This window comes from Phyllostomus hastatus, unplaced genomic scaffold (genome assembly GCF_019186645.2).
Source record: "Phyllostomus hastatus isolate PE091 unplaced genomic scaffold, TTU_PhHast_1.1 phas_contig_34, whole genome shotgun sequence".
In the NCBI taxonomy this organism is placed as follows: domain Eukaryota; kingdom Metazoa; phylum Chordata; class Mammalia; order Chiroptera; family Phyllostomidae; genus Phyllostomus; species Phyllostomus hastatus.
Window position 1 is genome coordinate 32,865,471 of NW_025333857.1, and position 144,179 is coordinate 33,009,649.

At 36.4% G+C, this 144,179-nt stretch overlaps 2 protein-coding genes across 2 annotated transcripts in view; one reads left to right on the top strand and one right to left on the bottom strand.

Moving 5' to 3' along the window:
* Positions 1–9,317: 9,317 nt before the first annotated feature.
* On the bottom strand, positions 9,318–63,486 carry ALDH1A1 (aldehyde dehydrogenase 1 family member A1). The gene is made up of 13 exons (XM_045840867.1): positions 63,361–63,486; positions 48,275–48,379; positions 40,610–40,750; positions 37,924–38,053; positions 36,028–36,089; positions 34,525–34,653; positions 32,386–32,499; positions 27,941–28,043; positions 27,184–27,368; positions 21,066–21,230; positions 17,987–18,144; positions 14,643–14,717; positions 9,318–9,906 (listed from the first exon to the last, which is right to left on the bottom strand). Exons 1-13 carry the CDS (start codon positions 63,424–63,426, stop codon positions 9,834–9,836), a joined length of 1,506 nt encoding a protein of 501 aa, XP_045696823.1. The 5' UTR covers positions 63,427–63,486; the 3' UTR covers positions 9,318–9,833.
* Positions 63,487–141,589: 78,103 nt separating this feature from the next.
* The window catches only part of LOC123819580 (cytochrome P450 1A1-like), an 18,088-nt gene continuing 15,498 nt past the window's right edge, over positions 141,590–144,179 (top strand). Inside the window, exon 1 of the mRNA XM_045839990.1 lies at positions 141,590–141,755. The gene's annotated coding sequence lies outside the window, so the exon portion shown is untranslated. The remainder of the gene's footprint in view (positions 141,756–144,179) is intronic.

Sequence of the window (144,179 nt, forward strand, 5' to 3'; positions counted from 1 at the left end):
AAAACACCTTCCCAGCTCAGCTTATGAGGTGTTACAAGAATAAAATACAATAATGGGTGTGAAACTACCACATAAAATGCAGCAAAAATGTTAACTGTCATGAATGATTGAGCAGCTCATGAAATCATGGCTAACTTTTATAAATCATAGACTATGTACAGGCTAAAGACCGTGCTAAATTAGTTACTCATGTGGATTGATTCTCACAACCCTCTGAAGGTTGTACCTCATTTATCCATTTAACTGATGAGATGAAGAAAAGTGAAATCTAGAATGGTTATTCTACTGAAAGTGGTATAATTATTCACATTAGAGTTTGGAGCTGGCTCTTTGGTGCAAGTCAGTGTGAAGCTAAAGTTAGCTCAGACAAAATCTCTTCAGTATTTCTTATAAGGATCAAATGCCTGCCTGTGCTAAGAAGGATGTAATGCTGATTTGCTTAGCTTATTCTTCTCCACCTGTAGCCTGTACCAAGACAAGCAGCTCTGGTTCTCTCTTAACCTCTGTTGCCTGATCACAGGCTCTGCAACTTTCCCATCATTCCCAGAGCTAGAGAACTGGGAAGAACAAAAGGCAAAACCCAGAGTCATGGCCAATGCAATATACATGTTTTACACATAAAACATTTTTTTGTAAGTGTAACCAGAGCTTTCAGAAGGACAGGGTGTCAGAGTGCAAATTCATTCTATAAGTTTTATTTGAACTCCTAATAAGCACTGAGGATTGTGTTGGATCTAGGAATGTAAAATAAAAGTGTAACATCAAAACCCAGCTTGTCATTTCCCAATCTAATGTGTGAAACAAGCAAGTGAAGAGAGGGTTAGAGTTGAGAACAATAACATGTAAGAGATTTACTGAGTGTGCTATGGGACATAGAGGAAAGTCAACTAGCTAGATGTCGGGTGTGAGGGGGAGGCTCCTGGGTGAAAGTGACCACTGACTTAAGTCATAAAGAAGCATCGCCAGCTTAACAATTGTGTGATAAAATCCAATTATTCCTCCCCCTTCAGCATCCATACCTACAACCACCCTGTGCTTTCATTCCTCATTTCTCTGAATGTTACCCTGATTTTTCTCTTAGCCATAATGTAACTATTAAAAAAATCTTAAATCTAAGTACTTCCTTCTCTACCCTTTCCCATAAGACTTGATTTACCTAAAAACTGGCATTCCCCTTATTGTTGGAGATGAGCACTAATCAAATTGTATGAAAATCAGCTGAGAGTAGCTTGAAAGTCTTGACATATTATGAAGTGCCACGATCAGTTCACTCAGCCCAATAAAATCATGCCCCTTTGTGAAGATGGGTCCTAAAGAGACAAGGAGAAAGAACTCCAGCAACTGTGTCTTGGGCAGCGGGGGGGAGGGGACCTGCCACCAAGACCACCGGCTTGTGGATCATTTTGCCAAAAGAAGTCAATAAGAACACAACAGACCTGAGTGGTCTGCACTTAAATATTAAAAAGAGAGAAAAATATATTTGAAATCTGAAAAATTTCATGATTTTTCATGCAATGTTAACAAAAAAGAAAAATATCGTTTTGCTAAGATTATTCTGTAGCTTGTGATTGCTTGAGTGAGCCTGATGCACAGTCATTAGGGTTTATTCGTTAAGAATGGGAGGTGGTGGTATGTAGTTAGACTTCTTGGCTTTGAACCTTCACACTTTCTACTTACTAGATGTGTAACTTTGTCAAGTTTAAAGTTCCCGAGCCTCAGTTCCTCACCTACAAGATGAGGGAAGTAGTAATGCTCTCGCTCATACTGGTGTTGAGAGGAGGAAATGAGATTACTCCTTAACTGCACCTGGAGTCGTGGCTGGAGTGCCTGGGGAATGAAGTGTGCAGAAAGGGCTGGGCTGGGGCTGTTTCCTGGTGATCAGTCTGTGGCAGCTGATCCTCTCACTCTGCAGGGAGGGTCTGCAGTGCTGCTGTGTGCAATGGTCATGGTTCAGCAGATAAGGGAGTGGAGAAAGAACCAGGTTCATGTGGGTCAACCTAATTTCTGAATGATGGAGAAACTGGAGGGAACTGGTGTGTTGGGGGAGGTGAGGACCAGCATATCAAAAGGAGATGGAATGCAGATGCATGAAGAAAACACACGGGGTTGAAAATCCGACCTGTTTGTGCTTGTCCAGGAGGCATACTCTCTCCAAAGGTGGCCTGCATCATACTCTTCAAGGCTCTGCTTCATTTCCAACGTGGATGCTCAAAGATCTGCCCCTTTTAGTCTCTCAAATGTAATTCATAACTTCAAAGAGACTCAGTTACACCTCCATATTTCTATGTTTCTGCCAATGGGTCCTCCTCCTACTCACTCACCTTTTCACTGCGATTTTATCCTCATCCTTGCCTGGGATGCAGTAAGACATTTCAACGCTATTCAGATGTTTCTGAAGAAAAAAAAATCTCTTCCTAAAGATAGCTGGTTTAGGGCCTGTCAAGATAATTCCCATGAAAAGTAATGAAGTTCAATCATGTATTTTACATGTACTACAATTTGGTACATACAACTTTGATGAGTTCTGCTGAGTGAAAAAAAAGTAAATCACAAAAGGTTACATAGTGTATGATTTTTGAAAAGGCAAATTTATAGCAAAGGAGTAGAGACTGTCAGAGGTTAAGGATGAAGTGAACATGGGAGAGACATGGTGTGACAACAACAAGCAACATGAGGGACTCAGGTGATGGTGCAATGTTCTGTGTCTTGCTGTAATGGCATTCATGTTCTGGCTGTGATGTTGAACTGGAGTTTTATAAGCTGTTAGCACCGGGGGAAACTGGGTAAAAGGTAAATGGGATTTCTTTCTATCATTTCTTAGAACTAAATGTGGACCTTTATTTAAAAATTAAGAGTCTAACTAAAAAAAATCAACCTCAATGAATTTACCATTTATTTAAAAATTTCTTCTTGTCTTTTTACTTGCCTGTAGCTTAGCTTGGAATTCAAAATGTCTATGATCCTGACCCAAACTGCCTGTCTGGCTTTCTTTCTCAAGAAAGCTGGGTCTTCACTGTTGGCCATGTAAACCTGGGGCTTTCACATTTTCACTGCCCACTTCCAGGCCAACACATCTTTCCTGCTTCATCTGCACCATGTTCAGATGCTACTGTGTTACACTGGCCCAGGGTTGCCTGTTCTGGGAGAGCCACTCCGGGGAGAAGCCGTTGCCCTCCCTCTAAACAGCTGCAGACTTTGTGGCTGTCTATCTTATCTTCCTCTGTGCAGTCTATCTTTTAATTCCATGATTCTGTGTACATTTCCCAACACCTTTATTAGACTTCAGCAGTGCAAAAGAAAGACCTTTCATTTTAGATGAATAACCTCTGTGAGGCACCTGGAAATGTATTTGCACAGAACAAGGACTTAATACTCATTATTTCTTTTGTAGACCATGGTATCTTGTGTACAGTTGACTTTCAATAATTGTTAAGTAAATAAATATAATGAATTTTAAACATTGTGGTTAAATTACAGCACCATGTTTTGCAAGTGATATTAACTAATTTATATTGTTTGAAGGCTTATAAAAAACTATCACTTGGAGTTTTTTCCTTTTTCCTTAAATCCCAATAAATGAAATACACACAACCAAATGTAATAGTGGGTGTTACATAATTACTGTTTTTTTAGACAAAAGTACAACAGTGGATGGTACATATTTATTTTTTAGAATAAAGTACAACAATGGATGTTACATATTTCATGAAATATAAAACAAACACTGATAGCACCACCTGGAACACAAACCGTGATGCTGAACTGGCAGCTGGAATACAGAAGGTATTAGCCAGCCTCTGCCAGTGATAATTTAGTGACCTTTCAACTGTCTCTTGGTTTCTTCATGCCACTTTGGAATGAAGCAATGTCACTAGAAGAACATTAGGTTCTTTTCTAGCTCTGACATTTTGTGCTTATGTGAACGTGGAATGACTGAACATTGAACACAAAATGCTAAGCCATGTGCTTTCAAGTTCACTAATCCTTCCCGTTGAATTCATGTGGGCTGAGTCTCTGATTCAATCACTGCGTGACCGATGTCATTGTGGGTTCCTGTGCTGCATTTGAAACCAGGCTTTTCTGTTTGTTGTTCACTCAGTTCTACTGTCCCTGACTATCAGCTTAAAGATTAATCACGATGACTGGTGACTCAGGAGTGAATGGCAGTTGAGTTCATTTAATTAGAGCTAACTCCACTTCAGTATTAAATGTGTTTACATTTCTAACCTCAACTCTAAGCCAAGTTTTTGCTCACATTCTTCTCCACCCCATTCTTTCTTTGATGGTAAATTTTAATCTTTATCTAAACGGAATTATTATTATTTTTTAATGATAGAAAGGATAGGCAAATTCATTATGAGGCCCTCACTGATTGACCTCACAGCTAGGACACTGCAAGACTGAAAAACAGAACACAAAAGACACAAAGTCAATGTTAAGAGAAAAGATAGTTCTTTGACATCTATAGAAGAATTATTTTTTGTTGATACTGTTATTATTAATAGCAAGACATCCATCTATAGATTAGTAACATGTATTACTATGTTATATCTTGTTATATATCTATGTTATAACATGTTATATACTACTAAGCATCTTACAAACATTATTTTACTTAATTGAATAACCCAATTAGATAGCTACTCTTGTTAGTTTCTTTTCATGTACTCAGAAACTGAAACTTAGAAAAGTTGTGTATCTTGTCCCAAATCCCAAGGCCAGTGAGTGCAGAGCAGGAATTTGAGACAAGATTGCTGGGTTCTGAGGGCACATGTGATTATGTAGAACATTCCACTGCAATAGCGCTCCACTGCATTGCTAGAAGAGCTCCTCCCAAATCTTGAAATTATTTTAAAATAAAAATATTTTAAAACTCGGTTGCTGGATGAAATCAACTTTGTGTTTTCTTATTTAGTATATTTTTCTAGGCCTGAAGAATCTTTAAACAAGGATTCAACAAAAGTAAAAAAACTGAAATCCTAAAATTCTCTTAAAATCACTTCAAGATACAACAATATCGACCTTCTATGAACATTTCTAAAACACTTAGACATGTTCATTTCTTTCAAAAACTAAATGCTTGTGAAACTGATCAGCACATGGTCACTAAAATAAATGTGTGGAAAACTGTTATACTTTTGGCATAGATATTTCACTAGGCAATGGCTTTCCAGGGATTTTGGAATATCCTAAATGTTTATGGATGTGACTGTTCTTCCCTGGGATAAACCAACTACCCAGAATTTACAGGCTAGTTTAGAGATATGATCTAGAGCAATCTTAAGCATCAACCAAGAATTTTGTAGTCTTGTCTTCAGAGAGAGAGAGAGATACCATCTCTAACCCTCTATAGTATGTCAAAGTGATGATGGAGCTAATCACTCCCATTTGTGCCTTCATTCAGGATGATATCTTCAAGAATAGCACAATCCAAACATGTTACAAGAGTAAGCTTTCATGCCTTCCTGGCAGTCACTAAATTTTGGTATCCAGAGAATATAGTCATTATTTCCTTTTCTCCTTAAAATTCTTTCTTTTTTTAAAAATTTTCATTTTGCATGTTTTATTTTTATTAAATTTGTTGGGGTGATATTGGTTAATAAAATTATATAGATTTCAGGTGTACAATTCTACAATGCATCATCTGTATGTTGTATTGTGTGTCCACCACCCCAAGTCAAGTCTCCTTCCATCACCTGTGATTCGCCCTTTGTCCTCTTCCACCTCCTCTCATATCCCTTTCCCTCTGGTAACCAGTATACTGTTGTACTCGTACACCTTCATGGTGGAGCAAGGTCTCAGGGAGTCATCAGGGTGAGGTCAGAAGAGTTTATCAAGTCCTGACAGACTAAGATTTGGCCTTACAAAGGTAGGACTCTGCACTGGTCCATCATTTGAAGGAAAAATGTCCCCTGTCCAGAGCCACACAACTCAGTCTGTCCCAGATTCTTCCTAGACCTTGGCAGGGCAGAGCCACCAGGAGTCAGGAGGATGGGGTTAGCAGATTTCCCATAGGAGGAAGCTCCAGTCAGATTCATAAGAAAGTGGGGGATTTAGCCCCCACTCCAAAGCCACACAATTTAGTCACTGACGTTTCCTGAGTCTTCCCAGAAATCTCTTCCCTGGCCCAGGCAGCTGATTCCTTAGCAGGGTGCAACCTATGCAGGGTGGGGAGACAGGGAGTACAGAAGTAGGGAATATTGTACTCCCCAAGGCCCATGCTGCAAGAAGAGAAGTGCTCCACCCAATAAAGCTTACACCTGTGGTGTGGGAAAGTGACTCAGCACAGGGATCCTGGCAGCTATCTTGTTGGTTCTCTCCCCAGAGCCACAAGACCCAGTCTCTTATACGACTCTAGTCCGCTCTGCCCTCCCTCCACCAGAGCCCAGGGAGAGTAGCTATGAACAAGATTTTGTGTATTGGTCATTTGAGAGCGTTCCTGTGTCTCTAGCAGACTCTTGTGTCTCTCTGGCAGACAAAATCCCTGCTGATTTTTACAGCTAGATGTTATGTGGGCACCTTTTCTGGCTCTGGTGCTTTGGGCTCTGCCTGGTGTGAGATTGAAACCCATGCTCCTCAGGTGGAATCTTTGCATCTGAGATGTCCCTACAGAATCCCAGCCACTGCCTGGGGGCGTGGGGCTTGCCCTTTTTGCATCTGCACCCTTCCTACCAGTCTCGCTGTGGCTTCTTCTGTAAATTCTTGGTCATAAGACTTCTCTTCAGCTGGTCTTTAGTTGGTTATTCAAATTGTTTCATCTATATTTTAGTTGTTCTGGGAGGAGGTGAGTGTAACATCCACCTACTCTGCTGCCATCATGGACTCACAAAATTCTTTCACCATCAAAATAGGGGGGTTCAAATGCCACCTCCATAGAACATGAAAAATAATCCTGAAGTAAATCAGCAAATGAAATCCCAAGTGGGAACTTGTGCTTCATGTAAAAATGTAACCTGGTTATTTGATATACTTTGAAAAAGACATCAAAATACAAGAGTATGGTTGATGATACATGTGCACTTCTAAAGGTCCAAGTGAAATTAGATGCTCAGGAAATTACATGCATTGCTCAGGAAAAGGGATTTTTTGGATACCTTATTCCCTTCTGAATTTTGTGAAGAAATAGCGAAAATTTTCTACTTTGAGTTAGTGCTATTTTCAATTGGCCATGAGAACTTAAGAATGATTTCTTTTATTTCTCCTTGGCCCTTTCTACATGAGTCTAAAAGCATGTATCCTGAAAATGGGGGGAGGGAAAGGACACTGGACAACTGAGGATCCATAGCTGAGTCCTGACATTGCATTTTAATGAACAATTACTTCTAATCCTAAAACTTAATCTGGTATTCCTGAAAATGAAAATGCTTTCTGCCATGTGGATATTGAGAACAATGAGATCATATTTGTTTTCGTATTTTCTGTAGCACATGGCCTAGTGAGATACCTTTTAACTTTTCACTGTTTTATAATTGCCAGTGTGGCTTTATAGGTTGGAGGAAAAAGGATACAAATAATGTCTGTAGGCTCAGAATGAGCCAACATAAAACAGATATTTTCTGTTTAATTCTGTAATGTCTTATTTATACAGTGAAGGTTTAATTTTCAAATATTTAAACTTGCTTCTGGCTTTTGTCTTCTTCTGTGTTCAGGCCTCTATGCTATACATTTAAAAAAATGGTCTGGTTTGATGCCATTACAGTATTAACTTGTCTTCCTATTAATTTATTTATGCATGGTTTTAAACATATCTTTCAAAAATGTAGACACTGTCTGGTTTTCAGAAAACACAACCCTCCTCTGTATTTGGATATTTCCCTCTCAATGTCCAAAGATCTTTCAGGTCTCTGTTAGACTATGATTCTTCCAGTTTTCAAAATGGTAATTATGCCCTGAAGTTTACAAGATAGTTCAGATTGCAAATCTTATAGGTCCACACAATTTTGACAAACCCTTGTAATTGGAGTTGAAATTATTTCAGGTCTAAGGAGCTAATGAAGTTCATTCATTCATACATTGTTGCACTCTACTGTGGAAGTGATTACAATGTCCTAATAATGTCACTAAAGTTTCTACTAATGTTAAAATGGTGAACTTCATAATTTATATAATATCTGAAACTGAAAAAAATGTTATCCTAGAGATGACTAGGTTTAAGTTTTAAGCTGTTGAGCTAAAAATATTTTAGAAAGTGCACAGCAACACACAAAAAAATATTTGCTTATTTTGTTTCCTACATGGGAGCACAGGCAGAAGCTCTTTGTATGAGGGCATAAATATGTAAGTAGGGTTCAGTTATTTTTTTCGCAGATGACATTGTTTTGGCTGCTCTCTCTTGATCCCCAGATATTTCCTCAGAACACTCAATGTTATCTTGTTGCATAGAACAGCATCTTTCAGCATGTGTTTCTTAATGTTAATTGGTGTTAAGTGGGGGTAGGGAGAAGGCAAGTTCACTGATTAAATAAATTTGGAAAAAGAAACTCTTAGTTTTGTAGGGCTTCTCAGAAGCTAGAATGTGCTAATGTTCAATTTGAAACCCTGAGAGGGAAAAGATATTCCATACGTATACAAAATTTTCAAAAAATTTCCAAACAGAACATATCCTGAGAGGCTATGTTGTAGAATAACACCCTCCTTTTAAACTACAAATTAATCATCAATTAAGGTTCATATCCAGTCAAATTTCCTTCATGAGCCCTGTCTCAATCCCTCAGTTAAAGGTCATCACTGCCTCTTTGGCACATTACTGCACTCTTATGGCTCTTAAAATTCTCATTTCCAGTATAATCCCCGTTCTTTTTTTTTTCCCTCTCCTTTTTTCCCTCTCCTTCCTCTTTTTTTCCCTCTCCTTCCTCTTTTTACTTTCCTCTCCTTTGTTCCTTTCTTCCCCTCCCCTCCCCTCCCCTCCCCCCCCCTCCCCACCTCTCCCCCCCCTTCCCTTCCCTTCCTTTCCCTTCTCTTCCCACGGTATCTTTGTTCTCCACTAAATTAAAGCACCTGGGGATGTGGATTATCCACTATTCACCTGTTTTCTCTAACATGTAATATAGTATTCTATGAGTTTTAACCCCATAACTTTGTAGGAACTCAATAAATGCATGCTGAAGGACTGAAACCATCTTTGTCTCAAATGCTTGCTATTGATTTCAAGAATCCCTCTAGAAAATAAAATATGTTTCTTCATCCATTTGAGAATATATAGATTAGACTTTTATTTCTAAATGTATCTTTATGCTCAAGGTGTTTGAGCGACAAGGAGAATAATTCACCACAACCAAGACTTCTACTGTACTCAAAAAATTCAAACTTAACAAGACTCATGCAAGGTCGTTTTTATTAAGCTTTATGATTAGATTACAGTTAAGTATTTCAGGGATTACTTCATTTGAAAAGAAGACAAGACATTTTAGGAAACATTTCAACAAACTCTAAAGACTTCACAGCTACTGGGAACAGAGCACATCTACTCTGCAGTTAACAGGTATGTTAATGGAAAGAAGCTGAGTGACAACTGGTCCTCTCCTATACAATGATTATCTTGGACAAGTAGCTACAGAGAAAAGTGCACGACTATTATGGAGCTAGAGCTATCTTGTATCTAAATCCATCCTTTTTATTACAGATAGGACTTGGAGGTCACATATCAGAAGGTAAATGATTCAGTATAAGCTACACGTCAAGTATTCTATGTGTAGTATTAGTGCTAATGTGATTAGCTTATGTTTTTAAAAATCAAGAAAACAACAATTTTGTGTTTAAAACCCACCATAATATATTAGTGACTGCACGAGATGCTTAACCATTGAGTATTCTTCTTTCTCCTTGTGGTTTCTTTATGAGTTCTTCTGAGAAATTTTCATTGTGACTGTCTTAACCTCTGTATACTCATGGAAACCGTATTCTCCCCTGGAGAGAGTGGGGAAACAAAAAAAACCACAGAATTTAGCACAGCGGTACAAAATGCACTATAATCCATGATCTGGTGCATGTTTGTTCTTGCTTATCTGGCTAGGAACAAAGGAAGATATTTTCTGTGTACAGAAGCTTTCCAAATAGCAGCTAGCCAACCATAAGATATCTGGTCTTACATAAATCTCTTTGTGGGGAAAGTTTCAAACAATTTTTTTTTGCATTTTAAATGAGCATGTATACTCAGTTGATTTTCACAGAAATTGTCCACTTTTGACATTGTTCTGTCTGACTATAAAAGAGCTTACCACACACACACAAAAATTCTAGTTTAAGTTAAAATAAATAAGACAGACATAGTACAAGAGGAGAAGTATTAATATACAGGGTAGGGCAAAAGTAGATGTACAGGTGTTTGTATGAAAATAATACCATAATTAATAAATAATAAGAATAATCAAAAGGGATGTGTTTCAACAGAGTTCTGTGTTTTATGTACTCACACCTGTAAACCTCCTTTTGTCTCACCCTGTATAATCATTTGAGTGGCATAGAGAAACTAGTAAATTCAAATATAACTTAGCTTAGTTATTTACCCCATGTGATTGACCCAGAAGGGATGAAGGGACTAAGTAGGACCATGCTTCCACTTTTATTCTAACAGGCCCTAACGGAGAGGTCTTGAAACAAATTATTTTCTAGCTGCAGTTTTAACAATATCTTTTGACTCTTGATTTTTGGAAAAATAAAAAAAATCTGACCCATTGTTAGACATTTTTCTTCCTTTTTTTTTAATTTATTTTGTTTTGAAGAAGGAGAGAGGTTTCATTGGCCTAAATTCAGGCCTTTTGGACTTCTTGTGGTTGCGGGTTTTCCTATTCATAGCCCTGCTGTTTCTTTGCTTATATAACTCTTGAATCAAACCCAAATGATCAGAAATTAACCTGAGACAATCAGTTGGAACTCTGGCATTGTATCTTGCTCTCAGGTTTGTGAAGACCTCCTACCAGTTTTGAAAACTGACTATGATTTATCCTTTGATAAAGAGATAACTAAAAAGATTAGGCTAAATTATTCTCTATATTGTCTTGATAAGAGGATTAAATTACCTGTACCTAAGAGTACTCTTAAAATCATAACACTAATGCATATATAAGCTTACAGAGGAAAAAGATCTTGATCCTTTCTGCCCCTCCCTTCTGGTGATGTGGGCAGGTATGTAGAAGACAACTTTTTCTTTTGGGTAACCTAATCCTTTTACACTGACTCTTTTCTTGGGCCATTAAGCTCCTGAAAATGCCTTCTAGAAGCTTCAATGAGCATGTTCTTCAAAGTAATTAAAGGGTTTAGCCTCAGTTGTCTGAAACCCATTAAAGGATAACATTTTAGTATTATCTTGCAAAGTTAGAGAAATTAATCCATGATTATTGCCAATAAGTGTCCCACTGTATTTTGGGTTACAGCACACTGGAAATGCTCATGACAGCCCTAAGTATATCATCATACTCAGTTTGAAGTAAGTCCCGCTCCTTACTATACCTATGCATATATTATGTGTATGATATAACACAACATCTCTTTACACTTCTTTTGCCTTACTTGTCTGTGGGTGACTAGTTCTGTGCTTCTAAAATCTTCAATATACCAATAACCTGGGAACTGACTGAAATGCTGATTCTGCTTCAGGAGGTCCAGAGAGAGGCTGGAGACTGTGTATCCATGCTTCTCACCCAAGCCCTATACTGTGGTAACAAGTTGTATCTGTTTTTTACTCCCGACCCAGAAATTAGCCTGATATTAATCAAGGAGGCACAGAGGAAATGTTGGCTACACTGACAACATTTTCCTGCTCCCCTTTTCCAAAAAACACAGGATGAAAGAAATATGTCGTGGAGTGCTAAGAGCCAATAAACTTTGAAATGGCACACTAGTGAAGTGTCAGTTCTGTTAACCTAAGTAAAAATTAGTGCAATTACACAAAGGGAGGAATTTCAGCCATTTAACCGATTCCAGTGCCAGCATCATGACCCGGGATGCAAATGCAGGATCAGATAGTCAGCATCACCACCACAATGTGTCTACATATACTATTTTGGGGTCTCTGAGGACTCTATCCCCAACTGATGGATTCTACCTTTCTGCTATTGAGGATAAATTATAATTGAACTCTTGGGAGTTGCTTGAGGTTATCACTTTAATAGTTCTCTTTGAACATCTTATAGAAAAGGACTTGTTTATTAAGTTTGTCAACTTTGATTTCAGGTGGACATAAATAGTAGCACCTTCAGCTAGCATTTTTGAAATAAAAAATTACCATATAAATTTTTCCTTTGTATTTTAAAGAAGAAAATTATCTATGCACACATTACAGATTTTTAAGAAATTACTCAGGGTTGATATCTGTTTTTCATCTCTCTCTTTTTTGATTTCCTTAATGCCTCAACCTTAAAGTTTGACCAAATGGTATTAAACAAAATTGGCATATTTGGTTTATTTTAGTTGTTTCATCATTTTTAATTATTTTATTTTCAACATTCCTAGGGAAACGTGTTAGAGAGCTGGGCCAGCATGAACTTACTGTTCTTCAGAATAATCTAACCTTTGTTTTAACTTTGTGTACAAATAATTAGTTTTGTCAAGGGACTCTCTAATAATGTATATGATAAAGGAAAAGGACAAGGAAAGGAAGAAACCATTATTCAGCCCCCACTTTGTTACAGTTACAATACTACAGAATAAACATGCAGTAGGTCATTTTATTCTCATATTCATCTTAAGAGGAGTGTTAACATCTCCACTTTAAACAGCAGGAAGTAAAGGCTCGAAAGTTGTACAAACTTGAACCAGGCTGCACGGTTAGCAAATGATGTAGCCAGGATTCAAATACAAGTTGGTTAATCTTTAATTATGTTAAAGATTATGCACTTCACAATGCCATGCACTTTTTATGGGTTGATCTTTTGCCATTCTTACCTCCTCAACAACATTTTAAAGATACCCATAGCTTTTCACTGCTCCACTAATAACATGTAACCCAATTTTCTTGAATTCAAAACTTCCTAATCTGTGTCCTATTTAACTCTAGACTTACACTTCCCACCCACATAAATCCCCACTAGCCAACCAAATTCACTAGCCCTTCACCTTGCCACAGGTAACATTCTGTCCAGAACTGCCCCTTTTCCACTTACTCAATTCCTGCACTTGTTTCATGCCCTCAATTGACTCCTATCTTTTTTGTAAGGTCTTTTCTTATTCTATCCACTGCCATTAAGTTTTTACTCACTGAATTTATACCAGAGTTACAACCATGGAATCATAAACATGACAAGTAACTCATAGACCTTCTACTTTCTTCTTCCACTCTTATCCCCACCACAAATGCTGTCCTTAATGGACAGATTAAAATTGTGAATTAGATGCCATAAATGCTATATATACTCTAGGGGGGCCCCAATTTTTTGTACTTTAACACTGTGCTTGCACTTTATCTGCTTCTCTACCTCTGTGAGGTATAGGCTCTCAGTCTAATAAAATTTATTTCATAGTGTATGTAGGCGATTTTGCACTATCTTTTTACACATTCCTCTTGCCACCACAGTTATATAAAAGATGGCACATGGTATCATGTTTTGGGGCTCCTTGGCTTATATAAATATAAGTACTTAATGGATATATGTTGAGAAAGAGGGTGTATCATTTTATTATTTCCTTTTTTCACTGACTCTCCAAAGATAATTATTTCATTGTAATTTTGCTGATTTATTTAAATGATAAAGTACATGCATTCCTGACCTTTAGCAACTGAGACTCACTTCTACTTGCTGTTTATAAAATGGCAGCTTTACTATGTTTGATTCCATAGGGTTTGTATATAATGTGCTTTTCTTCCTTACGGCTTTTAAAATTTATTGCTAAATTGACGTGGACAACAAGGCAGCAGTTGGTAGGGAGAAAGGGATATAAGGGAACTAAATGGTAATGAGGTAAAATATAATAAAGATTATATAGTTTTAAAAAATCATTGCTAAATAAAAGAAACTTTTAAGAAATCAAGTGGTTAAAATTGCTTGAACAAAATTCAGCAAATATAATGCCACTACTTCCATGCATAGATATATATGTGCACATTTAAAAAGTCTCTATGCCCTGGTTTAAAAGCAACTAGAGGCTCATAAATGCTTTTTATACATATTCTTAATTTAATCATGACTATAAAACATTTTTTCTTTAGTCTCATTTCCTTTTCAGTTTAGATTTTAGTACCAAGAATAACTCATTCAGGTAATTTAAAATTTGGGGGTCTACATCAATAATAGTTCAACAAATGAGACCCATTCTTCTTACACTGAAAACATTTTTTAGATAAAGACACCTAATCTACTTAAGAGGCATCATATTCAAACCATCACAGTGTCCTTATATTTGCACACTTCTTACAACCACAAATTTGTAGTTTCTAGCTTCTTTCTGGGAATGTTTTCAATGACCAATGTAAAGTGCTTAGTATGGTCCCTTATGAATAGTAGGATTTTATTGAGTTACATCTCCCTTCTGCCATTAAAGTTTTGTACTGAGGGGGTAAACCCAGCATTTAAAGAAGTTATTTGGCATTTTGAGTCTCTGGGAAAGAACAGAGGCAAGAGTTAATTCAAGTAGTAACTATGGAATAATTCCTTGGGAATGACAACCATTTTTATCGAGGTAAGTATCTTAACAGAAAATTTTCTTACAGTTCTCGTCCATTTCCAGACATCTTGAATCCACCAAAGGGACATTGGGCAGATACCACACTATAGCAATTCACCCTGGAAAGAAAAAAATATTATAGATTATATTTAACTTATGAAATAACTCCTAAATCTGGAATTTTAGAAAATTCAGAGAACTCTTTAAGAACTCCATTAATTTCAATAAAACATAGTCATTGTGATAAAAAGTAGCACTATATATTAGATTTCAGAAGTACATGTACATATATACTGCCTATAAACAAATACAAAGGTACCACTCTGTGTGCGTAGCCATTTTGATATGACATTATGTCCCTTAGAAGTTGTAGTTTGAATTATAAAAGATAGACTAGCCATAGGAAAAGGGATATGGCTTGCTAGAGAATTACAATAAGTTTTGTAATTCTCACAACTCTTGAGAGTTGTGTACTTAACAGGCTAGAATTAATTTTTTTCACAATGATAAGATGGATCATATTATTCAGTTCGCTTTTAAAAATTAATTGATTTAATAACTGCTTCAAATGAGGCCTCAGCAGGAGTTGGATTTCATTATTAATTTGTTTACTCCTTGCCATATTTCTGAACAAATATAATTACAAAAACATGAGCAATTAGAACTAAAGAAAGAACTATGGTAAAAGATCAAGACAAGGGAGAAAGGTAGAAGGCAGTGATGCAGGACACGAACAATTTGTTTAGCCTTAAGTTCCCTGGCAGCCAAAGTGAACAGCAAAATTTAATTATCTCCATGATTCTCATTATACATAAGAGGAAAACAATATGACTTAAAGAAGGAACATTATTCTTTTAAAATACTTTCCCTCCCTTTATGCCATTATAATAGGTGAATGATAGTGTTACTTCTAGATAAATTGTATTATGCTTGGAAAAGTTTGGTTATTAATTTAATCCTGAGATAATATACAGACATTTTCTCAATTAGAAGCATTTATTATCTAATTCCCAGAGTTCCATATTTTCATTGGACCACAGAGTTCTTCCCATCCAATCTCTCTTCCTGGAGGATGGTTCCTTAAATAAACTTACACTCTCAAAAGACGACCTGTCTCCACTTTACTTCATTGCTCTTTCAACTGCAAAATCAAGTCGTTATTTTGAAATTATGGGTAAAATACCCAAAACTCTGGAATTCAATAGTTGTCTGGAAAACATCAAGCAGTGACTATGTTTGGCACAATTCCAGAATATTCTTATGTTTTAAAATATACAGTAAACATTCTTACATTTTAAGATACACAGTAATGAAAATATGGTCACCTCTGTTTTAATAGTAGAGAAATTTCTGCCTGGGGATTCCCCTGCCTGGGGATCCAGGGGGAACAATGTCACAATAAGCCTCCTAACCAAACAAACAAATACCATTCTGCTATTACAAAGTCAAGAAAACTAAAATGTGTCTTTTTTAAAAAGCACAGAAAATGAGCTTGCCCTTTTGACTCTATACTGGAAAGGAAACTGTGTTAGTATACATAAACAGGGAACTGAGAAATATTCAGTTAGAGAAAACTAAAATGATCAGCCTTGCCAACTGATTCTCTGTTTAAGATCCTTTCTTGTTATAAAGAGAGGTGCTATGCCCACAAACCCTGGCTCTTCCCCTTAGAACCTGGATGATCTTGGGAAAGTTATCCAGCTTCTCTAAGCATATGTTTCCTTCTCTGTAAAATGGGCATGATGATATTTAATAGGGTCGATACGAGGTGTAAGGTGATGTATAGATCATGCTTTATACAGTGCTTGATACAGTAAGTCTTCATACAGTGCTTCATACAGTAAGTCTTTAGTAAATAGAAATAATATACACACATACAATAGCAATGAGTTTTATTAATAATTGGATCATAGGATAATTCTACATTAATCACTAGCCATACTGATTATTCAAGAATAATTCCATTTTATTAAGAGTCATTGAAAGAAAACACCCATTACAGGAAAAATCAGGCTTTTGAGCAGTGGTCCTCAGTCCTAGTTACATATGCGAATCATGTGAAAGCTTTGAAAAATACTCTTTAAATAGAGGAGCTGTGCCCAGACTCAATCAGGGAGATCGATGCAATTGGTAGGTTTAATGTACACACTCCCCTACCTCAAATCAGTCTATATACATTTAAAGCTATGCAGACTACTCTAATGTGTAGCCAGGGTTGAGAATCACTGCCTTAGAGTGGGAAGTTGGTCTGAATTTCAGCTGTCATTCATTGTGTGATCTTTCTTAAAAAATTATTTTATTGTTGTTCAATTATAGTTGTCTGTATTTTCTCCCCACCCCTTGCCCCTCATCCCGTCCAAACCCACCTCCCTCCCTTGCTTCCACACTCCCCCTTGGTTTTGTCCATGTGTCCTTTATAGTAGTTCCTGAAAACCCTTCTCCCCTCTATCTCCTCCCCCCTCCCCTCATTGTGTGATCTTGATCAATTACTCAATATCACTAAGCTTTTATTTTTGCATTGGTAAATATGACATATTTAAGAAGCTCTAAGGCAAAAAAAGAGAATGAACATAAAAAACTCAGTGCTGTGCCTAGTGTAGGGTACATGTTAACTAAACGATGACTCTCCCTTTGTCAAGGGACAAGATCCTGGAGCTATCAAGAGGGGTAGGGATTGCTTGTCTGTTTCTTCAATATCTAACAAAAATTTTAATTGGAATAGATGTGATATTGTCAGGAAGGAAAATAATTTTGGGCTGTTGCCAGAACTGAGGGCATGAAGATTTGACAAGAAAAAAATACCAACAAAGCAGTTCAGGGGGACTAGGCAGGGGATAAAATAGCTCGAGAGGCACAGCCTCAGCATTTATATCCTCTATATTCAAGTATAAAAATCAGAGATGTAAATCAGGTAAAAAACGAGAGGGATGTGATCCTCAAAACTCAGTATGTTCTTCCAAATTAAGATCTTCAAATATCTCTAAAAATCCCAGAGTAAGAAGCCAATGTAAGAATTAAATGTTTGCATACATAAGGGCACCAAATAAGTATTGTCTTATTATCTAATTAACTTGGTTAAAATACAACTTTTATTTCCCCTGTGTATAGCATAGTACCAAGTGCCTACACATTACATGGTAAAATTTATATTGTATTACCCAAGCATCAATAAAATATTTTGGGCAAGCAATTTCAGGAGGCTGGGAGGCATTAAAGAAAATACCCTTTTAAAATTCTTCCAGTATAGCAGGGTTTTGTTTGTTTGTTAACAATTGTTTTTCCAGCTGGCCATGTGATTCTCAATGAAAAAAACAAAGTCTGAAAAGGTTCAAAGTAACCTGTTAATGCAGTTAACATTGAAAAGGCAGTATGTTTAACTTTGACTCACCAGACTGTTCCCGCCTGCAGAGCAGAGGAGATTGTAATGGCTTTATCTAGGTCTTTGGTGAAGATTCCTGCCGATAAGCCATAGAAGGTATTGTTTGCTCTCTTGATCACGTCATCCACAGATTTAAACTTCATGATTTGCTGCACTGGCCCAAATATCTATAGCACAAGAAATGAATGAAATAAAGTAATAGGTTAAAACTAAATATTTTAAATTATATTATAGTGTTTTGCCTTACAAACTATCCTAAAATAAGACTTTGCTTCTCATCTGAAACCTATGTGTAAGAATTGAAGTAGCAGCTGCTGGAATACTAGGATAAGACAGGTGTTCTCTTTGGAAGATGAGGTACAAAAAAAAAGGACATGTTTATTTTCTAGAATTGGTTTTAGTCTTCCAAGAACTTAATGATTATTCATGAAAGCATTAACTACAGAGTTGCTTTTCCATTTAGGAATATTTAAAATCTTCTTCCCAGTTATCCTCATTTCCCAAGTAACTACATAAACAGCAAACCCAAGTAGGTCATGTTTATTCTGCTGCATAAATGAGTTGGCAATGATTGATAGTAATGTTTTCAAAATCAGTTTACCATCAGTTGAAATATCAACTATTATATTGGTTTTAGATCTCTTCATAATCAACCCAATTGGTTGAATCCACGTGAATTTTTGTTCAGATTTTACTCTTCAGCCAAACCTTATTCAACTCACATATACCAAACAAAATGATTCTTTACTGCAAGAGCTTAAATCTTTACGCACTCTGTGCCAGGCAGAGCACAAGTTCATGGACAATGCCTGTAAGTAATCATGGGACAGGGGGCAAAAATCACTATTTGCTAATTTCAGTCTGAACCCTCTCACTTTTGCTGAACTCTCTGGCTAGTGCAGCCCAAACTCAATGTCTTCTGTCATTGACAGAAGCTACTGTCAAATTAGGAACAGGCAGTTACTACTGTCAAATTAGGGAGACATGCAGAACCAGGTCTGCAAATGGGAAATAAACAGGAAAAGCAAAAAAGCAAATGTGTGTGGATAATCAAACAAGTTTTTTTCTCCACATCGATTTAGCCCTCCCCTGAATTACAACTTCTGCACTTACTGACAAATATCTGTTTTATTAGAACTGTCATTCTGGTTTATCTTGGTTAACACCAGATAGAAAGAACTAGGAAAAAACTTCAATTAAAGAATCATTTATTCCCAGCCAGGGTACATTCCTGGGTTGCAGGCCAGAACCCCCAGCAACCGCACATTAGTGTTTCTTTCTCTCTCTCTCTCTCTCTCTCTCTCTCTCTCTCCCCCTCTCTCTCCCCCTCTCTCTCTCTCTCCCTCCCTTCCCTCTCTGAAGATAAAGAAATAAAATAAAATCTTAAAAAAAAAGAATCATTTATTGTTTTCCTATAATATTCATAAAATGGCTAGCTTGTGTGCTACTTCAAAGTAGGAGCCTAGGGCCATGTGCTCTATTTAATTAAAATTATGAAAGATATTAGCACATTTATTACAGTAACTGCTATGTATCTAGGTTTCAGGTTACAATATCATGATTAGACTTATAAAACACAGGAGAAGGTCTTTGGACTCAGGGGTAAACAAAGAGTTTATAGAGTTGACACCAAAAACACTATACATAAAAGGAAAAATGAATAAACTGGACTGCCTCAAAATTAAAAACTTTTGTTCTGAGAAAGATCCTGCTAAGCATATGAAACAATAAGCTAGGGAATGGGAAACATTATTTGCAAACCACATATCCAACAAAAGTACAAGGATATATAAAGGACTTTCAAAACTCAACATAAAAATTAAACAATCCAATTAGTACATGGACAAAAGATATGAAGAAACATTTCATTAAGGAAGATAACAGATGGGAAATAAGCAAGCATAAGAAAAGACATTCAACATCATTAGCAAATGCAAATTTAAATAACAATGAGCTATCACTACATAACTATCTTCATGGTTGAAGTAAAAATTAGTCACAATACCAAATATTGATAAGATAGAGAGAAATTAGATCACTCATACATTGCTAATGGGAATAGGAAATCTTTTAGCCACTTTGGAAAACAGTTCGGCAGTTTCTTAAAAAACTGCATTTACTATATGACTCAGCAATTGCACTCCTGGGTATTTATCCCGGAGAAATGAAGACTTATGTTCACTCAAAGACCTGTACACAAGTGTTTATAGCAGCATTTTTTATGGAATTTCCAAACTAGAGCCAACCCAAAAGCTCTCCGACAAGTGAATGGTTAAACAAAGTGTGGTACATCCACGCTGTGGAATACTACTCAGCCATAAAAACGAAAGACTATCCTTACGTGCTACAACCTAGATGAATCTATATAGAGAGATCTATGTTGAGTGACAAAAAGCCAACTCTGAAAGGTTACATGAAGTATAATTTCGTTTATTTAACATCTTGATATGACAAAACTGTAGAAACAGAGAATAGATTTATGGTTAAGGAAAAACCAAGGTGGGGTAGAAGAGACATGGATTTGGCTGTTAAGGAAAAACATGAGGGAGTGAGTCATGTGGTAACGAAAGACGGATCTGTGTCTTGACTTTTTCAATGTCGACACACTTGCTGTGAAACTATAGTTTTGCAAGATGTTAGCATTGAAGGAAACTGGGTAAAGAGTACATGGGATTTTTGTGTATTACGTCTTCAGTAATAGCTAAATCCACATCTCAAAATAAAAAGTTTATTTAAAAAACTGCATATAATTTTATCCTTTCCAATGACTTTCAAATATTTTATTTCCAAAAGAGAAAAAGCAACACTGAAGATACTATTTTCATTTCTTTAAGTCGGTGAAAGAAGCACCCAGACATCGTTAAGCATCCTGATCAGTGATTGGCTGGATATTCTTGGCCTACCCAATGAATTCCATACTATTTTTATTATGGATCACAACTTTAAACCTTCACCAATAATAGGAATAAAGAATAATGTTCACTGAGAAAGATGTCCAAAGAGCTGAGAGTTTTAAAGGGACACTGTGCACATACATATGAGAACAAAATATGGCAATAGAGGGAACAGAAGAGAGCAAACCCTTTACCTCCTCCTTGGCGATGCGCATCTCATCTGTCACATTCGAGAACACGGTGGGCTGGATAAAGTAGCCTTTATTTCCCCAAGGTCCTCCACCACATTCCAGCTTGGCCCCTTCTTTCTTCCCACTCTCAATGAGTTCAAGTATTTTTTGATGTTGTTCCTTATCAATCTATTTGGAAAATGTCACACGAAAAGGGGAAAAAATAGCAACTTGTAAAAGGAATACATTACATGGCCTTTTACTGAGGGCCTCACAATGCTAGGATAGAGTTGTTAAGTCAAATAATGAAAACAGCTGACAAAGGCTCAAATTCATTCTTTTGGGTTTATTTTATTTTTGTGATTTTTGAAGACATTTTTAATGATGTTTTCATGAACCTTGAAGGTAGAGATTTATGTTTAGTGCTTGTTTAGTGTTATGTTTAGTGTTATGTTTAGTATTATGTTTAGTGTTTTACTGTTATATAAGACAAGAATATTGGTACTGCAAACACATATAAACCCTTTCACATGACTATCATTTATTTACACTATAAGAAATGCCTATTAATAATCAAACACGATTGCCTGTAAACTGTAGTCCAACTGAAATAAAAAGAGTGATAAGAGGAAAAAAGAACTTTGATACTGGGTTGAATTAGTGACAGTTGGACAGCAGAGGCTGTGGGACTTGAGAAGGACTCCTAGGCTTCTGTTTGGTTCTCCTCCCTCCTTATCATCTCCTCTGTCTGGGTCCAAGCTGACCACAGCCTGGCCATCCTCCCCAGTCCCGATCCCCCTGGGGCAGTCGCTGGGTCTGGTTTCAATTTCTGGCCTGATAGTTACCATCTTACTTCATTAAACGGGCCACATCTAAACATGTGACAAGAACGATAGAACTTAAATGGTTTGTTAAATAACAGTTTTATAAGGAGGAAAATGAGAGCAGAGTATTGTCTGGGAACACCAGGAGCACCTCCCTCTCCTCCGTGCACTGGAATCGGCATTACCTATTGTCTCAATTCCTGTGTTTGAACATTGAAAGACTGGTTAACTCTTGGACTCTAAACCACTGGTGAAGACTCTTTTGTCTCAGGTAAGACTGAAGTTAAGTTTTAAAGGAAAATCTTTAGAGATCAAGGAGTTAAGGTGAGGGCCTCTTGCCAGTCTAACTTGCCTTTTTTCACTACTTGAAAAATGTTCTTTTCTTCCTTGACTCTGCAATCTCTCTCATCTTCCAAGGCCCAATAAAAGCTTTTCTAAAGTTCTAACTGCATACAACCCAGCAACCATAGCCAATTACATTAAATGCTGTTTGAAACTAGAAACTGTTTTCTAAAACTGGCACAATATTCAGTACAATGTTGCTCAATACTCCACAGTGCATGGAGAAAATCTTCCGTCACTTCCATCAGATTAAGGAAGTTGCAGTGTTGGTTTAATAAGAGGTGATATTTAAATTAGTGAATAATATTTACTACAACCATACTAAGAGGTGAGGTTAGGTAGCTCTGCCTGGTGAAGGTATTCTAGATTGTCAACAAATAGACAAGGATTTGTGTACTTCCTTGCAAAGTTTCTTTGGCCTATTCCAATATATTTCTCTGCTTATGCTTCCAAAAATCGAGATTTCTTGATGTATCAATATTTCCCAAGTCAGAACTTTTCCCTGTCTGTGACCATAGTGGATATTTGGAGACAATGTGGTTCCTGATTATGCACTGGCATAGAGAGGCTGAAAGGATTTGTTTGTTAGAAAACTTATATGGTCACTAACTTCTCAAAATACAGGAATTTATACTTTAATGTGTGGTTACTGACAATATGGTCATACAACCAGCAGCTCCAGCATTGTATTATAGCAAAATGTGCTTGCTGGGCCTATGAACCCTGAGAAAAAAGACACATACTGAGAAAAGCTCCTGGTGCTTAACTGGGATCAAGGACCCATGGACAAAGCCAAAGGGGGGTAGGGTTGAGGGTGGGAGGTGGGGGTGAGTGGGGCAGGGGGAAAATGGAGACACTTGTACTTAACAATAATAAATAAACAAACAAACAAACTATAGCCTAGCATCCATTTCTACACAGGGGCCTCTCAGGCAAACTGAGTTTCAGGGAGAAGCCTGTACTGAACTGCCTGCCTCCTGAACTCTGTTTCTGCTGGTGGAGCCAGCTGTGATAATGGAGTTCCTGGAATTGTATTTCAACCAATAGGACTGAGATTTCTCCTGTCCAACGGAAGCTGCACAGCGATAACCCTATTAGCATCTTCACCAAACCATCAGAAATGCTCCATTCTGACCAATCAGGACAGTGACATTTGGACCAATCAAACTACGAAGATCTGGAATCCTCTTTTCCATGAGGATGAACCAATCAGGGACCAGAGGTGAGGGCTTTTCTTTATATAAGCCAGCCCTGCTCTGGCTTAGGAGCACAATTTTTCTTTCCACAGAAGAGAAAGACTGATTCCCTGGCTCAAGCTGAAACACCAAAGAAGGATTGCTTGAGTAAAGCAAGGGGAGGGTAACAGAGCACAGCAGAGCTGTCTAGTCAGATAGGGGCCTTGCCTGAGGGCCACCTCACAGCTAAGCTGTTCCATAACTGAGCTGTGACTGTGTTGAACTGTTCCACAGCCATGCTGTTCTCACAGCCATGCCATATCACAGTTGAGTTTTCACACTGGGTAAATCGTCCTTCTTCACTGAACCCCAAATTAAGGATTCCTGTTGGTATTGAATTGGCACCAATGACCATGAGTTGATAAGCTCCATGCCAGACCTACTACATCACATTTCATTTTCATAAGATACTCAGCTGATTCAAATACATAGGAAAAATTGAGAATGTTGCAGTAAAGTTTAAGACTACTGACAGAAATTTTCTGTTATACTTAGGAACATACTCAGTTTGGTCTGGCTACTTTTTTTTCTTTCATATTTCTTTTTTTTAAGATTTTAAAAAATATTTTATTTATTTATTTTTAGAGAGGGAAAAGAGGGAGAAAGAGAGAGAGAAACATCAATGTGTGGTTGCTGGGGGCTGCGGCCTGCAACCCAAGCACGTGCCCTGACTGGGATTCGAACCTGTGATGCTTTGGTTCAGCACTCAATCCACTGAGCTACGCCAGCCAGGGCCTGGTCTGGCTACTTTTGATTTACCATAAATATAGAACTTCAGAAGGTTTTGGATTGACCATATCTGAATTTGGCCTTCCTTTCAGACTTTAGGAACTTCTCAGTAATGCTAGGAAGTAGCAAGGGCTCTTTACTGTGTGATGGGCCATTATTAGCTCATGGGCTAGTCTATGAAAAGTAATGGGGCATGACCAGTAATCTCAAAGTATATATTTTCATGTGTTTTTGTGAATTCTTTGATTCCTTGGGATTGATGGGTTGATAAAGAAAACAGATTGAGAAACAACATTGACATCCCTCAAATTGTTTGGAAACCATAGACCATCAAGAGCAATGAAAGTAGATTTATAAAATTACTGACCTGTCATGATAACTGTCACCATAGGTATAAATGGAAGCATGTTATTTTAATTTATTTAACAGGAATTTGAATATGTACTGTGGACCCAACACACAGATAGATACTTTATATAGATTGTCTCATCTCAGTGCACAATGGCCCCTAAAAATTAATATCACTATCTCCCACTTCTCATCTCCCAGATGAGAAAACAGAGCCTCAGAGAGGTTAGATTTTAAATCTAGCCTCTAACTCAAAGTCCATCTCTTTACACTAGGCCAAGATGTGACACTGCTATGATATTAGCACATTATGTGGATATCATCAATTCTTTTCCAAATGAAAATACTGATTTCTACAATTTTTAAGTAAATTCACATTTAGTCTATGAAACCAAATTGGAAAAGCACTTTATCAATAAAGAATTTAGCCCTGGCTGGTGTGGCTGAGTGGATTGAGCACCTGCCTGTGAACCAAAGGCCATCCCTAGGATTCCTAGTCAGGGCACATGCCTGGGTTGTGGGCCAGGTTCCTCAGTAGGGGGCGCTTGAGAGGCAATGACATATTGATGTTTCTCTTCATTCTTCTCTCTCTAAAAATAAATAAAATCTTTAAAAATAATAATTTATATGATATATCATATATATGCTAAAGCTTAGTGAACAAATGTCTCTTTCCATAAGCTCTTTCTTATGACAACAGATGAGTATTTTTAAGAGTAAAGAAGCCCCAAAGGGCTTTTTAGCCTTTTACTTCTCAAAATCCCAAGATATCTACTTATTCTTTTTCAGTGCAACCTGTGATAAAAATCTGTTCATTTATAGAAATTAAAGTCTTGTATTAAGCAGTAAGATCACTCGATTATTTACTTAAGAATTCTATGAGTAAACATTTTCTTGAATTCTATTTTAATTTCCTTCTCTTAGAATTATAACATGTACTAACAGATCCCTAATGGGGGAAAGTATTGCCAAACAATGTTTAATGTTAAATATCTTAGGTATTCTCTTCCCACCCATTTTCTTGCCTTCCCTTTCCACTCCCCCTATTCTTAGCCTTTCTTTCCCCCCTTTCCCATAACTTCATCTATCTAACTTTTATCTATCTACCATCTTAAACCAATATATTAAATAGGAAGTAGGAGAAATGCTTTTGTTTTCATAGATAAATGTATAGATAGATATTTAAAGAGAGCAGTAACTACAACTGAAAGTTTAGAATCCCATTTTTTTTTAATAGGAGATAAGTCAAAATTGAAGTTAAGGTATGTCTTGGCATCCAACTGAAAAGTCACCAAATATGATCAAAAGCAGCAACTATTTCTATGTACTCATTGACTCCAAGATAAATACAAAGTATAAAAGGATAATATTAAAGAACTTATTACTTTATTTTTCAAGTATTTTTGAGCTTTTATGTCTGAATATTTCACATTGCTTAACCCTAAGATTTTCCTACTAGGATATCTTGCATGAGCAGAGAACTACAAGACAGCCTTTTAACTTATCTCAACTATAAACCCCATGAGGTCAGGTAGCATAACCTCCTGTTTCTTGTGGCATTGTCAGGCACTTATCCCAAGGTTTAGCTGATAGTTATGTTCAATGAATTTTGGTTAATCAAATTTAGTTTTGGTTCAGTGAATAACTCAAGAATATTTTTTCCCCAAAATCAATGGTGTTGAACAGTGTATATTCTTTAACCAAAGAATAAAGCCTCTGAGCTTAACGTGTAGACCCTAGACCCTATTGACATTTTGGACCAGATGAATCTTTGTTGTGGGGCTCTCCTGTGTGTTGTAAGATGTTCAGTACCCTCTCTGGCCTCTACCCACTAGATGCCACTAGAACCCTCCTCACCCCCAGTTGTAACAACTAAAATGTCTCAAACAATGCCAATTATCCCTTTGGTGGGGGGCAAAATTGTCCCTCACTGCTCTAGATCAAGATCTCAAAGGGCAAGAATAAATTTAGAACCAATGGTCCAGGAGCTTCCATAATGGACAATAAACAGAGAATGGGGCAAGGAAGAGGAAAAGTGACCTTTGAATAAGAGGGAGAAAGAGTTAAAAAGAGAGACATTATTACTGATAGTGGTTCTAACTAGACAGAAGAAAAGGGGAACCCTGGGGGAATAATTGGTCTTTAACAACTAAAAGGAGAAGTTTGACACAAACCCAGGAACTCAAGACCTTTTAGGACATTTGGGTCACCATTAGAGTAACTGAAGACAATGGAGGGAATTTAGAGAGGTGTTAGATGCCTCTATTTGTGGGATGGAGGCTGAGACAAAGGATTGATTTTAGGCAGAAATATGTAATAGAAGTGTAAGAACTTTGAAGTGAACAGAGAACTGTGTATAGAAATCAGGAGGCGTGCAGACTGGAAAAAAGAAGAAATTTGTATCATCTGTTTGTTTTTTTTTTTTAATCTTTTATCCTCAACATGACTCTTAAACTTTTAGACATAAAATTCAGGCAACACAAAAACAGAACATTTTCTTCACTGTTGGAAGATAGATTAATTATTTTTCTAATCAAACCAACACAGTGTTGTCACCTAGGAAGACCCATATCTGGGAAGTAATATTATTCAATAAATAGTAGTCCTAAAAAGGAAACTTTACTCTTGTCCCTGGAGAATGCTATCCCTTTATTGTATACTCACCTGAGGGCCTTGATTGACTCCTGGGGTGAGAGGATTCCCAAGAACATACTTTTTAGCCCGCTCAACACTCCTTCGGACAAACTCATCATAAATTGATTCTTCCACAAAAAGCCGGGATGCAGCTATACAGCATTGGCCCTGGTGGTAGAATAACCCGAGGTGTGCAAATTCAACTGCATTGTCCACTGCAAGGAAGACATTCGTGTTAAAGAAATCTTTTTATATATTTTATACATATTTCTTAGAGGTGATATGGTGATACAGAAAAACCATGAGTCATGTGGTCAGATATTAACTCAATATATTCTACCCCTTGTCAACCAGGTGACAAATTAACTTTCTGACTCTGAAATGATAATAACAAATGTTAGAATCTGAATAATTGTGGTTGTTGGCCTCAGTTCAATATGTCTGAGAGTATCTCACTATTCTTAATGTGATGCTAATATTTAAAGGTATAGAATTTAAAAATGGATATTATGGCTCCTAAATGTAAAACAGTTAATTCATCTAGAGTTCTCCTGGGTAAATAGTGACCTATTTGAAACCAGAAAGAAATAGTGTCTCTGTTAGACTTATCTAGAGTTATAATTTCAGGACAATTTAGAGATTTTCAAGAGTAATTTTGGACTCTGAGTAATGCCTTGCACCTTGGCATTAGAAGCAAACCCTTTTGTAAATTTCCAGTTCACTCTGTGACATTACCAGACACCAAAAAGGATGAGGGATAAAACATGAACAAGTGGCTTCTACTCACGGTCTGCATCAGCAAACACAATGCAAGGGCTCTTCCCGCCGAGCTCCAGGGTCACCCTCTTCATATTGCTTTTCCCAGCAGCTTCCTTGATCAATTTGCCAACCTGAAATGGAGCAATACAAAAGGGGAGGCTTAATCTGCTCTCATGAATGCAGGCTTAGTTAGCATTTTAAATTCATATGAAGTGTGTGCCATCATTAAAAGGCATTTTTCAAGATTTGGCATCTTCATACGTCAAAGGCTCCTTCATTCGAGCATAACTACATGGCGAGTCAAAAAATTACTCATAAGTAGAGAGAAAAAAAATACAAAAGCTAATCTTAATGTACATGGCTAGATGGGAGGTTCTTTTTTCATTTTAAGCAGAATATGTTTCTACTGATAGATTTGATATTAACTTCCTCTAACTGTAACTTATATATTTGACTTTCTGTCTTCTACTGAAATATAGAAAACTCTATCCAGACTAATTGGCATATTCACCACCCCTGAATCTCATCTCTCTCTGTTCCTCATTAGATGCCCAACGACCTGGGCTGCTTCCAATCCTACCCTTCCTTTGGGTCCACTTCCTGTATGAGCTTATTTTTTAATTCTTTTCTGATGACTCTAGGTGGACATGACACATTCTTCCTCTGACCTCCCATGGGACCTTCCTGAGGACTCTTTCAAGGTCTCCCTCACACTGTATTATTTGTATAGATATCAATTCCCAAACAGATGTCACCTCCTTTAGAACAGTGACAATATTCTACCTCTGCATACCTCTTCTCAGCACGATCTATCACAGTGGGCTCACTTAACTGTTGATTGACTGACAGACCTTTTTCTCTCTCCTTCTACACCTTTGAGTAGTGGAGTTAGAAGAAAGAAATTGGATCTGCACTCTGTGCTCTTACTTTAGTTAGTTGGAATCCTACTGTTCTGGGTTCTTCTTTAGTGCTAGTTGCCTCTCTTCAGAGAAAGACATTGTTTTAATTTATTCTTTTCATGGATCTCTTCCCAACAAGATTATTTTCTGTACTTGTTTTTATTTCTCATCTCTGAAACCTGGCCTGTGTTATAGCTATTATACTTTTTTATTAAAGTCTTAATGCTCTAAAATGATCTTCGCATTTTTTAAAAAAGAGGATTCATTTTAGTTTGCTTCTTTTATTCTTTGTCTCATTTCCTTCTCGACACATCAGATTTTAATAAAAAGTATCTATCCCAACTGAACAAAGATAAGTAGATGCTTGCTGAATGAGTGTTTAAATTTTATGTGGTTACTGAACTGACTATATTACAGAGCGAACATTAATTAAATTGCTAATGTTGTCATCTTCTTTAAAGATTTATGGGACTAAATCAAACCCTAAGATTAATAAAAGTAAATTAAAACTAGATTTGCAGTGGAAAAACCCCACCTGAAATTTCTGTTGTATCCTATTTTGAATCGTACTTCTTTTGACAACCCTAAACAACTGAATTTTCTTTTAAGGCAATTAAGAATTTCCTATTTCTCAGATAATACACCTTGCCTTTTGCATTTTGAATTCTGCATCCTTTTTTTGTGTGTGTGTGTTCTTTTTTTTTCCTTAGAAAGGTTTACTAAAGAAACTTTATTGAAGTAGACAATTTTTGTCTTGGGCAAAAAAGTAAGATCAGAGGCATTTTTCTAACAGCTACAGATATCAAAAGAACTAATCTGAAGAAGGGTCAGAGGTGGAAGTGAAAAGAAAGATTACATCTTTACTTAGTGCCAGGTCAGATGGCAAATATGAGGGATTGGTGGAGTTTCCCCAAAGTACAGCTAAAGTCAAAACAAGAAAACATCAATTTTTGTCCTATGATTTTCTTCCCTTAACTGGGAAAAATGTAAAGGTTCATCATTTTTCCCAAAGTAGTCTGCAATGAAGAAAAGATAAGAACTATTAAGATTATGGTAAACAGTGTGTGCCATGGAACTGTGGTATGGCCATGTGGGGCAGAAGTATCAAATGCTCCTGAAAGCATTTTAACTTATTGTATCCTCTACTAGGTGGGATGGATTCTGTTTTAAATGAATCCAGTGGGACATTAAAATTCAGGCCTTGCCAGAAGCATTTTTAAAATGAGATTCATTGCTACAATCACCACAAGAAATGTAATCCATAGTTTGCCTCTTCTATGCCATTTGGTAAGTTCCCCACCTGCCAGGTAACAAACCTGAAGCTAAAAGAATTCAGAAAGATTGATTTTTTGTAGCTTTACAAATCACCTTAGGCAACTTAATTTTTTTGATACTTATTTAGAAGTAGTTACTGTGCTGGTTTCTGGGGATAACAATGAATAAGACACTCTTTGAGGATAGTCAACAAAGAAGAGAGGATATGAGAAAACAATGCGCATACACTATAATAATTACATGTTATGGACAATAGGAACACAGATGGGGAGTTTTAAGATTCAGGATGCTTCTGGGACTGCAGAGAAAGCCAGAAAGGGGACATGTGGTGGGAGCCATGTTATAGTAGATTGTGGTCTTTTAGAAGCAAAAGCCTGGAGGAATGAAGAGGCACGTGGCATCATTAGGAAGTGATTACCTCTTCCCTCACAACTCCAAAGCCAGTGTGAGACATGAAGGGATGAGGGAAGGAATAAGGACATGGAAATGCATACAGAACACACTTAAAAACTGTGCCATAAAATAAGTACTTGTTACGGTACTAAATGTTTTACTACTCATTAGCTCATTCAGTTTTATTCTGTACTGCTCAAAAAGGCAGACATAATTATTTCCATTTTACAAATGAAGAAAGTCAAATTTAGCAAGAATACTTAACTTTTGGAAGACATACTACTAAGAGGGGTAGAGTCAGAATTTGACCCTGGGTGTTTCCTAACCTTCTGCTCTCAAGGTTTTTTTGTTGGTAGGCAAAGTGTCCCCAGAATGCTCTAGGGGCTCAGGGATGAGCCAAGACTGACAGTGATGCTGGAGGTGAGATCAGGGGAGTATAGCCCCTGGCCCAGATGAGCTGGAGAAATGAGTAGGCGTGAGATCCAGAGCTGGAAATGTGCACAGAGTTCCTACTGAGGGGGGTCTGGAATGCTAGGCTGAGGGATTTGTGCCTTCTGGCCTTTACCTGCTCTGCTATGATCTCAACTTATGACCTCACCATTTTTTAATTTCTTGCCATGTCTTGACCATTTCCCAGTTGTTTTACCCACAGAATCCTGAATGTGGTTTTGGCTTTCCCTTACCTCAGTTATGGGTTTGCATAATGCAAACCTTTTCTACTCTATACCTATTTAAAAAATAAACAAGAAGAAATATATATTCACCTAATTTTTAAAAGATTGAGAAAAATAAAATTTGATTTTATACCATTTGAGTTCTCTATGAAAATGTATCTTTACATTGGAGTGTGTAATCAGAGTATAAAGTAGTACAATTAGTTTTTCCTCAGTATCTAGAATGTTCTTGTCTCTTGATCTTCAGGAAATTAAAAAAAAGTAACCACTGTTCAAACTCAGCGCAAGTCCTAGTCCACATTTAAACACCATTATTCCTTCCTGTGCACTCCCTTACAGCACTTCACACACATCTTTCTATCTCATCACATCCTGCCTCATTTCTCATTCATGCCAGCAGCTTTCTAAGAAGAGGTTATTCTAGCTCATCCTCTGTACTGTATACCTGTAAGAGGCATGCATTATGTTTTGTACTAAACATCTGTCAGTCATATAATCTTATAAAAATGACTCAAAATGTTTTTTTTCTTCATACAGGATGGTTTCACCACTTTCTTTTGACTGTGATAGAAAATCATCTCAACCGATGGGAATCCTTTTCCCCAAACTCCACCTTCCAGCTGATGTCCTCTTCTCTCCCTCCCACCTCTCTTTGCAGTACCCATGGCCGAGGCCCTGCTCTTAACCAGGTGGAGCCAGAGAGGCAGAAAAGTTAGCCTGGGCCGGCAGTAACATCCAGGATAGATGAGCTACTAGTCTTTCAGAATGATGCCAGAAGAGAGAGCCCCAAATAAGGAATTAAGGGTGAGGCTCTGCTATTTAAATTTTATAATCTACAGTTTTGTATTATACAAATACAAATCATTATACATACAATGAAATGATTGAAGTCATTTCATACAAATCATTGTAGCCTAACTTATATTTTCTATCATAAACTGTACCTAATATATAACAAGGTCTCATTGGTTCTATTTCTCATCAGGGAAAGTAGTAAATACACAGGAAACAGTTCACTCCAGTGCTTCTAAGTTGGTAATAGGTATTTCATTTCACCTCAACTACATCTGCCTATGTTCTATAAACACGTTTGAAGGTTAGAATAAGAAGCAAATCATTAGCAAGAACTTTGTTTTTAAGGAAATGTCCATGTTAAAATGGTTCCATAAAACATGCTTCTGACAGCTGGAAATGCAGACTTCTTAACTGCCGGCCTAAGTAGATGATGTTACCTGTGTAGATCCAGTGAAGGCCACTTTGTCCACATCCATGTGAGATGAAATGGCAGCCCCTGCAGTTGGCCCATAACCAGGGACGATGTTCACGACTCCAGGAGGAAACCCTGCCTAAAAGATGCAAGAAAAAGTTGTGAGAATCAGCCCTGGCTGGCGTAGCTCAGTGGATTGAACGCGGGCTGGGAACCAAAGTGTCCCAGGTTCGATTCCCAGCCAGGGTACATTCCTGGGTTGCAGGCCATAACCCCCAGCCAGCAACCGCACATTGATGTCTCTCTCTCTCTCTCTCCTCTCTCTCTCTCTCTCTCTCTCTCCCTCCCTCCCTTCCCTCTCTAAAAATAAATAAATAAAATCTTAAAAAAAAAAGTTGTGAGAATTTGTTCCCATGAAAAAAGAGGAGAACATGGGATCAAAGCTGCCACTTCATTAACCATATAAATTTCTATACCAATGAAGATTCACATAAGTGGTTGTATTAGTACTACTACTACTACTACTACTATTTTTATCATTTGTTAACCCACTTAAAATAACTTCCAGAGTTGGTTGTGTTGTTGAGGGGCCATTTCTTTTCAGAGTCAATCTGTTTGGCTTTCACAGAGCATGGATCCACTGACAGCTGTCTCAAATTGCATAATATAACACAGAAGGAACGTATGTACAGAAGTGTTTCATAAATTACTCACATAAAAGGAAAGCAAAAACAAGAAGCTAAAGGGATCCCACATTTCAGTTGCTAGCTGTTGATGGTTCAGGGCATACCACCCAGGTTGTAAATTTCCATTGCCATTATTTAATAAGTATCGATGAGAACTATCAGGCATTCATGATTATGCTGAACTGACTGATTTTATTCCTAGTTAAAGAATTATCAGGTAGAAAACAGTATGGCAAGTGACAAGGGCACATTAAAATTGCATGCTATTTGCATAAAAATACCTTGATTTCTTTTCTTTTTTTTTTATTGTTGGCACTATTACAGATGGCCTTCATTCCCCTTTCCTCTTTGCTCCCTTTAACCCAACCTCTGCACTCACTTTTTTAAATTTTATTTTTTCAATTACAGTTTACTTTCAATATTATTTTGTATTAGTTTCTGGTGTACAGCATAATGTTTAGACAATCATATGCTTTACAAAATGTCCCCCCTGATGTTTTAAATACCCACCTTGCACAATACACAGACTTTACAATGTCATTGACTATATACATTCCCTGTGCTGTACTTTACATCTCTGCGACTATTTTGCAACTACTAATCTGTACTTACTCCCTTCACTTTTTTCACCCAGTTTCTCAAACCTCTCCTCTCCGGCAACTGTAAATCTGCTCTATATTTTGACTTTTTAAAATTTGAGGTGAAGAGTATTTTTATTTTTTATTTTTTAAAAACATTTTATTTATTTATTTAGAGAGAGAGGAAGGAAAGGAGAAAGAGAGGGAGAGAAACAGCAATGTGTGGTTGCCTTTTGCATGCCCCCCACTGGGGACCTGGCCCCACAACCCATGCATGTACCCTGACTGGGAATTGAACCAGCAACCCTTTGGTTTGCAGCCCATGCTCAATCCACTGAGCCACACCAGTCAGGGCTGAAGAGTATTTCTAAAATGTGGGTTCAGTAGTCCTAAATTTATGTTTCTAATGACTGAGATGGTACATTTTGAGGAAACCACAATAAAAAAGAGAATACTAACATATCCCATCATGGGTAGATGTGTTTAAAATAATGTGGCCCAATATTACCAGCAAACATATTGGCACAGAGGCCTCCAAACTTCAGATGGCCTAGTTTAAACAAATTTGCAGAGACTCCAGTCCATTTGTGGCAATTATAAACCAAAGTTATATCAATTTTAACATGAATGGGCATTCATGAGAATTTGGTTAAAGAAACCAAAATGTGATCATGAGGTGACTGACGTGCAGCTTTAGAGCCTGGCTTCCTCTCCCATTTGGCCAGAGGTTCATTTGGATCAAATAGCAGCAGAGACAACAGCCAAGGCCGGGATGGTGTGTCTGAACCACTGGACAGGAACCGGTGCAGGTCATGCAGTTTACAGTAGCAGCCAGTGAGGTCTTCCTATTGTAAAGTAGGACTCCTGAGTTTTGTGCATGTTTTGATTTCAGAAACTTACCTCTTTTATTAAAGATGCCACATGAAGAGCAGTGAGAGGAGTTTGCTCTGCCGGTTTGAGAACCACAGTGTTTCCACAGCTAAGGGCAGGCCCTATCTTCCAAATTAACATAACCAACGGGAAATTCCACTGGAAAACAATAGGTAACACTAGAGTCTTTGTATTGCTGAAAGTCACATTCACTGATCTAACTTCCACATTATATACTTCCTGTAGATGTTAAATAATAATTGTAGTAGTTTTGTTTAATCATCTGCAGTATTCCAGTTAAGATCATTGCCAAAAGGCAACTCATAAATGCTAAGAAGTTCCAAAGAAACCAGACACGGAACAGGGGCAGGAGGAAGCCGCAACATATTATCAAGTGCTATTAAGCTTTTTCTACCAGGAAAAAAAATCACTGCATGGTTTGAAAATCAAGTGAAAATAAACACGTTCTAAGTTATCTGTAAATGTTTATAAATGTGATTATTCCTCCCTCTCTGTATGCAGGTCAGCTATTGTAACTATTTACCCAATAATATTATTTAGTAGCATTTATTTCTAAGACAAAGACAAAGATGTCTAGGGTCTGAAGGCCAAGAGCTTGGTTCAAATCTCAGCTCAACCGCCGACAAACCATGTGAATCAGACATGTTGTGTGCTCTATCTATACGAGTTCATCATCTATAAGGGTTGATACAAGTCTTCTCTACCTCAGAAAGTTGTCCTAGGGAGTCATAGAGAAAGGGGGCCAAATACAGTGACCAGTTCATCATAGGAAGGCAGTAAATGTTAGCTATTAATTGTATTTGGGATTGTGCAGTTTTTATGTACTTGATTGAAATTTTTGAACTAATAAGAAATTTCATTCAAAATGTTTATATGTATACATTTCAATCTCATTGGTACAGAAGATGTCATTATTATTCCTCATCTAAAACTTTGGGACATCTTACCATCTTTTCATTTGGCCTTTTGAAGATGTCAGTTAAAGTGAAATCATTTAGCTAGTTTTCTATTTGTTGGGCTTAAGAGAAAATCTTCATGATTTTGTGCAAAATACTACCTTTTCTGAGAGGAATTTGAAGTGTCAAAGCCACTTATCTAAAGTGAGGATATTCCACACAGTGCTCCAATAGTTTCTTCCATTTTAATTTAAAAAATTCACTGCATTTGAAGTGAGTATATAGTGCTGCTTTTTAAAAATAAAGAGTCTCAAAAAGAGTATATAATATAACATTCTGGAAAAAACCATTGAGTAGAAGGTCAAGATTTTTTGATGTTGTAATATTGAAACACACTTGGAGATATGCAGTGTATAGATAAGTGTCCGGACTATCTAATTCACATGCAAGGAGCTCAGTCACAGGGAGATACAAGTTCAACAGTTACTATATTTGCTTCAGATTTAGCAAATATCTAAGCACCCATTGGTGCTGCAAAAAACTTCAATACAAACTGAAATAGAATTAGAGCTCATTTTCTTTTTAAGATTGAAAGTTATATAGGAGACCAACTTACAGGAATGATTTGGCCACACACACCAATAGGCTCATGTCTTGTGTAAGTAAAAAAGTCTCCATCTGGAAAATAAAACACATAATCCTTTATAGACAAATGTGATTGACATTCATGAAACATTAGTTTGGGGCTGATGTTAGAGGAAGGTATAGACAACAATAAAAAAAAGAAAATATCTCCAACTATTTACAAAATAAAAATTTGAGCCTTTAAATAGTAATTTGAAATGAGAGAAATCATAAAACTGAATTAGGTCAGAACCAAAATGAAAAAATGGAAAAGATCTGAAAGATATTTAATTCTATCTTTCACCATATAGAAGGACGATTTTCTAAATCATCATTATTCTCAAAGTTTCCTTTCTTTCATGAGAAAGGAAAGTAAAAGTTATTCAACTAAGAAAAGAACTCTTAAAAATCTGTTTCTGGAACCTCTAAGATCTACCAGTAATCATGGATTTTTAAAAAAGATTTTATTTATTTACATTTTAGGGAGAGGGGAAGGGAGGGAGAAAGAGAGGGAGAGAAACATCCAGGTGCGAGAGATACATCGATTGGTTGCCTCTCGCACACCCCTAACTAGGGAACCTGGGCTGCAACCCATACACGTACTCGGACTGGGAATCGAACCTGTAACTTTTTGGTTTGCCGGCCAGTGCTCAATCCACTGAGCCAGGGTGGAATTTTTTTAAGTAATATTATTTAAACAATGGTAATATTGAAAAGCAGCAGAATTAGAAAAAACATCGTCTTATGAGCAATAACTCTTTCCTACTGGCTTGTTTTAAAATGTTTTTTGTTTGTTTGTTTTTGTTTGCCTACCAAATTATAACAGCAAACCCTCTTAATCCATGAAGAAGATGCCTGAAGTAAAAGGCATTTCTTTTCAGTCTGGATTTGATTGATTCCTATGCCTCAACGTTTGATGTGGTCATCCCAAGGTTGCATTGTGTTTTGTGTTTTCTATTCTAGTTCCCACAAAACTTCTTGGTTATCATAGCAAGAAGGCTCCTTATCAAAATCTATTGGTACTTCAAATGCCTTCTGCCATTTTGTCAAAGTGTTAAGTAAGAGCTTCTAAAATAGCCACATGTCTTGGTATTACCATGGTCTCATTCTCCCCTTTTAACTTCCTGGCTATCACTTCTAACCTGGTGAATGCTCTAATTACATTGGAAGTGCGCATCGAGGCCAGACCTGGAGGGTGCTATATTCCTATAGTCAGTAAGTTCATATGAATTAAATTCTACTCATAATGTTACAAAGTGATGCTTTTTAAATATTTTCATCCTATTATATGCATACTCTGCTAAAATACTAAAACACAAAATAACCATTCATTCACACAAATTCTTAAATAGGGCTATAAACACAGTCCCATTTTGTTTTAAAGCTACTTGAAACAATCACTGTGAACTGGTTTGTTTAACTAATCTGATGTAACTATACTGAGTTAGACTAGGCACAGGTGACTATAACTTGACTCACACTGGAACGTGCAAAATGGCTTAAATAATTACAATTTAGAAAAGGTATAAATGCCACTATTAGAATAAAACCCACATAAATAATTTCAGAGACCAGCTTTGAAAAGTTTGGGCTTGTAGAAAATTGCCTTAAGTTAGTAAATCAGGAATAAGAATGTTCTCACTTTCCTATTTTCTAAAATATCTATTGTGTTATCTTCTGTACAGTTATGCCAAAACAATTTCAAAAGCTAGTTGTGAATCTTAGCCGAACTTCCAGGTTCAGAACTGCATTGTCTCAAAGTCAAGAAAAGACAATAATTTCGGTTTACCTGGTTGACATCTTTAAAAGGGAGTGTTTGGAATTACTCAACTCTACAGTAATCTCCTCACTGTTACCCTCACCCCAGTTGTTTGTCAAAGCTACTCACCAATAGGTATTGTGCGACCCTGGATCTTGTCAGCCCACCCTGCACAGTAGCGTAATGTCTTTATGCAGCCTCCTAAATCCATCAGATACGCATTGGCAAATAGTTTTCCACCATTCATTGACTCCATTGTCTGAAAAAGAAATCAAACCTCAAATCTAGACCTCTGTAAATTTTTACATTAAATATATATGAGGTCTGCCTAGAAAAAGTCAAACCATTGTTAATATAACAAGAACAGTTTGAGCAACATTGATATAACCTGGCAGCTAAGGAGAGTGGACTGGAATGCGCATGCGTGAACAATGGCAACTTCACTGTACTCGTCAGTGGGGGCAGTAGACACTATTGAGTGAGCATGTGTACTGTGTGGCCATCACATTCAAAATGACTGCTTGAGTAGAGCAATGAACCTCCAACAGATTTTGCATTAAGCTTGAATATTCCTCCACAAAAACTATTTGGATGACTCAGAAGGCTGCAGCTATGGGCAACCTATGATTGGCAGCTTGTGCTGGCTAATGCATCATGTCTCATGAAGTTTTTTGGCAAAACATCAATTCACCCAGATGACTCAGCCCCCCCTCCCATAACTTCTGGCTTTTCCTCAAACTAAAATCACCTTTGAAAGGGAAGAAGTTTCAGACTGTTAGTGAGATTCAGGAAAACACAATGGGGCAGCTGATGGCGATTGGGAGAACTGTGTGAGGTCCTAAATACCTACTTTGAAGGGGACTGAGGCATCATTGTCCTATGAATAGTGTTTCTTGTATCTTGTATCTTCTTTAATAAATGTCTCTATTTTTCATATTACATGACTGGCCACCTTCTGGACAGACCCTGTACAGTTAATATTTTGAATAATGATGTGCTAGAAAATTTTGGAAATAGATTTCCAAATCCATTTTGTCTAACCTCCTCTTCTTAAAAAGGAGACTGAAAAAGGCATTGAAATGACTTGCTCTGATTTGCTCAAGGTCACCAGCAAGATCCGGATAGGAAGGTTAGTAAGATTCTGGTTTCTAAACCCTGGTGCTCCTTCTGTCTTCATCTGAATGTCCTGCAAGTCATTGACTCTCTAGGTAGTGGTCAAAATTTGACATACACACAGCTAGTAAGAGGGACACCTAATCTCCTGAGACAGTTCAGGGTTCCAACAACATCTCTCTTGTATAATACAAATGTGGGCGACAATTCAATGTCAGTGATTATTGATAATGCCTCAATAATAATTTTTAATTTTTGCATTCTATCTGGAGAGAACCAGTCAATTCACACAAAACTAAGAGATCCATGGATCTTTCATCCATGAGTTTCTTCAGAAGAATTTTTAATTATGAGACTCCCAGCTTCACCACTATTATTGTAATTTTTATTTGAATGGTCAGGCTGTGAACTTCCACATTTTCTATTGCCCTAGCCATTATAAGATGACCTCTCTCCTTTTTTCCTCCCTTTCTTAAGCAGAACTTTAATAAGCTGTTTGGAACCTACTATTCTCTGAGGCAGGAATATACAGGTAGTAAGCTATTAAACTTGTTCCTCATCTGTTATACAATCTTCTGTCTCTGCCTTATACTGTACAGTATCTCAAAATTCAATCAAACATGGTTTTTGTATGCCTGTTCTTTTTTCCCCTTAGGATCTCGTGCTGACAAAGGCAGTCAACACTGTGTAATCCACAGATCAGATAAAGAAGAGAAGCAACTTTTGGCAAACTCTTCTTTTTTCCTACAGAACATTTTGGTCAATTTAGTTTTATTGTATGTATTGTCTAATTCCATAGTTTTGTACACTTTGAGTATAATAAATGGTCTTTTGAGGAACTGTAATTGCTAACATTGATTTTTAAAAATATGTAAGCCTCTTTGTTACTGCTAGTTTAAGATTCAAAAGGTAATAAAAATTTAGTCTGAAACCTGATCTTCGTTTGTGTTAAATTAGTTTCACTGTAAATTAGCTATTACTGTTGTAATACCCAAATGAGAATAACAAGGAAGTAGTCTCCCCTATCCACTTCATGGGCTGACTCATCTAACTGCTAGATTGTTACAAAAAAAGCAGTATACATAAAAACATAATTTTTATAAACACATGAATGAATTTTTTCTTTATTGCTCCCTCACCTTTCCACCTATAAAGGGAACATAATTTGGTCAAAAGCATTGTAAACATATTCATTTAAGGAAGGGAAAAAGTGGCCATTTATTAACTATCTTAGAGGGCTAGATTAAGGAGAAATAAGATTGATTTTAAAGAAATATTTTGGGCACCTTTAAAAAACTCTGTGAGATTTCCTACTCAAAGAGGTCAGTGGTCAAGTAAATTAGAGAAATCCAGTATATTATTCTCGGATATTCACACTGCATTTTTCCTTGTTCATCATTCTGAGAAACTCCAGAGTAAAAGAAAGAAATTTGTTCAATTTGTTTTATCTAGGGGTTTGCCAGAGTTTAGACTGTAGAATCTATTCTGGGAGTAGAAGTTAACATCATGCAGAACCAGAGCACAGATTACCCTCTAAGAATAAACTCAATGGTAATGTTTCTGTGTGAGAGCTGGTAGATAAATTCCCTTTGATGTCTTTGTAGAGAGTATGTAGTGATCACTGAAATCAAAATGACTTGCAATCCAAACAATGAGTGTTTTCTAGAGATCCCACTACCTGTCCACTTTGGTTAATACTTACTGCCAGCAGCAGACGATCTCTCTCAATTAGATCAGCCAACTTGTAGAGGAGCCGTCCCCTCTCTGAAGCATCCATAGTACGCCATGGAGAGCCAATCTGAAAAGCCTGTCGTGCAGCCTTCACTGCTTTGTTAACATCCTCCTGCAAGTCAAAAGCAATTCATTTAGTAGGTTAAACATATCCAGTGGCAATAACCCCATAAAATAGACTAAAGCACCTCATAAACAGGCCTTGTGTCTTCATTAGCCCAAAGTCTAGCACACTGTATCAAAGCAGTTACTGTACACTGGAATTGTACCTGCTGCCTACTCTTTGGAAAGATGACTTTCCCACACATGGTATGTGCTTGATTTTTGAGGATAAAAATATTATATTTTAAGAGTTGCTATAATTTGAGTGCTTGCCATATGTCAAGTAAGGTTCTAATTACTTCACACATATAAACTCAATAATTTTCAGATACATATGTTCCCCACTTTACGGATGAAGAAACTGAAGCAAAGAGAGAAGGGAGGTTTGTCTAAGATCAGTAGCTGAACGTGGAGCCAATCTGACAGTGGAGACTTGGTTCTTCACCACTGCACTGTAACGCGTTGGTGACTTGGTTTCCCGAGCTCCAGGGAAAGCCCAAGATCTAAAAGAGCGACTATCTTCTGTAACCTCTGGTGACTCTACGACCTGTACACCTTCTCATGAAGAACCTGCTGAAGGGTGAATAAGAACTTGGCTTTGCTATAGAGGAAGAAGTCATATAAACACATTGTTCATTCCTTTTGTGAAGTGGAAAAAAGGCACAGAGCTATACAGACAGTGAAACTGGCATAGAGAAGGGTCTGTATGTAAGAACCTCTCATTTCCCAACTGGGTACAAAAAGATCTTTTTCAATCCCTAGCTAGATAAAGAGGCCAAGTTTTTCTCTTTCATAAGGCATTGCTTAAAATTGCATTACTTCAAGTAAAAGTCAAGTCATCAAGCAATGCCACACTCAGTCTAGCCTCCATGCCTTCTCACTCTCTATTGAACTGGGTTTAACATTCCTCCTCTTTGCTAGTTCATCTCAGTTACATACTTTTCCACGGCCACTCCATTCCCTGCAGATTCTGATTCAGACCCCTTCTGAGCTCTTCCTTCAGCTGTATTCAATAAAGAAACCCTAAACTTACAAGCCTGCAAATTACAATAAAAACAAATACATGCTTTTGCAGTATTTATCAGCATGCTAGGAGGATCTGGGGCGAGAGAAATTTTAGAAGTGTAATCTAGTCTGAATAAGTGATGATATTTATAGACCACAAGCAAACATTCTTTCACTATAATACATCATACAGTTGTATACTGCAATGCCTAACCTGAGAGAATGATGGGCATGTACAATAAAATATACACATTGCTACTTGCCCTTCCTGAGAAACATACATATGTACCATCATATTCTGGGCATTCAGATAATCACAATGATTGCTTATGTCTGGACATTGTTTTGTGCCATGGATTCTAACCTTTTCCAAGTTATATTTGGAGAGCACTGTTGGAAAATAAAAAAGTAAACCATAAGAACCTGAAATTGCCAGCATGCTATGTGGATACCATAGCTTATAAAATATATGCTACGATGTGTTTAAACAGGTCTGTGTGACACAGCTTTCATCTGGATCCTTCTGCTCAGTGTTCTAACATTGCCCTTAGCCTAATATGGTTTTTCATAGGCATTCTGGGCTCTGGAAAAACTTGCTCAAAGACAGGTAACTCTGACACATGGGAAGTATATCCCTGGAGAATGCTGCTATAAATAAAGACGTTCTTTTGGTCATGTCCTTTGAATCATGCTTCTATTTCCCTCACATCTTACATTCTATCTTGTAGGCACAGAAATAGAGTAATGGTGGTTACTCTATTTCTTGGTACAGCTTTGAAATAAGACAACCCAGGTGTGAATTCTGGTTCCTCACATATTAGCTATGTAAGCTTTCAGTCATCCAACCACCCATCCATCCATCTATCCATCCAACCCACTAAAATCTGCTAAATTCTCTGTTCTGTAGCATTCTTCCCCCCCGCCCCCAACTCCCTCCATGTGATCTCCATTTCTGTGATTCTGTTCCTGTTCTAGCTGTTTGCTTAGGGGTTTTGTTGTTGTTATTGTTGTTGTTGTTGTTGTTGTTGTTTTTAGGTTTGGTTGTTAATAGCTGTGAGTTTGTTGTCATTTTACTCTTCATATTTTTTATTTATTTTTTCTCAGATAAGTCCCTTTAATATTTCATATAATAAAGCCTTGGTGATGGTGAACTCCTTTAACTTGACCTTATCTGAGAAGTACTTTATCTGCCCTTCCATTCTAAATTAAAGCTTTGCTGGATAGAGCAGTCTTGGATGTAGGTCCTTGCCTTTCATGACTTTGAATACTTCTTTCCAGTCCCTTCTTGACTGCAAGGTCTCTTTTGAGAAATCAGCTGACAGTCTGATGGAAACTCCTTTGTAGGTAACTGTCTCCTTTTTCTTGCTACTTTTAAGATTTTCTCCTTATCTTTAATCTTGGCTGATGTAATTATGATGTGCCTTGGTGTGTGCCTCCTTGGATGTTCTGTAGTATTCTTACCATCAGGCTACTAACAATGAAATACTGATGTAAAGAATTGCCCTTATGAAAATTCCAACAGAATGGGAGAGATATACAACAAAATAAGCACTCTGGTATATTGTAAAATGTAAAAAAATATTCTGAAGTGCAATGTATTGTGATGTGATGTTTCTAAGCTTCAGTTTTCTTATCTTTAAAGCAGGAATAAGTTACCTCATAGAGTTGTTTTGAAGATTAAACACTGTAACACTTGAAACATATTTTCTATGTGGCAGACATTAGGTTAAGGCTTCATTATATGGTAGCAATTGCTATTGTAGTTGTAACTGTCAAAACAGCCTTAAAATAACTCTCAGCAGTTCTAGTATATTCTCATCCTTTCAGTTTTCATGGCCCTGTATTATTTTAGGCTATTATTATCTCATATTGTTGCTAGCCTTCCCAACTTCATTCATACTCTTCTCTCCCCAAACTGTCTTGCCTATTTCTACCAGGCTAACCTTCTGCAAATATTTTTTATTTTACTACTTTCACTTTCACATATTTGCAACTGACCCTCTCTTGTGTACAGTCCTAAGGTCAAACTCCTCTTTCTGATGTTCAAGGTCCAACATTTTGAGTCCCGCCTCACCTAGTCAAACCTGTGTTCACATTTTTTCTGCTGTAGCTGGCACAACTCCTCACCTTTGCTTTTGTAATTCTCCTGGCCTAGAACATTCTATCAGCACATCCCTTTTACTTTCAAAGTCCTATATATTCTTTAAGAGCCAGCTGAAATACCACAATCTACCTAAATCCTTACCAGACTAATCCAGCTTGATAATAGCTACTAGTTAAGAGCCCACTGAGCTCCAGACACTAAACTAAACCCTCTATAAGCTTATAATCATTGCTGTAGTTAAGCACCATTACCCTTGTTTGGCCAGGCATGAAACACAGCATGAACACATCAACTAAAATTTGATCCTCACTCAAAAATCCAGTTTTATAGCTTTGCAAAACTGTGCTGATAGTGATCTCTTTTGCAACAAATATATATTATCTGTATTATAAGCTATAACATTTCCTTTGTTTCATGCCTACAATTGATATTTAATAAATATTTAATAATTTGTTACCTATTTTATAAATTCATCATGTTACATTGATTCTTATAAGGATTCTCCTTATAAAATCAAGAATTTTAAACATATATGATTATATATAAAAATATAATAATATGTATATATAAGGATTTATATACATAAGAATTCTTATATATAATAAGAATTTATATATGAGTTTATATATAAAATGTAAGAATTTCTATAAAATGCTCCTTATTATAATAATTTGCTTATATTAAGTTTAAATGATAAATCATTTTAATTGATTTAATTATATAACAAAACTTTTACATTAATCAAAACTATTAGTTATAAAGGTCTTCTTTTTTTAATTCTAGGACTAGCATTTCTTCAATTTTTATTCTATGGCAAACATATTCCAAGGTCATAATTTTTGAATTAACCAGAGCACAACCTGGTTCATTAAATCAGATTTGCTACGGTCAATAACACATTTTTCTGCTTAGGGGTTAAAATGTTCTTTTTTAAAAAGGGACCAAAGCTGAATGTGCAAAGATAACACAAATGATGATAAATTATCAAATGCCTTGTAAGCATAGTTACAGAAGAACTAAACTCTTCCATCACTCCTAGACTATGCATTTCCATACTAAATCCATTCAGATTTGGAGAGAAGAGTTATTAGATCTCATTCACTTTTACACCAGTCATAGCACTTATTTTAAGGAACTTTTACTTTTATCTCCAGCAATTATTTGGTACGTCATGCTTTAGTATTAAAAGCAGTTTTTAGGATTAGTCAATATAGCCTCAAAGAACCCCCGAAGTGAAAAGAAAACAGTTCCCACCTACATCTGTGCTTTGCTTTGTGACCTTCATTTGTCCTTGCCACTCCTCCTTTCTGTATAATATCATTGAAAGGCAGTATATAGCTCATTGTTAGTTTTAGTCCACTCATCAATTAAGTCCTTAACACCTCTTGGCTCATTATCTAAAGAATCAGTTCCAGAACATTAGGTTTACTCTATGTAATTAGGTAGATTTCTACCTTTCACAAAACAATGTTAAAAGTTACTACTTTTTTGTCACCAAACTTGTGAAAACAGCAATAATTACTTAAAAACAAATGCTAGTTGATCATTTCAAAAAAGAATATGATGACGAGAGTGCTACATGTCCAACAGTTGTCAACCAGGAGCATTTTATATCATAAGCAATTTAACTGGAGTGTCAAGTATCAGCCAACGTGATTAGTATTATGACCTAATTTGCAGCTTTGCTGGATGTGAATGAGTGTCCTTGATTGACACTTACATAGGTTTTCTGCTCTCCTCTGAGTGGGAGTAATCATCAATAAACACAAAGCAAATAAATGACAAATAGTTTTACAGCTTCTGGCATGGTCATCAGCTCACCCTCACTGCACCTGAGGAAGAAAGTAAATCCCACTAAAGATGCCAAGAAGACCTCAGATTGCCTGACAAGATTTCTACTGGAACTCCAGGCTCAGATTTGTTTTACCGGTTGAAACTGAACCCAAAAGCCAAAGTGAGATGTCCAGGCCCAGATCATTTTTTTCTTTTGTTACTTGCCAACTGCAAAAACCTGTGCAGTCTCCCTCCTGAGTAGCATTTGTACCTCTGGAGAGAAAGAGTAGGCAGCTGTCAGGGTCTCAGTTGTGCACTTACCTTGACCTTTATTGTTTTTTCCACCTCCCCCACGGCTGACAGAACCAGTCAAGCAACTAGACAGATATTTGAGGTAACGTAGTGCTGTGCACATCTCTAGAAGTCTCTGATAAAAACTATTTCTCTTGGTTGAATGTGAAGAATTTTTTTTTTTAATTTCTAGGAATGGCTCCCAAGACACACAGACTTCTGAGTCTTCCAGAATAAGTCGCCATGTGTCATTGGTATTTCTCTGCCTGAGTATGGTCTTATCATCTTTCTTAGAGGTGTAGAGTGACTATCACAGGTCAGTTTTCAATCATTAACTTTTTCACCTCTCAATGAACATGCCCCTTATTAAATGCTAACACCTGAGAGGAAACATAACATGTGGTTTAATACCTTAGATAAGGTTCTTAAAGTGTATTCCTCTCCCTTACCCCAAACAGCAATACTGGCTTCACCTGAGAAATGATCAGAACTACAAATTCTCAGGCCCCACTTTAGAATGATTGAACCAAACACCAGGGGTGGGTGGGACCCTGAAATCTCTCCATTTTACCCAAAAAGGAACAGAAGCTCAAACAAGGTAAATACAAATGTGGAACTTGTGTTGTCTTCCTACAGATGACGATTAAAACGAGGTCCTGAGGACCACACAGCCGCTGTGGCACAGAGGCAGTGTTTGGGGGACCATGCTGAACATGATGAAGTTGGAACTCTTACACTGAGGGGGCACTGGGGTGGACTGTGATGGAGGCCAGAAACAAGGCTTTATTTTCTTCCCCAGAGGCAGCAAGAAGCCCTTGAAGGAATGAACTCTGAAAGCAGTCTCCACTCCATTCTACCACTACTTCCCAAACTGTTGACGCCTCTATGTAAACCTTGCACTCTTGCCCCTAAAGGCCGGGGTCATACTTGTACTGATAAGACTGCAACCTGAATTCAGGGTCCTCCCTAAACCCAGAAGAGCCCCTCGGGTCTGTCACTATCTTGGAATAGGCTTGCAAGGTTTAATACTGGGAGGTTAGTGATCTCATTGGTAAGGGAGGAGGAAATGAAAGAATGAAGACTTGATAGGAGCAGGAATCACTGTGGCAATTGAACTGAACATAGAGTGTCATGAATGGTGTTATCCTGAGGTTTTGCTGACTTCATCTCCCAGTAGTCTTTTCATGCAGAAAAAAATAATTACCTCTTTATATCTTACATGACAGAAATTTAAAGCTTGACAACTCACGACCAGAAAATCATTTCAAATTAGACTGTGAACACATACACATTTTAAGGTATGTGTTCAGATAAAAATTCTGAAGGGTTTTACTCTCCTCATTCCCCAGGCTATTTAAATTACCCTGTCTTACAAAGTAAGGCTGTAGCCCTGCCACTCACAAGTTCTGGATCAAAGGACAGCATTTGAATGCTGATTTCATTATTTATTATCAATGTCACCTTGAATAAATTACTCCACCTTTATATTCTGCTATTACATCATCATTTGTAAAAGTGGTTAGAAAGAGTACCTTCCTGACCTGGTGGCTTTGAGTAGCAAATTAAAATAACATTTAGAATTTTTTTTAAATCACAAAATAAAAGTTGGTATTTATTGTTAGTTTTATTGGTGAGAGAGCAACAGCACTTTTAATTTGTGATTCAATTTAATTTATTTTTAAAATTCAATATTAAAGCCCTGGCTGGAGTGGCTCAGTGGGCTGAGTGCCAGCCTGCAAACCAAAGGGTCACTGGGTCAATTCCCAGTCAGGGCACATGCCTGGGTTGTGGGCCAGGTCCCCAGTAGGGGGCATGTGAGAGGCAACCATACATTGATGTTTCTTTTCCTCTCTTTCTTCCTCCTTTCCCCTCTGTCTAAAAATAAATAAATAAAATCTTTAAAAATTCAATATTAAAGATACTAATAAGTATTAATTTCTAATAAAATAACAGCAATATATTATTCTAAAAGTCCTCTGTGAAATGTTATTTTAGTTTCACTGTACAACTTTAAAAAAAGAACAATTTTATATGAATAAAGGATTTCTTGGCTTTTACATATATGATCATTCATTTCACATACAGTCTATTGGTACAATAGATCTAGAGACTATTTCAATTGAAAAACAAGAAAAAATAATATAAACAAAATCACCGCAACACTCACAGCAGAGGCTCACCATCATTACCTGCATTACCATCATTACCTGAGTGCCCTTCATGTATAGAGAAAATTTCCCAGGCAGTCCCAGAAACTGTATTTTCTTGACATGTCTACTTGAACTTGGAATAGGGTGGCTCAGAATGGTGAGGAATAAGCAAAAACCTGGCATAAAATGTAACTAATGTTAGGAAACTCACCTTATCTCCTTCTTCTACCTCACAGAGTTTCTCCTCAGTTGCAGGATTAAAGACAGGAAATTTCTTGCCACTCACGGAATTATGCCATTCATTGTTTATGAATATCTGTGGAGAGTAGGGAAACAGACATTTAAATATGCAGAAAATTTGAGAAATTTTTTTATAAAGGTTAAACTAAAGCATTGTAGAATGCCTAAGTGAGCCAGTTACAAACTTACTTTCCTGATGAACAACCCCTCAACCCCAAGATTTTTTTGTCTGTTGAAGACATTTTATACACACACACACACACACACACACACACACACACACTAAAATGAATACTTTTAAATTACACTAAGGTCATTTCAATACTGGAAAATACAGACTGGAGAAAACAATGCAGAAAAAGATGCTTTTATCTGAAATAATTATGAGTTTGAGGCAAGAGCAGAAGCTTCAGTGGGCTGGATCTTTATGAATCATTGTCTCTGTTTTCCACTTCAGATTCCGAAGATGCTCATTTTGGGCTCCTGATGATTTAGTGTCATAAGTGACTATTTCCTGATCCTTTATTTACTGCTTTAAAGGTAGTTTGGTTAGGGGTGGGGCTAAACAAAATTTTCTTAGAAAAAAATAGCCTGTCATTTTTCTCATTGACTTTTCAAAGACACAAGGGTTTAATTCTCTGTTTTAAAAGATTATCTAAAATGGATTTGCCCACAGATGAAATCAGGTACTAGATTTCTTAATGGTATCTATGAGAAAAAGGCAAGCATCTAAAAACACCAAGGGGGACCTGACTGACTGGTGGGGCTCAGTTGGTCGGATATCATTTGGCAAAGCAAAAAGTCCCTGCTTTGATTCCCTGCCAGGGCACATGCCTAGGATGCAAGTTCAGTCCCTGGTCAAAGCACATGTGAGAGGCAATGATCAATGCTTCTCTCTCACATCAGCACTTTTCTCCCTCTCTTTCTCCCTCCCTTCCCTTCCCTCAAATAAATAAATAAATAAATCACCAAGGGCTCTAGAAAATATGGAATTTTGTTCTGTATACACGATAAAAGAATACAAATATTTATATTTAAATATAAAATATTTTTAAATATTTAAAATTATATATCATTTTTAAATGAGTTTCAACTTCTAAAAAAGATTTTATTTATTTTTAGAGAGGGAAAGGGAGGGAGAAAGAGAGGGAGAAACAAAATCAATGTGTGGTTGCCTCTCCCACACCTCCTACTGGGGCCTGGCCTGCAACCCAGACCTGTGCCCTGACTGGGAATCAAACCTGTTACCCTTTGGTTCACTGGCCAGCACTCAATCCACTGAGCCACATTAACTAGGGATTAAGTTTCAACTTTTGCAGCTCTAAGTTTGCATTTCATTATGGTGCCTACTAGAGTTTTAATATCTCATTTACCTTTTACTAGAGTAAAAATATTTGATGAAGCCCAATTAGGAAGTACTCCTGTAATGATGGTTAAGTTATGCTCTGTTTTAGACAAAAGTTAGAATGTCTTCTCTCTCCCTTCATCCCATTATTTCCTGTTATTCTCCTTTTTCTTATTTATTATTGAAATAAAAAAGTAAGTTTTTATTTTTTTATAAAAAATAAATTTATTTTTATAACATAAGCTAGTTTATTTAATTTTAAATCACAGGTAGTCAATATATGTAGTTTTAAATGAAGAGTGACAAATACACTGAATTTATAATAGATATCTTAATTCTAACACCTCCTCTAACTTGATATTTAAAGATAAGCTATTAAGAGTTAGGAGTACAACCCTGAGAGGAAATGTATTTAAACATTGCCCACCAAGATTTAAATCAGTTGTTATTCTAAATAAAAATTGTTTAGCTATTAAAAATTTTCCAGTGGCAGATAACAAAATTACATACTTTTAGTTTAATGAATTATATTGTGTATATCTGAGTAAAAGCAGTCTTTTAAGTTATCCTATGATTTGCACTAACTTAGCTACTCTATTGTGCAATGTTTGTGACATAGCATAAAATCTGGTCAAATTAATAAAATGAAGATGATCATGTATCACTCACAGTTTAAGCATAATTAATTCTATAATCTGTGACTTACAAGAATATTTTGACAGCCTGTTCTCAAAAATATCTCCCTGGTCTTCTATACTTCTATTGTAAAATTTATTCGATTTCTTAAAAAGCCATTTTTAAATGCTTGCTTTCCTTCCTAAGCTGTGCTATAAGATAAGGTAAGGACTATGTTTCTGGCTTTTTGGTTCATCGTCAATGTTCATTCAACACACTCCCAGCCTTCAAGTGATTTTAACCTCGGTATTCTTGAATACATAACTTAAAATTGAATTGAAGAACCTACAATCCAGTAACTAGATATTACTAAGACCTATAATATTCTGCACATGGTTACAGAATAATGGTTGCATTATTTTGTAATTTGCTAAATAAATAAATAAATAAATAAGCAAACAAACAAACAAAGGGAAGGAGGAGCCTTATTTGCCTGTTCATATCAATACAATTATTCATAAGACAAAACAGTGTCAATCCATGTATTTGCAGGAGTTGAAGAGAATTGCTATGCTAGCCTGAAATTGACAGGAAAATGCTGTGAGCATGAACAGACAAGGGGGAGGGAGTGCGAAGCAGTTGGAATGAACAGACTTGATGTACAAAGATACATATAAGGAGGTTCAGAAAAGATAGAAGTATCAAGAAAATTCTTGTTTCTCTGATAGGGGAATGGAATACAGATGAGGACCTTAAAATTCCTAGAAGTCTTCATGAAGAAAACATTGGCATCTTAGTTCAATTGGAAGTAAAGTAAATTCAGATTAAAACACTGACTTGCCCAATGTCTTTTAGTGTGAATCAGCATTCTAGTTATCAAACATGACTTTTATAGAATCCTGTAATTACTCTTAAAGAGTGTTTTCTTTTACGCATCTCTAGCCTTTACCTTTGTATTCTTCTTTCCAAGGGGTGGCTGGGAAACACCTTAATCATTGTGCCCCAAATACAGTTCACTGTCATCTCTTGCTTTATGCTGCTCTTAACTCAAACTAAAGTTCTAAAACTTGCTCATGAACATTCCTTTCTCTCCACCTCTCTTTCACACACACACACACACACACACACACACACACCTTCCTTCTACCGTTAATGGGAAACACAACTCCTAGTCATCCTTTTGTATGACTTTGTTCTATAGTATCATAAAGAATCTCTCCTTGTTCTCCCTGCCGCCCACTTCTGGAAATTTAATTAACTGAAATTTAATTTTCACCATTACCGTAATCTTCCTAAGTCAACCCAGTTCAGATTTTGTTCCCTATAATGCGCTCCCATGTATACGGTGTACCCATGTTTTTGGGCCAAACTTTCAGAAAAAAAGTCTTTTGTTTTAACTTTTTGATTTGATTTTTATTGATTTATATTTAGAAACAAAACCAATGAACATATTCCAGGGTATTATTTTGCATACAGTTATCATTGTTGCTTTCTAGAGTTACTTAATGCATAGGTATAAATAAAAGAATTAAAAATATTTATATAGATACAGAGTTAGTACTACCCGTGTATAATGTGCATCCTTATTTTTTCCTTCAAAAATTTGGGCAAAATGTGCAATTATGCATGGCAAAATGCAGTGGGTGGTTCAGGTTACAAATCCTTAGCATAATAATAAGGTAGTTTATGATCTGGCTCTTCAAAACTTTTGTCCTATTATTTCCTCAGTTTACCTTTGTTTCAGCCTCATTCCACTGTCTCAATTGACCATCATGCCCTTCTGTTCACACCTGTTATTCATGCTGTTCCTCAGCCCGGAGTTTTACTATTTTCTTCTACTCATACCTCAAACTGTCCTGAAAATGTCATTAATTTCACTAGTTGGTCTAGTTTGATTTAACCTCTTTTTTTTCCACTTTCTAACATAGTAATTTAGTATCCTATGATTAAAGTACTCATTATGTTTTGTTTTGTATTAAAGTTAGAATTTATGTATCAATTCACCTAATTCCAAACAAAAAAACTAAAGACATCATGGGTTCGCCCTAGATTTTTTTAGCCAGTCTTGCAAAACTCACAATAGATTCACTCACAGATTTCTAATTCTACCTTCCTTCTGCCCTAAAGATATCATTATCTCTTTAGACTTTATAGCTTTTAAATTAAGAGAGCTTACCCTGACTGGTGTGGTCTAGTGGATTCAGGGCTGGCCTGAGACCAAAGGGTGACTGGTTTGATTCCTAGTCAAGGCACATGCCTGGGTTGCAGGCCAGGTCCCCACCAGAAGCAACCAATCTATGTATCTCTTGCACTTCCATATTTCTTTCCCTCTCTTTCTCCCTTCCTTCCCTGCTCTCTAAACATAAATAAATAAAATCTTAATAAAAATAGAGAGAGCTCAAATCTCACCCTGTCAGATATATATATACCCTAAATTCTACCCTTCTATGTATAATTCTGCCAAAAATTGAATAAAAACAAGATATAGAATTGATTATATTTTGTTAGGCTGTGGTGTGAGAACTTTCATATCATAACCTGTGGTCCCCAATTTAGAATTTTTGCAGCTTGAGCTCCAAAGCTGCTTGCAGAGCATAACTTTGCCCTTTTGGGCTCAGGAACTGCCTGCAGAGCCGGATCCCTTCCCCCTACCCCTGTACTGATTGTGCTGTTTGATAAATTGAACTCTTTGCTTCTTTGTTAAATAATACTCCCTGTACTGTAATTGTGTGATCAAAGACAGCCGTTTTGTTCTATAGGCCTGGGCTGAAACCAGGACTTGATAAATGCTTAATCATATATTACCCATTGTTCTCACCTTACAACTTCACTTGCTCCATCACTGAGTCAGCCAGCCATTGAAAGTCTAGTTACTCCCACCAATCAGAAAACATGTAATGTAAGTTTATGATCTTGTTTACCCCAGCAACCCATCTCTTTGATCACCAGCTCGGTGCAACTTTTGCCTTTATAAACTCTGCCCTAATCCTTCCCTTTTGGAATATACTCCCAGTTCATATTGAGGACTATGTTTTGCAGGTTGAAAATTGTTAACTGAATGAACTCTTTTTAAGTTTATTGAAAAAGATATCCCTAGATTTTTCTTTACAGCTGAAACTTTGCAGTTCTTATTTGAGTCCTCCCAGGTCTGTGATAATTTGAAGTTTCAAGTTCTCAATAATATACTCTTGGTGTATTAAAGCTTATTTTACTCCTTCCATATAATCTCTTTTGGTAAGAAAGAACCATTACAATATGTATTTACCATCTAGTTTCATGATCAGACTCTTGTCTAGGCTGTATATTAAACTCCTCTTTCAAACTAAAGCCAGGGAATGTTTTGTAAACGAGCAGTAACCTAAATCAAGACGGCAAGTTTATCTGGTAGCCTTCATTCAGGCTATTGATGAGACTGGTCAGAAATGATCCCAAGTTACTAGCAACTGCTCTGAATTATTCAGCTTTAACCTTTTTAGATAGAAGAATGCTGTGAACTCAACTTTTTAAAGAATTTATATTCACATAATCCAAATGGTCACTTTTTATCAGAAAAATATTTGTCAAATAATGAGTAAACACATCTCATTATTTGGAAGGTACTGTGGAAAATGAGAGATGAGTATGCTGTGACCCCTTCTCTCAAGGAGTTTATAATCTAAGAAGAGAGTGTATTTATATCAAGATCAGCCAGTAAAGAATTGAAGGTTGTAAAGTAAAATAACCAAAGCGGTGTGTTAGTTAATAAATTACAGAGCGGCAGTCAGGAAGAGAGGGGCCTGGGCTAGAAGGGTAGAACTGGATTGGTCGAAAAGGGAAAACTGTGAGCACAGGGAGGGAACACTACTGGGATATTTGTAACAAGGTCAAGACATCCTCCCCCAACAGAGAGTTCTAGTGCAAAAGAAGTCATAGATAAGTTCTGATGATGAAAATGAAGCCATTGTGTGGTGAATCTTGATCCCCAGAGTAAGAAATATTATAACAATGTACTGTAATAAAACTTATGTGAAAGTGTCATTGTTAAGTAAAATAAGCACTACTTGAACACAAGTACAGAGATCTCTTTAACGTTCGATCTGATAACCCAGTAGCTATGTAGTGACTAACTGGGAGGGAGTGTGTAGACTGTCGGGAAGCTAGGCAAAAGGGTGATTTGCAATCTGGGTGGTTCAGAGCAGGACAGCTACTGAGAATGCTCAAAATTTGAAACATACAAATTGTTTACTTCTGGAATTTTCCATTTGATACTTCTGGATGCAGTTGACCATGGGTAACTGAAACTGCAAAAAGCAAAACCATGGATAAGGGAAAGCTACTGGATATGAACAATGATAAGCTAACAACTGTTTATTATGATAATTATGAAATACATTTAGACCTGTTGAAATGCTCTATCATTCCCCTCCCTTTGGTCATTCTACATTTGCTGTTTGCCTTTATAAGTTCAGAGGAAATGAGATCAGGCTATGAAAGTAAGTAAAAATATATTCTTCGGTCCTATTTAACCATTACATTAGCTATATCCTAGTTATGAATTTCGAACTCAGAGTAATTGTGAATAATGTATATAAATGCAGCAGACCTCAATGTGAAGTTCACAATATTGATTGGAAATTATAGACGTCCATGCATCCTCTTGGACTTCAACTGCTTCTAATATGGGGAAACAATCAATGGCAATGTTGAGACAACTTAAAGATTGATTTTACTCTTTAAATTTTTGATTTCAGATTTTAAGGGGTGCATAATATGACCTTTGATTAAACCAAAAATGTGGCTCTTTTCTAAATGCATTTTAATGTCCAAGTCATTAAAAAAAGTCTTTCTGACTAAAAGTTGTTATGTCTTAATGTGTTTGCTATTAAGTTACAATTCTAAATTAATAAGCCCTTTTCTCAGAATATTTTTTGTTTGGATCAGCTAAATTTGATTAACAGGCAAAGTAAAACCTATTAGTTTTAGCTGTTGATATAAGATTTTAAAACCTGTCGGCTTAAAGGGGAGAGAGCCTCTGATTCCCTCCAACAGATATTCAGGGTACCCTGTATTCACATTATTTACATTATCTCTGTATTTTTTCCATTGATTTTTTGGGGGTGCCACTGCTTAATAATATTCTGTAGGTTTTTAGTGTGCCATTCTATAATTCACCATCTGTATATTGTATTGTGTGTTCACCATCCCAAGTCTCCTTCCATCATCATTTATCATTGCCTGCCCCTGCCCCTCCCCCCACACACACCTCTTTCCCTCTAGTAATCACCATAATGTTGTCTGTGTCTATGAGGGCTTTCTTCTTAATCCCTTCACCCTTTTCATTGAGCCCCTCAAGTCACATTATCTCTGAATGCAAGGGGTTTGAACTGGGCCAGTGGCTCTAGATCCTGTAAGGGAAACCAGTGCTTTCTTGGTGGCAGAGAGATGTGACAGATCACATTTTAGATACATAAAGTTTTTGTTTGCTTGTTTGTTTGTTTGTTTGTTTGAAGATATGCCAAGGGTGAGAAAAATGACATGATTTCCCTATTTTTGTCACCGGTGGGAATTTCCAAACCTGAGAGCCCTGGCCACAGCATGTCCAGTGATGTGTGTTGTTGTAAATGTACAGGAAGTGATGGGTGGCATAAATGTGTAAACCTTTTCTCAGAGGCTTTAGGCAGGGGGAAAAAAACTTTGAAAGAGGGGCAGAACAAATAAGACATGGGTTGAATAAGAGACGGAACAAAAGTCAGGTAGGGATGTTAAACATTTGAAAGAATCAAAGTTAGATCTCTGGCAACTACTTTCAACCTAAACACCAAGGCAGCAAAGCAAAATGTTGAGACTCAGAGTACAAAAAAAAATCGAAAAGGAAATTAAGGAGGAAATAACAGATGGGAGGGAAATATTAAACTGCAGTAAAAAGAATGAAAACAAATAGAGAAAGTGACCAAGACAAAAGAGAAATACAATTTCCCTTTCATTCCTGTTTTATATTATTGTCTGACTCCAATGGCATGAGTGTGTATTCTTTCTTTCTTGTTGTTTGAAAAACCTTTAAAGCCTTTTCAGCTCAGGGATAGAGAAAAGCATTTCTATTTTAAGCCACATCTTCTCTATGTCCCACAGATGAAAAAATCATTTGTCTACAATTTCCGTACATCATATGTACCCTGTATTAAAGAGGTAAGGGATAGAAGCACCAGAAAGTTCTGTACATATCTAATACTTAACAATATTAACATCTAATAATACAATACTTACATGTAAGTCTTCTTCCTTCTAAAGTGCAAAATGTAGAGCCTAGTTCCATTGTTTATTATTTGTATTCCTTTGACTTATAAGAAACGGGAGAGCAGTGCAAAGAGAAAGATCATGGGACCTCGGGCGGGAGGTACAGTAGTCACACCTCGGTACTCGTCGGTTTCAGAACTCATCAAACCCTGTACTCATCTCACTTGGATGAAGAAAATCATGTGTCAGCACTCAGGGCTTGTTCGGGACTCATTTCACAATGATGTCCCGCAAAAGAAAATGCTTCATCACTGGACACTCTTGGTTCGGCACTTGTCACGTGTTCCCGACGAGTTAACGATGAGTACCGAGGTACCACTGTAGTTTGTTCAGGCAGGTTTAAGATCTGCACATTGGTGCAGATTCCTAGCTAACAAATTTCCTTTTACAATTCCAACATTACAATAAAGGTATCAGGTAGACGTATTATAAGATAAAAATATCAAATATTAGCAACACTTTACATCTCTTTGCCTCTATTTGTGGGGGCTTCTGATACCCACACACATGCACACACACCTGTCCCTCATGTACATACTCAGAATATATCCGTGTGATAGAATCAAGGTTTATGTAAGCATTTACTTTCCTAGTATGCTTATTAGTAGTGGACTTTAATTAAATGTTGAATAATAAAGCAATTATTGCTCATGTTCTTTTGAACTTAGCTCTGTCTCTGTTGCCATGATATCTGGTACATGTGTAATACATCTGGCCACAATTACAATAGCATCATGTAAACCCAAATGACCATCACCATCACCCAAAGCCAGGTAATTGCTATTTAGAGACAATTGTATCATCATTTTACCAATACCTGTATTCCCATGAGGTTTCTTTTATGCTGGTATGTATTATATCAGCCCATACGTGACCCATGCCACTTCAGGATGCTTCTTTAACTGTGTTGCTCTTCAAATGAGTTGTCCCTTGTACTCTTTAAGAGGTTTTTGTTTGTGTGTTTGTTTTCATTCAGCACCCTCATTCTAGCAAGTAGTAAACAAGTTTATTAGGTAAAGTCCAGTTCAAAGAAGCCTTTTGAACATTTGTGGTGCTGAGAGCCCTTATGAAATGAGGATACTACCCTCTCTCAGGGTATGTGTGATTTTCTTCAGTATTTTTGTTGAACAGATTTCTTGAAACCAGACAGGTGCCAGACTATGAAACAATTTGCCAGGATTGCATTCCTAAGAGATGAGCTAAAATATTGCATTCATGAATGTTTATCCCCCAGAAGCAAAATTAACGTGAAGTTCTGTCACTGGTTTGTGGCCATAATCTAATTCTTGTCAATTTCAGACACTTTTTGAAGGGGAAGATGCGCGTTTCTGACGTGTGTGAGTATAAGTTGCTGGCAGAAATAGGAAGTCACTTCCCTAAGGAACCAGATGGTGGTCACTGCGGTAAGAGTTATAAGGTTGACACTTCAACAGCATCACCAAAACCAGGACATCTGTGATAAATGCTGAATCTCACATCTTGCCTCAGGCCTACAGAATCAATCTGCATTTCAACAAGGGCCCTAGGTGATTCACCAGCACATTCAAATACAAGAAGTACTACTCTAGAGTAAATTCTCTCTATTGATCCACCTGTTTGGGGATCTAATGTCCAAATCACCCCTCTCCCTCCATCAACCAAATTTCAGTTCTCTATGTCAGAGTAAAGAAAGCACTTATTAGAGACAATGCAGTGAGACTCAAGTAATACTGTTTTTAGTGTTTAGGGGGGAAAAATCATGTAGAAAAGTAACAGATCAAAACGAGAAAATTCAGAATCCAGTTTATTCTGTTATTGTGTCTTAAGAGCTATGTGACCTTCAGCAAGTCACTTAAGCTCTCTGAACTTGCATACCTAAGCTTTAAAATGGGAAACTAGTAACATCTTCCCTAGTTCCATTCCAGTGATTAATTATGAACTCCAAATAAGATCAATAGAAAAAAGCAGTTTTGAACTGTGACTAGCAGTTCAAGTATTCATTCCATTTACACTGGAAACAATCAGTTTTAGAACTCTAGAACTCATTTGGGAAGAAGAGGGTTAGCAGGAGCCTAAACCAAATCGTTAATAAGTGCTGAACACTTTCCACAAATTACCCACCTTAATTCTCACAACCACTTTCCAAGGTAGTCATTCTTATTCCCAATGTACAGACAGGCCAACTGAAACTCAAGATTAGAAGCCTGGCCAAGTTCATACCATTAACTAAGTGGAAGAGCTGGAAATCGAAGCTGGGTTTATCTTGTTAAGCCACTACACCTTGCAGTCATCCAGCTATTTATTCGACTGCTTCCAAGTTAAAAGCAAACAAATATTACTTCTGTCAGAAGCTAGTTAAAAGGAGTTCCCAAATGAAAAAAGGGTCACTGCACAATCAGCTTTGTCTTTAATATAAGTCCTGTCCTGTTTTAAGCATCATCCCCCCTCCCAGTGGTTTCCCTTAAATAAAATCTATCAGGTAATCTGTCATAGCCTCTCTCTCTGGTCCCATTTCACCCATTCTCTCCCTTCATCATTTTGCTCCAGCCACATTAGGCTTTTGATAGTATTTTGAACACACCAAGCTCTTCTTCACAGGGTCTTTGCCTGTGCTGTTAGCTCTGGATCTTTGTTCTTTCCCACTCTCCACGGTCACCTTATGCTCTGCTCACCTTAACTGTCCCCCGCTTTGAAAAACCTTCCTTTAAAAGACCTTCCCTAAAATCTCCTCAAAAGGAAGATCTTCCCTTCATATTTTCTCAGCTTCCTGTTTTCTTCTTTGTACCACTTATCGTATTTGTGATTAAAGTATTCACTTGTTTATTTTCTTCCCCATACCACCCCTTATACCCTCCAAGAACATAAGCCCCGTGAGGCAAGAATCATATCGGTCCCCCTGTACTATACGACCTAGCACAGAGCAGTTGTTCAATGACATTAAGTAAGGAAAGAGAAAATGGGAGAAATGAATGGAGAGGATGGTGTATTTAAAAATGCATGTGGCTTGAATTTGTTTGTTGTGAGAATTTAGAAGGAGATAATAGTGCCTAACACATAATATCCAATATTCATAACTTTACCAAAAATACATCTTTTGGATGAAAACTCCAGTTTCAAAAACTTCAAATGGACCTTCTTTATTCAGCAAATTTTGGGAAAAGAAAGCTCCGTCTTTTCTTTCTTTCTCCTGGGGGCCTGAGAACAGCTGAGCAGCAACTGGAGGGGCTCACAGTCATGTTCCCTTCAGTAGTCAGGAATGGACACACAATGTCAGCTCAGAGTAAAGAACAGGACAGAATGCCAACCACTTTCTGCCTCAAAGCAATGATACTGATCTTAGAGAAGTCACTCGGTGTGAGTGCTCAGACTCAGCTTTTTCAAAGTCCGGTTCTGTCACTTACTGGCTGTGTGGCTTCAGGCGAGTGATTTAGCGACTTGATCGGCCTTCTCCTCTACAGAACAGGAATATTGACCTCCTCAGAGGGTTATTATGAGGAGTGAATAAATCATTATAAAGAACTTAAAACAGTATTGGCACAGAGTAAGCATGATGAATTTTAGCTAGAACTATTTCCTGTGTTGTGTGTGTGTGCATGCATGCTTGCATGCCTATTGTGTATGTGTGTATGGAATGTCATTAGTGGATGAAGATCTTTCTAGCATGAGCAAATTATTACTTAATAAGTTAAATTTAAGACTTCAGTTTAAAAATTTTGAATCCTATCTGAGCAAGCTTGTCTTCTTGAATTTCCTATGTCTTTTTTTTAGTTTTTTTTTAAATCAGTGTTGTGAAAGGAAAATGGAAAACAAAATTACCAAATTCTGTAAGAGAAAATTCCCAACCCCTGAAATCCTGCATAAACCCTTGGAACTTCGCTCCAATGCGATCCTTGTCAGGTGGGGCATGACTGTGCGAGAAAGAATGACAAAGAGAGTAAAAGAGAATGAGAAGCAGTTTTAGAAAAGGCTGAGTAAAAGAAGATTCTGGAAAACTGGAAACAATCAGAAAAATAAATAGGTCTAGGATAGCTAATGTTAATCAGTTATTTCCCGAGTGTCAGGTACTATTTCAAGTGCTTTATATGCATTAAACTCATTTAATGCTTTCATCTACCTTAGGAAATGGATACCTTTATTATTCTCATTTTACACATAAAGAAACCAAGGCAGAGAGAGGTAATATAGTTTGTCCAATGATCACATAACTTTCAAAGAAGCTCTTCATTTAAAGGCTCAATAAAACGGATGAGCTGGTAGATGTATGATTCATTTAGAGTTGGAAAGGGGACAAACGAGGCCAGAGGTGGGATCCGAGTTTATGTGGAATTATAATGATGTTATTGAGGTTTTAAATTCTAAAAACCTTTGTATCATTTTAGAAAGTAATTCTTAACTCTGATCTCTGTTTTACCCACCCCAACAAAAAAACTAATCAGACTGTGCTAGAGAATAAGTCATGAAAAATAAGCAACAATGACTTCTTTTTTTTGGTGAAAAACAGTCTCAAGCTTTGAGAGTATGCAGTTCTACCATCATTGTAATAACTTTTTGTTACTCAACCCTGCTTGTCTCTTCCCTTCACCTTGCCCCAAGGACCAATGTACTTCTAGTGATGATAAAGAAGGTCATTAACATAGTAAGAGAAAAATCATGCAGAGGTTAGGGGCTAGCCATAGAAGGCAATTCCTCAGACACTATAAAACCTTTGTTTATGTGGTTTGCAACCAGGAAAATGTTAATTAAACCATCATTTTCCAACTCCTCTTGCAAGTGCAAATCCAATACAATTCTTCAGTGGGGCACAGTAAAAAAAACGCATAGGCATTTGAAAAAGCTCACCCATTTAGATTTAATTACATACATAACTGGTGTCCTTCCAAGTGTGAAAATGCTGTAACCAGTAAGTCAGACAATAAAATGCTATCTGAGCAGAACAGATTTATAGAGAAGATGTGTTAGCAATCAAAATTCCCTGACTTGCATTGGGTATTTTTACCCAGAAAAGTTTTTAAATGCAAGAGCAAATCCTGCTCTTTGAATCTCGCCTTCTTTTGAACTCTTAGGTCAGTCATGTTTCCTAAAAGGGTGTTCTTGTGTAATGACTTTGAAGAGAACAAGAGGTTTCCATCTTAAAAATTTCTCTCTGTATTAAAGGATCACTTGATCTGTGTCTGCATGTTAGATTTTAACGACCATCTCAGTTGTCTAGCACTGTCTCTTACATGCTTAGTTAATAACTACTAAATGAAGCTTAATTAAGTTGAAAGAGTATATCACATTAAAGCTTCCTTGAGGTGCACATAGGAGGAGACTACAAATTTCTGCAAAGCCTAATTTTTAAAAATGTGACATTCAGACTACCAAATATCTTCCCAGTTAGTAGCCTTGGGGAAAAAAAAGGTTCTTTATAAAAATAGTAGTGGGATAATTCAGTCATTGCCAAGGATTTTGGTCTTTATGAAACACATTTTTCAATGTGCCTTGGATTGAAATTTCCTGTGATTGACCAACTCGAAGTAAGAAAGTTGGGCAGGTTGGAGTCTTGAGTCTTGTTATCTTTTGGGCACACCTTTGCCAAGTGGAATTGTTGGAGTGTATGGACTCACCACATTTTTAATGCTCCAATTTGGAATAAAATTCAATGAAAAAAATTTTCCCTTTTCAATAAAACCTTGTGAAAATAAAACATTAAGACACTTCATGGCTGCTGGTCAACCATGTTAAAGGCACAATCTGATCTCTGCAGACACTTTCCTAAGGAAAAGAGCCAGCCAGCTGAGCAACTTCCTCATTTTTTTGCACATATGAAAATGAGAGTATAACTGAACTTCAGATTACAAAACCTTCCATGGTTACAAGTAAGGAAATAAAAAATAAATAAATAATAATGAGGCTTTCACTTTATCATTAAATTATAATGTTCTTGATTTTTTTCATTGACTGATTCAGAAAGCAAAATGGCTTTTCCTGAGTTGAAATAGTTCCTTTCTCACCTTCCTTTCTCCATCACAACATAAAGCTAACTTTAAGTAATTTTGGCTAGACTAGCATTAATTTTTTTGTTCCTTTTATTTGTTTGGGAGTTCTAGGCTCTGAAAGGAAAGCTGGCATATAGCAGTGTGAAATAAGGAAAGCTTATTGAACGACTCAAACAAGATCCATTCCCTCATTCTCCCGAGCTGTGGATTTTTGAGTCGGGATCTGGCTTGTGCTCTTGTTTCTCTCTATTTTTATCAGTTAATAATTACACATCTGCTCCAATGGCAACAACTTTTGCTGAAGAAATAAATAAGAATTCCTCTTTCCCAAAACATGCTGAATAAGGCAAGTCCATTTAAAGTTTTTGAAACAGGAGCTTTTATTCAATACTTAGACTTAGGTCCTTTGATTTTGACACTCATTAAACATATAAAAAGATCGTGTTACTTCAGCATGCTGTTTCTTCTTTCTTTCTCTTTAAAGAACATCATCTCCCACTTGTTTGGCTCTTTCCCGCTTCTCTAGCAAGAATTTACTCTCGTATCACACATGCTGGGCTATGCTGAAGTTAATAGAACTGCTTAGTAAAATCCAGTGAATCTCAACACAAGAACATTTCACACAGAAGAGAATGCTTTTCACTTAAACATACTTTTAAGAAATAAATTTATGAAAAATTGCCCAATGTGAGATAGAATTCATCATTTGGTCAAGACACTAAACTTAGAACTGCATTTTACAAGCCTCTTATTTTTGTACTTGCAAAGGGTTCTTTACACAAGTTTACTTAAATTGACATTTTATGCTTTAAATAAATGTAGTTTTTATAAACCTGGCACAATGCAGCAAATATAAATTGTACTAACCTTAGTATATTGAAACTTCAAGTTGGTGAGTGGGACAGGTAAGTCTGACATGCCTGAGGACGACATTTCTGGTTCAGCTCCTGAAATACAGGTGACAGGCTGAGCGATTTAGTTCTGACAGAGCACTTGGCTTTATTTGTTCCTTTTTATCTGCAAGGGCTAAGGTTTATTTGCATACTGGGATATGATTGGATGAACAAACTCCAAGCAAAAAGAAAATGACACTACTTATTTGTAACACGTAGTGCAGGAAGCCCTTGACTTTAAAGTTAAATCCTTAAGAAACCAGTGCTCCAATATCGAAGCAGCATCTGGAGACAGGGCACTATTTGCAGACGAATTAATTTACAAAGTTGAAACCTGTGATAAGGGTTTGCAGCGCAGCTGTTCTGGCCACTAAGGCCAGTTATTATTTATCTGGCTTCTCATGCTTTTTATGCTCTTGTGAAACTTTCTGTTCTCTGACAGACTGGGAATCAGAGAATCTGAGCATTGCGAGTCTAAATGGGCACTTGTTCTCAGTATAAGGTGGTGTGGAGAGGACCCTGGCCAGGTATCTTCAGGTCAATGCTGTCAGAGGGAAATGGTGACATTTGGAAAAGAAAGGCCCTCTACCCCAAGTCAGCTTTAAAAAATCATAGCAATCGAGTGTATTTTAAGTGCTGGGTAAGTAGACCTACTGTCATTTCTGAAGCTCTAAATAATCTTTATAAATGGGAAGAGAAAATTCAGCAGGAGTTTTCAGGAACTCTGTGTGCACTGTCATGCGTGGTCACCACAGTAGCAGTGTGACAATAACTAGTGTTTGTTAAAACTCATTTAAAATGAAAGTAACCTCTGGTTTTGGAAGTTGGATATATTTATCATTAACATGGCAATTGTTCAAAGTGAATTTTAAGAGGACTCTCAAAGTAACTCAAGTTCTTCAAATTAAATTAATATTTCAAGCTGGGAACATTAAAATAAAACAAATTTTAACTGCACTGCTCCCACATTAAGTACAATACTTCATTGTACTTGAAGTACATTGAAGATCTAGCAAAAGTGACACTAGGAACATATAGGAAACTTTGGATGCTTTTAATTCTCATTACTAAGAATTAAGAACAGTTTTTTCCCCCAGTGATTCAGGGAGGGAAACCTGAAGATTCATTGAATAGTTATGCCAGACCAGGTCCTGGAGCCTTGCTTTCTCTTTCCATTCTTATTTGGTTCCCCATTTTACAGTTACAGGGAGGGTAAGTGGCTTGCTTATGATCACAGATCAGGCATGTGCAAGATAGAAATTGCATTTCCCAGAAAATTGGCTGTTTTAGTTCTCAAACAGAATATTCACTCTCACAGGTGCTTAAACTTTGCCTTTAAGTCATCTAAAGACAGGGATGGGTCAGTAAAGTTTTTCTGCTAAGGAACAGATAATATCTTTTGCTTTCTAGGCCTGATGGTTTGTGTTGTAACTTACTTTGACTCTGCATGAAAGAAACTATAGACAATAGATACATTAATGGCTAGAAGTGTTTTCCAATACAATTTCATTTACAAAACAGGAGGCAGGCCAGATTGGTTCATGGTCCAGTCCCCTAGATACTAAAGCAACTATCCCCAAGGTCCTTACCTCCCTTGTGCCTCGTGCTTGAAGACCAGATAGAAACTTCTGTGTCATTTCAGCCTCTGTCTCTGTCTCTGTCTCTGTCTGTCTCTGTTTCTTTCTCTCTCCCCGCCTCCCTCCATTGCTCAATTTCCCTTTTTTCCCTTCTCTCTCTCTGTCTTTGGAAAATTGAATTGTTTTCTCTTTTAAAAATGTGTTTTGAGTTAAATGCACAATTACACAACAGCTGTTACATAACTCGTGGGTTGGTGCTCCAGCCGTGCCCAGACAGCTGTGTTTTGCTGCTTTCTTCTGCTCGCAGCGCAACAGTTGTTTGTGGATTCAAACCCTGGTTTATTTGATGCCCAGGCAGTGAAAGCTCAAAGCTTTATTCCACACTTGGCATGTCATCTCACTACTCATATGCTCATCCTTGATCATTTTTTATTGAATAATTACATAAGAAGAGGTCCTTTTATACCAGACATTACTGAATGTAGGTAAAAGGAGCAGCTTTGGGAACAGGTTACCACACCTGCCCTTTTAATTTTAACAAATATTTACTAAGTGTAATTTATGGGTAACCCATTGTGATTAGAGTATCAGGAACTCTTTAACCTTAATCTTACTTGAAGGGCAGATCTTTGCTGCCCAAAACTCACAGGGCCTAAGATCTCTGTGTTTGAGGTACGCTTTGTCCTGCCCCTAGAAGTTGTCTTGAAGAATAGTATACTCCTGGGACTGGCTGCATGGATAAAAGGCTTTATCCGACCTCTTCACTCCCTTTCAGAAGGAAAACGGCTTTGGTGGAGCACAGGGCCTAAGGAGGCACACCTCAAGGCTGGACCCAGGCTTGTGTATTTTGACTGTATGCCAGGACTATGCAGTAGAGGAGGGCCTGGGACGTTAACCTGGAGCTAATAGATAAAAGATGTTTAACCTTCCTTTCCTTCTGGGGAAGTGGAAGCATAGTTTATTTTTCCCTTGTCTCTGACTGCTAGTGCTTTTTGAAAACTGTCCTTATACCAAGAAACGTAGAGTCCGTGACTTCAAGCGCTGCTGAAACTACTGTATGATCTCATGATGCATCTCCCCAGAACTCCGCTTGTGTCTCATTCACTGAAAAGACAGTGGAGACTAATTTCTCCCACCTGTATGACTAACTGAAACAAAAACACACAAATTTGTTAATAAACTTGTGTGGTGAAATAAAAAGAGCTTCTTTTCACGTTTTCTATTTCAAAATTCAGGATCAATTTGTTGGAGCTAAACCTCTTGTGCTCAGTGACATTACCCTCCCCAGCTCTTCAATGTTTGCTGCAAGCAGGCCTGGGTAAGTCTGCAGGGTGGGTAACCCAGCCATGTGTACATCCTTTTTCTTTCAATCACAGCAATTTCAGCAGACACCGCATTGTTTGTATGCCTGCTCAGGTTTTAATAATTTGGAAATTGTGGATCTTGTGTGCAGTGAGAGGCTCTGCGGTTGGTCGGCAAGCTGGTGTTACAAACGGAGGTGAAAGGCAGCGTTGGGGTTTGTGAACACCTGTGTCTGTGGGCTAATTTCTGTTCATCTGCCCTTCTTTTCCACTTAGCAGTATTTCCTCACCTCTGTTTTCTCCTGCTTCTCATGTATCTTATCATTGTTTTCTCTTTGTCTTTCATTATTTAGTTATGGCAGATGCCCCTCCAGTCTGATACAATTAGGGCACTAATTAGTGAGGTTGCTAAAGACACAGTAGCTTACTAGTATCTTTAGTTTAAAGACATTTTTTGCTAAAATGTATGGGCCAAAGCCATTTCTCAGAACTGATCTGCTGCTGGAGATTGAAATAACCTTGCATAAATAGTGTTCACAATGTGTCTCCTTGAGGTGGAGGGAGAAATTAAAGATACCAAAAGCATCTTTGAGACAGTCTGAATGTAGACTATTTCAAGGTTTTTATAATTTTCCCCATAGTCTCTAATAATTGTTTCATGCACAGATTACACAGCAATGTGCTTAGCAACTTGATGAGATCGAGTGTTTACATAGTACTCAGTTTAGTTTGTACGGAAATAACTCTCCTTTTCCTCCTAATAAATCTACAGTTTAGATAGCATTAAATCAATCATGGCATTGAAATACTAGGTTCCTGTGAATGATCAAGGTTTGGGGCAAAGAGACCTGACTATTGTAAGCAGAGGAAACTCTCCTAAGCTGAGCCATAGATATGAGTATCAGCACTGATGTTTTATGGCTTTTTATTAATTTTTATTTTGAAAAAATTTAAAAGTTAAATATACCATATTTAGAAAACTGCATAAATCTAAGTACTCATGCAATGAACAAAAGAAAATAGCCGTCCCCTGCCTAAAGAATATCAGCACCTCACACCCATTGTGTATGTCCTCCCCATCACTGTGACATAAGCAAATCATACAATCAGAATATTTTGACAAAGGAATTCAGAGGCACAAGTTCATCTAGCAAGGGAGTTGAATTGTGGTTGAAGGTAAAGAAAGTTACACAGAGAGTTCTCCCCAATCAAATACACCCCAACAAACATAAGTAATAAGTGCAAAGTTAAGTCGCAATGAGTCAGCATTTTTATGAGCAGTGGGGTACTGTTTCATCCCAATCTCAGTCCACGTTAGAGGGCAGAGAAATGACCTTTATCCTACAGGGTTGATCAGACCTTAATTGCCCTTGACGGATTGTATCAAAATATCATAAATGTTCAAACCCTTAATCCAGTTATTCTACTTTTAGAAACTGATGTTAAAGAAACAATCAAATATATATGTTATGAACAAGTATCTTTAATATGTTATTTATGGAACAGAAATAAATGGTTGGATAAATCGTGATTTAGTAAAAAAAAAAATGTGAACACATACTTAAGGAAGGACCTGGTAAACCACTGTGATATATTGTCAATTTTTTAAAAAAGCAGCTTATAAAACTGTGTGTAGGCATGCTAATAAATTCTGCTTCACTCTTCCTATTTGGCCAAAATCTGCCATTTGGCTTTGACCTCAGTCTTAGCATTTAGAAAGTGAAATAACTGAATTTTGACTTCAGTATCGTTTCTGGCATACTGAATTTCATATGATCAAAATTCATGTGATAACCACAATCACACATTTTTATAAATATGTTTATTGGGTTTAGAGAGAAAGGAAGGGGGCAGGAGATGAGAGAGAGAAAGAGAGAGAGACATTGATGTGAGAGAGAAACTTTAATTGGTTGTCTCCCACATGCACTTCATCAACCAGTAATCAAAACTGCACCCTAGGTGTGTGCCCTGACTGGGAATGGGCCTTCCAACCTTTTGGTGCACGAGAGAGAGGGCACTCCAACCAACTGAGCCATGACAGCCAAGGCATCTCAATGATATTTTACTAATTTCCCCAGGCTGAATAATGGCCACCAAAGATGTCCCTGGAAACTGCATGTTACTTTATATGGCAAAGGAAGGTTTGCAGCTGTGATTAAATTCAGGATTTAGAGATGAGAGATTATCTCCGATCAGTGGTTTTCAACCTTTTTCATCTCACGGCACATATAAACAAATGACTAAAATTCTGTGGCACGACCAAAAATATATATTTTTTGCTGGTCTGGAAAAAATAGGTATAATTTTGATTCATTCATGCAGGACAGCTATTGTATTGGCTGTTGTCATTTTTTAAAAATTTGACTATTGCTTCTCAACCTTTTGGCTAATATTATGTGTATTTGACAATCTAAGGAAAAAAGTGTCAGTGTCCCTGACTAAATGGTCAGGTATTGCATGTTTTAAAAATTCTTGCAATTCATTGGTTAAAAATCACTTTCCTAGATTATCAGGGTGGGCCTTCAATGCAATTATCAGTGTCCCCATTAGAGGTAAGCAAAGGAGATTTGACTACGCAGAAGCAGAAAAAAAAAAATGAGAACACTGAAGCTGCTAGTTTTGACCATGATGGTAGGGGCCTGGAGCCAAGGAATGCAAGAAATACAGCTTTAAAAGTTGGAGAGTATAAGGAAATGGGTTCTTTCGTAGGGCTTCTGGAGGGAGCAGGTCCTGCCCATCCCTTTGATATTGGCCAGTGAAACTGACTTCAGACCTCTGCACAGGTTGATAGTTACAAACTAGTCAATGGAGAGGTAGAGTATAGTGTAGGAATGTAGTCAGCAATATGGTAATAACTATGTATGGTGCCAGGTGGGTGCTGAAAAGATCTGGGGAAATACTTTGTAAAGAATATAATTATCTAACAACTATGTTGCATCCCTGAAACTAATACAAAATAATATTGAATGTAAACTGTAATTGATAAAATAACTTTTTAAAAAATTTAAGAGAACAAATGTGTGCTTTTAAGCCACCAAGTTGGTGGTAATTTCCTACAAGAGCCATGAGAACTGAAAACACTAATCAATAAAAACAGGTTCAGAGATGTCAAAAGTACCAGCTGTTCTTAATTACACACCAGTCATTTTGCATCTTGTTCAAATTTGTTGTTAATATCTAAATATCCATGTTCAGGTCAGGGAAAGACTTTGACCTGTACCTTGAATAAAACTCCTCAGATACTTGACATCTTGAAAATCTGCCAGTTTTAGCTGCTGTATAAATGGGTATTTATTCAGTTGCAAAAGTTAAATGCAATAGGTAGTGACATTTGTGAAAGCTACTCATTTTTAAAATAATTATTTTATTTGGACGATATCAAACTTGGTTTGCATTTGCTTGCTTGGATTTGTTCCCACATTTTAAGGTTACACATGTGTACCCAGAGCTATAATCACAACCCAAATTGATCTTCCAGGCAACGGCTTTACATTTCAGCTGCTTTGGTCCCTGAGCTAAATGGAATACTCATGTAGCTGGACTTGCAAACTTGAGAGCCTGCATGTTTGCTTCATGTGGACCATGCAGATTCTGCACTGCCTCATAGACCAACCTATTTTTGTCATTTAGTCCAGCTAGTTTTCACTCAATTAACAACCCAGTCCTTTAGTTTGTATTTTAAGACTCTTCTTGTTTCCTTCATTCTGCTTCCTTTAGGTTTGTTCTTCTGTTCTTTTTCTAACTTCTTGATACTTAGATCATTTGATTTTCTGTCTTTCTTCTTTCATTTAAAGCTCTAAATTTCCGTAAAGAAATCTTTAGCATCATCTACCATTTGAATATAGTATTGTCACTTACACGCAGTTCAAAACACTTTCTAATTTTCATTATGATTCCTACCTTGACTCATGGGTCATTTTGATGTGTATATTTAAATTTCTCTATTGGTAAGCAATAAAAAAGCCCAAATCCTTGTAATTTGCATTAATACAGCTATACTTGTATGTTATTACAAATTTAGCTTTGCTATATCTTCTCAATGAATCAAACTTTTATTGTTATTAACTGTCCCTGTTTATCTCTTTGCTTTTGCCTTAATGAGTCTTTTGTCTAATAAATTATACCTACAGTAGCTTCTTTGGGTTGGGATTTGATCAATATATCTTTTTCCATCTTCTTCTTTTCAATCTTTGTATACGTTTCATATGTGTCTTTAAATGACACATAGTTGGGTTTTAATATGTATTTATTCAGTCTAATGAATTGTCTTTTAATTGGATTATTTACTGTATTGACATCTAATATAATGCATTGATATATATTTATGTATAAAAATTCTACCATTTTATTAAATATTTTATTTGTTTTAATGGTTCTTTTTTCCTCTTTCTTACCTTTTAACATTGATTTTAGATTAAGATTTTAATTTTAAAATTAAACTAAACTAAATTTTAATTTTGCATGCTGTGTAAATAAATTTTAACTAATTAAACTTTCATTATTTTCTCTATTAGTTGGAGAATATATGTTGTTTTAATTGTTATTTTAATGGTGATTCTAGAAATTACATGAATTTTTTCACTTAAAGAAATCAAAAATGAATTGGTACTTTTACAGTTTTTCTCAGCTGATCCAAATACCTTAGAACACTTTAAACTCCATCTACACTCCTCCTAATGTACATGTCATTATTGGTAGATGTTTACTTAAATATCTGTGCACATGTTAATATTATTGGATATTCTGCTTGCCACCCCAGATCTATTTTAACCCTTTGCCTCATGACCTGGGATCTGTTGCTCTCTGGCTTTTGGTTTGGTTGAACCAATAAGAAAGGGAGGGAGGTGCTAATAGGAGACTGGAGTGTGAGAGAGAAAGGCCAGGATACTTCTCCCCTTTCTTCTTTCACATCTCAGGTGCATTTCGGGAGGGTTTTGAGAGCTGCATCTTTCCTCTGTGGCTGCAGGCCCCTTTGCGTGCTTCTCGCTGCAGTTTTGGCTCCTGTAACTCCGGTACTCACTGGACTCCCCAGGCTTCCAGGAGTGGTAAACGCTTCTCACCTGGGCAAACTCTGGGTTCTTTAGTGCCCCTTATGGCTTGCCCACACTTCTGTAAAAATTTCCTTCATTAAATTGTCTCAAAATTTTAGCCAAGCATGCCTTCTGTTTTTTGTTGTGACCTTGATGTTATTCCTTTAGAATTCCAGATGCATCTTTTTGGAGAAGAGGTTTTCTATGCTTAATTATGTATAATAATGTAGTAAGTACTAGTAAACCACTATGCAAAATAGAGTACTTTGAAAATACCCTACATGTACACATGTGCTCCTTCATCCCTTTGCTCTGCCCCCTCTCTCACATCTAAATGAGGCAATTATGAAACCTTTGTTATTATCTTGATTGACTTCCATTGTTATTTCTACATATTCAAAAAGTGGTAGGCACATGCAGGTGTGTATATAAATTTTAGTAATTTCTAACTTTATGAAAATGGAGTTACTTTTTGATTTTTTATTTTATTTATTTTTATTTTTAATTTCATTTTTTAGTATATTTTATTGATTATGCTATTAGAGTTGTCCTATTTTTTCTCCCCTTTCTCCCCCTCTATCCTGCACATCCCCTTTCTAGGATCTCCCTCACTGCATTAGTTCATGTCCATGGGTTGTACATATAAGTACTTTGGCTTCTCCATTTCCTATACTATTCTTAACTTCCCCCTATTTTGTACCTACCAATTATGTCTTTTATTCCCTGTACTTTTTTCCCCTCATTCTCCCCTTCCCTGCTGATAACCCTCCATGTATCTCCATTCCTGTGATTCTCTTCCTGTTCTAGTTGTTTGTTGTCATTTTACTGTTCATAGTTTTGATCATCTTTTTCTTAGATAACTTTAACATATATGATAGGAGTTATTCATATTGTTGCATGTTGCAGTAATTTCTTTAGTTTGCTGTATAATACACCTTTCTGATAATATTCTTTTCATCTAGTCTTTCAATAATGAGTTTTAGAGCTTTGCTACTGCAAATAGTTCTTCAATAAACATCTATATGTTTCTCTTGGCTCTATAACTAGAATCAAATTTGATAGTTGTTAAAAGGATAATGAATCTCAAATTTTGGGATATAATGACAAAGTGGTTGTGTCAATTTTCATGTCCACCTTCAATGGGAAAATGACCCTGCAACATTCATCAGTGCCATACTTTTTAATTGTTATTAATCAAAGAGATACAAAACAGTATCTCATTGCAATCTTGATTTATTCATCTTTGATCACAGGTTATATCACATACCTCACCACATGTTTATCAATTAGTTTTGTTTTGTAAAATCCCTATTCACGTGTTTTGCACAGTTTTATTAGGTTACCTATACATTTTTAATTGTTTGTGATGTTTTTAAATCTCCAGATTCTAAACTTTAGTAGTATTATAATGTTTTCTCTCAATTTGTAATATATATACATTTCACTTTACTTGTAGAATTTTTTAAATGTGCAAAATGTTCTTAATTTTAATGCTATATATTTATTAATGTTTTAATACACAGTGAATACTTAGTGTGCCTTTTTAAAGAAAACTATACTGATAATCAAAGATAAAGCATATTTTGTCAATTTTTCCTACAAAGAGCTTAGAAACTTTATTTTTTCCCTTTGAAGCTCATTTAGAAATACTTTTTTTGTGTATGGTGTGAAGTAAAGTTTAGTTGTGTGCTATATACAGATGTTGTATATCAGCACACTATTGTGTAGCAGTACTGTTAATCTAAATAAATATAAATATTTAAAAGTTTGTGTCTGATAATTCCAATATCCAAAGCTTCTACATTAAAAAATATATTTTGTCTGTCTGTTGTTTCTTCTGACTTTTGTTCATGTTTTCTGTTTGTCTGATTCTGCTAGACATTATATGCTAGGCTTGGATTTAAAAAATTTTTGTAGACATTATGGGAGACCTATGATAATGTTCTGCTCTTCCAAAGAGTATGTGTATTGGCTATTGCTAGGCTACTGGTATGTCCAGGTCCTCCAGAACAACTATGGACTATAGTATCCTGGCATCAAAGCGAGAGGCTTTCATAAAGATGACCCTTCCCTTCTCTGCATGCTCTGGGCCAACGACCATGAAGTTGTCAAATGTGTAGCAGAGCCTCTCAGATGTTCATGAATCTGCAATGAGAAACTGCCCCCAAAATGAAGATTTTCTAAACACTGGGCTTTCTTCCCAGGACTTTTATCCGGCCTCACTATCAGGTTAGCAATTTTATGCCTTAAAGAGATTTGTTTAAATAAATATTTTTCTAGATATTCTAGTTCTTCAATGGAAGGTGAAGATCAAATTATTTGTTTTGCATTTCCAGAATCAAAGATTGAGGAAACATTCTCAATTTTCTTAATGAAATTGTCTTGGTCAAAAATTTAGGTTAAATGATAAGTCTATGCTGGCAGTTTATTTTTTCAACTAGTCATTTAGAAGTGCTCTTTTCTCTCTGTTTTTGCTTTTTCCCTGATATTCTCATTTTTACTATGATGTGTCTAAAGGCAAATTTTATTACCTTTTTTGAGATTCATTTTGATATCTAAATCTGAGTTTTATGAGCTCATTAGTTTTGGAGATTGCTGAGTCTTATTTCTGGTAGACACAGAATACCTCCTCATTCTGTCCCTCTGAATTCTTGAATGGCTGTTTTCCAATTTCCACATCTTGACTTCTCTGTGCTGCATCCCAGAGGATTTCCTCAAACTTCTATTCAACTTAGTCTCAATTCAGCTATTTTAATCTGCTGTTTAGAACATCCATTGAGTTTTTAATTTCAAGGACTTTTTTTCTTTCTGGAGCTTTGCTTGATTTTAAAATTATGTTCTTTTTGGTATTGTGTTGATTTTTAAATAAGATTAATAGTCTCAAATTATTATTTAACTAAATAATTCAATAGAACCACAGACATATCTTATGCATAAATGGTGCAAAAGAAAGCTTAAAGTTTTCTTGGACTAAGAATGAAACCTCAAAATAATATGTCAATCTAAATAGTATTACTTGAGCAAAACACATAGAAGTCCATTGAAGTTGCATTTCATAACACACAGCAACAATATCCAAAATTAGAATGTTTTAAAAGGTTCATTTGTGTCAACAATGCTTCCAAGAATGTGTTATGAAATAGAGCAGAATTATTCATTTTTATAAAAGTATACTGCAAAGGAAAATCATAGTGAGATGTTTTTGTGAAAGTTCTCAATTTATTACTTTATCAGAACTAAATTTAAGACATGAAATTATGTCTGTTGCTCTGTACTATAAGGGAAGGAGGAACAATTTATTGTTATCTTTCTGATATTTCTCTCATCAGCATTTAGGAAGGATGGCAGTTTTTAGTCTACATAATAGAAGACAAAGAGTATAAGCTTGTGCTTGTGAAATCTCAGCAAAGGAAAAAAATGTTCACACTCACTGCTTAAGCTGAGGAGCTGTGACCATGCCGTTGCCTCCTTACCCAGTGACTCAGAGGGCATCTTTTTTTCTATTACATTCTTAAGGAGTGTAAGCCATTCCAAATGTGGAATCTCAGTTCTTGCTGCTCCATGAAACCTTGACTGCTCCCCTTCCTTGGCTATTAAACTCTGTGGTTATCAAGGCTGCAAATTCTCAAGGGCAGGGACAGTTTGTTTGCCTCTTGATTTTTAGTTTCCTCTTTGTTCTTTTGGCTTCTGGAGATTTCTTTTGCTTTCTTACTGGGCCAAGTAGGCATTTCATAGCTACTTATTATATTTTTATCCTGTATTTTCAGTTGTGCTTTAGAAGGAGGATTTCCCCATGATCTAGCCTGCTATAATGGGTGAAATAGAAATATTTTTCCAAAAAGAGCAAGTCACATTATTTTCAAAGTCTAGTTGGTTTATAGGACTGATAAATATTTATGGCTTGCTCATTTTTAGTTTGCACATATCTTTGAAAAGCTTTTTCTTATAAATGACAATCAATATCAGAAAACCTTTTTTACACTTTTATAGAATTTTTGAATTAATTATTACTTACATGTGGTATAATTATAGAGGTCTGTGTATATAGAAATATCTTTCTGGCATTGGAGCCATTCTCTTCCAGCTTTTCCCTGTTAGGTAAAGTCTTGGTCAATTTATGTTAAAGTTACAAAGTCATATCAATTTGTCACTGCTCAAGTTTTGTCTTGTACTTGTATGCAGTCCCAGGTGGAGACTAAATTCAAGCTAAAATCCCACAGTATTCAGATGTTTTTGGATGTGTCTGGAGTGATCATCCTTGGATTGATCATCCAAAGATATACCTGGAAAAACTTTGTAAGTAAAGATACAACAGACAAGTAAGCCTGTATATATAATAATGTTTTGGCTGTCAGTGATGAGGTTTAAATCTGATCATAACTTGCCATTTACTATTGAGATTGGCTTCTGATTGATCACTCCCTCTTCCACACATTGTACTGTCTCTCATTATAATGATAGAGACAGTAGGCTGAAATTGATTAAAGAAAAGTCATCAATTAATAAAAAATCCTTCTTCCATATGCATGGAGATATTGTAGGAGTATTTGATTTATCTCTGCTACTCACATGATATAGAGAAATGTAAAAGGAAAGTGAGGTTTACAAGGTCTGTCTGGAAAAAGTTGAGCCAGTACTAATATAACTAGAATGGTTTGTGCAACATCAATATAACCTGGTGGCCAAGTAGAGTGGATTGGAATGCTCATTCATGAACAATGATGAGTTCACTGTGCTACTCATTTGGGGTGGTAGATGCCACTGAGTGAGCATGCGTACTGTGTGGTCTTGCATCAAAATGACTGAGTGAGTAGAGCAATGGATCTGTGTCAATTTTCGAATTAAACTTGAACATTCCTCCATGGAAACTATTCTGATGATTCAGAAGGCCACAGCTATGGGCAACTGGTAATTGGCAGCTTCATCACAACAACATGCTCATGCACCATGTCTCCTGCAGAGTTTTTTGGCAAAACATCAAGTCACCCTGCTGACTCAGCCCCCCTACAGTGCAGATTTGGCACCCTAAGACTTCTGGCTTTTCCCAAAACTAAAATCACCTTTGAAATGGAAGAGATTTCAGACTGTCAGTGAGATTCAGAGAAATACAACAGGGCAGCTGATGGAGACTGGGAGAACAATGTGAAGTTCCAAGGTACCTATTTTGAAGAGGACTGAGGCATTATTGTCTTAGGTACAATGTTTCTTGTATCTTCTTCAATAAATGTCTCTATTTTTCAGATTACATAGCTGACCTTCAGCAGAACTTGTATTCTCCCCACAGTAGTTTAGAGGCATTAATGAACAAAGAAAATGCATAAATACATTTTCACTGGCATTTTGGGGACTCCATTATATCAGCTTGGCAGCAGAGATAGCAGGCCCACAGCAATACCCAGGAAACAGGGTCACCAGAGAGACAAGGCAGCATTTGGACAGTGGATGGACCACCGAAAAAGAGACTGTGACCTTGGCTATAATATCAGCTTTCTTTAGTTGCAAAGAGTGAGATGCTCTCAGATGACTGTGGAGCAAAAGCCCTGGTAAAAAACCTCACTAAGAGGAATGAGTCAAGCAAGGAGAAGCAGATGTCATATAATGCAGAGCCTGGAGAGAGGTGAAAAGGAAAGAAATTTATTAATGGATAAGGAGTTTTATTTTGGAATGATGGGAATGTTTTAGAACTAGATACGGTGATGGCTACACCATATTATGAATGGACTAAATGGCACTGAGCTGTTCACTTTAAAATGACTCATTTTATGTTATGCAACTTCATCTCAATAAATTACCCCAAAATATAAAGGGGAAGCAGATAGAACCTCCCCCATCCACATGTGACTACCCCAAATAACAGATGATTCTTTGACAAGGACTGTAGATTTTGCAACATCATGGATACTAAAAGCCTAAGAATCATAGTTTTTATTACTTTCTAACTGATCCAGGAATGGTTACCCTGGGGAAATATGAGTTTCATGCCATTTAAAATATTTTGTTCCCATGTCCTATTGTTTCAGTCTCAATTCTTAGATATTGTGACAACATAAATAATAATTATCATGTATTGGATAACACTTCAAGAATATTCTAAAAGGGTAACTTCTGTATGTTTTTCTTACTGTTTCTGATCATTTTCTGAAACTTAAAAGGCATTTTCTCTTACATTTCACCTCTTTCAAAGACTAAAACATCAGTAGGTATTAATCCAAAATCATTTGTAAATCATCCTGATAAGTTTGGGGAAGTGTTTGTACAACATCCTGATAATCAGGAATTTCTTTCTTTCTGAAGTCAGGTTTAAAGCAAACTTTAGCTTTGCTTTACACTACAGCTTTAAACTACAGTACTTTACACTACTACTTTAAACTACTTTCTGTGTTTTTGTTCCTGTTCTATTTGTTTTGCTTTAGCTTTAAAGCAAAAAAACAGCAATTTAGAATGTAGGATCTAAACATTTTAAAAACAAATGGTGGTTGAACATAGGAAATGGTTTCCCTCAGGTGATAGTCTCATGGTTTGTCTTGAACCCAGATTTCAAAACCTCTCCTCTGAACTATGGGGAAGTGGTTTTCCCAGGATATAACATTCTAGACAAAAAAGAAAGGCACATTTATTTTCCTCATGTTCCTGTGTCAAACTTATGTCTTAAATAAGCAGGTTATGAATTCCATACATGCATATGGAGTGGGGCAAAAGTAGGTTTACAATCATTCGCATAAAAAATAATAAAAATAATACAAGAATAAACTCTGTTTTGCTTACTCACAACTGTAAACCTACTTTTGTCCCACCCTGTATAATCTCATTGCATTATCTGCAGTCCATCCAAATTGCTTGTTTAAGAAAATGGACTTGAATAGTTCAAAGTGTTAGAGGGGCTTTGGAGAGTTCATTGTGTATTAAGTAGTTGATTTTCCATGAGAATGTTTTTTTCCCCTCAAACATGAAGTTAGGTTTCCAATTTAACCCTCAAACTGCAAAATTTCAAGAAACATACAACTGATGCAAAAAATAGTTTCTTTAGTTTTTAAGCTACACCCATGTACAGAGGTTCCACTCTGTTCCACAGAATTAAATTACTCATTCTTCACGATTTAACCCGAGGCTAGCACTCTAATGGCAATTGACATTATGTAACTAACTGTTCTTTTTTCATTTTTAATATATTTTATTGGTTATGCTATTACAGTTGTCCCATTTTCCCCCTTCACTCCCCTCCACCCTGCCTATCCCCTCCCACCCACATTCCCCTTTAGTTCATGTCCATGTGTCATAAATTCTTTAGCTTCTACATTTCCCATACTAGTCTTGCCCTCCCCCTATTTTCTACCGACCGTCTATGCTACTTATTCTCTGTACCTTTTCCCCCTCTCTCCTCCTCCTACTCCCATGTTGCTAACCTTCCATGTGATCTCCATTTCTGTGGTTCTGTTCCTGTTCTATATGTTTGCTTAGTTTGCTTTTGTTTTAGGTGTGGTTGTTACTGATTGTGAGTTTGATGTCTTTTTTTACTGTTCATATTTTTTATCTTCTTTTTCTTAGATAAGTCCCCTTAACACTTCATATAATAAGAGCTTGGTGATGATGAACTCCTTTAACTTGGCCTTATCTGAGAAGCACTTTATCTGCCCTTCCATTCTAAATGAAAGCTTAGCTGAATAGAGCAATCTTGGATGTAGGTCCTTGCCTTTCATGACTTGGAATACTTCTTTCCAGCTCCTTCTTGCCTGCAAGGTCTCTTTTGAGAAATCAGCTGACAGTCTGATGGGAACTCCTTTGTAGGTGATTATCACCTTATCTCTTGCTGCTTCTAGAATTCTCTCCTTCATTTTTACCTTGGGTAATGTAATTATGATGTGCCTTGGCATGTTCCTCCTTGGCTCCAACTTGTTTGGGACTCTCTGAGCTTCCTGGACTTCCTGGAAGTCTCTTTCCCTTGCCAGATTGGGGAAGTTCTCCTTTATTATTTGTTCAGATAACTTTTCCACTTGTTTTCCCTCTTCCCCTTCTGGTACCCCTATAATTCAGATGTTGGAACGTTTAAAGATGTCCTGGAGGTTCCTATGCCTCTCCTCACTTTTTTTTTTTTGAATTCTTGTTTCATCATTCTTTTCTGTTTGGTTGTTCCTATCTTCCTTCTGGTCCATTCCATTGATTTGAAACCCAGTTTTCTTTCCATCACTATTGGTTCTGTGTGCATTTTTCTTCATTTCACTTATTGTAGCCTTCATTTGTTCATCTAATTTGCGACCAAAATCAACCAATTCTGTGAGCATCCTGGTTACCAGTGCTTTGAACTGTGCATCTGATAGGTTGGCAATCTCTTGTTTGCTTAAAAGTACTGACTGAGGGGCTTTTAATTCTGTTTGAGCCATCTTCCCCCCCTCTTTGGTTTGCTCATGACTGTTACACATGAGGGGGGGAGCCTTAAGTGTTCACCAGGGGGGGGCACCTCAGTCACTGGGTTGTTAAGTAGTATGTGGGGGCGGGGTCTGAGAGGGAACAATGGTGCCTGCTCCCATCTCTCTAGGACTTCAGTCCCCACTGCCCTGCTGCTTCCCACAAGCAGATTGGGCCCTTCTGGTGCTGGCTCCCGGGTGGGTGGGCTTGTGTGCTTTCTAGGAATCTATGGGTCTCCCCAAGGAGCCTCCTGTGAGGCTTGAGAGATTCTCCTTGCCTCAACCCCCACAGGTGTTTTCAATCGGTGCTTTTAGGCTTTGTTTCCTGGGGCTGGGTCCCTGGGTTGCGTGGTCTGGGTCGCTGCCCATTTTCGCCTAGTTTATCTGTGCATGAATGTGTGACTTCAGACAGCCAGCTGCCTTGTGCCCCTCACTGGGTCTGCTTGTTGCCTCCCTCGCCTGGTGGTGCCCCAGGGTCTGCCACTGGGTCCATCAGCTGCCCCTGCGCATCTGGGGTCTGCCAACTGCTGTCTGCGCCCTGTGTGCCCGTGTCTGCCAGCTACTGCTTTTTCCTGCTGGGACCCCTTGACCCCTCAACCCCTCGACCCCTCTCTGTAGGCCTCCGACTCCGTCCCTCCTTACTGGTCTGGATGAATGGTTGTCAGATTTTCATTCAGTTCATTTCTCTCTGTTCTGGTTGTTTTCTTTTGTTTCTAAATTTTTGTTTGTCCTTAGTTTTGGTTTTGCGAGCAGGTACAGTGTGTCTACCTATGCCTCCATCTTGGCCGGAAGTCCCATAACTAACTATTCTTATTCCAGCTATCATTTCAGTGAAGGCCAGTCCTATAGAAATATTTCATGTGCCTTATATCTGGGTTGGCACTGATTGTGCATGGCCAAACCCTTTTATCCTAGTACAAACATATAAAGTACATTGTATAAACTAGGAGATTCATAAAATAGGGTAAATAAAATCATTCTTTGTAAATATAGGATCTAGGGTGGAAAAACCTTAGTTCTTCAGAGTCTCTTTTAGGCATCTGGCTTAGGAAAGGCACTTTGCTTAGTAAATCCTGCTGCAGGATTTAGTAGCTGGTATTCAGTAGCTGGTATACCATTTCATCTGCCTGGAATTCTACACTCCAGCATTATTCAAAAGCAAACTTTCAAAGAATTACATTAACCAAAACCAAAACAACAACTGACAGTTATTTATAGTTATAATGAATCTGATTATTCTGCTCTAAGTACATTATAAATCTAGATTGAAAATATGACTAATTTTCCTATTATGCAGGTGAGAAAACTAAGGCTTGGTGAGGTTATAACACCCTTAGAGTCCTACTCTCTTTCTAAACCATCATTGCCAATCAATGTAGTCTCTCTCTCCTTTGACTTGCTGCCCCCCACAGAAATGTGTTATTTTAATCTTGATATCTCTCTTAATCTAGCTCCTATATATGCCCTTGCCCATTCTTCCAGCAACTTATAAATTGAAAAAAAATAGCCTTTTCACTCAGTTCTTTTTTACCAAATGCAATTTAAAAGGTAGTACCTTTCATATAATAGAATCATCCATAATTATATTTAAGTTTTATACATTTGTAAATGGTTTATTGCTTCCAGGTTTTCTGAATAATTGTTCATTTTGAGTTGGCATGGGTAAAACACTCATAGTTAAGAACCAGGATTTTCAGCCAGCACTCCTAGTTCAAAGAATTTTCAGAAAGTCTTTAGTACCATAGTTTGCATTCATGATACTGTGGTCAACTTAGTTAATAAAACAAGAGACTTGGTATTGCTCTTTGATTAATATACAAGGGCACTTCCCAGGAAACTATGTTTATTTGCCTTGAGAGGCAAGGAGACTGTAACCATGTCACTTGGCCAGTATTCTTAATTTGTGGCAGCTTTGTGTTGTTGGTTGTTGTTGTCGTAGGTTGAGGTTAATTTTTTCTGTGATCATATTATCATTTGGCCAACTTTGTTCTCATATTCCAAATAACTAAATATACAGAGGCTTCAGTGACTAAAAATATATTATGTTTCCTCTTTTTATCTTCTAGCAAAAGAGAGAGAAGATCTCTGCATAGCTCTCATAATTCATTCTGAATCTAGGAAACCCTGAAAAAATGTATGGATCGTTCTTTCAAGCAAATAAGCATTGACAGGTTACTCTCTCCTCTCCACATTTGGAATCAAATTCTCTATATCTCTGTTTAGCATGGATTGGGCTGGCATTCTTCTGCTAGGTAGAAAACTATTACTCCTTGTGATAGAGAGGTTGCTACCTGTTCACCAAAATCTATTATCCTTATCTTCCATAATAATAGAATTTAGGCTGGCGTGTGTCTGCACAACACAATTCTGGAAGTGATGTGTGCAACTTCTTGGTCCAGGAATTCAGACATCAGGGATACTGCCTCCATGTTCTCTTTCCCTTTTCTACCAGCATTAAGCTGGATAAAGCAGAAATTCAGTTCTGACCATACAAATAGTGACAGTGCCTAAGTGACATCAAGGAGCAGGGCTTCCTAGAAAACCGGAGGTGAACTCATAGTGACCTCTGTGGGAAAGAGACGTGGACCACTTTTATCTCTACCCCACTGGATTATTGGATTTACAGTAGTTTAGTCTTGCCCTGACACATATACCAGGTCTGTGAGCAGATACCGTTGTAGACTACTGTTGTAAGTGCAGGAGTCATAAGAAGCAATAGAACACCCAGAAAATCTAGTAGTAAAACTCAACCTTTCACCATTTATTTTTTGATCTTTTAAAGTGGGTTAATGATATCTATATCCATGTGTTGTAGAAATTTGTCATTCCACATGAAGTATTTGGTCCTCTGTTTCACATTTTCCACTCTGCTTACTAGATATTAGAGTTCACTATATTTAGGCACAACTTGATTATCAGTTTCACAAAGTACTGGCATGAACATTCTCTGGACCTTGTCTTCTAGTTCAGCTCCAACTTAACATACATGAATTCTGTAACTTCTCTCCATGAGAGTAATCAAGAATGTTTAATGAAAAAATATATATATTTTAAATTTTTAAATTATTTTTATTGTTGTTCGAATACAGTTGTCTCCATTTTCACACCACCACTTTCCCCCTCCCTTCCCACACCCACCTCCCACCCTCCATCCTCCCTTTTGCTCTGCAACAGTGAAGATGGGTGGTTGAGACAGAGACCATATGGCCTGCTAAGCCTAAACTATTGATGCTCTCACCATTGCAGAAAGTTTGCTGACCTTTGGACTAAGACATTTGGAAAAGCAAAAAAAAAAATAGATTGCTTAGTAAAATTTTTGAAAAATATGAAGCATAAAAATTGCTCAGTAAAATTTTTACTTTATATTTTTTAAAAATTTAAAGCAATCTATTTTTTTTTTTTTGCTTTTCCAAATGTCTTAGTCCAAAGGTCAGCAAACTTTCTGCAATGGTGAGAGCGTCAATAGTTTAGGCTTAGCAGGCCATATGGTCTCTGCCACAACCACCCATCTTCACTGTTGCAGAGCAAGAGCAGCCTTAAATTATACATAAATGAATGTATGTGACTGTGTTTCAATAAAACTTTATTTACAAAACAAGTAGTGGACTGGATTTGGCCCACAGGTTGCAGTTTGTTAACCTATGTCTTTGTCCATGTACTAACATAGATGTTGTGAATAATTATCTCGACACTTTTAGCTACACCCTCCTGAACTGTAATCCCATCCATCCTGACAGTTTTTATTTCCTGTTGTGATCTGCTTTCTTCACTTTTGTTGTCAGTTTTCTAAGTACATCTGGGAAAACTTATGCTGAATGGTGCCATTTCACAATTGTATTTGGAATATTTGTTCATTTTTTGTGTTCGCCACCAGTCAACACTCTCTCCCATTCCTCTTCTAAACCTGTTACTAATCATCCTAGATAATTACCAAATGTTCTACAAGTGTTTGAGCCAATTTACACTTCAGTAAGCAGTAACTGCAATCCTCGTTGTTTGACATCTTTACCAATATGGCAGACTTTTGAATTTTTGGCATTCTGGGTATGGTGAAACAGGGCCAGTGCATTTCACACCTTTGGAAAGGGGACACTCCTAAATGCATAACAATGTCACATCATGGAACTGAGCAGTGTACATGTCATGCAGCTATATAGAACAACCACAATCTTAGTATGAAACATATCTGGGTGATTTTAACTTAAAATTATTATTAATGCTTGAGTATTAATGAGTTTGAGAATCATTTCACTTGTTTAATGGGTACTTATACTTTTCATCTATGAGATATATATTCATGACTTTTACCCAATTTTCAATTTTTGTTATAGTCTGTATACTTGTCCATTGTCAGTTATATGTATTACAAATATCCCCTATCAATTTATGGCTTGTAGTTTTACTCTTTTTAAGTTGTCTTTGGTGAACAGAAGTTTCTTATTTTCTTGAGGCCAAAGTGCCATTTTTCTTTTTATAGTAAATGCTTTTACTATATTATTTAAGGAGTTAGTCCTTGTCCTAAAGCCAGAAAAACTTTCTCCTAGATTATCTTCTGAAAGTTTGACAGTTTTACTTTTCACATTAAAGTTTTATATCTACTTGGAATTGATTTTATCTATGTGTCATCCAGAACTATTTATTGAATAGGTCTTCTTTTGTCCTTCTTTTAATATCATTCATAAATTGCTTCAATACATGCATTACATTTTTTCTGTTTTCTTCAAGTCAACTCTTTGTCTAAATGTATGCTTTTTGTTTACATGATATATACACAATTTCATACTGCTTCTCTATTTTAAAAGTTGTCTTATTTTCCATATTTCCACAGTTTTATAACTATAATAGATATTCATATATATATATTTGGAGGATTTTTGTTTATAAATTCCCTATTATTTGGTTGGTCAACTTTTTCCAATGTATTTGATATCACAGAGAATGCTATAGTGAGCATTTATGCACATACTTTTCTCTGTTGAATTATAATCATAGGATATAATTAATCCTAGGAACAACACTATTGAGTAAGAGTAAGGATATTTTATGGTTTTAAATACCACAAATTAATATTGGCATACTCAATTCCAAAGTCATGATTTCCCTATAATATTTTAATTCCCTGCCTCCAGTTATTAATAATGAAATAATACTTTGGCTTAGTTTTAATAAACATTGATTTAATTGCCCAAGAAGCTAAACAAGTTTCATCAGTCTATTTCAATTTTCATGTCTCTGCATGAGCGGCCCTCCTGCTTCTTCTCTTCAGGTTGAAGTTTTGATGTTTTGCACGCAGATTTAAATGGGCTCCTTATAGGTTATGGATTTATACTAGATGCTGCATAACTTAACTTCTTTTTTGAATGAACTAACATCTATTTTAAACCCTTGCTTAGCTTTTTTTTGTTTCATCATATTGGAAAAATCACACAGATTAACCTTGAACTCTTGAATAGAGGTGGTTGTGCCCTTTTCTAGCTGTATTCTGGCACAGTTGTGGCATCATCTCTCTGAAGCCACTATCACTTATACCTTGGGGAATTGGAGATTGAATTACTGTTCTGCTTGGGGTAACCCACAAAGACCAGCTTCAAAGATGATGGTTTAAGTTTCTATCCCATTCAAAGCCATAGTAGGCACAGAAGCAGGGCACAGTAAGTCATTCTCATCCTTTTGTGGGTACTCAGCTTAGCTGCATGTCACATAAAACAATGCTCAGCTATTAGACAAAGGAACATCATGTGCTATGTTAGCTAATTACCAAGCTTGGAAGCTGACTTCCAGACTACCAGAGAGGAGATGCACACCTAGCTATTTCTTTACATTGGCTATTCACCAGGGTGCAATAAACCATATAGATTCTCTTGTACAGAACCCCAAGGAGAGCTAAAACATATACTGCTTCTTCATTCATTCATTTTGTTAAGAGTACACCCTTTTCACTTGCCCCAATGTCATGGTGGAAAGTGTCTTATAGATAACATTTGCCACTCTTCATTCTTCTTCTTCCCTTCCTCTCTCACACATCTAATAAGTCACTTGTTCATTCTGGATTTGTACATTTGGACTGTTGTGTTTTCTTTGGGCTTTTATTTTCACTCATCTAGAAGATAATTTTAATTGCTCTTAGTGCATCTTTCTACTACCACTATTATCTGTCTTTTACTCCCTACATTAGTGAGAACATTTCAATTACAAAAACAAAAACTCAAACTGTTAATGAAACAAAAAAAATTGTACTGAATCAAAGAATTGAAGATGAGAGTTGGCTTCACACATGGCTAGAGTTATGGGTTTAATTGATGCCATCAGGATTATAACCCTCTCTTCACTTCTCAGCTCTGCTTTTTACCACTGGTTTCCTTGGGACAGGTTCTGTCCACAGAGGGAGAAAGGTGGCCAAGGAGTTACAGGCTTGCATGAGGCTTTCAGTCAGAAATCCCAGAGGAAAAACAAAAACATGATGCTCTTCTCCCCTAGCACATGTATCATCCACCCATACCACCCCCAAGGACCCTTGGTAAGCTCTTTTTCTGTCAGGGTCTATTCTTGGACCAGTTTGATAAGCAAACTTGTCTCATGTGCCCAGCTGCATGGTGGAGAGGTAGAGATTCTTGTTTTTCAGTTCTACCAGAACCACAAGAAACAATAAAGGAGCAGTATTCAAAGCAAAGGGTGGTGGAGCCAATGGAAAATTAATAAAATTTCACTTGATATGGCAGTTATAGTTATCTTTTAAAAAATAAAGCTACAGTTATGTCTCTAGTTTCCTGCTTAAAAAACGAAACTTTCAATGACTTCCAATTTCTCATGGCATGAAGTCCAACCCTCCAGCCTGGCAATGGGTACACAAGAGTAAGGACTCATCCTTCCTTCCCTGTTGTTAACACCATTGCCGTATAAATCATCATTACCTTAATATTCTTAATATACTTTACTCTTTTAAATTTCTATGATTAATAATGCTGTATTCTCTTCCATGAAAGCCTTAATCCCTCATCTCTGAACAGCTTAAATGTTGCCTTCAATTTCCAGTTTCAATTTTACCTTTTCAAGTCTTTCTAGGCTCCATCAGTCAGTTGCTCACCCCTCTATTGCTATAGCACAGGGCACTGGTCTTGCTTACAACCTTAATCATCTGGTTTCATAATTGTCATTATGTTTGTTTCTTCTCCTAGATTTTAAGCAGCTTGAGGATAAGAACCATTTCTTAATTGTCCTTACTTTGTGCACCACACATCGTCCTGGAGCTCAAAGCAAATGCCAGAACAAAGGCATGTTTTATTGACTGAATGGATATATGAAATAAGATCCCAGATCTTTGTGGTAAAGGTTATTGAAAGTCTAATGTTCCCAACCAAGTGAATTTAGATCCTTAAGAATAATTTGTGTTAAGGGAACTCATCTAATAATGTGACCCAACAGGGTGGCATAAGTATGTTGGCACAGTAACTTATTTGCAATGCTGAAGACTTTCTGTGGTTTGGAAGTGAAGACATTGTGTGGTTTGGAAGCATTTCCAAATGGTGGAGTAAAATGTTATATAACAATTCAAGAGATTATAGGCCTGAATCATGCAGTATACTAAAAATATTTCCTTCTGGGACTTGGATATCCTGGCTCTCATCCAATAGTATATACTTCTACCTATTTATGGGTGAATGGTTGCTTTAAGATGCACACATTTTAAATAAAGTAAGGTATTATGTGCTCATAAAATAATATGTTTAAAATAAAATTATAATCTCTTTCATAAATGTTTCCATCTCATGAACAGCCACAAAATGATTATTAGGGAACAGAAGATGACCATTTTATCAGGACTTCAACTATTATAATCAAGTACACCCAGGAACTTTTTACTGTGTGTCCTGTTTCTCAAAGTCCCTACTGGCCCCCTCAATTCCATAAACCAAAGAGATGATAATCTCTCCTAAGAATCAGGCACAGAAGTCGGAGAATTTTAGGAGACACTAATCACATAGAAACAATGTATTCACACAGAAATTGCTTATATTTATTAGGTTCTGGTGTCTATAAGTCAACCTTGAATTAGAGTTTTGATGCAAACACCAACACCTACCACAAAAATGCTCTTGTGGATACCGCCACAGCAACCAAATATAAACAAGACCTCAGCTGTATACACAAGGTGTATGCACTATTGCAAAAGATCATACACAAGTACTTCTGGGTTTATAATGCAGTGCAATGTGATGAAAATGTCATGGGAAAAGGTAAAGCTGTATACTTTATGTTTATGGATTATATAACAGCAAGTGTGAAGATTAGTTTATATTCTTAACCAGCACCAGATAATGCTAACTCACTTTGCAAGAAATTAAAGGACACACCCTAAAAAAAAATTGAATAGTTTCCTCAGATCAAAAACATGGTTTTTGTTAACAAATTTATATGAAGTCAAATGCCGTTTGGGGCTTTTATTTAACACATAAAATTATCCATCAAGATGGTGGTAGTATTCAGAGCTCCACGAGACCTACAGAGCCATCTATCAGAAATGTCATAGTTCAGATGTGTTCTCTACTGACAAAATCTTTCTTTTTAATATATATATTCCAACCAAGTGATTATATCCTTCCGAGATGTTCGACTGTATAAGGTCTCAAGTCTGGAAAGTGCCTTAGAGATCATTTTGTTTTACTGTCCTATTTTGCAAGCTAAAGGAGTAGGAAAAAAATTCATGAGGTGTTACAAACTGTATTAAAATACTGAATACCCATTTTCTGGACTAGGTGGGAGCCCAAGAGTGGCTTGCCTTTGAACCCAGTCCCTGTGCAGTAATAATTATTGGGATTATTAAGCAGTTTTCAGGTCTCCCTTATTTCTCAGTTAGCACTTTAAATTTTCTATAGTGGTTTTATAATCTTCAGAAATGTGGGACAAATAATCAGCATTTTGTTGTAGAATGAGATAGTCTATAGGTACCCAAAATAGATACCTATTTTTTGAACACTGAATATTTGAGTGCCCATATTTTAGGGGTCTACTTTGAACTATAGATTACTACTTTTATTATTATTATTATTATTATTATTATTATTATTATTATTATTATTATTTTCTCCTTCACTTTACTGGAAAGACATTTTACCCATTTTCTTCGGCTTCATATTCTAAATTAATCTGAAAGAAGATTCTGATCTACATTTTTGGCTCTTTAAGGACCAGATTTCTTGATATAGTTTCAAGTGTTACTTCTTTGATCTTTCACCAAGGCCTGCTACTCACAGAGGGAGTTATTGTGTGTGCTGGAGTTTGGGGAAAATGTGCTTTGAATAACCCTACTTCTGTTCTATGTTACTGCTCAGATCTTCATCTTATGTGCCTTAGTATTTTGTAAACCTGTTCAGCTGTTGCCAGCATTACTCACTAATAGATAAAATACATGTAGGGAGATGTTTATGAGTAGCAGAGAGTCTTTTATTCATCTGAAACTTATACAATATTAAAGTCAATAATATTTCAATAAAGCTAGAAAAGAAGATGGGGAACTTCTGATCATGGCTGGTTTGAAGTTACTATTTCTGCATGGAGAAATATTTAAATCAGATTTAGTAATGATTTCCACTAAGTTATTTATAGTTGAGGCAATGTGTTAAAATATCATGTGTTCAATTATTGTTTTTATCCTTAATTAAAATGTTAATTGAGTATAAAATAAAATGCAAAAAGGATTATTCAATTTCTTTGCCTAAAACTATGCAACAGCTCTTTGGTACTTATAACATAAAGCTCAAAATCATTAATAAGGCTTAAAAATTATTTTAACATAGCTTTTTGAAAGAAATACTTTTACTATGGAATAAAATAATTTTAAAATGAAATAAAATAATCAAATTAACTGTCAAATTAAGACATAATGTTATCAATTTAGTGTGCCGAGCCCAGCATATTAAAAAATAAATTGCCATAGAATATAAAATGTGTATAGTAAGGGTCAATATTATTTGAAAAAATTCAATTATGCTTATAAGATATATGAGATGGCATACATTATATTAAATATGAAATGTCATATCACATCATACATTAGTTCAAGTATTTGCTTAAAAAATGAAAGTTGTTAAAAGTAATTATCCCTGAGAAATAATTGTCACAGGGACAGACATCCTAACAGTAGATTCTTGAAGGAGAAGCAGCATGAATCAGATACAGAACAAACTTTTGAGGGTGAATGCCAGGGCTCTATCATTAGCAGGGCACTCTTCCCGGGCATCTTTCCAAATCCAACTGCCATGGTCATGATTGGGTTATGAGCCACTGGGCCCAGCATTCTTATGATGAAAGCACTTCATGAAAACAATTCACAATTCTGATTTCTTAGAAAGACTCCCAAGTTCAGAATCACAAGCCCTTTTCAATTCTGTACTCTGATGCACTTCACAGTGTTGTAGTAGAGGATCTACTCTTATATAGCTTTTCCCCAGGCTCCTTTATGATATTAGAAGATCCAATGCAGTATCTTTTGCTCCATGTTTGTTCTATTATATTGCTTGAACATGTTATGAACCAAGTCAACCTATTAAAAGAAAAAGGCTTTAAGAGAAAAAATAATAATTCATTGCTAATCTAGATATCTTTTGTGGGTCAGCAAATGACTGAATAGAGAACTTGGGTTAATATATAGTAGGAGTTACCAACTAATCAAATGGCCTGTGAAAGCTAGTCAATAATTACTTAAGAATTATCCTCAAAACCTTTCCAAAAGTGTTAATTTAAATATATGTACCTACTAGGGAACACATATTATGTATAAAATTTACATACACTTGTGAAATTTAGCTAATAACTGTCAGCAAGAAGCAAAAAGCAGGCTAATAAAGTAAAATATCTCTCACAGAAACCAATGATTCTAATAGGTGATCAAAATGTAAAGCTGGTGCTTACCTCTGACTTTTTTTCACCAGTAGTTCACAATCTATTATAAATCATTCCAATTTGGAAAATTCTAACATGAAACTGAGAAACTAGATCAATGAGGAGATTCCTGATTTGAGTTTGGAGTTTAGGGAGGGTCTGATTTCCAGCCCCCCACACAGCCATGTGAGCCAGATAGACAAAGGCACTTGGCCTCTCAAGTCCTCTCTGTGTTCCCCACTGGGAAACAACGTTGGGACTACCTGGGCCTGCCTTTCTTTTCTTTTTTTAAATATCTTCTTCTTTTAAAATTTTAATCATTGTTCAAGTACAGTTTTCTCCCTTTTACTCCCAGTCCAGCCCACCCACCCAACCCTCCCCACTTCTCTCCCGTTACCACCCTCCCCCTAGTTTTTGTCCATGTGTCCTTTAAATTTGTTCCTGTAAACCCTTCCCATTCTCGCCTGAAATTCTCTCTTCTCTCTCCTTTGGTTACTGTCAGCCTGTCCTCTATTTCAGTGTCTTTGGTTATATTTTGCTTGTTTCTTTGTTTTGTTGTTTAGGTTCCTGTTAAAGGTGAGATCATATGGTACTTGTCTTTCATTGCCTGGCTTGTTTCCCTTAGCATAATGTTTTCCAGCTCCATCCATGCTGTTGCATAGGGTAGGAGCTCCTTCTTTCTTTCTGCTGCATAGAATTCCATTGTGTAAATGTACCATAGTTTTTTGATCCATTCATTTATTGATGGACATCTAGGTTGCTTCCAGCACCTAGCTATTGTAAATTGTGCTGCTATGAACATTGGGGTGCAAAGGTTCTTTTGTATTGGTGTTTTAGTGTTCTTAGGATATAGTCCCAGCAGTGGAATTGCTGGGTCGAAAGGCAGATCCATTTTTAGTTTTCTGAGGAAGTTCCATACTGCTTTCCATAGTGATTGTACCAGTCTGCAGTCCCACCAACAGTGCACTAGGGTCCCCTTTTCTCCCAGAGCAAGCAGAAGGAAGGAAATAATCAAGATCAGAGCAGAATTAAATGATATAGAGACTAAAAGCACAATTCTAAGGATTAATGAGTCCAAGAGCTGGTTCTTTGAAAAGATAAACAAAATCAACAAGCCTTTAAGCAGACTCATCAAGAAAAAAAGAGAGAAGACCCAAATAAACACAATCAGAAATGAAAGAGGAGAGATTACAACGGATACCACAGAAATACAAAGGATTGTAAGAAATTACTACGAAGAACTGTATGCCAAGAAATTTGAAAATCTAGGTGAAATGGACAAATTTCTAGAAAAATATAATCTTCCAAAACTCAATGAAAAAGAAGCAGAAAGCCTGAACAAACCAATAACAGCAAAAGAAATTGAAGCAGTAATCAAAAAACTCCCAACACACAAAAGCCCTGGACCAGATGGGTTCACAGGAGAATTCTACAAAGCATTTAAGGAAGAGCTAACCCCTATCCTTCACAGTCTATTCCAAAAAATCCAAAAAGATGGGAGACTCCCAAACTCATTTTATGAGGCTAACATCATCCTAATTCCAAAACCAGATAAAGACACAACAAAGAAAGAAAACTTCAGGCCAATATCTCTGATGAACCTTGACACTAAAATCCTCAACAAAATCCTGGCAAACCGCATCCAACAATACATGAAAAAGATCATACACCATGACCAAGTGGGATTCATTCCAGGGATGCAAGGATAGTACAATATTCACAAATCAGTAAATGTAATACATCACATAAACAAAAGCAAAGACAAAAAACCACATGATCATATCAATAGATGCAGAAAAAGCATTTGATAAGGTACAGCACCCATTTATGAAAAAAACACTCAGCAAAGTGGGAATAGAGGAAGCATTCCTCAACATAATAAAGGCCATATATGAGAGACCTACAGCCAACATCATACTCAATGGGCAAAAATTAAAATCTTTTCTGGGCCTGCCTTTCAATATATGATTCCATGCACTTTATACTCTTAAGTTGCTCATTAAGGTGCTTATTTGCCTTCGATGATAACAATCTGATTCAAATGACATAACTAAACAAAGCAAATTAAACATTAACATGAGTGTTTCCTACTTTCAAAAAATAAAATTTTATATGAAAATGTTTAAGGAATAACCAATGGAACTTTTCTCTATTAAATGTAAAGTGAATAGACAAATAGATCCTCATCTCCATACCAGGTTGCAAATAAAATCATTAATCATCAGCGTCTATTGCTAAAAGTATTTGGAGTTAGGCAGCTTTCTAGTTTCCCTGAAGCAATCTTGGTTTCAAAGTCTCTTGATTTTTATGCTTCACACATAGGCAGTAAAGCTGTAGATAGACATTTTCACAATTAGGAATCACAATAATAATACATTTTGGGACATATATAGAGGACTAATTCCATAATGTAGTAATATATGACAAATAATAATTTGGGATAGCCCATATCCAAAGTGCTTAGTCATTGTATAATGATTGGCGTTAGATTAGTTTGATGCTAAAGTTCACCGTTAAGATCTAGGTTATTCTTTAAAAGACTCTCTCCCTGGCATCCTCTACTGTGCTTCCCTATCCACACCTTTACTGAATTCTTGGAGATACATTATTATTGATATGACTGACTTTCTAAAGTAAAACTATTTTAGCCTTAAGAAAAAGCTTAAGATAAGTTATGTATGTAGAATTTGTTAGAAAATGTATTCTATTGTTTTTCTATATCATACTAGACTACATGATAGAAGAGGAGATTATTTCAAATAATTTATTTCATAAATTATTAGATATTTATTGAGCATCCAGAATGTTCCAGGAGTTCTGGTGTGGAGTAATTTATAACAGCAATAAAATACTGGAATAGGTCACACAGAGATTGCAATATACTAGAGAGCACTGATAATTAGGTAAATGTTCTCGACTGTTAAGACCTTGATTTGTTTTGAAGGGAGGGATTAGACCTTAATGACTTTAGTAATTTGCTGCCATATAATTTGAGCTAGTTCTATATTTCTATGGTAAGTTTTTGAAGAAAAAAACCCCATCACAGTTGAATAAATAAGCACATAAAGTATTTCCTTATTAGAAAAGGAACTAGAAATACAGACAGACAAGGCTGCCTCAAGGTTGGTCCTTCTGAAGGATCTTACCAGTCTTGGATCCTCTATTCCTTTCTCCACAGAGCCAGGCAATTTTTTCTGAAACACAAATCTGGTTGTCACTTCACTGCTAAAACCTGGCCAGTGGCTCCCCTTTGCAAGTTGATGCTAAAATTCTAGGTCTTTTGCATGGATTGTGAATGTGCTCCATGGTGTAGACCCTGTTTGCTTCCCAGCCTCACCTCTCACTTCCCTGTCCTGCTGAGCTTCATCATGTTACTTTATCTTTCTAAAGAGAACTTGGTCTCTTGCTTCTGAAAATTAGAATATTAACATGATCTATTATAAAGCCCTTCCTCCCTCTTTTCCTTCCTTCTTTCCTTCCCCTCCCTTCTTTTTTCTCTTCCTTTTCCCTTTCTCTCTCTTTTATCTTTTTCTTTCTTTCTTTCTTTCTTTCTTTCTTTCTTTCTTTCTTTCTTTCTTTCTTTCTTTCTTTCTTTCTTTCTTTCTTTCTTTCTTTTTCTTTCTTTCTTTCTTTCTTTCTTTCTTCTCTCTCCCTCCCTCTCTCTCTCTCTCTCTCTCTCTCTCTCTCTCTCTCTCTCTCTCTTTCTTTTTTCCTTCTTATCTTTCCTCTGTCTCTTCACTTGGTTAACCTTACTATGACTTTATTCTAAGAAACTATTCCAGACCCCTTAAGGCTGTTTGGGCTCTTACAGCAAGTACTTAACACCCTCCAGCCATGCTAGGGTGTCTATGAATTCATCACACCTACCCAGTTATAATAGGACCGTGTCTTGCTAGCCTTATATTACCAGAAACTAGTATAGTACTTGGCTTAAAGTAGGTACATTCAACAAATAATTATTCATTACATGAATAAACATTTACTATAATCCTATGAGGGTGATGAAAAAATATGTTGTATACTAGGCACACGACAGATATTTTAAAAATTTGTTATGAGTGCAGAGCACTTTAAAATTCAGAAGCCTAAAGTTTGTTCCAAGAGAGCTATGAACAGCAAACTCCAGAACAATTTAGAGTCTCCCATAGTAACATTGGGAGTGTGAGGAGATTGTTTAACATAACTCTGTAGCATAGCTCCCATTAAGAACATGACTATAAAAAGTATCTGCTTCCATTTTTAGACACTTAGCTTAAGTCCAGTGTGCTGCCAGGTACATGCTGTCTCTTGCTTTGCAGCTTGGGATAGAGTTACACCCTCTGCATTGCATTTCATACCCTTGATTATTTACATAATCTCTCTGGCTGTACTGATCAATTTACAGACCAAAAGGAATCCCATCTAAGCGTCCTAAGTCATATACTTGGCTGCCTCGCACAAATGTGTTTTACCTGGATTATGTCTGGCAGTGCTAGTCCCCAAGCAGTGATCATTTCATTGTACCTTTTTAGTATATGTGCTGCCAAAGCAAGCACCATTTCATTGTACTTAACACAATGTTTCCCTAGAAACAGCGGGGGGATACCTGAGGTACAGGGAAATCAAGCCTATTAAGCATAATCACCCTTGATAGCTCTTCTTCTATCCATGATTTGTGACTTGAGAAGTGCATTACCATACAGGGTACTTAAAACTGTGTTACAATCAAACAGTTCCAGTGCCACCCCCTTTGAAAACTTTATACTCATGTCAAACTATCATGCTGTGCTCATTTGTGAAATATTAACTTTGAGAGGAAAGATGGTTCATATTTTCCCTAAAATTATGGAGTGTGTTAGATCTCTAAATATTTTGAAGGATAAGATGGGCCACCATATTAACATTTTTAAAATATATAAAATACATGTACACAGATATCACCAGAAGTGAATGGAGAAAGAAGCTATTTATGAGTAGAGGGATCGAGAGTAAATGTTGGTGAAAACAGTAAGTAAGTATGACGGTGGCCATAGTTCATTTATGTGTTGACAAGCTTATAGGTTAATAAAATAACACAGTACTAGAACATTAGAATGTATGAAAGTGTCAAGAAAACTGAATACCATTTTATGGGTGTGCTTCAGATGAATTTTCTTATACTAAGATGAAGAGAAGTAAGAATGGCAGTAGTACATTGAGTGGTGTAATACAACACTGTTGCTCTACAAGAGACTTTTTACTTCACATACAGGAGCACTGAAGCAGACCTCACAAAGATTTTGTTGAGTGCAGTTGACCCTTAAACAACATGGTGGTAAGGGGTGCCAACACCCTGCACAGTTGACATTTTGCATGTAACATTTGACTCCCACAAAATGTCAGTCATCCCTTGGTATCCACAGAGCATTGGATCTGGGATCTATGTGAATACCAAAATCTACAGATGCTCCAGTCCCTTATATAATATGGTGCAGGATGATGCATAAAGTTGCCCCTCTGCATCCACACACACAGAGGGCCAACTGCATATTTATTGAACAAATCTGTTTATAACTGAACCTGTGCAGTTAAAACCTGTATTGTTCAAAGGTCAACTGTACTTTGAAACATTCAGATTTTCCCATTTGTAGGTGTATCTTCCTAGAAACAGAAACAATTGTGTCTAATCAGAAAGCCATTATTTTTAATATGATCTTAAAAGTCAAATAATAGTTAATAAATGGGGTGATCACTTTGTAAGTTATATAAATGCCTATCAGTATGTTGTATACCTGAAAATAATCTAATATTGTATGTCAACTGTAACTGAAAAATAGGAAAATTACTAAAAAATAAAAACAAAAGAAATAGCTAATGAAAATATTTGTTATTCATTTCATTTTTGTTATTAAAATATAAAATCCATGCTATTTTTCTCAATTTAAGTAAAGTACCAGAGAAGTTGATTTTCAAGAATTATCCAAATAAACCTTAAATACAGGTGCAAGTAAAGGCTGCTGTTCACATATATGTAGAGTCTTGGGCAAATTAGGAGTTAGGGCTGTAGGTTAGGAAGGGAACATAATTTTTAGGTTGGTTCTGCCTCTGAGTATTTGAGTCTGAGCAATTTTGTGTTGCCTTTCCCTACACCAATGGTTCTCAAACTCAGAACTGCCTGGAGGGCTCCTTAAATCACAAATTGCTTCTCCTGAATCTCAGGGTTTCTAATTTAATAGGTTGGGGTGGGTCCCAAGAATTTGTGTTTCCTATCAAGTTCTCAGGTATTATTACTAAAGCTTCTATATGGGATAGGCTTTGCAAACCCTTGCCATGCACACATCTCCCCATCTGCCTCCCTTTAGTTGGGAGGTAAGTAGAAGGGTTACAAAATGCATTATGGCCAAATGGGTTATGGTCTTTAGATGACACTGGGGGAGTAGTGTGCATTCATAGGAATGGAAGCAGGAAAGGAGGGAGGAAGAAGCACACATTTGGAGCTAGCTCCCAATATTCTCAGCTTCATTATTCCATGAACAAAGAGATGAGCCTAGAATTTGCAGAGAAAAAACCCGGAGTAGCTTAGGAAAGAGTGAAGAATGTACCATGAAAGTCCAATATATTCTCTAGCTCTCTGTCTTTGCCCTTGCCCATACTTTATCCTAGGGCTAAAAATTCCAACATTATATACAGGTGTAATGGTGCAAAGTTAATCTGCAGTTATCCTGCTGGTTAAAAATATGAAGATCTTTCCTAGATACAAAGTGACAACTCTCAGCAGCTTTATGTTCAGAAAAAGAAAAAAAAAACAAGGTTGAATATATTTCTTCAATAAAGAGTTATGAAGAATTATTATGCTTTAAGTAGAATATTTTAAGATTTAAACAGGAGTAGACATGTTCTTTGTGATACATCTGAATGAATATTCACATTTATACGGGTAAATGTGGAATTATACATTGATGAAAAACATTTTCCAGTAGGAGCACTGAAATGAAAAATATTTCATTAGCTCATAAACTTGGGAAGAATATCAAGATGAATCTTCCTTTTCATATTCTGAAGCTCAAATCCTATTAAAATTACTGCCATTAAAATAAAAACATGTGAAACAGAATACTTGTCTATGCCTTATTACTTATAACAAGCAGAATTACATGCCTGCATAAAAATTGCCAGGTGTATTAAGAAACTTCTGTGATGGGATTTGTCTCATAAAAGCTATTTTCTTTTAAAGAGATGAGGCTCCATGCTTTTCTTATTGGCACATCATTCTCTGAATAGAACATTCCCTTGTTGCTACAATTCATTGCTCTTTCATGGAGTTACTAGATCATTTAGCATATTTATAGGGCCATAAATTACACTGCTGAAATAAATATTACAATGCTTCTCTAGTCGGAGGACCTCAGGAATAGGAATATAACAAGACATCTGCTTTCTTTGAAGGAAATTACATGGGCACTCTAATTTTCAATGGGAGGGAGAAAAATTTGTGAACCTAGAACCATTTTATGTCATTTTTCACCCATCAAGATAATAAAGCTTATCTCTAAAGAATGAACATTCTCCAGAATATACAGGAAGAATATTTAAAAAAATGGATCAACAATAAAAACTAAAAATAAAAATATTTAAAAAATAGTGCAATAAAACATCGTAAATTAATGTTTTTAATGCTTGATAGAGCTTTGCAATTCTTACATCATTCAAGAGACTAGTAAAGTAAGTAGTTGAGTATGAATATCCATAATTTTGTTCATAATTTCATTTTCAAAATTGCAACTTAAAAATGATACAAATTATCAAACTTGTTTTCTCCTAATCCTTTCTCTATTTTGAAAGGACACTCTTATTAATGATGACATGAACTGACTTTTCCCTTCCTTCCTTGAAAGTAAAAATATACAAAGTCCCAGTCAAGCTAGAAGATACATAAGAGAAGATGATTTTATTTTTTAACTGAGGCAATTTGAGATTTTAGTTTTTAAGCAGAAAATTATGAATGTGGCTATTGTAGGTATAAAAGTCATTTTATGAAAAAACATGACAGTCAACAAAGTTAATAAGCAAGCTGAGGAAATTAATGTTTCAACAAAGTAGACATGCAATACTCTCCAAAATCTTTTATATGAACCTTCATGTTTTGTAAAAGTACTGCCTTTTTTGAATTTGATTAATAATTTACTTCTTTGCTTGAGTATTATTTTTAAAAAGTTGGTTATATTTTCAGGTGTTATACCTTAAAAATATCCAAAAGCACATCTGATGATTAGTAAACACATACTTGAAAACTTAATAATAGGAATCTGCCCAACACAGTAGCCGTTGGCTACCTGTGGCTACCAAGCACTTAAAATATGGCTAGTGTAACCGAAGAACTGATTTTTAAATTTTAATGTTAAAAAATGTTACATATATTTGGAACAACTTTATCAACTGGAAATTTTATGAAATCTAGATACAGATAAAGTATTTCTGATGAAAACTCTGAATTGAGATGTAAGTATAAGATATGCACTAGATTTCAAAAACTTAGAAAAACTAATAAAAAACCAAAAAGTAATGATTTTTATATTGTTTACATGTTGGATTAATAATATTTTAAATATACTGGGTTAAATAAATTACATTACTCAAACTTTTAAAATTCACCTCTTCTAATATTCTGTAATGTGGCTACTTGAAGAAATTAAGTGACATACATAGCTCACATTATGTTCTCAATGGAGCAGCACTGATCTACATAGTACATAGCAAGTAAAACTTAATTTTTGCAGTTTATGAAGTCTGTGGCCAAGTAGCACCACAGGTGTTTTGAGCATATCCATTTTGTATAAACACATCTGATCTAATCGCACGGGGATTTAAGCTTCCCCTTACTTGTGAGGCCATTTTCATTTTTAGTGAGTGTTCACACCCCATATTAGGTTAATTTTTTTAAATGAAAACCTGAGTTTTCATATTAACGGATATTTTCTGGGTCCCAGTGTATAATTACAAAAGTTGTTGACAACACAAGAGCACCTAAACAAATGACCCAACCTGCACTTCACTCACTAAGCCACGGCCCTGGCAAGGGCCTGAGTTTGTCTGGAGCTTGGGGCTCCTTTCTAAGTGGGACAAAGACAGCATAAGCTAGCTAGCTCTGCATGTTTGCATGAAAATGCAATATTGCAATACTATAAAATGCAATCTTGGAAAATTGTTTCCTGCTAAAATCATACACTTAAGTGCATCTTCCTAAGTGATATGCAGGAAGAATACTGCTATCATTCTACATTTGTCAAAGGTTTTATTATTCTTTCACATATATTCTATCAGTATTCCATAGTACTGCTAGGAGGTAAGTAAAACAGGTATTGTCTTCATTGTACAGCCAAAAAAGTGGAACTAAATTTCTTCTTTGAATTGGTATAGAACACAGAATCACCACATCTTCCCCTTGCAAATAAAGTTACAACTCATCACTCTCAAGACAGCCCCACAGACATAAATACTGCAACTAAAATGAATCTAATACCTATAGGTTAAGAACAGATTATAATACAAGGAAATAATGCAACTATCTTTTTGGTTTCTAAAATTCAACCAGAATTGTGATTTCTAATGAAAATATTTAATCATGTTTTGTGATGAAATTTATGTATGGCAATGTAGTTCATCCTCCACCAAAATCTAATTTATGTATTATAATGAGCAATTCATTATAATGAACTTGCCTCAGTAAGCCTCTGAAAAAAAGTTCTCCCTTGAAAATACTCCTGAAAATTAGAGCACCCATGTGGGACAACTTTACATTATAGTCAATTTAAATCAATTCTTAGTTAAAAATAAACACTATTTTCATGCTATATATTTTATTTAAACATAAGAAAAAACAACTTAGCTAATGTTTTTATAAATCCAAAGGGCTCTAAGGAAAATATCTTTAAGATAATTCCTTAATATCCCTTTTGGCAGAGTCTTAGTCATTTCTTATTCAATGTAGATTTCTTAAGTAGCTGACATTTATTTTGTTTCTTACCACCTGATCTTGGTACCTTAAAATCTGTTTTTCATTTGTTTTACATTTATTCATGTTTTAATGGCTCCTAGTGATTTTCAACTAGCATTTTCCAGAGGAGTGATTTGAAGATCTTTCTATATATACATGAACATTGTTTGTTATCTATGTTGTTTTTAAAAATTTATATTTGTTAAATAGTAATGACTCATTCATATTGACTATGTTCTTAACTGTTACTAATTTTAGCTATTGAATTGGCTTACAGTCCCCTTGAATACAGTAAATGGTATGTATTTTTAATTATATGAAATATTATGTCTCTCTTTTAATGGTTTCATAAATAGTATATTTGTTCATTGAAATTCAGGCCAGGCCTAAACCACATAGACTTTTTTTGAAAAGAACTCCAAATTGTATTTTTCCATTACAGTTTGCATTCAGAATTATTTTGTGTTAGTTTCAGGTGTACCACATAGTGGTTAGACAATCATATACATTACAGAGTGGTCCCCCCAATATTTCAAGTACCCACCTGGCACTGTACATAGTCATTACAATATTATTGACTATATTTCCTTATGCTGTTCTTTGTATCCCCACAACTCTTTAGTAACTATCAACCTGTACTTCTTAATCCCTTCACCTTTTTCACTCAGTCCCATCAAATTCCTGCCTTCTGGCAACTGTAAGTCTGTTCTGTGTGTGTGAGTCTACTTCAATTTTGTTTGTTTATTTTGTTCTTTAGATTACACATGTAAGTGAAATCACATGATACTCGTCTTTCTCTGCCCGACTTGTTTCACTTGACATAATAAACCACTTAGATTTTAAAGAATGCAATGTTCTACCTTTAAACAACAGTTGGCACCGCTACCTACACTCAAAGCAAAGTTCCTTTTTGGAGTATCAAACCACCACAACTGCCAGATTATGAAGGAATTGGAGATAATGAATTCAAAATATTTTATATTTATTTCATTCTCATGTTTACCAAATCATTGTGGTCCTCAAATGAGATTTTTCGGGCACATATGTTATCTGCACTGATTTGAGTCAAATTTTAATAAAACATGACAAAAGGGAATTTATTTTAAAAGAAAAGACATTAATTCCTCAAAATCTATCACACATACTAGTCATTCTATAAGTCAAGTAATGGAGATTGTCATTTTGACAGGCAGAACATTTCTCTTCTTCCATCACCTCTGAATTAATTGGACTGTACAGGGGCAGGGCAAGGGAAACAGGAATGGAATTTGGAATGTGCAGTGACTCCCATTGCTACTGGTATCACTGGAATATTTTGAAGTCAGGTCGCTGTTAACCTAGTAAGGGAAGCCCCACTGACTTTCTGTCTCCTCCAAACAATAAAACGACATAATTGCGTCTGTGCTCTTCTTTTTGGTTGTTCAACTATAATATAGATTCAGAAGTAACTACAGACTCTAATTAACTCAAATTACACTAATGAGAGGGGTGACAAGTACCACAACATGAACACTAAAAAATTAATCCTAATTGTAAACCTCAAAGATGTTGGAAACAAGGAAATAGATGTTAAAGGAGCAAATTGGCCACTAACTACAGATGTTAGAAGTTAGCAGTAACCAGTCAATGGCTTTAACCTATTTGAATGCATGCTCCTGACAGTCCACAAGGAAGGATTTCAGCACCTAAAGGATAGTAGACCAAATTTCAAAATGGTATTAATCCCTCTCTGGCAGTTGATTTTGCATTTATCATTAGCTTGGTGATGGGAAGGGTAGAAATGGAGAAGATAGGAAAGTACTTTATTGATTTGAAAATTAATTGATTTAAAACTTGCTTGGCATATTTTTGCAAGTTTAGAAAATTTAGGAAGACTGATAATTACAACATATTATTAAAGACATTTTGAAAGATATATCATGAGAACTTTAATATTGCTTATTTGAGGAAACCATTTATTGTAAGTGTGCATTAATGAATGCATTGAAAAATGTACATACTTTCTATTTTTCTGTAAGTTACAACTCACTAAAAATTTTACTTTTTTACACTGTTACTTTTAGTTCACTAATTTTTCTGAATTCCCAATTGTTTACTATAAAAATAGGCTGTAGAGAAAAGATAATCTTTTTAATGTTGCAAGATTTTCCTATAGGAGTCATGTGGTTTGAAATCCATAATATGATGAAGATATTGATGAGTATAAGTTTATAATTCTAATCCTTATTATATAGAAGATTTAAGATAACAAAGAATAAAATAAAAATTATTATAATAAATTACAGAACAATGTGATTAAAATTTTAAAAAATCAAAACCACAGAAAGGAAGAAATCTAAAATGAAGGCTGTTTGGATCAGACCAGAGGACAGATGATCAAACATCTCACTTAGCATTTTCTGCAAACCAAAAAGGGAGATAAACTAGGCCGCATGATTCTCATGATTAACAAAGATGGAATAACATTAACTCTTCAGAGAAAGCACTGTTTTCAAGAAATAAACTTTTGAAGTTTTCAGAACAAGAACTTATATTGTAGCTCACCAAGTAATGATCTCCTCAACCAATCTTCAGTTTGTAGTAGATGTTTTGTACATTTATAAGAAAATCTTGGGTTGATATTCCAAGTAATACTTTTAAAACCAGAATTTTGGTGTAAGGACTTATACCAATTTGTTCATTCACAATTATGAGGCTCTTTTTAATTGGCTTCTAATCCCTGCCCTTCTCTCTCCTTCACCCATGATGTAGAACCAAGCTCTGGGTTCCCTCGCCAGCATACCAAGTGTACGTTACACCAAAAGCAAGCCACAGGTACAAGCCAGCATAAGTACATTTATTACCAAGAAAGTACAAAGACATTCAAACAACCAGTTCCTTAACCCAGGTGAAATCATGGCTTTCTAGTCTTGTACAGGCCCCTGTGACAAGTGTATTGAGGATCTAGTTGAAATTAGATGAGTCTTCTATTTTGCCCATGTGCCACGGGAAAGAACAGGGGTCCTAGGACTAGGGCACTGCTTTAAAGGATATTAAGGGTCTGGTTCCCAGGTTCTCATATTTTCTTTACAATGGGAAAAAGTATTTTAAACATCTCTTCTGTTCTATTGAGGATGGAGGTAACAATATTAGAAGTCATTGTTATTGGAAGTCATACAGTATTGATTTGGGTCTTTCAAATGCCATCTAATCACCCAATTAAAGTATTTCTAATGATAATAATATATTCTAGCACATAGATTATAGTTAATATATTCACCCACATATCATGCTGTCTATGTTGAAGTATTTAAAATAAATTGTAGGAACCTTACAGGAATTGTCATATTCTACTCATAAGAAAACTCAGGCTTTCCTAAGATGTCTTTCCATTGAATATATACTAATGCAAAATTCTTCTGTATTAACATGCAAAAAATACAGAGCAGAACAAAAGCAGGTTTACAGTTGAGAGTACATGAAACACAGCTTATTCTTGTATTCTTACTTATTATTATAGTATTTTCCATATGAACAACTGTAAACCTACTTTTCTCCACCCTGTATTTATTTTGTTGTAATAAACATAAGCATTCTTCTCTTTAGTACCTCATGAATAGTGTTTTGTTTCTAATTATTTCCCATATATCATTTAATTAATCCACTGAAACTTTGTAAATTAGAATACAATAGTGGCCATTATCTCCGTTATATAAAAGAAAGCAGAAGGGCTCACCTTGGTAAAGAGAAGTATTCAGAGTCACATAGCAAATCTTGGCAGAGCTGGCCTTTCTAGTCTTGTGGTTTTCCATTGTGAAATTTTTCTAAGGGATCTTTTTTAATGTTTCTCCTGCTGTTTTTCCAGGAAAGTTATAAGAGGAATGAACTTATACTATTTTACCTGTTTTACTTCCTCTAATTATTCAATAAAAATGATTTCAAAACATTCTCTTTAACTGGGTAAGAGTATGCTTTTAAGTTCTCTGATGATTCCTGAAAACAAACAAGCAAAAAAACCCCAACTTCTTCAAAATGGAATTTAACTGTGAATTGAATTCTACTTTTATTTAGCAGAGGTTGAATGGTAGCCTGTGCTTCTCCAAAATCACAAAACATCTACCATATAATAGGCCTGATTGATAGTATAAATGGGAAATTTTGTCTGCTTATTTTGGGCAAGTTAGAAAATTGGAGTAATTTAGACAAAATTCTTAAACTTATTTTTGTTCTCTGGCTAACAATTAGAGAAAAGAAATCTGAATTGCAATTCACTTCTCCACTATCAATATTTTCTTCAAAACAAAATTAGCTCTCCCACAAGAAATAATATTGCTCCATGGAAAAAAACTCTACATATGAGTCAGGCAGAATGAGTTTGCTTTGTCTTATTTCTGCCCGTTATTTGCCTAGATTCTATTAAATCTGGAATGAAACATCTGAGGAGAGGCAATGAGACTGAGAACCTTATAGGGTTTTATAGAAGTGTCAAATAAGGGTAAATATGCCAGTGATTTTGTACTTCTGACAAAGTCTTCTTCATGGTTCAACTCAGGCATTCCCTCTTTTAAGCATCCAGCCCTTGCACATACCCTCTTAACTCACCTTATTGTATGTACTCTTCTTTGCTTAGCTCTGTCATTGCATTTACTATATGTAGTATCTTGCCTAATTGTATGCCTCTCTCATAAAACAGGTAGTTCACAGAAAATACGGACAGTAATTTATTATTCTTTGCAGCCACCACAAGAGCAGTGCTAGTTACAGGGTAGATACTTGGAGGGGGAAAAAAGTTAAATAAATAGATGAATACATAAAAGAATGGAATACAATGGAATGAAAGAAATATTTACTTATCTATCTTGCAGATTGTTGTGAAGATTAAAACTGGTAATGTGCAATAAATTAAACTTTTTAAACTTAACTGCCACATACTGTTTGCCTCAGCTTGCATAGTTTTAAGAAATGATTGGTGAGTTAAAGTAAACTAAACAAAAACTTTACAGTATTTGTCATGAGTCTGTGCCTAACCATCTGTGCAGTTTGTAAATGCTGACCTTGTGCAGATTAAATCTAAAAGCCTTGAATGAAGTTGTCTCTTACTGTTCACCCTCCTTGGCATGGCCCTTGCTGAGCTTGAGAACTATGGGTGTTTCAGACTGCCAAAACCTAAGGAGATATGACAGGTAACCAAATGGGAAACTGCAGGCTGCCTTGGGCTCACTGGGATTTGTGTCTTAACAGGGCAGACTTGTCACTAGGCCCTTTGGAGGGGAAATGAAGCGATGAACTAATGCTGGGCATAGGAGGCGCCGGGTCCTGACAGGCTAAGGTGTGACCTGCTGAATCCTAACCATGCCAGACATCTTTAGAAGAACAAGCGAGCTGGGAGATGGCCAGGGGCAGGCAAGGTTGCAGGGGAAAGGAGGTGTATACAGAGCCCTCAGGGAGTAGAAAAAGAAAGGGCAAGTGAGATTACTGGTCATCTGCTGTCTTAGATCCCACGCAAAGCAAACTTCAAGCACAACAGCAAACACAACCTTTGAGCATTACTGTCTTCAAAGAGTATTTACCAAGTGCTGTCTGGCTTGAGCTCCCAGACTTGGTTAAATATACATTTTGTTAATGTTGTTTTTCTGACTTTCTTCCCCTTTTTGTTATTGTTGTTATTATTTCTTTAAAAACATTTTTAATACCTCACCTGCTCTAATATAATTCTGATCCCAAAGAAAGGAAAAAATAAAAAAAAGAAGGAAGAAAGAGAAAAAGAAAATAATATTCCACAGAGCATTTAAAAAAAGTTTTCCAATAGAAAAATATGTAACTTTACATGTATAATATAATTATAAATATAATATATCTTATTCTTTGATCATATTATTAAATATATATATTTAATTCTGTATGTTTTTCTCCTTTTAAAATATTAATATTTATAAATTAGCAAGCAATTCATCTAAATCTTGTCATTTTTATAAGTGACCTTTTCTTAAAATAAAGAAAAGTTTAAAAGTTATGTTAAAATACATTGTATTTGGTGACTAAAGGTATACAAATATATCAAAGCATTTAAATATATCATTGTACTTTATTATATTAATTGGAAGTGAAAATATTGAAAGTTATAAATGAAGTAAAAGGTTTTTTATGCTTTTTTATATGCTTTTATTGTGGCCATTTTATCACATTTTATCAGGGTTCTTTGTTTAAGTGACCAGTGATGCAACTGAACCAAAGGTCTAGGAAAATGTTTTCAACACCTCACAAAATTCCTGAGGCATAATAGGTTCTTAATTTAAAATATTTAATGAATTAAAAGATGAATAGAATTAAGGCTTCACACATATCAAACCATTTATTTTGGCAATAGGTTTTAGAATGATAGCAATACATTTTTTTAACAGACAACAAAAGTCTTATTTTTCACAGATTGAAACTAGTCATACAAACCAGAGTTCTGGTCAAGATGGTGGATAGGTAAACATTGCTCACCTCCTCACACAACTATGTCAAAGTTACAACTAAAATATAGAAAAATCATCACTCAGAACCATCAGAAAATGAGCTGAATGGAAGTCTGACAGTTATTGGCCTGACTGGTAGGAGGGGCAGATCCAGACAGGTAGAAACATTGGAGACATGGAACAGGCTGGTCCCACATCCATGTGTAGTGGATAGAAAATCAGGAGAGATATCTCGGGAGTGAGGAGTTCCAATGCCACCCTAGGCCTCCCAGCCCAAGGTTCCAGTGCCAGGAAGATAAGTCCCCATAACTTCTGGCTGCAAAAACCATCAGGGATTGAGTCAGTGGAAGAAACTTCTGGAGTCCCAAGCAATACCCTTTAAAGAACCCACACATGGACTCACCTACTGAGACTCACTCCCTCTGAGCTGTAGCACTGGGGTCACAGCTTAAAAGGCACCAGTGGCATACAGGGAGGAACTGAGGTGTCTGGCATCAAGATGAGAGCTGGGGAATAGCTTTTTCTCAGACAGAAAGGCTGGCAGAGATCATTATCCTTTTGCTGAATCCTCTCCCTCCCAGAGCCACAGAGCTGGCAAGTGGGTATCATATCTGATACTCCATTAATCTAGCTAACATGGTTTGCCCCACCCTGGAGATTCTCTGAGACTTTGTCTCAGGATACTTACAGGTCCACCTAAACTGTTAACTGTGGCTTTTCCATATGAAAGGCTGGTCTTGGCTCATGCTTCATAACTTCCTAACTCCTATCAAAAAACAATAGCTGGCTTCAACAAGCCCTAGCCCCTGTACCTCTTGCTAAATGATCTAGGCCCAGTACTAGCAGCAGCCAGCCTAGATTCACAGCTTGGCTTCTCCTGAGAATCTCCAAGCCCAGCACAAGTAGCAGCCATCTCAGGTTGCTTTATAACTTATGCAGAGTGGCCCCGGGAAGAACACAGGTTGGGGAAGACCTTCGCTTTAGCCACCCAGGAAACCCTAGAGCCTGCACACCCAGTGGACAGCTGCAGACCATGTTGGAGCAGCACCACCCTGCCCTCACAGAGCTGATCCTCCATGGAGGGTGGAGGTTGGTGGTAAGTAGTCACAACCAGTCGTTGTAGCTGACTGACTTGGGTAAATCCCTCCTATTGACCTGCCAACAGCAATGAAGCTCAACTACAAGATGAGGGTGTACTTAGCCCACACAAAGAACACTCCGCAAGGGCATTCCAGCTTGGGTGACAGGGGATGCCATGCCACTGGACCCTATAGCACATCTACTACATTAGGCCATCCTACCAAGACATGGGGTCAAAGCAGGTCTACCTAACACACAGAAGCAAACACAGGAAGGCTGCCCCAATGAGGAGACAAAGAAACATGGCCCAAATGAAGGAACAGATAAAAACGTTGGAAAAAGAATTAGACAAAATGGAGATAAATAATCTATCAGATGCAGAGTTCAAAACACTGGTTATAAGGTTGTTCAAGGAACTTAGTAAGGACGTCAATAGCATAAAAAAGATTCAGTCAGAAACAGGATAAACTAACTGAAGTCAAGAACAAGTTACAGGGAAACAGTAGAGTGAATGAAGCTGAAAATCAAATCAATGATTTGGAACATAAGGAAGCAAAACAAAACAACAACAGCAACAACAACAACAACAACAAAACAACCAATCAGAGCAGTAAGAAGAAAAAAGAATCCAAAAAAAACAAGGATAATGTATGCAGCCTCTGGGACAACTTCAAGAGGTCTAACATTCACATTATAGGAGCACCAGAAGGAGAAGAGAAAGAGCAAGAAATTGGAAATCTATTTGAAAATATAATGAAAGAAAGCTTCCCTAATTTGTTGAAGGAAATAGACATGCAAGTCCAGGAAGCACAGAGTCCCAAACAAGATGGATGCAAACAGGCCCATGCCAACACACATCATAATTAAAATACAAAAGGTTAAAAATAGAGAGAGAATCTTAAATGCAGCAAGAGAAAAGCAGTTAGTTACCTAGAGAGGCATCCCCATAAGACTGTCAGTTGATTTCTTGAAAGAAACTTTGCAGGCTAGAAAGGATTGGCAAGAAATAGTCAAAGTCATGAAAAGCAGGGACCTATAGCTAAGATTGCTATACCCAGCAAAGCTGTAATTTAGAATCAAAGGGCAGATAAAGAGCTTCCCAGACAAGGAAAAAACTAAAGCAGTTCATCATCACCAAACCATTATTATATGAAATGTCAAAGGGGCTTATTTAAGAAAAAGAAGGTCAAATCTATGAACAATAAAATGGCAATAAATACATATTTATCAACAATTGACTCTAAAAAAACCCCTAAGCAAATAATAAAAATATAAACAGAATCATGGATATGGAGAATGTATTGATGGCTGCCAGATGGGAGAGGAGTGTGAGGGAATGGTTGAAGGGATTAAGAAGTACAAATAGACAGTTAAAGAATAGCCATGGGGATGTACAGTACAGTATAGGAAATGGAGTAGCCAAAGAACTTATACGCATGATGAACAATGGTGTGTTGATGGCCTGAGGGAGTGGGGGCTGTTATGTGGAGGAGGGCAAAGGGGGGACAACTGTAATAGTATAATCAATAAAATATATTTTATAAAAAATGAAATAAAGTTCCTTGAGGAAAATAATAAAAATAATAAAGATACAAAAAAGAAACTAATCATAGAAGTATAAAGTACATGAAAAGGTATATCTCTAAGGGTTCATCACTGGTAATGAATATTCAATTGATCACATTAAATTTTTAGCTATATGAGAGAAAGTAACAAAAAAAGATGTTATGTAATAACATTGGAAAGCACCCTCTATGAAATATATAATGGAGTTTTATCTCTATAAGCTATTTAGAATATAGGAAGCAGTTAGGACACCTATTGTTTTTCTTTTTGAGACACACAATGTACTAAATCCTTCAGATCCTTAATAAAAGTGGTTTAGTTTGACTTATTTCAGAATGTTATTTTTGCAACAAAAAATAAAATTTCACCTCTTTTGTTTTCTACCTTTTGTTTGTACTTTGAAAAATCTCATTAATTGTTAGGGGCAAATCAACTAATATAAAAAATCCAATTCATTTCTTCTCAAGGAAAGACGGTTTTTGCCACTAAGATAAGGAAATGACAGCAAGATTTCTTTTGTACCAGGTGTTACCTGTTAACCCTCACTAATCTTAGCTCTACATAACACTGAAAGAAAAACCATCACCCCTCCCTTCCCCAGACCTTGAGAAACTATATCAAGACTAGTGCATGTCGTGAGTATTAGTCAACAGCAAAAAAAAAAAAAAAGCAGAAATTTGAAACAATTGTGGCCAATGTGACATGGAGTTCCATGTGTTTTTCAACCTTCCAGACACTGGGAATTTTTAAAAATACAGAATTCTAAGTCCCAGCTTTAAACATTCTGATTTGATTCATTGTGTTTGTTACAGCTGCCCTCACCCTAGATAAGTCTATTCACCAACAGTATGGAGAATATTTAATCTAGTCCAGGCTACTTTTCTGATCAGAAACCCAGAAAAGGGTCTTAAACATTAAATATTAATATTAGAGTAAGGACCACATATTGGATCTTAGAAGTTCCATTTTCAAGGGCCACACCCTCAGATTGGGGGAGTTTAGGGGTTTTGAAAGCTGTTGCCCACTGTGAGTGACACATGGCCCTTACTCAATATGGGATTTATACTCTTCATTAGGTAGAAACTTTTATTTCCAGCTTAGCAGAGGTCACCTTCAAACCCAGCCATTCTCAAACTATTGTTATTTCCGAACCTACAAATTAACAAATGTATTCTAAGTTCAATGCTTTTAAAATATAACAGTAAAAATATTGTTTATGTTATTGTCTATTTTCTCCATTGAAAAGAGTCTAATCAATTGATCTGAATATATAAATAAGGCATAATTTTTGTAAAAATTTTATAGAATTCATTCGTAAGGAAAATCACTGAACTGCAATATGGCTCCAGTAGCAAGAGTGTCTGGGAATAAAGGACAGAAAACTGTACTGAACAATTATTAAAATAAAATTTTTTAAAAAGAGTGGGAAATGCTGGACTTTGAATTCTCTGTTGCCTCGGGCTTTGCTGACTACCCAGAAAACTGGATGCCACCCAAAGATTAGCGTCTTACCCCCAGGAAAGAGGTTAATGAATGCATAGCAAGTGACTACTGCCTGATATTATCTGTAACTTAGAAATGCATTGCTTTTTCTGGTGAGCTACGTGACTACCAACCATATGGTTTGACAATTAACCTCTTTTAAAAAGGGACCTTGTCCTGGGAGGGATGTGGATTCTTCCTGGCGGGCCACCACTGGGAGCAAGCAGCTGCTTTGCCTGTGCATGTAAGTTTCTCCTATTACAGTTATTATGAATTTGAATAAGGCTAAAGTCAGTTCTTTTTAATTGATCCTGAATTTAGACTTATGGGGCTTTCCCCCAACATATCAAATTATAAGAAAGGATGTAAAAATTATCAAATCCTGATACCTTTATATATCATTTGTAATATTTTGGTTAAATTCATTATGCATCTTTATGCAATTTATATACAAGTACATTCATATACGTATTTATGCATATATAGACTTGCCTAATATGGACATTTCATATAAATGAAATCAAACAATATGTTGCTTATTTTTTCTGGTTTCTCTCACATAATGATTTCACCAGTTCATCTCTGTTGTAGTAGTATAAGTACTTCATTCAGTTTTATTGCTGAACAATATTCCATTGTGTGAATATACTATACTTTATTTCTCCATTCATCAGTTGATGGATGTTTGGTTCAGTCTGATCTTGGTTTAAATACAGGTTTTGATAGACATTTCCTTTGTGAGCATTGCTAAGTTGAGAGAAATAAAGCTTAAATTTCATTTTTTTAGCCATAATAAACTGGATTCTAGCACATTCTTGACAAAGTTGTTGTGAGGAGTAAGGAAAACAATGTGTCTAAAATACAGTACCTGATAAGAACTATCATTACCAGAGTCTAGTCAGGCAATCAGAAACCACATACTATTTTAACAGAAAGAACCAAACATGGGGAATGACTGAAAAAGTAGTAGAAAAGGAAGATTGAGGAAATAGAGAAATTACCTATGGGAAGCAGCTATACCTGTAGGTTTGGGAGAACACAGGAAGGTGAAGGAAAGGGTTATCAGAGCCCTGGAGAAGGGCTCACTGAGCTGGGAGAGAGCTCAGCTTGTCACGCACTGTCATCTGGTAGGGGGCCTGTTTCTGTTGCTGCCAGGAGAGATGCTGAAGGACCAGCAAGCAGTTAGGATGGAGTCTGTTCTTCCTCCCTCTTACCTTCCATTTCCCCTCTAGTGCCTCCCACTAGCAGAACCTAGAAAAACAGTCTAGCAGAGGAAAAATGTAAATCTCAGAATCTCAGCTGAGTATAGAATGAAGAGTTAGGAACTGAGAAGAAATAAATTAGTAAGCTGGTATAGTTCCCCCTTCCATTACTCTGCATCTATACACATCTATATATATATATATTTGAGCTTTCATAAAGCAAGAGCTATGCTCTTGCTTAAAAAGATGATACAACTGTGCAATTATCCTTTGATCTCTGCTCTCTCTGGATAAGGGGAGATACAGAGTCCCAACAATCATATCCCTCTCCAGAAAGAGTCATAGCATCCACCTCTAGTAGATGTGAATTACTCCTCAAATTTTGTTACAGTTTTACCGGGAGATAAAACTGAAGACTAATTTGTAATAGAACCACCATCTAATTCATCTTACATAGTGGATATGCCAATCTGAAGGTGTGCCATTTGTCCCCAGTTGACTGGGTTTCTTTACTATTGGGCTTATCTGAATTTTTATTTATGAAGAATCTGAGTCCTCAGAAACCTTCATGGACATTAATTTCCCCAGCCCAAGAAGCCATCTCTTTCTTTGTGTTGGTTCAGTGCCATAAGGAGCTCAAAGTGGCCAAGTGAAAGTTGTATTTCTTCCTTGAGTTCTAACCATCCGTAAATCAAGCCCCAGTTTTTCTTTCTGAGCCATAGGAGCTCCCTTGGATTGAGGGAAAGGAAACAATGAAGCAGGAGTAGGTGTCAAAGAAGGCCATTGAAGGACAAATGAAGGGATCAAGCCACCTTCTCACATGTATCGCTTGAAAGCCTATGCACCTGGTAATGAACTACTTGTCCAAACCCATGGCTTGTTGAGCCATTTGACCCCCACTTCATGAGGGCCAGTTCAGGTGGAGTGACTATTTTCATATTGCAGCTCAGGAGTTCAGTCTCTACAAGATTCCACAGAAGAAAAGAATATGTCAGAGAACAGAGATTTGCCCCAAACCCTACAGGTCCACACTGTGACCTTCCTATTGCAGCCCAGGGAGATCCCTTGTGGTGCCCCTTCCGTCTCAGACACTTAGGACCTTAGGCTCTGCAGCTGTGGTTCTGTAAGTGGAAGGACACTTTGCCCTGCAGGCTGGACTTGCTGCAGAGCCTTTTCTTGCTCTGGTCCCCACCCAAACTTCATGGTTGTAAGGGTGACTCTGTAGTATCTGCAAGAGGACACTGCCTACTTTATGCTGGTACTACCAAGGGAGTGCTGAAGGCAGCTAGTGAGAGAAACATAGTGCAGTTGCCGCAGTGTGACAGGCCAGGGCTGGGATGATGACACCCACAGAAACAAGCAAATAGAAAGGGCATGTTCCTTCCCTGTGTTTGCATTTCAGTCTCTTCTAGTTCCCCAAGAGGTAGGACCTAACAGGAATCCAGCTGGAAAAGGGAAAGAATATTTGCATACTAGGAACTTCAGCACCACCAAGCAGAGTATAGGCAGATGGGTTCGGAGAGGATATGCAGTGGGCTAGTAACCAACCTTCACTGTGTGAAAATGATCATAGTTTAGTCTACCGAACGATATGTGTACAAGCAACTTGAACTGGCTTATTTTGTTTACAGTAAAAGTAGTATGTATTTATTGAAGAAAATTTATAAAAAGAATGAAATGAAAATCACTCATCATCTTACCCTTTATAGAAAAATTTTGGTACCTCTTCTGCACTTATTACACACATACACTCATACATTCTTGTATTTGCAAAAAATGGGATCACATTTTCCATGTAATTTTTGAAACTTACTTTTATACCTAACACTCTAATGTACTGTTAGCACATTTATTTGTCATTAAATAATCCAAAAATCAGTGTTATTGTTCACATGGGATGTTAGTATATCTTTGTCTCATATACTAATACATTATAAAGCATTCCCTCATTTTGGACATTTTAAATAACTTGTATTAATAAGTTAATACTATGATAAATATCTTTTAAATGATACACAATTTTTTTTGATATGCTATATTTTGGAGAAACACTCACATTACTTGTATATGTAAGTCCTTTGAAAATAGGGTTGTCACATGTAGTAAAACAATGTCTTCAATGACAGACCAGGTGCAAACTCCATTCCTTCTTTTTTTCCTCCCTGCCTCCCTTCCTCCCTGTCTCTTTCTTTCTTTTTCTCTCTTTCTTTTTTTGGCAATCATGTTATGGTGTTAGGCTGAGCATTACTTGGATTACTGCATATTCAAAAATGCATGCAGGAGAGGTTTTTTGAGTGTGGGTGGTGATGAGAACAGCTGGGATGGAGACGGAAGGAAATGGCAGGGACATTTCACATAGATATAAATGGAATTGCTTAGCACAAAAAACTTAGGATTTTTTGTGCTAGAAGAATAAATTAGAATTGAGTGTTTCTTTTTCTTTGCAAATATTAAATGCTAAATCTTAAAACCATCTGTACTCTTTCTGAAAGTTTAAAATTTCAAGGTAGGTAAGTCAAAATGAAAAAGTTGGGATGGAGGTGGGGGGTTGCCATTGTTGCCAAGCAACATTGTTAATTTAAGATCTCTCAATTAAGTGCCATAAAAAAATGGCCACAATAAATGTGTCCCAAAAGGAAGTAGGTCAGTATCAGCTATTTCAGGAGGAGTTTGTAGGAAGTCCCAAATGGTCCCCAATAAGGATAAAATTGTCTGTAAGTTGATTTGTCTTTCTTTTGAAATGCAAACCCTTATACCTCAACTCACCAGTCCCCAAATCAGATGTAGTCACGGAGCTAAAATGTATCCTGTTCCATTCTATGAAGGTAATCACAATGAAATGAGAGAACTAAGCTCAGTGCAGAGGTTAGGAGCCCATACCCTTATTCAGAGGACAGAATTCCATGGCTAGAGTCTACTAACTGGGAAGTAGGAGTCTCATCTGCATCTCAGTATCAGCCTGGGGAGAGGAAGAGGATGAGAAGGCGTGCCTGTGTTCTTGCTCCTGGAAATGTACCATTTAAATTCCGATTATCTCTTTTCCTCTCTGCCCAAACATCAGTTCTGCCTGTAATTGTTGCTTGTTTGTGTATTTGTTTCCCTGCCCGAAACAACTGATTTGAAATGGAGTTTGTCGAAGACAAAGATTTGTTATTTTTTATGTATTGATTCTGGTCAAGTGGAAGTTCTGGAATTTTAAGGAAATGATTCAAAATTGTTAGCTGGGGTTCCTCCTCTACCATGAGCTAAAGAAACTTAATCCTTGATTTCCTGATGGAGAAAAAAATGACCCAGAACAACATCCTCTTCTCCGACATAAGACTGGCAAGAATGAGAAGGCAAGCATGGGTAATGATACTCACATCTATGCATTGATTTATATATATTTTCCCAAATGCATGTACTTATTCTGTTTTTGAGTAAACATGAAAGAATGTGATAATTGTGGGCCTGGAAATATGTAATTGGATTTAGACCCAGGAGGGAAGCTTTGTTACCTACCAAAAATTTTTAGGTAAGTTTAGTTAAAATGGAAAATACCTGGGGTTTTAGTCTTTGAGAAGTCAGGTTTTTCTTATTTGAATTATTCTTTCTTATAGAATATCTGTTATTGTTTCTGTGGGTAAATTATGTTATTTGGGTTAGTTCTGAATAAACATGAATGTCTGTGCAGGTCAGGAGAATTCTGATGACTTGTCACTGTTGTTATTGTTGTGGCAGATTATAGAAACAGTGCTGTATTCTGGTGTCATTGGAGACATGATTTGAAATATTTTTGAATTTTATAGAAACATTTTAATAGAGGCACTATGACCTTATTATTTATTTCATTGAGTTGCTGAACTGAATACTGCTATTTAATGCTAAAACCTACTAACCTTGAAATTACACGGATTATGATTTTCAGGTTAAACGTTTACTATTTAAATTGCTAATCCTCTCCAAAAAATAATAATAGTTTTCCTAATTTTTGATAGAATTTTGTAACATTTTTAAATGATTTAAATGGAATATCTACTTATTCTAGAAAACATGAGAAAATAAAACCACAAAGGAAATATACCCTTCGGCATTCTTAGCATTCAATGATTTTTAACTCTTTCTAAACATTTTTATCACAATAAAATGTCCTTCTGAGTCACTTGTGACAGTTTTTGACACCTCTCCTTTATACTTTGTGATTATTATATATTTCCATGCAGGAAATAGATAATAGTATTTTATACACAGTATATATGCTTTGGGTAAGAAACTAGTCCTTTTTAATTTAAAAAAGTAGTACTTCATGTCCTCATGGGATTCCAATGCCTTACTAATAGATCTGTGATTATTCAGTAAGTCTTAATGCAGTATCTATTGTGGTGACTATTATGTATTTTTCTCTCATGAATGGACTTATCTAACAAAGGGACCTAAAGATAGCTCTTGGTGATGCATACACATGCTTGGTTCAACAGTAGTTGCTAATTGTAGTTATTGTTGTTAAACACTTGTTTCTTCTTCTTTAGAAAATATGACTTTTGTTTCAAGATACAGTTGTAGTCAAGAATATGGAAAAAATTCCAGGTTCTGTCTTAAAATTTGTACTTAGCTCTTGTTTTCTCTCCTTTTGAAATATGAAATTAATACCCTGTAGGAAATAAAAGAAATTTATATTTGTTTAAAAATAATATGTCTGAAGAGGAATAATTATCTCTTTTGATAAAATAGTCATTCCTGGTCTGAGAAGTTTATTTTGGCAACTATGCATTTAAACATGAATGCTCCTAAATTCACAAGTATTTTTACTAACATTCACCATACATTGCATATAGAAGAGAACATTTAAATAAAAATACTGAAGGAGCACAAAACTTGGCTGTGAGTCTCAAAACTCATTTAAAATATGACCTACATTAATGATTAGTGTTATCTCAGGAGAAATTATAGGTTCTGAGATTATATATTTTTGCAAATGTACTTCTTAATTCATCTGGTATTATTCACGAATACCCAGTACGTGTTCTTATTAGGTTCATTCAAGAGTGTAAATCTAGAACTTAGGTGCAGAAGCACATGGCGAAATGTACCTCGAATCATACCATACTGTAATGAAATTATATATATATGTATATACATATCATTAGATTGTTTGATTTCTCATAAGCACTCTGTGGGCAGTAGAGCATGGTGGTTGAAAGCACTGGCTCTGGACCAGATTGGTTCTAATTCTGGCTTTGCTGTTTACAAACTCTGTGACCTCAGGAAAGATACTGTATTTATTCGAGCTTTAACTTCTCATGTATAGAATAAGAACAATAGTAGCAACTACTGTTGTAAGAACTAAATGTGTTAATGTATTTAAATCACTAAGAAAAGTGCAGAGCACATAGTAAATGCTATGTAAACATGAGATACTATTTTTGCGACTATTAATTAACACCCTTCCATGCACCAAGTGGACTTAAAAAATCCCTGCATTCAAAAGAGTTTAAATGCAATAAAGGAGTTTAGAATTACAATGAAGACACAATAGTAAAAGCATGGCAAAATATTAAGTTAGTCCTAATCTACTGGTAATATGACATTATTTTACACATATTTCCCTGAAGAAACTTGAAAAGGAATGAAACTATTGAGAATGTTGTCATAGAGGATCTTAGCTAGGTTATACATGTCCTTTCTGGGAAGGTAACATTTGAATTGACACCTGAAGACTAGAAAATACAAACTTTCCAAAATATCTGAAGAATTGTCAAAAAATGGTTAAAGGAACCAGATCATATACATGTATACAGTTAACATAATATAACATGGTAGAACTCAAACAAAATACATCAGTTATGATAGTATCTAAATGGACTCTCGAGCTGAAAAAGAAAATTATGTGCCATATTACTGTGGACTCCAGGAGTGTTAAAGAATTCCCTCAGTTAGACCAACAGAAATTCATAAACCCTCTCTCACCCGCCGTTCCCCCCTTTCCCCTCCACACACAAACCAGCTAATGAAAATGAAGTTCTATTTCCGGTAAGGAGGAGCAACCTTTAACAAAGCAAGCTTCCTATACACAACAGCAATAGATTCTAGACAAAATATGAAAACTGACTTTCAGAGGGCTTTAGGAAATGAACAGCACCTGGCAGGTTCTGCAGTGGAGCTGACGTGTGAAGGATGTAATTGATATGGGTGAATTCCCAGTTGTTATGAAGTCTCACTCGTAGCATGGAAGGGAAGGGAGGGCATGGGCCAGCTAAAACTCCAGTAGAAGGCATGCTGTTCTGTTTCCTAGCAGGACAATGGGAGAAAGCCCAGAGGAACTGGAGTGGCCAGCCAGAGAATGAGAAGGAAATGCCAGAAAAACAGCTGGAGAAGGAGACACACAGATTCTATGTGCAAACTGTGCCCCAGGCTCTGGCTGATTTGTGAATTGTGTGCGCATGTGTGGGTTGAATGGAAAGATGGCTGAAGTGGGATCTTACATGCTGCCCAGCACAAGCAAGACAGAGTTGTTGGTTTGCGTCTAATCAAGCTAATTTCCTAATAGACCATAAGCAGCAGTGTTCTTCAGGGTGATAGACTGGAATGGAATGGAATGGAATGGAATGGAATGGAATAGAATAGAATAGAATAGAATAGAATAGAATAGAATAGAAAATACTGTATTTTACCATGTGTAATGCACACTTTTTTGCCCAAATTTTTGAGGGAAAAATAAGGATGTGCATTATACATGGGTAGCACCTAAAATAACATATCTGTTTTTGTCTTTTGTAATTATTTGTTACATGAAGTTTCTCGTACTACAATATGTTCAAAAATAAATAATAAAATTTCTTTATAATACAAAAAACAAGTGTCTTAAATATAAATCAATAAAAAGCTGAATTAAAAAATTAAAACAAAAGATTTTTTTTTACTGAAAGTTTGGGCCAAAAACATGGGTGCGCATTATACACAGTAAAACATGGGTACAAATCTGCAATGCTCCTTTTTTTTTTTTAAACAAAAAGACAATTAAACTCAGGTCTGCATTTATCTAATCTTGAATATATTTTCAAAAGGAATATCCAATATTTAGGTGTTTAATTAATTGATATTGTACTATCCAAAATGATGTTTAAGGGAATCTTGTCATCATTATTGTTTAAAGAATAAGTGTTTGGCAACACTATTTCTTTAAGGTAGACAACCTGTGTTTTATCAAGAAAAATTAGAATTCTAACAGTGGCTTTATTCGTGTGGTCTATAAAGCCACCACAGAGTGTCCTTCTGTCTTTAGACTATTTTTGAATGGACGTGGAGTTTATGAGTATGTTGTTGGGACATCATTTTATGCATAATAAAATCATATTTAACATAGAAATTATCCGTAATTAAACACTGCAGTATATTCTATATTTAGAAGAAATGATATATCTAGAAAACATGGTCTAATCTTTTTAACTACTTTTAATTAACAGTCAGGTATTTTGCTAATCAAATAGCTTCTTAGATTTGAACGAATCAGTTATCTTTATTCAAATACACTTATGTTTTGTTTTGTGTTTTCACTTTGGAAACCTTTATATCTTGTAAGCAATCAAAGCATTCTTGAGCTCAAACACATAATGATGTTTACACTGAATATTTTGTGGCAGGCACAGAGGAGAACGGAGGATTCCTACTTTTTATCCGTGAGCTATTTCCAGTGCAGTGTGTTGCCTTCTTTACTGACCTGCATAGGAACTAAGTTAAAGCTACCTTTCCTCCCCTGAACTCAGAGACTCTTTTGATTTCTGAAATAAAATAAAATAAAATAAAATAAAATAAAATAAAATAAAATAAAATGTCAAATATTGACTAATGCCCCTTACTCTACAGGAATAGATAATAGTAGGTGCCCAGTATCTAGCTATTTCAGAAAATGAGTTGGGCCCTGGTGGAACAAACTCTAGCCACTTAGAAACACAAAATAACTTTTATTTGCTTTCATCACATCTATAAGAACCTTTCCGCTCCCCGGTATTCATTCATCCATTCCATGAATGTTTATGTTTCCTTAGGGAGGTTTAAAATGTTGCCCTAGGCTAATCTTAATCTAGGCTAATCTAGGCTTCTGGGCTAATATGTGATGCTGTTTTCTCCTCTCAGTCCTACTGGATTTGGAGTCCAGAGTAGGGAGAGAATGAGAGAAAAACAGATATTATTGGACAATGGGTCATCTCCTAACATGAATAAGTTTTCACTATTGCATCACTGTAATTGCTTAAATTGTGCTAACCCTTTTACCATGATTTACATCTCTTCCTTTTATGCTGCCTCTTTTCAGATTTTCATTCTTGTCAAAACTACTTAAAACCCTGATCCACATATTGTGCTTGAATGTGGCAACATGATTTTTCCATATTGGAAATGCCTTCCATCTCAAACATCAAAGCACCAATACATTTTGCAACTTGGCCATTAGATTTACTATCTCAAAATTTCAAATTTACTGAATAGTTTTCCTGTTTCAGAGGGTTTTTTTTAAACATGATTTTTTCATGGAATTTTATCTCCTCTTTAATTATCCCATTCTTAAGTAATGAACCATTATTCATTGAAATGCTGACTACTAGATTTTTAAAATTGGTATTTTATAATCCTTAGAGAAAAAGGTGTATGAAGGCTCAGGATTCCACACATTCCTTAGGTCTCAACTTAAACACTTTAATTTCTGTATTTCTCAGTATTTTTTGCTCAAGAATTACTTACAATGTTCTCTCTTCCAGATAATTGTGCACATGCTAATATGTACATACCCGTAGGTTCTGGTGTGATTAAATTATACATAGTAATGCTATTAATACAAACTCATTATATGTGTGTGATACTTGAAACATACAAAGTTATTTAAAATTTAACACCATTTGTCCCAACCAAGAAGTTGTATGTCCAATCAATGACAGCATTTTGCTCCAGTCAGCTTTGGCCTGGTGACTAATCACTGCCTTTGCATAGACTCAGATAGGATCAAAACTCCTTTTCCCAGAAGTATGTATAAAACAGAGACTTCCAGAAACCTCCGTAACTTGTGCTTCACTGATCCCAAAGGGATTTGGGTGAGGCAGGTGCTTTATGTTCCTATTTGCCAAGGCAAGCTTAGGCAATGCTGTATCACCAAACCATCTCATATTAACATGAAACTCCAAACTCTGCCCACAAGATACAGACCCTTCCTTCTCACAGTCCTCAGGCTACAATTTATACTTCGCTTCTTCTCACAGATTCTTGTCACATGTCATACCCAGGGGCAATGGCAACAGCCAATAATTAATGCTGGTGGATTGGCTTTTGTCCAGAATTCAATTGTCTTCTCAGTTGATAACATAGATAATTTTGGCAAAATTACTCAAGAGGCTTTTTTTTAAAGGGTATATTTGAGGGACATTCTTAAAGGCTATTGAGCTTTCAAATTCTTATCTGTGATGAGCACAGGCCAAAGAATGCCATGCATTTTTCAATAAGTAAGGAATTTTATTTATCTGACTTCATAAGTTAATGTGTCTTTTCAACTAGGACAAAATGAAAAATGATAAATAAAAGTATTCACTCTTGAAATTCCATTACATGCTGGCCAAGTTCGGCCTGCCTGGACACAAACAACCAGACCTAAGACTGGGCACAGAGAGCCTTTGTGTGTGTGGACACCCTTCCTGCTCACCCACTCTTCCCCAGGATCTCTCTTTGAGGAAAAGCACAGCAGCTTCTGAAAGCTCACAGCTACCTGGCACCACTACATGGCCTTGGTGCTGCTAGGAATTGGCGTGCCGCTCTCAGCTAAGCCACTGTGTTCTCCTTTGGAACATAAACAATTTCAAACAATGACAAAACCAGACAAGGTCCCGTGACACTTTTGAATCAAGGCAAAAACAAGAACATTCTGTAATCATGTCTTAACAGATAAAAAACAAGAATGTGTCCAAACAATTAAAAAAAAAAATCCCAAGTGTCTCCCCAATCTGGCTAATTTGAATAACCAGTGCCTTTTTATCAATTACAGGTGTAGCTTTATTCCTTTCTTCCCTACTTCCTAGAAAGTAATTATCAAGATGCTCAATCAATGAATTATTCCCACTTCCTAACAGCAGCAACCAATCTAGAGCAAAATCCCTGATTCTCTGAACTCTCCTAAGTCCTTTTACACACCTTCTTCTGAGAGGCCTTTCTGGTTTCCAAGAGTGTATGGTCTTCCTCCATGCAACATCAATAAAAGCAACTAATTTCTACCACTAGTGTGTTCCAGGAGGTTTTAGCTGGAGACATTTGACAAATCTGTGACATTAGCAATCGGGGGCCAAAGGGAAGCTAGAAGAACACTTACCATAAAAGACAGACATGTGCAAAGAACAGAGAGGTAAGTTAGAAACAACGGAAATTTTTCCAAGTGCACAGAAAAAGGGAGATTGATGGGGGAAATGGCAGAGAGAAATACTTCTAAACACATTTTAGGAAGAGAGGACTTGAGAAAAAAGGCATAGGTCACAATAAAGTGGAAAAAACTAACATTACTCAGATAATTGCAAGAGACTCTACTAAGGTAGAGAGGACACAGATGTCTGGCTTCCTTGAGTGAGTGGCTAATAATCTGAAGAATGATTAAGAGCTAACTAGGTAAATAGCTAGGCATAAGGAAGGATATTGTGAATGTCCCATGGTAGGAAAGAATATTATAAGTATAAATGCACGAAGTAAGTGTCATTGGAATGGTCGTGGCAGTGGGGATATTCTAAGAGAGTAGAGAAGTAAATAGGGTCATAATATGCAGAATGGTACAGGACAGGGATTAGCAAACTACGGCCTACTATAGGGGGGCTCTGCCTGCATAGCCTCCCCCAGTGGCCATTGGGAATGAGAATAAGTCTACCAAGACATGTTCTGCTTGGGGAGGAAAGGTAGCCAATCTATAGGGAACCTATCCATGTGGAATGGAAAATGTAGCCCAGCCCTACTGGAAAGCTGATAGACAAATGTTGGCACACAAGAAGCCAAACCAACAGATCTGCTTTCCTGTGGGAAACCAGGCCTGCATTTTACCTAGGCTGCTTTGAGGCTTGCTTTTGCTAAAACTCCCTCACCCTGAATTGAAGCTGAAAATGTTTACTATCTTTAAAGTAACTTCCTGAAGTCTGTACTAATTCTCCCAAGGACTGAGTGTAACCAGACCAATTGCTCTTATCGTTCCCTTGCATTTCCAACATTTTTTCCTTGTTAATCTGTAAGACGTAATCAGTAACATCCTTTCCTTTGTTATCTGTAAAAGTAATCACCTAAAGCAAACCTTAGCATAATGAATGAGAACCTTCTTTGATGTATGCTATTAGAAAGCAATAAAGCCCTATTAAGGCAAGGGTCGAGGTACTCTCCCCTCAAGAGAGTGGCTGTGTTATCCCTTGTTCTTCACGGGACTTCAGTAGTCTGTGTGAATTTGTTTCATCTCATCCACAACACTGTGGACACTGCTGGCCAGAGTCCGCATCACAATCTCTCAGAAGAGAAGGGCTTTGAACCCGTTCCTCAATGGGCTTTTATTGGGTTTAATTTGCATAGGAACACAGGGCATGTACGTAAAGTTCATCAATCATTGTCAGGTAGTAATGATCAAACAATAGATAATATTCGAAGAACTATGAGGATTTCTTCTGAGTCAGGGTCAGATAGCCAAAGGGTCATAAAACTTAGAAAAACAAACTCATTTTATGCTTGGACCCTTAACATTTAAATTGAGGATATTAGCAAAGTAGGTTTTACAGGTTTTTATGCATTCTTTCTTAGGCCTGATCGCCCCAGGGAACCTCCCATTCCAGCACAGGGCCACTCCCACCTCCAGCACAGGGCCACTCCCACCTCCGGCATTGTTTCAGGCTTGTCAGGCAGGGGAAGTAAGGTAGCCAAGAGATTAGGAAACTTCTTGCAGACAGAATGAGGACTCAGGCTATGTCAAAGCTGAGGGGTGAGGGTCCATCGCCCCTTTTCTATAGTTCCTTAACCTTCCCTGATGACCCCTCCACAATCATGACTGTTTTAGGTCGTCCCTCCCTTGAGGAATCTTATCTGTCATTGGCTAACCAGTCATCCACCTGAAGCCAAGCGGGGTGAAGTGAAAGGGGGCAGAGGGGGTGCCCCTGCCAAGAGGATAAGCTTTGTCTCCTTTGTGGCTTATGGTCCCAAGGTCTTTTACTAAACCTTAGCCATGGGGGTTACAGCTTCTGAAACCAGGCAGGGTGGTTCCCAACAGCCCGTGATTCAAACACAGCCATTGCTTGTGTTTACATGTGAATGGCCTCCTCTTACTGCGATTTGATCTCACAATCTAAGGTGGAAAAACTAGAGAATGGCAGACACCCCTGACAGGCCCCTACCAAATGGACACAGAAGAGTTGGAGAAGGAAAGCATGTTCCACTTAGGGACCAACCATTATGAGGGGAAAAGAGCAATAGAAAAAGGGCAGGGTCATTTATGGACAAGGACTTCAATATCAATCATCACATCCAATAGAAAAACCTGACACTGATGGACACCAGATTGCCACCTAGTTCACCAATGAGATAAGTTACTCCTTCATCCAAGGTAGAAATGGCCAGGTAGAGAGAGGGACTAGAAGTGTTTGTCTAATGTTCTTCTAAGTCAGAGAAATCCTTTATGTAATGTGAGGAGTTGGAGAAGGGAGGGAATCAGTGTTCTCCTTTAAGAAAAATATCAAAATTATATGAAGGACAAAAAAACCTATAAAGGGTTCAAAATTACTTTGTTATGTTCTAATTTTAGGAAAGGAGGAACTATGAAGCTATATTTAAATTAAAAAATTCATTAATATAATTACTTTTTTATTGTTTATGCCATTACAGTTCCTGATTTTTCTTTTTTTTCCCCACTTCCACCCAACCCCACCTTCTCCCCATGTCCATGGGTCATGCATAAATGTTCTTTAGTTAACAAGTGATTAGTGTACATAAGGAGACACTAGTAAGAAGTTGATAGAGGACTACCTAGGAGTAGCATCCCAGAACTTGGCCATTCTCATGGACCAAGTATTTGTAGAGGGTAAAAAACTTCTGAGCTTGAGTTTTGAGCAGTATTAAAACCTAAATGTCTTTAGCTCTTCAAGACATTCACTGTGGTTAATAGTAGATTTAATGTAGTTGATGTATTAGGAAGTAGCTCATGAAAAATTTTTAACCATTCTTGTAAAACAAGTCCATTCTTTGTTAGCCATAATTTAATACAGAGTCAGCATTAGGACTGAATTTTGAGCTCTTATTATAGTGCTGGTTAATCACTGACAGACATATTTTCAGTGGGAAAATAATAGAAGTCTTTGTTTTTTTTTTAATTAAGTTCAATGTCCTTACATAAAAATATCTTTCCCATAGTTAATGTAGTGTTTCCTTTTATAGTTTAAATTTTTGCCTTTTATATGATCATCTATTCAAAAGTTATGCATGTTTGTTGCAAAAACTCAGATATTATGGAAAAATGCAGACTAAAGGGAAAGCCTTCTTGGAAAACATTTTACCTGCTCTTTTCTCCCTCTCTTCCTATACTATCATGGTTAACAATTTCAACTGCGTAACTTACGGAACTTTATCTGTGAATTTACACATATGGTTTTCTTGATATAAATAGAAATTTTATTATATATTATTATTATTATTACTATTATGTAACATGTACTCCATTTTATCTGAGGCTCCAACTCAGCATGGATAAATCTACTCGAACAACGTTAAGAACTGCAGCGTAACCCTCAGTGCTGTGTGGATATAAGGTGTTGTAGAGTATTCAGAACTCAAAGCAACGTCGTTTTAATAATCTTTAGCATAATATTGTCAGATTTGTGAAAAATTATTTTAGCTCCAGGTTTCACATTATGATTACAAGAAAGATGATAGAACTTCAAGGAAAGACCCTTGGATCTGAATGAGGTCTTGAACCAGATCAGCTTATCATTTGACCTCTCTGTGATTTGATGACCTTATCTGTAAACTGGAAGACTTTGGTCTAGATTATTTTTAATATTCCTGCTAGCTCTATTTTATATGCATGCATACATACATATGATTTTATATGTGTCTAGTATCGTAACACCCAGTTTTAGTTAAAAACTGTTCATATTTGGCAAACATTAAATATCTATTTTCACTCTATACTTTAGTTAAACTGAGGGACAAAAATATCTGTTACCTGTTGTCCATGTCAGGTATTGACTGAAAGCTATTTTCTGGTTTCCCCTTGAATTGTTCTATCCAATAATAAGTACTTTCCAAAAGTACTCGCCCCACAGTAGATATCCACTTCTTTAAAAATAGAGAATTAAGAATCTTCATACAAATTAAACTCTTAGTGTCTAGAGGAATAGAATTAAGGAAACTATGGCAAAATTTTCTTTGTAAAGTGAAGAAGTTTCCCTTCAGTTGTGAGAAATACATATAAAGAAAAAAAAAACAAAAATAGAAAACTTCATGGGAACAAACATGGGGACAGAAAAACATTGGGGTGGCAGCTGTAAGGGAATGAAAATGTTGTCGGTCTGGTTCCTCAAAAAGAGCGGCTGCTCCCCCTTGTGGCAAGTGTGCAAAGCTAACTTCCTGGTAAAACAAAGCATTTCATCCTAGGCAGAAAATGATATTAAGATCCATTTTGATCTAAATGATATTCAGATCTAAGAAAAGATACTAAGATCTATTACAGTGGTGTGCTGTTTTCAGGGGGAAAGTAAAATACATATTCCAGTGGAAAATTGAAGTCATGACTCTGTTTCAGTTATAGGCCTAATGTCACCAAGAGAAAAGAGCAGACGATGTGGGCATGTGCCCAGGGAGAGCCACAGAGACTGGCTGTGGTCAACTCAGGTAACTGATTGGTCAGCCCTTACTTCACAAACACATGTTTCTGTGTCAACCATTTCATAAGGTACTAGAAAGAATGCAATGTAATATAAGGCAGTCACCTTTCAAAAGTGTGCCATCCACCTGGGAAGATAAAATATGACCACAAGGAAATAGTTAATTACAAGGTGGTAGATTCTGTGTCATACTGGATGACCTAGAGCAGGGAGAAAGGAGAAGGGTTTTTGTACTGAGATCTGAAGCGTTGGGTGCTTCAGAGAGATGTGTATAGGATGGCAATGGGCCCATAAAGTAGAAAAGCATAAGGCCAGAAAGTTAACCATATTTCTGGAGTTTTGTGTTTATAGACTAAAGGCAAAAAGGAATACTTGGTCCAGATTATCCAACCTGAACTAACTAGTTTGGTACACATTCCACTTGTTTTATAGATGAATAATTTGTTGAATGTGTTTGAATACAGAAATGCCATAATGTGAAATGTTTCAGGAAGTTCATTCTGGGAAACTATATGCAATAAATTTTCTTTAATTGAATAAAAATAAAAACATGACAAGAATTACACTTATTTTTTAAATGTAGTTCTTTAATTCATCATTTCCTATTCTCCTACTCTGCTTCATATAATTTATGACTATCTGACATTCTTATAAGGGTAGGGACTCTATCACCTTTGTTCACTGCTGTACTTCCTAACTTCTAAGACAGTGGTGAGCACTTGATAAACATTTGCTAATATTATAAATAAATTTATATTGAAAAGCTTGAGGCAAGGAGAGCAATTAAGTGTTTATCATAATGATGAAACTTGACCTTGAATAGAGGCAGAACAGTAAAATGGAGACATTTAATATATTGAAAAATGAATAAACTACATTTAATAACTCATTGCATGTGCTGGTGAGGGATAAAGAGGAATCTAAAATTGCTGAGGCTTCAAGGTTACATGCATGGAAGGGTAATGGAGGCATTAAAAATATTGGGCAGTCAGTTGGAAAGTATGTTTTGGCTAGATAACAGAGTAAGTTCTTGACACAGACTGAGTTGTTGAGGGACGGTTAGAGATTTCTGATTAGAATCCAGGCAACAGGCCAGGCTTGCAAATTCGGCTTTATGCTTTATGGTGGAGATGATAACTGAAATGTGAGCTTAGATATGATTCCTGTGGGAAAAAGTCTAAATGGGGTGAGGAGAAGAACAGACGACTGAACCTAATAGTTATTTAATCCATCTTCACAGATAACCTTAAGCTGTGGGGCCCATTTATAATTTATGCACTCATCTCACATATATCAATTGAGACCAGAGCCCACCCCTCACCAAACACACACACACACACACACACACACGATATGATGTATCTGAGGAACTCACATCTGGTAGGGGAGACAAACAAAGAGAAAAATTTACACACAGGACCCATCCAAGTAAATCAGCAATCCCAGCTCCACCCAACCAGTCCTGATGTTGCTAGATCTTTTGATCTTTTAAGACAAGCTGAGGTTTTATGTGAGAATTTCTAATGCTTAAATGTAGGACATTGATTAAAATGTGTGAACCGACCGAAACATTTTTGCTGGCTGGATTTAATTTGTAGCCAGCCCTACTGTAGTCTTGTTCAAGAAGAGATTCTTCTAACTCCCCCACCCCTTAATTGTACAATCTCTGGGGAGGAGGCTTTTAGTCATTTGAGAATCAGATTAAACAATTTGCTTGAGTGGGATATTTTAGGATAGCCAATTTATAATGAAAGATAGGATCACGCTTGTTAGGAGGTTTGTAATATTCATTTATTTATTTAACAAATATTTACAGAGTTCATACTATATGCTAGACACTCAGTATATAATAATGAACAAATTAGACAAATAGAAATTTTGTTTAGGCAAATTTCATTAGGTGGGAAGGGACTTAGGATCACTACCAATGAAAGGAAGAAAATTCTACCACCGGAAATAAAGAGCACCCTGGAATGCAGGCTGAAACTGCTTTAATTTTATGAGAAAGCTGAGGGTGAAGGGGGAGGAACTATTCCTCGGTGAAAAGTGTATTTGTCTGTATCATGGGCAGTGGGGGAAGGTGTATAGAGACTGTGAAAAAGGCCCTAGAAACATGTAGGGTGGGCAGGGGGAAAAAACAGTGAACAAAATATATCACCTTCATTATCTACAGAATATAACAATGAAGAGTAAGTTGGAGTTGAATGCTGATTAAAGCAGTGAATTTCCAGCTTTCTTTGATTATGTCACAGTTAAGTAAACTATTTTCCCTTTCCACACAGTACACAAAAGAGCCATGAATTCAGATGTCTGAACATGCACACTAAAACACCAGGTTCACTGGTCATGACCTACTAGTGAGCTAAACCCACATCTTCGAAAAACATTCAATCAAATAGTCCTTAATTTTTCTCAATTTTCCAGGACTTCAGTGTTGCCAGTGAATGGTGATCTTTGAGATATGGTATAATTCTTATAGATTTAAATAATTTTAATGTATTTATTCTTTTATATGCAATTCCAATGCACACTAAGAAGCTATACTTATTTCAGGGTTTTTTTTTACTTTTACCATCAAAATCAAGTCAGTTGTGATTTTGAAAGAGTATAGAAACTGACATTTTTAAATAAAAATAACCAGAATAAATGTAAGTTTTAATTTGTAGAACTTAATTTAAGGATACTCATGAACAAAATATCAATAATAATTCAAAGTATTAATTATTGCCTTAAGTTTCAATTTATATCATAATAATAGCATTAGAAAAATTAGCCCAAGATGTGTAGAGTTTTGAAAATATGGAGGCTTATTTATTGATATTGATCCATAAAACTATTTTTAAATCTATTTTGATAATTGGTTGGATTTTGAAATAATTAGAAGAGTCAGATATTACATAGAAATCACCACCTTTATGCAAGCTTTTAGGGATTGAATTTCTCCAATGCAGAGGACTTTGATTATAATGTTTAAATTATGTTCTTTAGAAACACACCAATGTAAATTGAGGTAATATAGAATCAAACTACCCTTTCATAATGTGTAATCAATTTTTAGGGCAAGAAAACAAGACAGGCACCAAAAAAGCAAGTAAAGTAAGGAATCATAAAACCGATAGTCTGAGACACACAAAACAGACCTCTGATAAGGTTTTCTATTAAACTTTAAATTTTCTATAGTTAACTTTTTTATAGTTTTCTAACTTTCAAACTTTTAAAGTTTTCTATTAACGTTGTGGATCGTCTTTCCCACACAATAGAAAATGAGCATGCGTTTCCTATAACAGGCCTATACTACTATACCGTTCGGTTTCCCTGCCCTTAATCTATTATGCCGCAGAGGTTGGAGTAAGTTTTCAGTGATAATTATAGAAACCATGGGCCTTTGTTAGTTCTGTAATTATTCATGATGTTATGCATGGATGTTGAGGACGTGGCCTTTGGGTCCTCGCTCAGGCTTAAGCGCCGGCCCCCATGTTAATAAGCTGTGTGACTGCGATAGAAATACAAACCACCGTTGGGATGCTCTGGCAAAAACACATAATCTGAACATAATCATAAAGAAACATCAGGTGAATTTATATTTAATGACAGTCTAATAATGAGCCTGTAATCTTTTTAATGTTAAAAATCACAAAAGACAATGGAAAACTGTGTAACAATTCTAGATGACTAAATGTAATGTATTTCTCTTGCTATAAAGAACATTATCTGGCAATTTGAATAAGCTAATCCTGACTTTAATTGTACTATAGTTATATAAGAGACTGTCCTTGTTTTTAAGAAAAACACTCTGGAATATTTAGAGGTAAAGGGGCATCAAGCACATCTGCAACTTGCTTGTAAAAGCTGAGAGAAAGAGAATGATGAGGCCAAGGAGATAAATGTTACAATTTAGTAACTGCTTGCAGGATTTAGGGGATTTCTTTATATATCCTTGCAAAAATACCATTGAACCACAGAGAAATATTCTCAAAAATGGGTGTAATTATAATGAACTCAAAAATCTTATATTAAGGATTAAATAAGATAATTTGTATAAAGCTGTAAATAATCCTTCAAAAATTTTGCATTCTAGACGATACTGCAATAACACACTATATCTACCCCAGCAATACCTGGATTTCTGCAGAAAAGGAAACCAACAGGGCTGATTGGAAAAACAGGGTTAGAAGCAGACCACTCAAAGGCCTTCTTATTTGCAACCAGAGCACTAATAAAAATCACTGGAACCCTAATAAAATCTCAACAGCTTACCTTGCCCTTGGCAGTCCCCCTTTTGCACCCTTTGCATCCTTTTACCCTCAGCTCAGGATTTTTTCACTGGGGCATTAATTAAGGAGGGTCTTTATTTATTTTTTTCAATGACCAGTTTCATCAAAATAAATAAATGACCTGGGATATAGAATTCTTAATCAACAACTTTTTAGTTTTTATATCACAGGAATAAATATTTTTGGAAATTTTCTATCTTTATTTTTAGTTTCACCAAATAGCTAAATGTATGGGAAGCATAGCCACCAAATTAGCCATCAAAGTCTATCTCAGAATTTAAGGTTCCCCTCCTTGGTTCTTCATCTGTTGGTAATGATGCTCTTCGACAGAAAGTTTGCCCCTGCTGAGTTCAACACATTCACATACCAGGGGAACTCACAGATTAAATAAACCCAACTTCCTCTTTAAAATAGTGCAAATCCCCTAACAGAGATGAGCACATTTCTTTTATTGAAACATGCATTGTAGAAACAGACTACATTATTTCCTAAGTAGGAAGAATAAGAGGGAATGAATTTTATGAAGAGCATATTGTTAAACAAGGGCATTTTGAACTAGGGATAATATTATTAAGAAATAGAATAGACTCTATTGAGAGTCTTAGAAAAGTGAATGAAATAATAAAGGGCCATCTTCCTGGAATGGGTGGGTCCTTCATAGAACACATAAACTAGATACCTTCCTGAGTTTGTTTTCAGCCCTTTTAATGGATTCACTGTAGTCTCAAGTCAAATCCAGATCTATTAATATAGTCAAAGCAATTACTCCTGGGGGTCAAGTATTCTTTGAATTTATTTTTATAAAGAAAGAGGGGCTTTTGTATCTAGTTAAGAGAAGGTCAAATATTCAAACACTGTAATATTATGATAAAGGGTAAAAATAAACCCCAGCTCACTAATCTCTGAAATGTTGAGAAGTGATATACAAATAAAGAATTAAACTAAAAAAAGTTTAATCAACACAAGGTGATGCTTGAAAGACAATTTTGACCACATGTTCACTTTTAAAATTTATACCATGGCATGAACTGAATGAGGAGTATATACTAAATAAGTTGGAACTATGTCATGGTAATACTGACAAAATAAAGACCAAATGTATTGAGAATGATGGTTTTTCACTTGAGAATTTCAGTCACACATTTTTTATTGTGGCAAGTATATATATTATAAAAGCTAGCGGGTTTTTTTTACCATATTTAAGTGTACAATTCAGTGATATTAAGTACTAAACAGCAACTTCCCACTCTTTCCAACACCCAGGCCCTAAGAACTACCATTCTCCTTTTTGTCTCTATGGATTTGACTACTCTTGGTACCTCACATAAGTGGAATTAGACAATATTTTTCCTTCTGATACTGGTTTATTTCCCTTAGGATAATGCCCTGAAGGTTTATTCATGTCGCAACATGTGTCATCATTTCCTTCCTTTTTCAAGTTAAATAATATTTTATTATTGTGTGCACAGACTATACCTTGTTTATTCATTCATCTATCAATGGCCTCTTGGGTTGCTTTCACCTTTTGGTTGTAGTGAATAATGCTGCTATGCACACGGGTGTGCAAATATCTGTTTGAGTCCCTACCATTGATTATTTTGGGTTATATACTTAAAAGTGAATTTCTGGATCATGTTAAAGAAAACATTATTATGACACTTTTCACCAGTAAGAAAGACTTTATTCAGGACTATTGTGATAGGTGTCAAGACTATCACAACATGGAAGAGAGATTGGGCAAGAAAAACTGGGAATTTATAGTCCATCAGCAGATTAAAGGGTCTAGTGGATAGAAAATTGCTAACAGGAGACATAAAGGGTAGAGGAATTCATGCTAACATGACTTAACAGAATTCTGAAGGCAGACCTGGGTGGATCAGTTATCAAATGTGAGGGATTAGGAATTTGATCAGATGTGACCAAGGATAAGACATTCTCTCTAAGCTGAGTTGGCAGGATTCTTTCCATGACTGGACCAGGCCAAATGAAGACAGGGCCCAGGACAAGGCCTAGACAAAAGAGGGCTCAGATAAGCCTAATTAAAATTTGATTAAAGAGAGTGTCCTTTAGAACCATATGCAATTAAATATTTAATTTTTTGAAAAACTGCCTTGCTGTTTTCCACAGCTGGTGGCACCATTTCAAATTCCTTTCCCATCAGCAACACAAAAAGTTTACACACCTGTCATTTCCCAGGGTCCTTGTTTCATTTTGTTTTGGTTTTAAAATAGCCATTTTCATGTGTGTGAAGTGATAGCTTATTGTGGTGTGATTTGCCATTCCCTGTTGATTAGTGATGTTGTGTGTCCTTCATGTGTTTTTTGGTCACTTTTATATCTTTTAAAATTATAACTTTATATCTTTAAGTCCTTTGCCCATATTTTTCTCTTATTATTGTTGTTGAATTGCAGGAATCTTTTATATCTTACTAGACATTAATCCCTTGTCAGACGCATGATGTGCAAATATTTTCTCCCATTTTGTGGGTAGCCTTATCACTCTGTTGATAGTGTGCTTTGACACACAAAAAATTTGATTTTGATGGTCACATGTATGGTCAAATAATTTTTCTACATGGTGCCAATACCATTTGATCATTTGACTACCCATTCTATTCTAATGGTCTATATGTCTGACTTTTGATTACTATAGTTTTATAGTAAGTCTTGAACTTAGAAAGTGTAAGAACTATACCTTTGTTCTTTTTCAAGATTGTTGTGGTTATTCAGGTCTCCTTATGATTCTGTATACATTTTTGGATGCATTTTTTTCTTTTTCTACAAAAAAAATTGGAATTTTGATTCATAAACATGGGATTTCTTTTCATTTACTTGTGTCTTATTTAATTTCTTTAAGCAATGTTTTATAGTTTTCAGTGTACAAGGCTTTTACTTCCTTAGTTAAGTTTACTCCTAAGAATCTTAGTCTTTTTGATAATATTTTTTTGATGAAATTGTCTTCTTAATTTATTTTTCAGATTTTTCATTTTTAATGTATAGAAACACAATTGATTTTTGTGTGTTGATTTGTATTCTGCACCTTTACTGAATACACTGATTAGATCTATTTTTTAAAATAGAATTGTGCAGGTTTCCTAAATATAAGATTATGTCATTTGTGACATTTTTCCTTCTACTTTGGATGCTTTCTATTTCTTTTTCTTGTCTAATTGCTCTGGCTAGAACTTAAAGTATTATGTTGAATACAAATGGCAAAAGTAGGCATCACTGTGTTATTCCTAATCTTTGAGGAAAAGCTTCCAGTCTTCCACCACTGAGCATGAGGTTAGCTTTGGGCTTTCTACACATGGATTTTATTATGTTGAGGTAAGGGTTTTTCTATTCCTAGTTTGTTGAGTGTGTTTATCATGAAAAGTGTTGAATTTTGTCAAATGCTTCTTTCCTGTACATCTGTTGAAATATTCTTGTTTTTTTATCTCTTCATTCTGTTAATGTAGTATACATTTGATTGACTCAAAACTTTAGAGCAGCACCAGTCTCATACTGGAAAACACTATTTATGTCCAATGCAATTTTAGAATGAAATGTATTTTGTTTTAAAATAATTCATCAATATGTACATAAACAGTTCATCAAAATCTTAAATTAACCAGGAAGTCACATTTATAAAATGCATGAATGCTTATTGTATTTTAAAAATCAGTATTATGGAATTCTGAATATTCAGTTCTAAATTTATCATGTGTGACAGCTTCTTATTAAATATTGTTTTGATAATGGAAAGTTACTAGCTGATTGATTTTATTTCTTTGCCATGGTCCCATATATTAGATATAAAATATATTAAGCTAATAAAACCACATCACAAACCAGTACATGTGATTATGATTTTTCAAGCCTGAGCACACATGCATGAGAAATTAAGGAAAAATTCACTAATGCCCCCTTCACTTTTAATGTGTGCAATGTTTAGTAGTAATTTTTTATACTAGTAATGTGGAATTTATCAGAATGAAAAATATTATACAGTATTTGAGGAAAAATTCTTGTGCCTCAGTAAAAAAAAATAGCACAGTGTAGAATATGCCACAGACCAAGTGTTGCCTATCTGAAGTCAAAATTAATGGTATGATTTATGCAACAGAAAATTGAGTTTTTTAGAAATGAAGTAGGTGCTGCTAAATTAAAGTTTACATTTCATCATACCTAAGTGAGATATAGAAGAAAAATTTCTTCCTTTCAGATTGAATCATTATTAGTAAAGAAAAATATAGAAATATGGTAATACTTTACATTTTTAAGAAAAGAAATTTCTTGTGTTGTGGAATAAAATTCCCCCTTCCCCATCCATGAATTATCTATTTTGAATGGCTACACTGACCAAATTGATCATGTGATTTTCAATATTACACTTCCTGATATAACAGCAGCAACAGCAATGATATTCATAATAACAACAATGGCAGCTATCAGTAATTGAATGCCTACTATGAGTCAGACATTTGGCATACCCAGTTGTCCCTTAAACAACATGGATTTGAATTGATTGGATCCATATTTTTTAATTTTTTAAAATTTTATTTACTTATTTATTTTTTAGAGCGAGGAGAAGGGAGAGAGAAAGAATGAGAGGGAAACATCGATGTGAGAGAATATCTATCACTTGCCTTTCTTTCATGTGTGACCGACCTGGGACTAAACCTTGAACCTAAGCATGTGTCCTGACCAGGAATCAAACCAGTGATGTTTCTCTTTGTAGGACAACACCCAACCAACTGAGCCACACGAGTCAGGGTGGGTGGGTCAACTTTTTAAATAAATACTATAAATATATTTTCTCTTCCTTATGGTTTTCTTAATAACCTTTTCTTTTCTCTAGCTCACTTTATTGTAAGGACATGGTATAAAAAATATATATAAAATACATATTAATCAGCTGTTTGTGTTATAGGAAGGCTGTCAATGGTAGGCTATTAGTAGTTCAGTTTTGGGGGAGCCAAAATTTATACACAGGTTTTGCTATTGATATTCTGTTGTCTAACACAATCACCAACTATAACTCACTTTATGTGTCACAATCATTACCTGGCCTTGGAGTTCCCTGTTAGGAGTCACAGTAATCTTGGTGGAGCAAAGAAACATAGGTAGCCAACATCTGCTATATTTTATCCACATATGGTTATCTTTAGCTCTTGTACCAAACTCAATTTCATCTACAGAAATGGATAGTAAATTGATTTTATTCTATATGCATACAAAGCAAAAAGATTTAAGCTGATTTTTTGAGAATGGGCCAATGTAGGTGGCCTATATTTGAGACTTCCTGGAGACTTCCTACTCACTGTCAAGAACATTGTTGTGTGTATATATAGGTAGGTATTTATGTGTGTGGTGAGCTTGTGTGTTTTTGGGTATGATCAGAAGGAAGGTCAACATTAAAATTAATGTAAGTCATCTGTATGGATAAAGACATTTGTGTTTAATGATCATTTTGACAATTTAGAATTGAAAGGCAGATAAAGTGCTTCCCAGACAAGGTAAAGCTAAAGTAGTTCATCATCATTAAGTCCTTATTATATGAAATGTTAAAGGGATTTATTTAAGAAAAAGAAGAGAATCAAAACTATGAATAGTAAAATGACAACAAACTCACAACTATCAACAGACAGAACCTAAAAAAAACCCCCAAAAACTAATAAAGCAAATAACCAGAACAGGAACAGAATCACAAAAATGGAGATCACATGGAGCGTTACCATGGGGAGAGGGAAGGGGGAGAATAGGGGAAAAGATACAGGGAGTAAGAAGCATAATTGGTAGGTACAAAATAGACAAGGGTGTGTTAAAAATAATATAGGAAATGGAGAAGCCACAGAACTCATATGTATGATCCATGGACATGAAATAAGGGTGGGACTGCTGGAGGGAGAGGGGGTAGTGGGTGAGGGGGTCAAATGGGAAAATGAGAAAACTATAATGTCATAATCAATAAAATATGCTTAATAAAAACATAAAAAACGTAAAAGGAGAAACATAAAATTAAGTGTCTAGTTTTTTGGAGGTGACAAGTCTTCCTAATAGTACTTTCCTAGAAAATCTTTCTTCCTCTCTTTGAAAGCAAGACAAATAATCCTTCTGGCATGGTGGCCATTCAGACTTGCATGGCAGAGCTGACTGCAGGAGACAGTCTGTTTATGAAGATGCTAAACATCCCTACATGGCCAGCATTGGCCAAAAGACTATAGACAGGTTGTCACAATACCAATAGAGCTGTTTTTGACTAGATTCCCTGGAAATTTGTTCTGAATGGAAATTTCTCTATCAAAGTTTTGCTGAGCTGGTCAATCAGAACAGACCTTGGTTAGGAAGTAGGGAAAGCAGATTGGGGCAAAATAGGAAGTTGATCCACAATACAGATGCTCTTGCAACCACAGTCTCAGTTGATCCTCTGGGGAACAATGGAACTAGAATGAGCCTTCATTCCAAATTGAGCCAACACAGCAGGGCTCCTCTTTCTGTGCACCAGTCAATCATACTGCAGGCCACCCCAGGAAAAAAGGATGTCTCGAGCTAGGTGACTTTTTGAAACTAAAGGCATAAATTTCAGGGGTTGAGAGCTATCAGTAGCAGAAATTCTCAACAATTGTCAAGATGTGTGCATTAATTCTGAACTGCAGATCTTGGCAAGGCACCCCAGTACCCACTGCAACAGACAGAAAAGGGAAAAGAGAGCAAGCAAGATTAGGTTTCATGGAATCATATATCCTGTGGATTAAATTAGCATTTTCAGTTCTACAATGTAAAGTGTAATGGCACACCAGGCAAAGAGAACAGTAGAAACTAAAGTATAGAAGCAGGATAAAACTCTGCGTGTATGAGGAAGTCTTTCATTCATACTGCACATCTGTAGTGAGCATCTCCTATTTCCAGACACAATCCTAGGTACACAGTGACTAAGAGAAGGGAGAGAGAATTGAAGCAGATATGTTACAAATATATAAGAGAGCAGAATAGCAACAGATAACACTGAAAAGGCAAATAAGTCAGTCACAGATGCTATTGAATGACATGCAATGTACTCTGCATGCTGACTGAAAGTTAGTAAAGTAATATAATCAGATTCATCTATTTGAAAGCTGATTAGACTGTCAGAATTGAGCATGCCTTGGGGGAGAGACCAGAGACAAGACCACTAGGTACAATGTGTGGCAGACAATGTTAATTGTACTCCCAATATCCAGTCTACCTCTTTGTCTTACTAATTAAGCCTTCTTTTTATTTTAAAGATTTTATTTATTTATTTTTAGAGAGAGATTAAGGAAGGGAGAAAGAGAGGGAAAAAACATCAATGTGTGATTGCCTCTCGTGCACCCCCTACTGGGGACCTGACCTGCAACCCAGGCATGTGCCCTGACTGGGAATCAAACAGATAATCCTTTGGTTCACAGGCCAGCGCTCAATCCACTGAGCCACACCAGCCAGAGTTAGGCCTTCTTTCCTTTGCAGCAAATGCATGCCAACCTAAATGCTTTCTCATCTTCTGTGATAGTAATGAGGCTTAAGCACATTTCTGCTGGTGGTTTCTGGGAAACTTATGGTCTCTTGAATAATAGAATAGTGCAGATGTGGCTGACATGCTATTTCCCCCTTCTTATTCTGCTATGGATGTGATGGATACAGCTGCAGTAGTCATGTAGCAGCCAAAGGGAAAGGAGCAAAGGGTGGTAGAAATATCATTTTAACTGTCACAGAGCTGCTGAACCAATGGAAGCAGCCACTTACCTTGAGATATTTTGCTGTGTAAGAAATATAAACACTCTTTAGTTAAGCCATTTAAATGTTGTTGCTCATCATGGCTGTGAATGCAATCTTAACTAATATGAAAAATAGCCCAGGAACAATTTAATGGGGACCAGCTCCAGGTAATGGCAATTCTGAATAAAGATGCCAGGACAGTGAAAATTATGTAAGTGGCTGAATCCACTGGGCCAAGCCACTAGGAACATTTTTGTAGGCTCATCTTCTACTCACTTTGTTTCCTAACCATGCAAAGCTATTTTTTAAAACCTCTTTACTTTTTCAAATGTTCTTCTCTGCTTAGCATCTCTTCCCATGTATGCTTTGTAACTTATTTTAAATATCACCTTCTCCACTAAGCACCCTGTCCCCTATACACCCCTATGAGTATAACATTCCTTTTCTATAAACTGAAGCTATTGCTTTTTTCAAATAATTATTGTATGCCAAATATTAAGTGTTTTACAGATATTAAATCATTCTTTTAACTAACTGCTGAGATAGGTACTGCAAGAAGTCCTCATTTTACTGAGATGGATTACTGAGGTAGAGAAGGATTTATTAACATGTTCAGATACATGAACCTACAAAATAACAGAGCTTGTATTGGAACCCAGGAGAAATGGAGACCCTGCTAAACTACTTCCCACAGAAGAAAAAACAAAAAGGATAATAGAATCTGAATGACCTGAGTTCAATTCTTCACTATAGGGTAATGGTAGTGAATGTGATATCACACCTGTAATTGGTTGCATGGTGGCCTCCAAAAAGACATGTCTACACTCCAGACCCTGTAACCGTGACCTTATTTGACAAAAGGATCATTGCAAATGTAATTAAGGTAAGGATTTTCATTGGCGATCATTCTAGATTATCCAGTTGAGCCCTAAATCTAATGACAGGCATCCCTATAAAAGACAGGGAAGACTAGGAGAAAAGGAGAAGACCATGTGAAGACAGCCAGGGATGATAGCAGTGCCTGTCTAGTATAGGCAGCCACAAGCCAAGGAACACCTGGTGCCACCAAGAGGTGGAAAAGTCAGCTTTTAGAAGGAGCAAGGCCCTGCTAACACCTTGATTTCAGCCTTTTGGTCTTCAGACAGAGAGTTAATATATTTTTGTCATTGTAACCCACCAAGTTTGTGGAAATTTATTACAGCATCCCTAGGAAACTAATACACCATCCCTGGCCATTCAGTCCAAGGCAATTCTCATTATCTTCCATCAAAGCTTCCAAATAACACATTATCAAGCAATTATTACCAGCAGTCTAAATTATGGGTACTTGCACAAAGTTTCTGCTATGGCTGCATAGTATCTATACTTTAGTCCAATGTGGGGTTAGTTATATTAGAGAAGGGAATACTTTATGGAAAAACATTAGGAATATTTTTTTCGGTAGCTAGGTATGAGATGATTATTAGCGTAAGTACTGCTAATGGGTCAAAAACTTTCCATGGTTTGAGGCCTTTGCCATATTTTTTTGAATTTTTAGAGTCTAGATATTGAGAAATCTATTTTTTTGTGTGTGTGAGTTTGACACTAAAGCTTGGGGCCTGAAAATTTTTGCTTTAGCAAATACATTATCTTTAGCATTCACTTTGGGGATTTGCTTTCTTCCCTATGTGAGAACATACTGACTACCAGGGATCATTCTTGGATATTCTCATTCAAAACTGACCTTGAAACCTCAAATATTTTCTGAGCCAAAGACTCTAAATTTTTTTTTAAAGTTTGTTATATAATAAGTTGCAGACATCTTGACAGGAAGATATCCCCAAACCATGCATCGTTTACCTAGTAACAGGTAGAGAAAGGAGACTTCAGGTAGAAAAAGTACCCTGATGTAGGTGAGAATACATTCTTAAATCAAAACTATAAATATCCTCAGAAGTTGACTATTTTAGTTGTGGAAATACAAATCTGTCAGGATGGTGAAACTCCCCAAGGAATCTGCCAAATCCACCCGAGAAACCTGTTTCCTAGATGTTTAATTCCACGCATCTCCGCTCCACCCCTCCCCCGTCCCCTAATCCCCAACTCCTTGTCTAGGGTGTGGTGCATTCTCCTGGTTTTCTGAAACTCGCAGCAAAGCAATGCCTCTGTACAATCCTATTTTTCCTCCCCATTTCTTTGCTGCCTTCTAAAACTACCTCTGCTTGTCACAAGCAATTTAAAAATTATTAGTCTTCCCAACCACCCTCTCCTGCCCTGCTTTTTTCCAATATCAATTTCTGTCCTCTTTTTGTCAGGACCCCTTGCTCCATCTGTCCCTCTCCTTCCATTCACGCTGGAGTTTCCCAGCTTCCTGGGCCCAATTTTGGCTGCTGAGGCTTCTTCATCCCTCCCTTTAGCTCTCAAACGTCCTAATCCAGTTCCAGACTCCTCCCCACATGGGTCCAAGGTCCTCCCCTCCCGGGTCTCTTACTGGAAAGTTTTCTCCCAGCCTTTCCCGAGGCCTGCTGCCGCTGTGAACAGATTGCTCTGTTTCCTAGGATACCTTCGTCTTTCTCCAAAACTTTATTAGTCGTTAGATCCTTCTGCAGATTCCTCGCACTGACCTGCAAGATTTCTGGGCACAGGTGAGCTTCCCGAGCTTCACTGAAATTGGGATGAATGGATTTGTTGATCTCATACAGGTTGCTATTCCTCCAAAAAGGTCTTCAACTTGGAATTCCTCTTAGTCATATTGAGGAGCTTTTAAAAAATGTATCCATCCCTAGAGATTCGGATGTAATTGTCTGTGCGGGATGTGATCATTGCAACGGTTTAACCAGCTTGGAGCGGGGGCGGGGGAGGCGTATAATGTGTGTCTACGTTTGAAGATCAGTACAAAATCCCCCAACCTATGCATGCTCTTCTTACCTGGCTGGTATCTAGAGTTCCCTTGGAATCTTTGACGACGATGCAGCAGCCCACCCTTAGGGGACCTTTTACTCCCTGCCCTCAGCCCTAATTCCCCCCAACACAGGAACAGAGTGTACCTTTAGAGCTTTCCAAGAAAGCTGCTGGGAAAGCTGGCAATACGTCTGGCCCTGGAAAGCAGCCAATGAGATTTTAATAAATGAAGCTAGAAGAACCCAGGCTGAACAAGAATTGACGGTGATCGCAGTTACTTACATTTGTTGATGAACTGTAAACTGCCCTGGAAACTCTGGCAACATAATGTTTCTGGGCAATTAACCCCATGTGTCACACTGGTGCTTCTGCCCCGTTTTCCCTGCTAGCTTTGATCACTGAAGACTGCAGCTGGTCTTCAAAGTCTTCCAGTGCGAAGTGGTCATTTTACAGACGAGGAAAATGAGGCGAAGGCAGATGTGATTTAGCAGAAGTCTCACAGCTGAACAGGGCAGGAGGGAGTTAGGAAACCCAGTCATCCTTATGAGTCCCCGAAGTTCTTTCCCATACACCTGCTTCTCACCTATTTAGTATCCTGCTTTGGAAATGCCACTGATGATTCTCAATGTGCAAACTAGCAATTTGGTGAATGCCCAAGAGAAATTAAATTTTGTAAAAAAATAAAAGTGCCAAAGGTTATTGATGCTTCGTTATTCAGCTGAAAAAACATGGGAAGTAAATGGGGAAAATGACTCTCTCTCTAAGCTTCTCTGTAATTCTCTTAGAAGAGCGAGTTTTAAAAGACAGTGCAGATTTAATGTTTGGTTCTAGATCGGACACATGGTAAGTGGGCAGTACAAGGTCATAGTTATTTTTAATGGAAAATGTTTTGCAAAATCAGCATGCTGCAAAGCAGAAACACAATGAGGCCCCCACTGTTTCCTTCGTGAACAGAGAGAAAATGAAAGTTTTGCAAGTTGTAGCTGTTGCATTGATTAAGGACTGTTTTTCTTTTTAATTTAAATGTGTATTCAGGTTCTTTTTTTCCATACAAATGTTGACTTCTCACTTTTAATTCCAAAGTTCAGTGTTTAGCAACCAGTACCAACCAAGTTGGTGCAGTTAGCCACATTTTATCTGTGAACTTAGAAAAGTGAAGCAATCAGGTAAGACAGGTGACAAGGGTTTGCTTGTTTATTTATTTAAAATGTCTAGAATAAATCAAGTGAGAACTGGACATTTACACTGGTGAACGATTCTAATGCCTCCCAATGTTATTTGTCCTGTAAATAATTTGAATAATGTGAACAGTTTAGTTATGTATGCTTTTAAAGGAATGTTTTTTTATTCCCTCTGTAGTTACTATAAAATAAAATGAGTAACAAATGTATTCTGCATGTATATGAAACTTTATTTTTTTGTTAGGTCCCTCTTTGATGTGAGTAATGGAAACAAATTATAGTTAGTTTAAGCAGGAATGAATTCAGTCCAAGGACTAGATCGCATGAAGGTACTAGAAGTAGTGAATGCAAGGTCAGGAGGCCTCCCTCAGTCTATTTTTTTTTCCTTTCTATTTCATTTATTTTTCAGACCTGCTTTCACAGTTTCTCATGTCCTTCCGATGGGTTAAAGGTCCCCAAATCATATCTTCAAACTTAGATTTTGTAGATACAGCTGCCCAAAGAGGAGATGATCTTTCACAGTTCCAATTCCATCTTCCTAAGGAAAGTTCATTTTGGGTCAGTGGCCCATTCTTGGATCAATCACCCATGGCTACAAGAGCAAGTTATGGAGCAGAAGGATATGTAGCTTCAGTAGGTCACCCTTTTAAGAGGCTTGGGAAGTGTAAGGACAGGTTAGGCAGACAAACAATTAGATATTCACTAAATAGCTATTATTCACTAAGTACTTCTTAATGATTTATTTTGATCCTTAATCAATGACAGATGGCTCTGTACTCAACTCTCTATAGCATTTTCCACTTTGTAATTGTATGGTTGTTTATCTATTTTCCTCTTGAGTCTGTGAAATTTTATATTTTTTAGTGCCTGACATGGGGTGGGAAAGTCAATCAATATTTGTTGAAAGAATGAATGACTAATCCTGTCAGATAGGATACTTTCATAAGGAAACTGGGATGAACTTAGATTAAGTGACAAGATGAAGAT

Excerpts from the sequence above, each read along its gene's own strand:
- ALDH1A1 (XM_045840867.1), bottom strand. The coding sequence starts at position 63,426 with ATGTCGTCCTCAGGCATGTCAGACTTACCTGTCCCACTCACCAACTTG. Across the intron at positions 48,380-63,360 it reads TGAAGTTTCAATATACTAAG|ATATTCATAAACAATGAATG; the intron begins GTTAGTACAATT and ends TACTCTCCACAG. Across the intron at positions 18,145-21,065 it reads TGCGCATCGCCAAGGAGGAG|ATATTTGGGCCAGTGCAGCA; the intron begins GTAAAGGGTTTG and ends CTTGTGCTATAG.